The following is a 144,179-nucleotide window of genomic DNA, read 5'->3' on the forward strand; positions in this document are numbered from 1 at the left end:
CATCCTTCATTGTGGAGCCCTGTACCCATTAAACAGCAACTCTCGATTCCCTCCTGCTCCCCGGACCCTGGCAGCCACATTGTACTTTCTGTCATCTCTAGGTACCTCCTATTTGTCCTTTGTGACTGGTTTATTTCACTCAGCATAGTGTCCTCAAGGTTCACCCATGCTGTGGCTCGTGTCAGAATGTCCTTCCTTTTTAGGGCAGAAGCGTACTCTATTGTAAGCTTATGCCACGTTTTGTTTATCTGGTCATCCATCACTGGACACCTGGGTTGCTTCCTCCTTTTGGCTATTCTGAACAACGCTGCTGTAAGCGCTGGTGGACAAATATGTGTTCAGATTCCTGTTTTCAATTAAATTCCAGAAGCAGAATTGCCAGACCAAATGATAAGTCAATGTTTAGTTTTTTGAGAAACCACCATACTGTTTTCTGAAGTAACTTGCTTTTCTCAGAATTAGAGGCTACTGCCTTTTATGCCTCTATTCTCTATGCCTTCTCCCCACCTCGACTGGGCTCCGGACAGTATCTGCCCAAATGCACAGGCTCATCCTCATTGCTTTGACCCGGACCCTTGCATTTCAAGGATCCTAATCTCTAAGCCATTGTTTTTTTTCTGCCCTTAGGCCACACCACCTACTTCATGCAAGTGAGCTCAGGACCCCACCCCTGGCCTTTCGTGGAAGCCAACACCCCAGTACCTTCAGATTGGTGACGAGACAGATTTGGGGAGGTACTGCTCAAATACAAGGCACAAAGCAAAGGCCCGATAAGAGCAGCTCCCAAAAAAAGCAGCCATCCTGTCTGCCTCATTTGGGAAATGATGGGCGATGACTTTTGAACTTCACAAAGAATTAGAAAAACTGGATGTAAAGTAATCTTAATGTACATATTTTTTGTAAAATAACTAGATTCATTTATATTTGTTCTTTATTGGGATGATTCTTTCGCTTATCTTAGGTTTTCCAACACCTTGCCTTTTTCGCACGTGTAGCGTCCCCACAACCAGAATCCGCCTCTTCTCGGGAGCAGAGATTAATGAAGAATTGACATGAATTCAATGTCCAGTAAACTCAGCCTCAATTCCATCAAGTCAGGCCAAAGCAAACCAAAGCAAAGAGAAACACACTTGGGGGAAGAAGCTTCTGACTGTGAAAAAGAAAGCATATTTCTTAACAAATGTCACAAAATAATGGCCCAAGGCATGGAGCGCTTGTGCAAAGTGTGTGTTTGGAGGCTTTGCAGGAAATGCTGACACCGCTTTAATGCCAGCTGTAGGAATCGAAGCCCAGCAGTATTTCCTCCTGGAACAATTATCTACTTTCTTTGGATTTGTAGGAGGCAATTAGAGGGAGCAGCAGAGGATGCTGCCCTCAGGGGCCTCAAGATGGAAGAAATGAGATCGAGGAAAGTCCCTTGTGGAGTTTGTGTCAATGGGGACCCCTTCCCCAGCAGGCACAGGCTGCTTAGACCCCTCTCACTAAGGAAGTAGATGTTTCTGTTTCCCCCTCCGGGTCACCTAGATTGTAATTCTACAGCAAGATTGGGTTGCTCTTCTCAATGATACTTCTGTCAGTCATTGACTCAACAAGCACTTACTGAACATCTGCTCTCTGCCAGGTGCTGAGGTAATTATGGCCCAGCTAACATGTTCATTCAGTGCAAAGCCCTGTGCACACCTTACATTATCCAATTAATCCTCAGGAAAGCACTGATTGGTTACCACTGTCCCCATTTTACAGATGAGGTCCCCGAAGCCTGGTGAGTCTATGTAATTTGCTCAAGGTCACAGTGCGAGTGGCAGAGAGAGAATTTAACCCACATACCTACCTGGAAAGCCCATGTTTTTAACCACTTTGCTAGCATGAGGACAACAATTTCCCCCTGCCCCCTGCCAGGGAGCTCCGAGTACCATCAAGAAGAATCAAGGCAATAATATTTCAATACTGTCTGATTGTTCAAGATCCATGGATGACACTAAAAGCACAATAAAAGAAAAAAAGCAATCACTTGGACTTCATCAACATTTAAGACTTCTATACTCCACAGGACACCATTAGGAAAGTAAAAAGACAATCCATAGAATGGGAGGGGAAAATTGCAAATCATATATTTGGAACTCAGATCTGGATTATAGGGAGGACTTTTTATACATATAGTCCACATAGTCTAATGATTAAAATCATATATCAAATGATAACAAGACAACCCAAGCAAAGTAGCTGATTAGGCATTTCTCCAAAGAAGACACACAAATGGCAATATAAACACAAGAAATGAAGCTCACTATCATTAGCCATCAAGGAAGTATAAATAAAACCCCAATGAGATACCACTTCACACCCACTATGATGGTTATAATAAAAAAGACAGCCCTGACAGGGGTGGCTTCGTCGGTTGGGCATCGTCTCACAAAGCGAAGCCCTGCTGGTTTGATTCCTGGTCAGGGCACACGCCTGGGGTGCAGGTTTGGCCCCTGGCAGGGCGTGTGTGAGAGGCAGATGATAGGTGTTTCTCTCTCACACTGACGTTTCTCTCCCTCTCTTCCTCCCTCTCTCTAAAAATAAATAAATAAAATCTTTAAAGAAAACAGATAAGGAGTGACTGTGAGGGTGTCGGGAAACTGGAACCCTCATACACCGCTGGCAGGAATGTAAAATGGTGCCGCTACTTTGGAAAACAGTTTGGCAGTTTCTCAGAAGATTAAATTCAGAGTTGCCGTATGACCCAGTTTTCAGGTACCGGAAACCTTAAACACGACCATTCATAGCATATGAACATTCATATTTATATGTTAATCTTCATAGAGCCAAAAAGTGGAAACAACCTAAATTTCCATCAACTATTGGATAAATAAAATGTGTTTCATCCATAAAATGAAATATTATTTGGCCATAAAAAGAAATGAAGTACTGAGACACGCTGCAGCATGGGTGAAATTCGAAAACATTATGCTAAGCAAAAGAAACCAGTCATGCATATTGTATAATTCCATTTTCTATGTGATGAACAAAAGAGGCACATCCACAGAGCTGGAAAGCAGGTCAGTGGTTGCTAGAGCTGGAGACTGTTGGAAGGATTGGAGAGAGACTGAGAATAAGTACGGCGTCTTTCTGGGGTGATGAAAATGTTCTAAAATTAATTGTGGTGACGATTGCACAACTCTGTGAATACACTAAAACGGGTTGAATTATACACTTTAATTAGGTACATGGTATGGTTTGTGAATTGTTTCTCAACCAAGCTGTCAGTTTAAAAAAGATATGCTGGTAACAAGTAGAAGAGAGCAACTGGGAGAAGACACATCCACTGGGAACGCCTTCATTCAGCAAAATGTACTAAGGGGCGCCGGGGGCTATGCCGGGCGACACAGAAATGAATCAGATGCCACTTCTGCACTGTGGTTGGTCTCAGTCTCGCCAGAGTGCAAGGGGGCTTCAGCGAACTGTGAGAAGGTTTGTATTTGGTGGGGTAGAGGGTGCGTGGAGCTCCTGGGAGAGGCTTACCTGACCCTGAGGGTTTGGAGACAGGAATGTAAGGTCACCTTCTGTGACTGAACCTGGAAATAGACAATTGTGTCAGAGAGATGCTCGTGTCACCAAAAACAGAATGAGGCCATGACCCCAAGCCTCAGCTGGAGCTCGTTTCAATGTACAGCCATGTCCACAGCAGTGGTTCTCCAAGGCAGTGAATTGGCTCCCCAGGGCACATTTGGCCATGTCTGAAGACATTTTTGATTGTCACAACTCCGGGGGGAGCGAGGGGCAGAGTGCTACTGCCGTGTAGTGAGATGGCACAGGCCAGCCTCCCAACAAAAACAAATTATCTTGTCAAAAATGCCCATCACGTCAAGAGCTTTAGAGACTCTGATCTACAGCAAGTCAGCATTGGTCAGTGGGGGGTGGTCAGCCACAGAAAAGCTTAGAAAAGGGAGACTCATAGAAGGCAACTTCAGAGACCATTCATGATGGGTTGAATCGTGCCCCCCCTACAACCAGATATGTTGAAATTCTAATCCCCAAAACATCAAAATATAATCTAATTCAGAAACAGAGTGACTGCAGCTGTATTTAGTTATGATGAGGTCACACTCAAGTAGGGCGGATCCCTGATCCAACAAGATCTGCATCCTTATAAAAAGAATGTCAGGCGAAGAGACATGCACAAAGGAGGGTGTCTTGTAAAGATGACAGTAGATATTGGGGTGATGCACTGAAGAGCCAAGGGATGTTGAAGATTGGCAGCAACCCATCAGCAGCTAGATAAGTGCCATGGAATAGGATTTTTCTCATATCCTCAGAAGGATCCCACACCTTGATCTCAGACTTCTAGCCTCCAGAACTGTGAGATAATAAACTTCTGTTGTCTAAGCCGCCAAGCGTGGGGTACTTGGTTACGGCAGCCCTAGCAAACTGATACAGCATCCGAGCACTGTTCATGGGACTTGGCATATCCTGGGCCCCCATGAGCATCATTCAGCCCCTGTATTTACCTACCTCTGTTTCCAGGCTTACCAAGTTGTAGATAATTATGAGAGTTACTACTGCCCCATCCCAGCGGAAAAAGAGATTGTTAAGCACCACTGTGCCAGCCCGATGCCTCCTGAACACTGACTGGCAGGAGGGAGCCTCTGTCTCAGAGCAGAGAACCAGAACTCAGCTGCCCCCACCCCCAGGAGGGTGGTTTCCAGTGTACACAGGTGTGTGCGGCAAGAAATGAACAAGACCTTCCATTGCAGTGAAGGGAGGAAATGTTAGGCATTATTTATAATCGTTTTAAATTACAAATAAATTAAAGTTAATAATATTTCATGAACAAATTAACATGAAAACCTGTAAATAATTTATGAATAAATTTTCATGTATCGTGGTGGCAGTGATGGCAGTGGGTGGTCACAGCCTTAAACATGGCCTTAGATAACATTGCCGCCACCCCTCCAATCTGCTCTCACTTGAAACGTATTCATAAACGACCTTATGAGAATTTGGCTTCTCTCCCATGGTCTGTGAAGGCTCGCAGAAGGTTTTAAGTAGAAAAGAGATTGTAGCAATTCTGGGGGGAGATGAACAGCACAGTAATTTGTGTGGATTCTGGAACTAGCTGAATAATTTACTAGCTGTAATATGTGTTTAACCTTGGGCAAGTTACATGGTCTCTTTAAGCCTCTGTTTCCCAGCAAGGAAGGTGGAGGGGGATAATGGTGGAAAGAAGGGGAAGAGACTAGTCAAAGAACATATACGAATAACCCATGGACATGGACAATGGTGTAGGGATTGCCTGTGGGAGCGAGGGGTTGGGGGCTGGGCTGGGCGGAGGAGGGCAAAGTGGGACAAATTGGGACAACTGTAAGAGAATAAAAATAAAACAATTTTTAAAAGCCTCTGTTTCCTCATCTGTAGACCAAGGCTAGGAAGGGTAAGCATGTCTTGATACTACGGTGAGGATTAAAAGAGATGCCGCATTCCGAGCACGGCGCACAGGGCCCCCGGCAAAGAGGCAAGCCATCAGTGAGTGTTTGCTGTGATTCTATTCTAGAATATCACCCTCTTGGACCCACATCTCAAAGTCATATTCGGACCTCAAGCAGCCACTTTCGAGAACCAGCTCTTCATATTTAGATGGAAACGGCCTAAAAAGTAGTACTTGAAGATACAGAAACTCTTTGGCTCCAGAACATCCTGGTTTACTCAGTCCTGGGTACAATGGCTTCGAAGGCTTCTAATAACCTGCAAAGGCATGTCTGGAAGGTATAAGCCATTATATGTGGCGTTTGTGTACAAGGTTTAAGTCCAAGTCAAGCACACTGCAGTGCTCCAAGCTGTCTTTTTTCTAATATAGTAGGCTTTAAAACTAGTTCCTCCTTAAATGCCTTATTATTATTTTTTTAACCTCAAAATATTATTACTTCCTGGTTTAACATCACGGCCTTGGGGCTATACCTGCCCCCACCGCTAATCAGCATTAATTGGATTTTGAAATCCAAATGAAAACAAAACAAATGGCAGGTGATGTTCTGTTCTTAACCACTCGACTTCTAGCTGGTTTGAAAATTGCATTCCTCTTCCCCTCAGAAAATCCAAGTCCTTTTCGCAGTTTAAAAAGGAAGTATTTGCAGGCGCTAAATTTGTTCTTGTAGCTCCGCCAAATTACATTCAACATCGCCATCTCCTGGCCAAAGTTGAAAATGAAAAGAAAAGCAAAGAATCAGCAGGTGCCTAAATGGTCCTACGCCTTTAATCAGGGGCTTAACTACTTAACCATGAAAATGAGCTTCCCAGGGCTAATGAGAGTTGCCCAATTTGCAGAAACCGAGTGTTTATTTTTGTAGCACAATTTTCCAGATGCCTGCATCCTGTGTCCTTTACGGTGTGTAGCATCTGCTTATACTGCGTTGCTGGTGCTTATGATTTTGTTTAAAGACCCCTCCTGGATGCTGAGGGGTATGGCAGGACCTGGGTCTCCCAGGTTTGAAAATTGGATTCAGGGATCTAAGAAAGCTTCTGAGGCCAGCCTATTAGGACCCAGGAATCGGGTACAAGTATGTTTTTATTTCAATACCAACCACCCCCCAAAATCATAAGAAGACAGGTTTAACTCTGATGATACTATATAAAAGTAAGAAACGAATGAGAACTGAAGCAATGCGGTCAGCACATCTGTAGCTATGTAGCATTCTGCTCTTTTATTTTAATGCCAGTGTTTCTGCAATAATGAGATGCATCCCTGAGGGATTGGGGATAAACACACTTTCTGCAAAATGGAAAACTAAAAATAATAAGACTTACGGAGAAAGTATGATTTAGACAGACAATTCAAAGCATTGCAACTTTATAACCAGAGCACTAACAAAAGGAATAACAATCTTCATTTAAAAATACCAGCAGAATTTCAAAAGACTGCTCAGCTCCCAATGAATAAAAATTCTGCAGCAAACAAAAGCTTTGCTTTAACAAGGAAAAAGAAGGAAAAGGTTATTTGATGGGAGGCAATGTAAGAGAATCTGTAGTCTTGGCTCATGGAGATAAGGAACCCATGTGCAGTTTCGGGAGCCCTGAGCAGGAAGCATTCCTAAGGCGGAATTTACAGCTCAGCTAAGGCGACAGGGAGACAGGCAAGTGAGCACTGTGACCGCCCTGCCTCTCTCCTCAGCCTACTCTGTCCCTGCACTTCACCTTCACCTTCGGACCAGCTGGGAGCATCCCACGTGAACCAATGCGACTTCCACATTTCACTGTTTATCAACCACGTCTGAGCTAATTTGTGTTAAAAAAATCACTTAAAAACACACAAGTGTTACAGCAAAGCAGAGTGAATGCAGATGCTTCCCTGGCATACATTTAATACTAACGCCTGCTCAAAGGATGGATCTGTCTGTCAGCCCTGCTTCTCCCTCTGACCTGCCTCCCTACAGCCTCAATGTTGAGTTCACAGATACCCCCAACCTCCCAGCCACGGAGGCCCCCCGACCCATTGACTCTGGGATCCCAGGCTTCAATTGTCCAAGGTGCAATCAGGTAGTTAGCAAGACAGTATATATTTGATAAGCTTATTTTGTTTACTAGTGAGTGAATCCAAATTAAAGCTGTCTTAAGAAAAAAAAAATCTTTTGCCGACCCAATAAAAACTCCAGATGTGGATGTGACTTCAGGCTTGGCTGGTGTTAGGAGCTCAAATTTGGTCCCAGTCTGCCTTTCCTGCCTTCCCTCTCCCCATTCTCTGCTCCCCTCGGTAACAACATAGTTCTTTACCAGGCCCCCTCGCATTGATGGCACCTGAATTCCCCTCACTTCACAATCCGGGTAGATGGCTAGCAATCCCAGAGGAAAGAGACATCCTGTTTCCCAATAACTTTTGCGAAACAACCACTACCACCACCCAAGAATTGTCTCACTGGCATGGCTTGATGCAGAGGCTCCCCGACCTCGCCCTCGTCCACTGTGACCGGAGAATGAAGCCTCCGACTGGCCAGGCCAGGGCTGTGGGCTGACCTTTGGATTCAGAGGTTGAGTCAGCCCCAGCAAAACGCATGTGAATGGCAAGAGAGAAGTCCCTAAAGAAGATACTGGTCTGGTACCTGGAAAACGGGGGCAGAGCAACCCGGACACCCATCTCCCATGATGGTGCAAGCCAGACACCCATCTCCCATGATGGTGCAAGCCAGGCACCCATCTAGTAGCTTGCGAGGCTTAGAGAATCTGGCTTCTGAGGAACATGATATCTGAGCGACACTATCTTGGACTTAAACAAAGGAACAGAAAAGGATAGATCTGGCCTGCTTGTATATTTTGTTTGGCTCAACTGTGCTGGTTTTTTTGGTTTGTTTGTTTGTTTGGTTTTTGTTTTTTTAACTGGCCATCAACAGTTTAGAACTTGGAAAATTTATGCCTTCTCTTGAACTGGAGCCACCCTGTGTTCATTTTCCCATGTGGCGACAACAGACAGAGCTGAACATGGGCTTCCCCTTTATTGCACGATCCCCTCCTGTTCACAGCAGTCCCCACTATTCCCTGTGCTCTTCCATCCACCCCCAGGTCAGTCTTTTGTCACCCAGCTGGTCCCTCGAGCCATCTGAATTTGCGACCTGCCATGTGAGTTTAGCTCTGGCCACCCAGCCTCTGCAGTGGCACTTGGCACGGGTTCCCTAGTCAGGAAGAGCCGGGTGAGGCGCCCTCTGCCTTGCTATGTTGTCCTGCCGTTACAGTGCTTCTCACATGCTTGAAAGTGAGTCAATGGTCAGGAAGTTAACTAGCAGGTAATTATTGAGATATTCCCCCAGCTGAAAGCAAATGAAAAAGTAAGTTTTTCCCTCCCCTATTCCTGGAAGAACAGCCAAGCACTTGTGTCCAGGAGATCTAAGTGACCTTCGTTTGTGGGAGAATTAACAGACTTTTGTTCTCAAGGGCCTAGTCGCATAGAACCTAGAGCGGGATTGTTCCAGAAAGTATTCCAAGAGCTGCAAAAAGGATCAATGCCCAAACCAAAAAATAACTACATTCTTTGAGACTTGAGGATAAAGGAAAGAAGCTGTATTTGAAAATGACCTTGACCTTCACCTCACTTACAATCCCCCAAGAGGAGCAGGATTCAGAATCAGTTAGAATTCCTTCTACTGCAAAGGATAGAAGACACAGCCAAACAGGCTTAAGGTGGGGAAAAAAGATGAAGAAAGTTGGGGAATTTATTGGTTAGTTACTAACTTCAGATATGGTTTGGTCCAGGCATCTAAAATATATCATGGAGATTATTTCTATCCACTTTCCACATTGCATTTCCCTCTCTCTGTTGACTTCATTGTCAGAATCCGTGTACCCTTCCCTCAGCAGCTGTATCAGACAACAACAAAAAAAAGTCGTGGCTTCTCAATAGAATATACAGTGTGGGGCAAAAGTAGGTTTACAGTTGTATGGGAAATAATACAATAATAAATAAGTAATACAAAAATAAACTTTATGTTTCACATACTCACAGATGTAAACCTACTTTTGCCCCACCCTGTCTGTAATTACTGAGCCAGTCACTAAAGCCATAAGACATGGAACTCTAATTAACCAGTCACATGCTTCTCTGAAACTGGGAGAATCGAGTACTATAACTAGAAGAAGAGAGGATAGATGCTGAGTAGCAAAAACCTACTGGAGACTCCAAGGACACTGGGCACCAAGCACCAGGGCTTAGGAATCTCGGCAAAGGTCTCTGTGTCTGAGCTTCTTATAACATGCCTGGGGTCCACTGCTTCTGAATGGATTCAACAGAACGTGGATGAAGTGTACCAAGAACTCCATCCGTCTGCAAAGATCCTTCTTTGGGGGAGGACTTGCAGTCACTATACAGGAAAAGGGCATATGTAGGCATCTACACATGCACACATGTGTGCAACACACAGGCACACACAATGATAGTCTTTGTTTTTCTTACTAATTTTTTGCAGATAAAGAACTAAGCCGAATCTCTTTGGGAAAGTGATGTTTAGCATGCAAAAGAATGTTGACTTGAAACAGCTGATTTCTGTATCCCAAATAACCATAGTCGATTCATTTTGGTCAAACTATTTGCCTCTGATCTACTGTCTCCTTCCTGCAGTTCCTTAACAACTGCGACCGTATTCCATTACACTCTCTTCTGACTTCTTTCATCTGCTCTCTGTCAACTCTCCAGGGCCCCTTCATCACCAGGCACCACATTTCACTGGCCACACCTGCCTTTGTTCTGCCGGGAGCAAAGCTCGTACCTCTTGCAGTCCTGGCTGGTCTACGATCTCCCCCTAACCTACCAAGTCAAAGGAGATGGTTACATCCCCTCAAAAAGCCTCTTTATTTAGGTTATAAAAAATTATGTTCATATTACATTCATTTATGTTAGTCCCCCAACCAGCATTATCTCCAATCAGAGAATTTTAATATGATAATAAAAATATATATGACAAGCTCTGCATGTGCCACTTGAGAACAGTATTTTTTTTAACCATTTTTTAACCTCTCTCCTTTTTTGCTAAACCCCCAAATCCCATGGCCTCTTATTCTAAGTTACTTTGAAACTTTAAACCAAATATTTTGGCAAAAATTAAATCAAAGATAGGATACTTTTATATTAAATTCTCCCCAGAAAGATTCTGAGCCAGTGGGCTGGGGGTACACAAGCACCCCCTAGCTAGGAGGGAAAAGCACAGACTTCACATCAGTGCACAAAGAGGTTTTATGGGTTTAACACATTTCTAAGTCCTTTATGTACTTCAATAAAATTCTACTGGCTTATGTTACATTGGAAAAACAAGGGTGGACACTAACTAAAACTTCAACCTTGTGCACATCAATATATGCACCCATATGCATGCACATACACATATATGTTACACACATGTCTGTAAATACACACCCATGTGTGTATGCTTACATACATGTAATTTGTTCATTCATTCATTCAACACATATGCATCAAGCACCTACTTGTGTCTGACACTGTTGTCAAATAGCAAAAACCTCTTTTAAACTAATCTCTTGGGAAAAGGAAGAAAAGAAAACACTCCGCAAGTTTGCACTGGAATATTCAGTCTTGTGCTTAAACCAGCAACATTTTCTTCTTTGCTGACAGTTGAGTATCTGCAGGCTTTGCCTCCAGTCCCACAGTGGGGTACTTCGGTCTCGCGCTTCAGACCCGGCAGGGAAGGGGCCCACAGGGTCCCGCGAAGGAAGTCAGTGAGCGCCACGGAATGGAGAGAAACGTGCTCGGGAGCATTTTGAAATGTGATCAACTAACACAGAGGCCAGCACGGTGTAGGAGACCCAGTAACGGGAGGCTCGTTTACGGAGTTTAAGTGGAATTATGTGGGCTAAGCCTGAAAGTGAGACCAGTTAGGTCAGGAATGGGAGACCAGGAGTGCTGGTTGGATGGATCTGGGCTACATTTTGCAAGTAGTACCGATGAGACTTGGGAGTAGGATGGAGATTGATCTCCTAATTTCCATGGTGAGCGTGCTGAGTGGAAAGCAGCACCATTTGCAGAGATAGGGAATGAACAGAGAAGAACAAATTTGGGTGAGAAGGGGAACAAAAGAGAGTTGACTTGAAACAGCTGATTTCGGTATTTGACTTTTATCTGCTTATGGTCACAGTGTGTGCTGTTAGAGGGAAGTACAAAGGCAGGCAAGAATTTAAATCCTGGCTCTAACACCTACTACTTGTTGACCTTGGGCAAAGCGAATGACCCTTCTGTATAATAGCTGCTTAATTTGCAGGGTTAAATGAAAGTGATCAGGATTGTTTGGCTGGGTCTAGAGCCCATACTTAGCAAGTGAAATTAGCTGACGCTCTACCCCAGAATCTGTTTGCAGGTATCAATAATCCTGAGAGGATGAGAGAGTGTAAGTGGGATACAGAGGTCCCTGGGGGTTGAAGGGGAGAGGGAAGGGAAGATGAGAAACAAGGTGAGAGAAGAAACTGCTGGCAAGTCTTGGGTCAGTTTGAGGGACGAGTTGATGTGGTGGGGTGTGGAAGGGCAATAGAGTCGCCCTGGGTGAGAAGTGGGGTAGGGGTGAGGGTGGGGAGACGGAGAGGACGGCATGAGAAGCTGGGGACACTCTGTCCTTAAAGACCCGAGTGCTGCTTCAGGAGCCAGGTGACCCAACATGACTCAGCATCGGGAAGGGGGACATTCACACCACAACTGAGCCCCGACTGAGGGCGCAGGGCACCGTCGACAGAGGGCAGACAGCTGCACCTGGCAGAGCTGTGCATTAAACCACAGGCACCATTAGCAGGGACAGGACAGTTTGCAGGCACCAAACTGCATCGGGGACTAGAAAATCGTGAATGGACTCGTCCTGAGCACAGGTGAGCAGAAGTACCTGGGGTGACTTTGAGACCATCTGGAACTCCTTGGTGAACAGATGGGACTCACAGCAATCAAGTGTGAGGTTCAATGTTAATTCAGTCATATTTTACACTCTCAGGCTGGCACAGCCAGGAGATTTGCATGGCCAGCAAATAGTAGGTATGGCCTATGTGGTTCCCCCACCCATTCCTTTGTCCTTTTTACAATAAAAGCCCCTCTAGCCCAGATTGTACAGTTTCTGCGCTTCGGTAAGAACCCTCATTATTTTGCCAATTGACATTATCTTGCCTGTAGCTCCTCTGTGTTATACTATGCATAATATGCACATATGTTCTCTGTTGCCTGGCAACATGAGAAAAAGAGATATATGGGGCTGAGTGAGTAAGCAGAGATGATGATGCACATATATTTATTCAGCAAATATTTGTCAAATGTGTGCCAGGCATTATGCTGGTTCCAAATGAAATGGTATATTTTTATTTCAAAATAAACCTAATAGTAGAACTGGCACACCTTGAACACATTTTCTCTCCTGTATTACACTTTTCCCCTTTCATATCAAATTTTACTATCGGAATAACTAACATTTACCATGGACATCTAAGCACAGAGTCAGATTTTACTATTGGAATAACTAATATTTACCACTGACATTAAAGCACACTTCCCCCCCGCAAAACCTTAGCCACTGCTGGCCAAACTCGATAGCACGCTTTCCTACTTTCAAATGTCCTTCACTCTTAAAATTGTGGTTAGACAAGCTGTCCTTCAAGTGGGTAATTGAGGAGCGTGGTCTGGATTCAGACATAATGCTAGAATGAAGTGGTGCAAAAATAACTCTCTCCCAAGAGAGCCCTTCCCCAGTCGGAAAGGTGAGAGGCATACCTGAAATAACTACATTTCCCCAAAAGAGACAGGCGTCTCCGAGGCACTCAGTAGGACTACCATTCTGGCCCCCTTGTGAAGAGCTGGGGCCTTGTGACAAATTTGGTGTTACTCTCAGGCCAGCCATTAAATTGTCCACCAAGACCTTCTAGAACTCTTTGGCACAATGTCAGCACTATTTGAGTTGTGGCAGCTCCGTCATGTTGGGTCCCTGTGTGTTCACCCTGAGCAGAGTCCGCTGCCAACCCATCATGGACACGTAGCAAGAATGAGAAATAAATCTGATCTTATTTTAAGCTATTGAGTGTTGGAGGTTGTTTCTTACCATAGCATAACCTGGGTTATTCTGACCGAAATACTAAAAGGATGAAACAGCTTAACCTCTAGAGCACTTTAGCGCATGGGGGAGGATATTAAAGAACCGAGACTAACAAATGCAATGGTTTGGTTTTTCTTAATCATATTCCCAAAACTCTAGGCAGCCAAGCTTGACATTGACTCTCTACAAGAGTCTAAAAGGAAAAACTAAAGAGAATGGTCTGTGAACACTTAAAAAAGAAAGAAGAGACCATAAGGAGTCAATGTGGTTCAATGACAATCACAACCAACTAATTTCCATTTGCTTTGCAGACAGGTTTTATATCAGCCAGGCTGTTGGCAGGTAATAATGTACTCAAATTACAATGTCTATGCAAGAGAGCTTTATGAAGGGAACATGCACAAAGACTGTGCACAGAATATAGAAAAACCACAAGGAACTGTATAGCACCCTGCGCTAGAGGAATGGAGATGTCACCACCCCTAAGCTTGGAGGGGAGAGAATGCGAATCTGGAGACAGAGTGGTTGTATGCAAACCACAACATCTTTGGTGGAGGGACTGGGGCAGCCTGAAGTAATCTTGTATTAAGAGAGCTTCGAAAATAAATATCCAGCTGAGGATTATTAGGGAAATTAAATATACATGATGTACCTAAACTTGGGTGGAGTGTTTGACAAAGATTGTTAGGAATTTCTTAAGGAAGCAATGTAGGTCACACCTTCTTCTGTGCTCCCACAGCACTTGGCACGGATGCCCTGGAGCGGACGGTGGTCAATGTAGCTTTCTCAGCATGCTTCTCCATCTCGCTTCTGGCACTGGCACCCTCATATTCTACAAGGAACTTGCCTCCATCCTTGTATTTGGGATGTAGTCAGTTGCCATACCTTGTCTTCCCCTAACTCCGAAGGGTGGGCACCTGAGTTAGTCAGACTGGAGCCCTAGGAACACTCTTCCTGAAACTAGTGAAAAGATATTATTTTGCCTTTGGCTGAAAGTGCTGAAAAGATGCAGATTTGGAGCAATGGACAGCCATCTCCCCTAGCTCATCAGAAGAAGCTATTCACAGTAAGAACATTTGTGTTGCTCATGCAAAGGGGAGCAGAAAAAAGAGAAATCTAAAAGATGAAGAAAGACTGGATAATATTGTGAGTTTCCGGATTAAACTGTTCCTGAGTTCGATTGCCTCTAAATTTCTCACTTACATGATCCACTCCATTACATTTTTCACATTTGCTAGTTAGAACTAGATTTTTTTTGTTTACAACAGAGACCTCTGATTAATATACCTGTATTATAGAGCTTGCAACATTAACCTCATATAGTTATCCAGAGTTATTTATTATAATACACTTCAGTCTGATTAATAAGAGCTGAAGTAGAGATCATATCAACTACGATTGTTGAGTTCTCAGTAAATGTTCATAAGATGAATGATTGTCACCAAAGTAAATGACAGCTTTGTCAATGGCAAGGCAGGGCCCAGCTGAGGCTACATAGTCCTGTGTCCTTCTCTAGCAATTTAAGTTCCTGCCAGCCCCAGACTCCCCTGTAACATCTGCCACTACAGGTGAAGGGACAGAAGGAACACAAAGGGCATGTCAGTGTCTTTCCTTTGCCTTGCTCCATTGCCTGCTCCTTCAAGCTGCAATTTTGGCCTTTCCCCCAGGTCACATGCAGGGAGGGGCTACGGATTTGAGGAAAATGGCAAGGCCTTCCATAGACAACATCTTTTTTTTTTTTTTAATTTATAAATCATGTTTATTCTATTACAGTTGTCTCCATTTTTACCCCTTTACCCCCTCTACCCATCCCACCCCCACCCCCTGCTCCCACAGTCAATTCCCACACTCTTGTCCATGTCCATGGGTCATTCAGACCTGTTCTTTGTCTAGTCCCTTCCCCTACTTTCCACCATTGTCCTCTTTCCCCCTCCCCTCTGGTCATTTTCAGTCTGGTCCATGATTCCGTGCCTGTGGTTTATTTTGTTCATTAGTTTATTTTGTTGAATAGAGTCCACTCATAGGTAAGATCATACGGTAATTGTCTCATCAACTGACCCACTTCACTTAGCCCAATATTCTCCAGTTCCATTCGTGTTGTTGCAAAAGGTAGAAGTTCCGTCTCTCTTTCTTTCTTTCTTAAATGCAGATTGATTTTATTTATTTATTTTAAATGTCAAAGTTAATTATAAAATATTTTTAAAAATTTAAAACCAGGAGAGAAAGATGGCGGAGGAGTGAAAGGGAGTCACGCTGACCTCCTCCCAAAACCAAACTGGAATTGCAACTAAATAATGGAGTAATCACCTGGAAAGCAGTGGAGCGATAGTGGGAGAGGAGCCTTGGTGCCGCGGACAGTGGATTCTACTCTCACACATCCCAACGGGTGAGAATTGCGGTGGAGGCTCGAGAGGGTGGGCTGGGTGCGCACGGGCACTGGCACCAGAGGGACATCGAAACGGCCGGTTAGCGTCCCCCCGAGAAGAACGGGGTCTGAATCATAAACAGGAACCCCTAAACTACAGCAGCTAAAGCCGAGAAAATACAGACAAAACGCAACCCCAAAAAGCTTAGGGGCGCTCTCTGCCAGAGACAGGTGGCTGGGGATGCAAAAAGACATTTAAAGGGCAAACGCAAAAGTTGCAGCGGCAGCCACCCTCTTTGATCGCTGGGTAGAGGCGGCAGCAGGGTGGGCTGGCGCCTGGGAAAAGACTGGTGAGGAAAACTTTGTGAAGAGAACTGACACTGCGGCCGGTGGAGCCCGGGTGATAACGCACTTCCCACTCTGCAGCTACCATCTCGCTCAGGCATAAGGGAATCAATTAACCTGCCTTTTGTGCGCTCCGCACACAGCTTGTACGCGTGTGAGCTGCGGGGCTGAGTGCAGACTGTCTGGGAGAGCCTTGAGGAGAGACTGGAGACGGAGGCGTTGGGGAAAGAACGGGAGGAGGAACCGGGGAGTCCCGACTCCCTCCCCGTTCAGTAGTCTCCATTGTGGGCTGGAAAGGCGCGACCCCAAAGAGGCAGAAGCAGGGTGCACATGAACCAGACTGCCTGCGATTGAAACGCAGTCCACACGGGGGTTGGATCCTTGGCCGAAGGGGTCACAGAACTGCCCAGAGGCCCCTGAGGGGAGACTAGAAACGGAGGCATTGGGGAAAGAATGGGAGGAGGAACCGGAGAGTCCCGACTCCTTCTCCTTCCCGTAGTCTCCTTTGCGCGGGAAGAGGCCACACCCCCAAAGAGCCAAAAGCTGAAAAGCAAACATAGACACTCCCAAAACACCCAGAGCAGGCGCGCACACTTGCGCCGAGTGACCGGGGAGGGTTGGCGAGTGTGTGTGTGACCCACGCGGGCTGGCGAACGCTTGCACCTGCCAGCAAGGCCTCACACAGACTGGCACCCATACGGCCTGCGGGGGAGTGCACAGAGGGGCAAGGGCAGGCGTAAATTGACCTACCCGACGCGATTACAGAGCGGCCCACAAAATAAGTAGAGCTGCCCAGAGTCCCTGGAGGAGAGACCAGAAACAGGATTAACCGGAGAGTCCTAGAGCTGATTTCCTCCCATTTCCGTAGTCCCCATTTGGCAAGGGCAAGCAACGCACCCAAAGAGCCAAAAGCGGGGAAAACACACAATAGAAGACCCTAAACTGACCAGTGCCGTGAAGCTCGCGTGCCAGGGAGGCCAGATGAGTACGCGAGGTCGCAAATAAGCCCCCTGGTCTGGGGCAAGCTCATGCGAGCCCAGGCAGGTGGGGGATCCTGCCACGCTGGGAACGCTCTCAAGGAGCCCGCGTGAGAGCGCAGAGAGATCCCAAAAAATAGCTCAGCCCTGACCGAAGGGGTCACACAGCTGCTCCAAGCAGGAGTTAGACACAGGCATTAGACTCCTGAAAGACTCAAACAAACAACCCAAGGCCCTATAGGGTCAACAACTGACATCATCAGAGGCAAGCCCAGAAAGAAAAGGACAAAAATACTTAACAGACTCTCACAAAAATGGGAAGAAAAAGAAGTTCCCCTCAAATGAGTGGAAAAGGGGACTCCCCACAGAGAGAGCTAAATGAAATAGAGGCAAGGGAACTATCAGATATGGAATTCAAAACAATGGTTCTAAGGAAGCTCAATGAGCTCAGCCAGCTCAAAGAGAACTATGAGAAACTGCAGAGAAACTATCAGGATCTTACAGCAAACTATATCAGCCTGGAAAAGGACATAGAAACTATCAAGAAGACACAAGAGGATATGAAGAATACCATTTCTGAATTGAAGAACACAGTAGAAGGAATCCAAAGCAGGCTGGATGAAGCTGAGGATCGAATCAGTGAGATGGAGGACAAGGTAGAAAAAAGCTCCCAGAAAGAACAAGAAATGGAAAAACGGCTCAAAAAGAATGAAGAAGCATTTAGGGAAATGCAGGACAACCTGAAACGCAATAATATCCGTATAATAGGGATACCAGAAGGAGAAGAAGAGGAGCAAGGAATAGAGAGCCTCCTCGAAAAAGTAATGATGGAAAATTTCCCTAATTTGAGGAGAGAAAGGCTCTCATGGATCCAGGAGGCACAGAGGACCCCACTCAAGAGGGACCCAAGGAGGTCCACTCCAAGACACATCATCATTAAAATGGCAAATGTCAAAGACAAAGAGAGAATCCTCAAGGCAGCAAGGGAGAAGGAGAAAGTAACATACAAGGGGGCCCCGATACGCCTAGGAGCTGACTTCTCAACAGAAACACTACAAGCCAGAAGGGAAAGGCAACAAATATTCCAAGCCATGAAAAGCAAGGGCCTACAGCCAAGGCTGCTCTACCCAGCTAGGCTCTCCATTAAAATAGAAGGAGAAATACGGAGTTTCCCAGACAAAAGAAAGCTAAAAGAATACATCTCTACCAAACCAGCACTCCAAGCTATGCTAAGGGGACTGGTTTAAGCAGATGAAGGAAAAGAATGAGACAGAGAGGAACACAAGTACAAAGAGAACAGATGAGTAAGTTTCTATCAGTAATATCTCTCAATGTGAATGGACTAAATGCCCCAATCAAAAGACACAGGGTAGCTGAATGGATAAGAAAACATGACCCACACATATGCTGCCTACAAGAGACCCACCTCAGAGCAAGAGACCTACACAGATTGAAAGTAAAGGGATGGAAAATAATATTCCAAGCAAATGGACATGAGAAAAAGGCTGGCGTTGCCATACTTGTATCAGACAAAGTAGATTTCAAAGCAAAGGCCATAAAGAGAAACCCAGAGGGACACTTTATCATACTTAAAGGAAGAATCTATCAAGAAGACATCAACATTGTAAACTTATATGCTCCCAATATAGGAGCCCCCAAGTTTATAAGGAAATTGTTGGATGACTTCAAAAAAGATATAGACAGCAACACACTGATAGTAGGGGATTTCAACACCCCACTGTCAAAAATGGACAGATCTTCCAAACAAAACATTAATAAACATATCGTGGCACTGAATGACACACTGAATCAAAGAGACTTAACTGACATATATAGAACCTTACATCCCAAAGAAGAAAAATACACATTCTTTTCAAATGCTCATGGCAGTTTTTCAAAGATAGACCACATGATAGGACACAAAGCAAGCCTCAGCAAATTCAGGAAAATTGAAATAATACCATACTTTTTCTCAGACCACAAGGCCTTGAAACTCGAAATCAACCTCAAAGAGAAACTTCAAAAACTTGCAAACTCATGGAGACTGAACAGTACACTATTAAACAATGAATGGGTCAATAATGAGATAAGAGAAGAAATCAAAAAATTTCTGGAAACAAATGAAAATGAACAGACAACTGTCTAAAACCTATGGGACACAGCAAAGGCGGTCCTGAGAGGGAAGTTCCTAGCAATACAGGCCTACCTAAAAAAGATAGAAACATTTCAAATAAAAGACCTAACACTACAACTTCAAGAACTGGAGAAACAACAACAAATAAATCCCAGAGCAAGTAGAAGGAAGGAAATAGTCAAGATTAGAGCAGAACTGAATGACATAGAGACTAAAAGAACAATTCAGAGGATCAACCAATCCAGAAGCTGGTCCTTTGAAAAGATAAATAAAATTGACAAGCCTTTAAGCAGACTCATCAAGACAAAAAGGGAGAGGATCCAAATTAATAATATCAGAAACGAAAGAGGAGAAATAACAACTGATACCACAGAAATACAGAGGATCATCAGAAACTATTATGAACAATTATATGCCAAGAAATTTGAAAATCTTGATGAAATGGACAAATTTTTAGAAAAGTATAATCTTCCAACACTGAAGGAGGAAGAAACAGAAAGCTTGAACAGACCGATAACAGCTGGGAAATTGAAGCAGTAATCAAGACACTCCCAGCACACAAAAGCCCAGGGCCAGACGGTTTCCTGGGAGAATTTTACAAAACATTTAAGGAAGAGCTAACCCCTGTCCTTCTCAGACTATTCCAAAAAATCCAAGAGGAGGGAAGACTCCCAGACTCCTTCTATGAGGCCAGCATCACCCTGATCCCAAAACCAGATAAAGACCCTACAAAGAAAGAAAACTACAGGCCAATTTTGCTGATGAACATAGATGCTAAAATCCTCAACAAAATATTGGCAAACCGCATCCAGCAATACATTCAAAAGATTATCCACCACGATCAAGTAGGATTCATCCCAGGGATGCAGGGATGGTTCAATATACGCAAATCAGTAAACATGATACATCACATAAATAAAAGAAAAGACAAAAACCACATGATCATCTCGATAGATGCAGAAAAAGCATTTGTCAAGGTACAGCACCCATTTATGATCAAAACACTCAGCAAAATGGGAATAAATGGGGCATTCCTCAACGTAATAAAGGCCATATATGAAAAACCTACAGCTAATATCATACTCAACGGGCAAAAACTGAAAGCTTTCCCACTAAGATCGGGAACACCACAAGGATGTCAGCTCTCACCGCTTCTTTTTAACATCGTATTGGAAGTCCTAGCCACAGCGGTCAGACAAGAGAAAGAGATAAAAGGCATCCAAATAGGAAAGGAGGAAGTAAAGCTATCATTGTTTGCAGATGACATGATAGTGTACATAGAGAACCCTGTAGACTCTACCAAAAAACTCCTCAACCTAATAAGTGAATTTGGCAAAACAGCAGGATACAAAGTCAACATTCAGAAATCAAAGGCGTTTTTGTACACCAGCAATGCAATAGAAGAAGAAGAAATCAGAAAAAATATACCATTCGATATAGCACGAAAAAAGATAAAGTACCTAGGGATAAATTTAACCAAAGACACAAAAGACCTGTATGCAGAAAACTATACAACATTGAAAAAAGAAATTAAGGAAGATACAAATAAATGGAAGCATATACCGTGCTCATGGATTGGAAGAATTAATATCCTCAAAATGTCCATACTACCCAAAGCAATTTATAGATTCAACGCAATTCCTATTAAGATACCAATGACGTATTTCACAGAAATAGAACAGACATTTCAAAAATTTATATGGAACCATAAACGACCCCCAATAGCTGCAGCAATTTTGAGAAAGAAACACAAAGTAGGAGGGATCACAATACCGGATATCAAACTCTACTACAAAGCCACCATACTCAAAACAATCTGGTACTGGCACAAGAACAGACCCATAGACCAGTGGAACAGAATAGAAAGCCCAGAAATAAGCCCAGGTCTCTATGGACATCTAATATTCGACAAAGGGGGCAGAAGCATCAAATGGAGCAATAACAGCCTCTTCAACAAATGGTGTTGGGAGAGCTGGACGGCTACATGCAAAAAATTGAAATTGGATCATCAGCTGACACCATACACAAAAATAAACTCAAGATGGATAAAAGACTTAAATATAAGTCGCAACACCATCAAAGTCCTCGAGGAGAACATTGGCAGGAAACTCTCAGATATCCCACGCAGCAATTTTTTCACTGATATGTCTCCTAAAGCAAGGGACATAAAGGAAAGAATAAACAAGTGGGACCTCATAAAAATAAGAAGCTTCTGCACGGCGAAAGAAAACATCAGCAAAATGAAAAGGGAGCCAACCGTATGGGAAAATATATTTGCTAATGATACATCAGATAGAGGTTTGATCTCCAAGATATATAAAGAACTCACTCGACTCTACTCCAAGAAGACAAACGATCCAATCAAAAAATGGGCAAAGGACCTGGGCAGATGCTTTTCTAAGGAGGAGATACAGAGGGCCCAGAGGCATTTGAAAGGATGCTCAGCATCACTAGCCATCAGAGAAATGCAGATCAAAACCACCATGAGGTACCACCTCACACCGGTCAGAATGGCCATCAGAAACAGATCCACAAACAACAGGTGCTGGCGAGGCTGTGGAGAAAAGGGAACCCTAGTCCACTGTTGGTGGGAATGCAGACTGGTGCAGCCACTATGGAAAGCAGTGTGGAATTTCCTCAAAAAGCTGAAAATGGAACTGCCTTTTGATCCAGCGATTCCCCTGCTGGGACTATACCCTGAGAACACCAAAACTCCAATACAAAAGAACCTATGCACCCCAATGTTCATAGCAGCACAATTTACAATAGCCAAGTGTTGGAAGCAACCTAAATGCCCATCAGTAGATGATTGGATCAAAAAGTAATGGTACATATACACAATGGAATACTACGCAGCAGAAAGAAAAAAAGAAGTACTAAACTTCGCGACAGCATGGATGGAACTGGAGAGCATCATGCTAAGCGAAATAAGCCAGGGGGCGAAAGACAAATACCATATGATCTCACCTATAAGCGGAACCTAACCAACAATGCAAAGATGCCAGGAAAATATGACCAGCAACACTGAAAGGAAAAGAAATCAACAGAGACAAGAGGGAAGCGGGGGGCAGGGAAAGGGAAGGGAAGGGGAAAGTCAAGGAACATATAGCAAGGACTCATGGACAAAACCAAAGGGGAAGAGCTGAGAGAGGGAAGGTGGGAGGGGGCAAGGGAAAGAGGTTGGGGGGAGGCAGAGACAAATGTATTTAAAAAGTAAATAAATTAAAATAAATAAATAAATAAACAAAGTACAAAAAAAATTTTTTAAGTTGATTTGTGGCATTTTCCTACTAACCCTAATGTTTCTTTAGATTATAACAGGTAACTTTGTTTTTAAAGTGTTGTAATGGGTAATTTTACATAAATAAAATTGACATAATCCCCCCCCCAAAAAAATAAATAAAACCATTATAAAGTCTCAGCAATTGAATCAACATGACACCAACACAGAAATAATCAAGTAGATTAATGAAATATAATGAACATTCTAGAGACAAACGTACATATCTGATTAATATATTTATGATTAAGTTGATATTTCAAATCCATGGGTAAAATAAGGCTTATTCATCAAATAAGGTGCATGGACCACTATTACTTGAAATAAAACAAATATAGAGCCCTATTTCACACATTATACAAGAAATATTCAGGTGAGTTAAGAATCAATATGTAGAATCTAAGGAGTTTTAGAAGAAAATAGAACTACTATTTTTCATGACCCGAAGTAAAATATTCAACCCCAGAAACTATAAAGAAAGTTGACAATATGACTATATTATACATTTAACTATATAGTAATAAACATATTAAAAATGTTAAAGGACAATGAATAGAATAGAAAAGTATTTGCAACACATCTAAAACATGGTTAATGGGGTTTTGGGTTTTTTTGTTGTTTTTTTTTTAGGGAAAAAAGTTCTACAAACCTTTAATCAATAAATGGATAAAGAATACTAAAAAGTCATTTAAAGCTTTTTTTAAAAAATAATAGAAGTATGCAAGAAAAATACTAAAACAGGTTTAGTTTCAATAAATAGTAATGGAAAAATTAAAATAACATCATCGTCACAATCAGATTAATGAGTATTAAAAATATTAGTAATATCAAGTATTGGCAGCTCTGAAAGGAACTGGGTATTCAAAGAAACTTTTTCTTCATCTTAAAGCAGTCCCTTTAGCATATTTCGCAGTGGTGGTTTGGTGGAGGTGTATTCTTTTAGCCTTCTTTTGTCTGGGAAAATCCTTATTTCGCCTTCCATTTGAATTGAGAGCCTTGCTGGGTAGAGCGGCCTTGGTTGCAGGCCTTTGCTTTTCATGACTCAGAATATTTCTTGCCATTCCCTTCTGGCTTGCAGTGTTTCTGTTGAGAAGTCAGATGCTAGCCATATCGGGGCTCCCTTATGTGTTACTACCTTTCTCCCTTGCTTGCTTTAGGATTCTCTGTTTGTCTTTGGTATTTGCCATTTTAATGATGATGTGTCTTGGAGTCGGCCTCATTGGGTTCCTCTTGAATGGGACCCTCTGTGCTTCCTGGACTTGTGTGACTTTTTCTCTCCTCCAATTAGGGAAGTTTTCCACTATTACTTTTTCAAACAGGTTCTCTATCTCCTTTCTCATCCTCTTCTCCTTCTTTATCCTTCCCTATTTTACGGATATTATTATGTTTCAGGTTGTCCTGCATTTCTCTAAATGCCTCTTCATTCTTTTTGAGTCTTTTTATTTTCTTGCTCTTTCTGGGAGCTTTTTTCTACCTTGTCCTCCAGCTCTCTGATTCGGTCCTCAGCTTCATCTAGCCTGTTTTTAATTCCTTCTACTATGTTCTTCAATTCAGAAATTGTATTCTTCATTTCCTCTTGTCTCTTATTGATAGTTTTTATGTCCTTTTTCATGCTGATATAGTTTGCAGTAAGTTCCTCGTAGTTTCCCTGTAGTTTTTGGTAGTTCTCTCTGGGCTCACTGAACTCATTGAGCTTCCTTAGAACTGTGGTTTGGAACTCAGTATCTGATAGTTTACTTGCCTCTATTTCATATTGTTCTCTATGTGGGGATTCCTCCTTTCCTTTTGAGTGGGGAGTATTTCTTTGTCTTCCCATTATTTGTGAGACTCTTTTTTTGCTTCTGCTTCTTAAGTTGATCTGTCTTGATTTCCTGACTTTGTGGTGTGAACTTCTCTGGTTGGAGACTGCTGTTTTTACTTTCTGGATCTGCCTTTGATGATGTCAGATGTTGACCCTGTCTGACCTTAGGCAGTCTGTTCCAGACTTCCACTAATCTACTGTTTGTGGCTGTCCCCTTCAGCTGTTAATCTAGTCACTCTGCACTCAGCAGAGAGCATTAGACAGCTCAGGGCAGGGAAGAGTCCCTCCTGGGGGCGGGGTTATTGGGTCCTTTCATGCTGCTGCCCTATGTGGAAGGAGCCCACACCAGGATCCCGCTGGCTACTCCCTCCCTTCTCTCCCCAAAACTTCTGTCCCCAGTATCTCCTCAAGTGTCGCCAGATGTCTCTGCACCCCCTTTAGCTAGGGATCTACTGCCTGTGACTGTCACTCTCCACTCTGCAGGCAGCTTAGACAGCACTGGGCGGGGTGGAATCCCACCTGGGTATAGGGCTATTGGGTTTTTTGGGCTGGTGCCGCTCAGGGGGAGTGGTCTGCCTGAGCAAGATAGCTGCTGCCGCATGGGGGATGAGTCAGCACCGAGATCCCGCTGGCTACTTTCTCAGTTCTCTCCCCAAAGCCTCCTTCCCCAGTCTCTCCTCAGACATCTCTATCCCACTCTGTCCCCGCCTTTGCCGGAGACCAGGGTAAATGGCAGTTAGGTTGCGCTAAAGCCAATTCTTCTGTCTCCGAGGTTACAAGGCTCCTCTCTCGCTATTGTTCAGTTGTTTGTTGCAGGTGATTTCTCCACAATTTAGTTGTAATTCCAGGTTTGTCCTGGGAGGAGGTCAGTGTGACTTCCACTCACTCCTCCACCATCTTGATTCAGACAACTTCTTAATACAGCCTTAACACCCTCCGGGTGGCAGGTACCAAAGTACTGATTCTTTCTGTCATGGAGTACTTTTGTGGGTTTCTCCAAAAAAAGATCCCTCAGCAGGGCTCTCCCATTGTATTCACACCCTCTGCTGTGAGTGATACATGCCCTGGCTGACAGGTTATCGCTGGCCCCTCGGTCCCTGCTCCTCTGGTACATTTCATGCAATCTCTCCACACTGGCCTGGGGTCCTCTGGGCTGGCTTCTTTGAGGTGACTAAAGTCCCTGGAGAACATGCCCCTTGCCCTGCCCTAAGCAGAACCCACCTAATTCGCGCTGCAGCCTCTCTCCTTGCTCTGACACCAGGCTCACCCCTTGGCTTCTCTAGGCACTAGTCAGGCCTCAGAAGCTTCTCTTACTTTGGCTCAAGTTGGAGGAAGGCGACTACCCTCTCTCCTCCATAAATAGGGAAAGAACCACACAGCACTTCAATCACTCTTTTCCAAGAAATCCCCACCCCCAGTTCTCTTCCTCCAAACCCTACCTCCTCCTAAAAACGCTCTAGACATTGATAGTGGACTAAGGCTCACAAGCTGGTTGGTGACTCCCAGTTAGCAAGGCCTACCCAACGTGGCCAGATTGCTTTCTTTAGAACCTCATCGTCCAATATGGCAGCCACTGGCCACATATCATTGTTGAGCACATGAAGTATGGCTGGTCTAAGCTGAGAGGTACGGTAAGTGCAACCAACACACAAGCTTTCAACGTCTTAGCATAAATAAAAGAATGTAGAATATCTCATTAATATTGATTTTGCCTGTTTTTCCTTGTTTTAAAATGTGGCTACTAGAAAATTTAAATTATACATGTGACTCATATTACATTTTTATTGGACAGGGCTGGCTTAAAATGTATAGGCCTGAGGCCTTAGGGCCTAGCCCAAACTCTGAAGCAGGAAAGGTCCATTTAAGAGCGTTAGATGATGTTTATAAACCCCTTCGACCCCTGCCTGGAACATGTTAAGCACTCAAGGGTTGAGCGAGAGACTGGACGTGGAAGAAAAAGAGGTGTTCTTTTTATAGGAGTAGCTCGTGTTACTGATCCGATTCATCTCCCTTTACCATCTATAAAATAAGAATGATAACTGCTGCTCTGCTGACTTCACAAGGTTGCAATGCAGTTTGAGTGAAATAGTGTGTGTGATTTAAAAGCTCTTTAAACTGAAGAGAGCCGCATAAACAGTGGTTGTCACAGTGGCAATAACTATGGTCGCTGCGGTAATATTCACGGCTCATGCCAGGAGTGCCACGAAAACCGGCCTCAGGAGCCTGAGCATCAAAGCCAAACGCTGGGTCGCCGCCAGGTGGCAGTGGAAGCCAAGCTGCAGTCTCCGCCGCTCAGTACCCTGAAGCGCAGCCCCGCCCTGCGAAGCGAACGAACTCCTCTTCCCGAGGAGCCCTGGCGAAGCTCCTTTTGCATCTCAAGCTTGATGTTAGGCATACAAAAAAAGCTTCTTAGAAATGATCCAGCCCTTCAGGGGCTGCAGCTTAAGGAGTGAAATAGACCCCCAAACAACCCATCAAATGGTGGAGATCCGTGCTTCTTGGAGGGAGGGATGGCTGCCTCACTAGGCCAGAGAAGTGACATTTGAGTTGGCTTTTCTCAACGGGGGACTTCACTGGGGGAAGTCGGGGTGGAGAGGGGCATTGCAGGCAGAGGACCCAGCAAGTGCAAAGAGCCGCCGGTGCATTTGGAAATGAATGGTAAGGGGGCACCTGCTACAGGCCTTTAGAGAGTGGAAGCCAGTGGGGACTGATGCCATGTATCACTGAGGGCAGAACGGTAATGTATAACTAAGAGTGGTCCTGCCCTGAAATGGCAGTGGGAAGGGAGAAGCTTGGATGTGAGATGTAAGTGGAAGGATAAAGTAGAGCAAGTTGAGAAAGGCCCCATGGCTAGACCAGGGACCTAGGGCCCTCCTGCAGAAGACTCAGAGCCACTGGAGGTCTCCCCACCTGCAGGGACAGAGCTCCCACTGTTTCTGAAGCCCAGCGGGCACCCCGCAGGGCTCTGGAGGGAGGAGCTGAGGCGGATATGCTCATAGGGTACCAGGTGTGCTCCTGAGACCCACTAGGGGCTCTTGCTCAGATCCTGTCCTTGGTCCCAGCATGACGCCATCCTCCTTGAGCAGCTCCAGACGAAGTGTGGACATAAGCAGCCACTTATGAAACATGTGCCAAATTGAATTCACTTCCAAGACCTGGTGCATCTGCTCCATGCGGGCCAACCCTCAGTCCGTGCTGCTCTTGTATGTTAAGTAAAGGTGGCACCACCAGGTTGTCAGAGTCTTTGCTCCCAGTCTGGATGAGGGTCTTCATCCGGGCGGGCAGGGAAAACGGAACACTTGCCTGTTAACAAATTATAAGAGCTGGCATTTATTAAGCAAGCTACTCTTAGTCAGGCTTTGTCCTGGATACTTTACATGCATGATTACACTTCATCTTCATGGTGAGTTATTTTAGAGGTGAGAAAACTGAGTCTCAGGGAGAGCATATGAGTTGTCTAAGGTGTCCGGTTGGCAGAGCCAAACTCTCAGCCCAGATCTGCCTGACTGTAGAGGTCTCCGCTCTTCCCCCTAAGCCAGCCTGTTCCTCTCAGTCACAAGGACACAGTGTTTCCGGCAAGAGACCCAAGGCCAGGCAACCCCCAGGCAATAAAGACAGGCATCTTTCAGCAACCCTGGCAGGACATCATCCGCAGAGGGCTGCAGCGAGTTCCCTACAGATGGCGTGAGGGCCGCAGCTCACTGGTCTCCAGACACTCAGTTCGGATGCGGCCCAGGAGAGCTGCGGAACGGAGGCAAGAAGCAGAAGAGAGCTTGGGCAAGGTGGTGTCTTCCAGGGATGCCCAAAGCTGCCTCTGACCATTCCTAGCTTTGGGCTGGTGCCTTGGCTGCACTACAGTGTATTGATTTAGTGACCTTTCCACGGGGGAAGAGGAGCTTGTACCTGTGGAGGGAGGCATCACCTCAGAGAGCTACTTCTCTTTCCCAGGGTTCTATAAAGGCCCATCGCTCACAGCCATCAGAGCCATTGTACAAGCCAGATCCACCTGGCTGGTTGTGTGTGTGTGTGTGTGTGTGTGTGTGTGTGTGTGTGTGTGTGTGTGCGCGCGCATGCATTTTCTGCATCTTCTGGGCAAGGGTCAAGTCTTTCACTGTCAGGGGGCTATTACCCTGCATGAAGAAACAAGAAAGGCTAATTGCTGTTGGGGCTGGCCTAAGCAGTTCTGCTGTGGCTCCCCCCCACCAAATCCCCTGAACTCAGGGCAGGGAATCCACCGAACAGTATTTTCTTTCATCCACTCACCCACCCATCCATCCATTTACCATCTACTATGTCCAGGCATTGTGCTTAACTCCAGGGAGAAAGAAATAACAATAGTCTCAATTCTGAGATTCTGGGGTTCAGTTATGGGGGTACTGGAAATATAAGTTAATTCAATAAGTTACTCAAACATTGAATTCCCGGCACTGATGGCCTGCAGTGCCCCTTAAGTAGTTCTTGAAGTTCCCAAGGAGCGTTTGACATATAGTCATGAGCCAATCCATCAGTTTAACCATCTTTGACCCTGACCCTACAGCTTGACCTGGTTGTCATGTGTTCTGTCCTCATAACGAATGAGGGGCCTCCACATAACGTGCAATGACAGTGCCCTTTCTGAAAAAGCCATGGTTACTCAAATAGGGCTGCCACAAGACCAGATGCCTTCTGTGCAAAGTAGAGAAAACTCTCCCTTGCTTTGGGCAGACTTTGAGCCCCACTCCTAGCCCTTTGTCCTGGTTCCCATGTGCATGTCACAATCTGTGCAACCAGACATGGTAGGGCTGGTAGCATAGATGCTCCTAAGCCTCCAGGCCTCAGGGTGCCAGAGTGACACTGGGTTCTATGCCCAGGAGGAGAGAAAGGCCTCTCCTCACATGTACATTGGGATTTTGTCACCTGGGGACCCTGAAATAGTGCTGTTTCAGCCCAAAGTTGCACAAGGTCTGTGACTCACAAGCATTTCAAGGGGCTTGGCAGAGAATGAACAAAAATGCCTCCTTCAAACAGCCACAGCATTCTCCCATCTCCCGTTTTTCTGTCTTCTAATCTCACACTCAGTACATCTCCCAAAACTACCAGCTCATGCAAATAGAATCAAAGAGAGTGTCCAGACCACTGATTCCTACGCCCATTCTAGGCTCAGCCAGAACACTCTCTTGCATAAGTAACTACTGTGCAGCAGTGAAAAAGCTATTGTAGTTGCAAGCACAGAGTGGGAGCATGTTAACCAGACAAGGGTCTTGGAGAAGGAACATCAGAATCGAGCCTTAAACAGTGAGTAGGGGAAATTAAAGTATAGGGATGACATTCTAGACAGAAGAAGCTGTATAAGCCAAGTTTCAGAGGTGTCAGCTTGATGCTGCTGGAGTGGAAAATGCAAGGCAGGGAAGAAGAGGGGGCACTGGAGAAGTCAGCAGGAACCAGATCAAAGGTGGTTTTATAGACTATGCTGGGGAGATTGTACCTCATGTTCAGGCAATGGAGCTCTGAGGAGTGCGACGATCAGCTGGGTGCTTTGGGAAGATTGTTCTGGTTACACAGAATGAATTTGAGGAGTCCCAGAATGAATTTGAGGAGTCCCAGAAAGGAGAGCTAATCTACTCAGGTGAATGTTGGGGCGGCTGGTGTGAGAGGTGGTAAGGACTGGAGTGGAGCAATGGAAAAGAAGGAGGCGGTGAGGGTGGAGGTGAGAAGGTGCAGAGGAGGAAGAGGATGAAAGCAATTTCACAAGTAGAGGAGCAAGGATGATCCCCAGGTTGCTGACTTGGGCAACCACACATACCGAGGCCATTAGCAAAAACAGATCATCTTCCTTCTCCCAGGAGAAGGGAGAGCTGGAAGTCGGGGAAGATGCCCAGGTCCTTTTTTGAACCCATGTACTTCTCTGAAGGTTGACAGGCAGACCTGGTGTCCGAGCGGAGGACGGAGATTTGGAATCAGCAGAGGGGAACCCATGCTTGTGGACGGCTCGCGGCCAGAGAGCACCTGACGGTGAGCTGAGTGCTGACACAGAGCTTATGTAAGAGAAGGCAAAAAACAATTTAAAAAAAACACACACACTGTTAATAAAAAAGATTAGGAAAACCCAGGGCGTGATTATGTTAGGGAAAGCCAAGGGAGGAGAAGAGAGTGAAGAAGGAGAATGGAGCAGTCCACGGTGCCGGCTGGTGCAGAGAGGTTAAATGAGATAAGGACTTGCTGACAAGACTCCATTGGCTGGGACGAGCTAGATTACAACATGCTATAAAGTGCAGGTGACAAGGGAGGTCACTGAGATAGATGAGAAGATTACTCTTTCTGGACTGGAGGTGACAGGAAAGAAACAAGAAGTCATCAGTGTGAGGAGGCGGTGAAGGGAGGGCCCACCTCTGGATGAAGCCCATTGAGCAGGTGACTAGGGGAAAGGGAAGGAGGCAGAGCAAGAGGCTCGAGAGGATCATTGATAAATAGGCCACCTGGAACAGTCGAGGGGAGAAGAGGGGTGGCGAGGAGAGGTCCTTGCTCCTGAGGGGGAGAGATGTAGCTCCTGAGACTCAGGGAAGGGGGGCAGCACTGAGGGGGATCTGTAAGTGGAGGGCTTCCTGCCTGACGCTCCCCGTTTTGTGGGGGAAAGGAACCTGGACTGATGTAGGAACTTGTGGAGAGAGAAAAAGGCACCAAGTAACCACAGCAAGAGTGGGCAAAGCAGTTCACCAGGGATGCTCAGAGGACTTGTGCTTTGCTATTGTTTTCTTTTTCCCTGCGGCCTAAGTGCAAGAAAATTTGCTCCAGCAGAAAAACAACAGCCTGACCAATCATACTAAACCCTCCACTTTCTATTTCCTTTCACTTTTCTCCAAAAGGCAAGTAAATATCTTGATGAACCTTGCTGCCTTTTTCATATTCAGCAAGTGTCAGGGCTTTAATGGAAAACCTGCAATTAGCAAGAAATAAGATTACTGCTGAGGCTTCCTAAAGGCCTCTTCGGGCCTTCTTCTGCTTCACCTCCGTAGGTCCCAGTCAGGCGATGCCTATTGGAATATTGACTGGAAATACCAGGCTTCCCAAATATTGTCCTTCCTCACAGCATGACTAGATCTGCTTGTGTGAGGAGGAGGCATATGCAGATGTGTTTCAGAGATTGGAACTGTGTCTCTGCAACAAGCCGAGAAAGTATTTCCAAGTGGAAGAGTTCTGTAGAAGAGTTTGCGGCTTGCCTCAAGCTCCCTAAACAGCAGAAGCCTAAAAAACCATGGCTGCAGCCGCCTGGAAGGTCTGGGGCACCTCCCTTCATTGGGAGCCAGTCGTTGGCTCTGTCAGCCTCCCCTCTGTCGGTCAGACCACTCAGCTGAGTGTTGAAGTTGTTCACGGAGTCTCCAGGGCAGATACCCGTTTCCCCCATTCCCCTTCATTCTCATTCACTGTGACTCTCTCTCTTTGAAGATCCTGATTGACAAGTCCCACAGCCTACCCCTTCATCCAGCCTCCTCCTCAGTCAGCCCCAGGTTGGGGGGGGGGGGGGAAGACCACAAGGGAGTAAGGAACCACAAAGTAAGCTCAGCTGAGAAAATTAGAAACAGGACCCCCACACCCCACCAGGAAGCTGATCTTCCCTCTCCACTGTCTGAATCTGTCCCCCTCCTGATCTGTCAGACACTCTCTCCCCACTCCACCCCTACCTCTGCCCAGCTCGTTTACTCACCCCGCCCCCATTTCTGGATTCACTGTTTTTTCTCCAAACTCTCAAAGCTCCACTGTAGCTTATGCCCAGATATTGCAGGGCTTTGGACCAACAGGACTACCATAAGGCCCCCTGCCTCACTCTCCTTTGCCCGCCCCACGTACCCCAGGTCCAGGCCTGGACTCTTCCCTTGGCAGCTACTATAGCCCAGCCTTGCCCATGGCCTCATGGCTGGTGCTGCCCCTGCCGGCTGACTTCTCGATGCCTCCCACTTGCCCGACACTGGCCCTGTGCCCAGAAGCAGTGGGAATGACTAGGCTACTAGCTGAGGCCCTCTTGCTGTGCTCCCCACGCGGTCATCCCTGCTGACTCTGAGGTCCTTGAGGACAGAAAGGATGTTGGAGCCAGTTACCTTCCCAGCACCTGACCAAGAGCCTGGCACAAGGAACATTTGTGGGCAGACACCAGGACCAAGGGTCAGATGGATGGCTATATGGATCAATGCCCCTCCTGCCCACTGGAGTCTTCCAGGTGACCCCTGCCTGGCTTGACTCCAGTAAGGCTCCATGACAGTCTGGTCCTCACTGCTCCTGGTTATTTCAATAGATGAGTCCAGTTTGGCTCCAGAATTTCTAACTAGAAGGAGCTTAGGAAAATGTTTATGCAAATCCTTGAAGGGTAACAGGTATACTCTTGATATATGGATCTGAAGCTCAGGAGAGGTGTCTGAACTGAGCATACAGATTTGGGAACATCACAGGTGAACCTGTGCTTGCAGATGTGTCACTGCCAGCAAGTCTCCAGACTTCTTACATACGAAAAATTAGCTGCTACCTGGGTTTTGGATGTTTGCAAGTTGAAAGCATTTCTGATACAGACCTGATGCCTAAACTGAAATGTGCAAGGTGGGTGAAAGCAGACAGAATTTTGCAGGTGGAGGGGCAGCATGATAAGGACAAGAGAGATTAGAATGCTGGCAGAACAGCAAGTGGTTCAGGCACGGGGAATAGGAAAATGTGAGGGATGGGAAGCTGTTGTTCAGATCACCACCAGCCTTAGAAATTGTTATGAAGTATGGACTTGATCCTGGGGGCAGTGTACAAGTGGGAAGTCACTGAAGGGTTTTAAGTATGGGGGCTAACACAATCAGATGTGTGATTTAGAAAGGTCACTCTGGCTGCTGAAGAAAGCATGCTTTGGAGACTAACCAGACTAGAAGCATGGAAATAAATTAGAAAGATGTCATCATAATCCAGCTAAGAGAAGTGTTGGTTTCTGGAGCACAGTGGTAGCAATGAAGACGGAATTTAGCATATCTCCATTACTGATGGGACACAGGAAGGAAATTTAGGGAGGTGGGGAAAAGGGGTGCAGGTATAAGAGAGAATTTCAATTTTGGACAGTGTTGAACATTCTCTTCCAGAGTTGCGCTCGTCTTGGAATGAATGCATTATATTAAAATACAAGTGTATTCTGTTTTCTGACATACAACAGAACCATGTGTGAGCTTTGGGGGTGGGACATACAAATAGAGGAAGGCAGACTGGGTAGAAATGAGTGGAAAGAATTTTGGGAGGCAAAGAATTTGCCTTGTGGACGTTGATGAGTTGACCAAACCCATGAATTAAGCCATCTGCTCCACAGTGATATGTGTGAAAAGGCAGGATAATTCCCGTGGAATAACGGTGTCCCCACATGAGTGACCAATCCAAGTAGCAGCCAACTTGAAAAAGAAAGGCATACACGTTTTTCCAGGACCAGTCAGCAGGCCTTTATTCCACTACACTTGGGGTCTTGAACTCTAGCCATGGAAGGTCGCAGCCTGCCAAGCTCTAGACAAGGAGCTGTATCCAAGTCAAGACAGTTGTCAGGAAGGGACTGCAAAGCATGAGCAGGGCTGAGGCAGCCAGCGAAGGACGGTGAAGCCCAGGTACAATCAAGAGTGGAGAGAACTGCAGGCGAGGGGAGGCGGCAGACACTGCGGCTCTAAGCGTGGAGCTGTCAGAGCAAGGCCACCTACAGAAGCAGTGGCATGTGGTAGAGGGACACAACCATGGCCAAACCAGAGCCTGGGGTTGACTGAAAAATAAACGCTTCCAGTCCTTATCCCTTCTCCTCCTGTCCTCAGCGCATGCCCAAAGGAACCAAATGTGTCATCCACAAAGGTCAGGTTGCAGGAGCAAGAGCATCGTGGAGAACAGAGGGGACTGGCTCTGCAGGGGCAAAAGATGCATATTCAGCACAGGAACCTCCCTCTTAGGGGGAAGGGGACCTCAGTAAGTGCTACAAGTCAGAATTAGGAATTCAATTCAAATGACACTAGAAAGTTCTAGCCAAGGACAAAGGGGGTTTCTTTGTTTGTTTGTCTTAAAGATTTATTTTGTGAATGCACTGGCTTAAACTGCAATGGAAAAAATAACTTAAGCCTGGTGGAGGAAAGACTGGCAACTGAACGTGGACACATTGTATGTTCTCCTTGAAAATGAGGGAGGAAGCTGTATGGAATGCCTGGAGCAGCGAAGACCCAAGTCTAGAGCTAAGAAAGTACCTGTGATTTAACAATTTCCAAACACATGTATTAGTACTCTACAGTTTCTAGGTGCAAGACTCTTCTGAAGATTTTTGACTGAAGGAGCCTTGTTCAAATAGGAAGATTTTTAGATGTATTACATACGAGGGTGGAATGGTCTCCCGTATCAGTTAAATGCAAGTTTGTTTCTGGACAGTCTCTAATTACAGGCCACTGATTGTCCTTGTGCCTTTGTCAGGGCTGAGAACTACAGCGCAGGGCTAAGGGAATGTGAAATGCTCTAGGAGTCAAGTTATATAATTAGAAAACCCAACAGTTTTATGCTTATCTCTTTTAAATACAGGCAAGAGGGCAACTCTCAAACTGTTCTTGGAACACAAATGGGTCCCCAGTCGAATGCTATCAATCTCTCAAGCCCAGAAAGACAACCTAGTGTTTGCTTAACAACCAAATGAATATAGATCATTAGGGTAAAGAAAGAGGTTGAGTTGTCTCAAGGTGTGGCTGACATAAAAAAATCTGTGAGGAGGGATGATCTGGGAACTGATCATCGTTAAAGAATTCTTCTGCCCAAGGGCAAAGTGAAAAAGTGGAAATTTTTTTCTTGGAACATGCAAGTTTTGAGGAATCCTCACTCTACCCCAGTGAGCAAGAGCTGTCGGTTGCAGAAAAGCCACAGTGGAGATGATGCATTGCGAGGGGAAAGAACTGATTTTTAGTAGCTGTATTCAAAATACTCAGGTGTGTATTTCTAAATGATAGAAATGTGAAAGAAATATTAGAAATCGGAAAGATCATAGTGTAAAATCAGAGAATATAAATTGGGTCACATTACTTACGTTAGAATTACATAATCCATGGCACCGTTTGGGACTTTTTGATATTGAGGGCACAGTTACTGAACTTTTACTATATGCCACAAACTTCATACTCATTTTATCATTTAATCCTTAAAACCACCCTCACAGATACACATTTTACAGATAGGGAATCTGAGGCTGAGGTTAGCTGACTCATTCATGGCACACAGCTGGTTAAGTGGCAGTCGATTCATACCTAGTCTCATAGAAAAACTAATGTTCTTTGCAATATACAATTCTGCTTCTCTGTCCTTTTGGAAGAGTTTGGTTAAAATAGTATTTTTTAATTTTAGAAATGACCAGGTCCTTGGGCTCTACAGTTACCGTGGAATAGTATGTCAAGAGATGCAGATACGGAGTACTCATTGACAAAAATAATCAGAATATGCTTGTATTGAAATGGCAGTGGAATTTGCTGAAAATCCTAAATTACAATTTTGCACATTGCTGTCATCTACTTTTGTCTTATTGGGTAAAAATTCTGGGATGTTTTCTTCCAAGAGTTGACCTGAGTTTGTCAGATCACGCAGAAGGCTTGTTGTATAGACGTGTGTCTGGTCCTCACTCGACCTGTTATTGAAAGGCCGCTGGGTTGGGCCCAGGCCTTTTTGGAGAGAGCTCCTCAAATGATCCTGCCGTGTGTCACTGGATTAGGGGAGGGAAAAGCAAACCCTAGTCATCACTATAATCACTGGGGAGAGGATTTTCAGCATTCTGATCCCCAGCCTTCTCCCTAAATCTAAGCAGAAACTCTGGGGTGTGTCCTGGGAACCTCTGTGTTTAAAGTCACCCAGTTAATTTTGATCACAGGCCATGTATGGGAGTCCCTGGTTTGGTGAGCAGAAATGAACTCTGTAGGCCGGTCGCCAAGGGATCACTCATCATGCAGGCAGAAATAGGATTTTCAGTTTGCACTTTATTGATTTATGACCTGATTCTTTGAAAACTCTAGCAAGACTACAAAGAATGTGTGCTCATTCAAGAACTCATCCAATTTGAATAAGCATGTCTGACAATTGCTTCCTGATCACTTTTTTAACATTAATTATTTGTATTTCAGGGAAGGCCCCTCCCCCCACGTCCTGCCGACACACAAAAAAATTCTTTCTCTGGTAGCAACTTTTATTTGCTGAATTATCTGGTATATAAAAGGAAAGCCAAGTCCAAGTCTTGAGATATAAGACAGTATTTCCTATACACATCACTGTATCAGACTTTTTTCTCTTAAATTCAGTTCATTTAGGAAAAAATGTAAGAGGTCAGGTCATGTAGGGTCAAAACCTACTCAAATTTATTAAGAATTGGGGGCGTCTTTAGTTTTTGACAAGTCATTCCACAGCCAATAGTGCATTCTGAGCATTCAAAGGCCCAACTGTCCCCCCCCCCCCCGAGCCTTACCTTTCATCAGTCACTTAGCTTTTAGCACCAAAAAATGTCCTTCCTTGGTGCTCCTCGCACTTCAGTCTTTACACGTCCTTGATGCCCGGAACGCTTCCCTAGCCCATCATTTCTCCCAATCAGACTTACAACAACTCAAATGTCATGTTTGTATAAGCCCAATCAGTAAATCAGTCCTTTTTGCTTTCAGTATTTTGGGGTTTGTTTTTTTTTTAATGTCTTAATAAAAATTATGTTTCCTTACCTATATTTTAAAATTATGTCTCTTTACCCACATTAAGTCATAAAATCCTAGCAGGTAGGCAGTTTCATATTCAGTTCTACATTCATTTCTGACCACTTTGAGGCTTAGTGTGGTGAGTGATTCAAATAAACAGATCATTGCAATATAAAACATAGTGCCTAACCCATTATAGGTACTATTTGTTGAATAGATGAATGCTGGGTTTCAGAAATGAAAGAACCAAATAAAGGCATTTTAGTACAACATGTCAGAGAACTTCTCTGAATAGTCCAGAAACATTTGTGTTCCCAAGTGAAAAGCCGTATAGTGTGGCAGACTCGTGTGGTAAGTGTAGTAAGCTTTGGAGCTAGGCTGAGTTTGAATCTTGACTCTGCCACTAGCAGTGTAACACAGGGTAAGTTATTAATGTCATTTGCCAGTTACCAACCTGTTAAACATGGGTAATAGCAGTACCCTCCTCAAAGGATGGCTGTGAATGAGTCAATACATATAAAATGCTTGGTGCCTGGCACATAACAAATGCTAAACAAAATGTTCATTAGTATTACTTCTACAATGTACAAGGTACAGGGCTGGTTTTCCTCTCAGGAAACCCACAACCAAGCGGAGGGAAGTGACAAATCTGTGCAAGATGTAACATAACAGCAGACAATTAGGTATTAAATGTCAAACAATACTGATGAAATAAATACACAATATCCAGGGACAACCATTTTATATATTTGTAAATATACAAATAAAAGTACATTCATCTGTATATTTAGGTTCATGTGTTTGTTCAAAAATAAAGACAAAAAAAGCTGCTCTACCCCTAGCTGGTGTGGCTCTGTTGGTTGGAACACAATCTGAAAGGTCGTAGGTTTGATTCCCAGTCAGGGCACATACTCAGGTTCTGGGTTTGATCCCCCATCAGGGTGCTCAGGAGAAGGCACCCAATTGATGTTTCTCGCTCGCATCGAAGTTTTTCTGCTCATATTGAAGCTTCTCTCCTCCTCCTCCTCCTCCTCCTCTCTCTCTCTCCCTCCCCCCCCCCTTCCCCCTTCTTTAAAAGCAATGAAAAATAAAATGTCCTCAGGAGAGGATTAAAAACAAAAAACAAAAAAGCAACTTCTAATACTAGGTTGAGTCACATGGAATTGTCTGCATAGGTCAAAGGCTACCAATTATTAGCATTTTTATTTGGTTCAAACCTAACATTTTCTAATCACACCTTGCTCACAAAAACTGAAGGTAAGCTCTCTACAGATATGGGAGAAAGAGAGAGAGGAGGGAGGGGGTGGAAGAAAGAGGGGAGGGGAGGGGAATCTCCACTCCTCTCCTCTCTTACATAAAATTATGGGTATTGTCTGTGATCTGTATCAAATTTAAAAAAAAAAAAAAAGGAGAGAGAGAGACTTATAGCTTTGTTTGAGTTCAAACCTACAGTAAAGATACTAAACTCATACTTACCACTCTGTTTTTCTAAATAAATGTATTTCAGAGTCATCAACCTGCAAAGGAGCACGTCAAACTTAACTAATGTTACTCAAATTTTTCTTTAATTAAGAAAAATCAAAGAAATTAGTTAACAATTTTGCACAACTGTGCTCAATTGACAAAGATGACTTAAGAATCTTAAGAGTAGCAGAGATGTATTTTTTTTAAAAAGACAAATTCATCCTAAGACTAGAAAATGCTTGAAGATAAAAATATTCAATAAGAAAATACTTCATATTTCTTTTATCAGACTATTAATTAACTCATTTCTATATCAAGTTATGCAGTACACATTACTGTCTCTAGTTTCCCATGCGAAAAGTTAGAGAGTTTTTCTCAGAATAGACAAAGTCAATGTTAATGGTTTTAAGTTGGGGCCTGGAGTCAGCCCAGAAGAACAATCTTGGCCATTTACGCTCACCTGGACCTCAGCCTGATGCTTTCTCCTTTTCTATGATCAATCTCTATTCCTAATTAGTGATCCTCATCCTTACTCCATAGATAAATTGCTATCAAGTATACCTAAAAATTCAAATGAGAGTCAATGTGGAGGAGAGTAACGGGAGCCTAACAACACCCTGGCAATCTCCTCATCTCAGCAAATACATAAAAATAATACTTTAACAAAAGGTATTCATCCTAACTATCTGCTTCCCCTAAAACGCTGTGTAAGAAACCTGGAATTAAATAAAATTAGGACACAAGAAGTAATGAGTACACCTGAAAAGAGGTAAGAAATGTAAGTGAGGGCTGCATCCTGTAATCCTAACTGCATTATCTCACTGGTAATTTTCAGGATAATTATTGTAAAAATACAGTAAGTACTATAATGGAAATACAGGGATTCATTTATTACTTTTTGGTTTACAAGCAAAGGCACCCAATAATGCTTCTATACTTCTTATGGAATCAATTTACATTTAAAACAAAAAGCAAAAAAAAGCCCTGAACAAGTTCCTATAGACAAACACACACAAAAAAGGGAGGGGTGGGTGGGGGAGAAATAAGATTTTTTCTACCTGCTTCTAAGCTTTATTACACAGATTAAAAAAAATGTTTATTTTATACCACCCTTAAGTCAAAGAATGCATTGCCATGCTTCTTTGTGTTGAGTTTTAGGACATATTAATGTTGCCAAGTCAAATTTAAATACAGTCACAATTGACAAATGCATGCGACAGAATTATAAGACTCAAAGTGAATGAGGGGAAAAAAAACAAATGTCTTACAATACAGCTTTATCAAGTAAGTTAAATGAAATATTGAGTTTATTTGATTTAGTAGGCCATCCTGTTAAGAACTGAATTTGTGCAGAAATTATAATCAAACAAAACTAAAAGCCATTTCTAGCAAATAACAAACATAAATGATTCCCAAAATCTTTTTAAATTTGAGTTAAGCCTGAAGTCTAGTTAGTGGGGGTTAACTATCTGTGTGTGCTTTATACTAATTTTAGAACTTTAAGTTCTGGAATGACATGTTAATTTATTCATTAGCTTCCTTCTGACAACAGAATTCTGTTAAACAAACACACAAAATTAATGCAGTGGTCTCAGCACCTTCCCAGATAGCATTTCTTGAAGTTAGATTATAAGAACCATGACACAAATTCAAAAGACATACACCCCAAATATATTTCACATGCCTGCCAAAGTTGTACCTGATTTTTTTTCAAGATACAAAGACAATTCATCTGATTCTCAGTATCTTTTGGCAAGAGTGTAAAATGTGAGCATGTTTTCAACACATGATGGAAACGTACTTGAGGAGATGGATCACTCAGTGTACAGAGCATCTGAAGTTAATTACATGGGCCACTTTAAATTAAAGGCATTATCATTTAGTCCATCTTTAAGACACTATCATGGTCTCTCACACCTTATACAAGATATGGTCCTAGACCAGAAACTTCTATGTCATTCCAAAGAATTTATGTGTGTGTGTGTGTGTGTGTGTGTATTTATATATGTATTTCTTTTAAAATAATGTTTAAAAGTTTTAAACTACAGAAAACCTGGCTTCAACATGGAAGCATTTTTCCTTTTCAAGACTACACACCAGCATGGAAGAAGGTGATTTCCTTTACACTTAGTTTTTTCACAATAACAAAATAAACTTCTTATACGTCGCATTTAACTTTATAAAGAAAATTAAGATGTAAAGTTCTATATGACTTTTTGTATTGTGAACTGACCTCATTAAACATATTCAAGATATACTGTTGATGATTTAAATATAGAACTTGATCAGCTAAATTAAAACATGTTATGTTGATCAATCTGTTAAACCAACTATAGGTTGAAACAGTAGGGAGAGTTAACTACTATTAAGGTTTAAAGGGAATTATAATGTATCATTAAAATATACATTAATTTTCTTGCTATTACTTGTTTCTATAATGCATCTCTTTTAAAGCTAAAACCACATGCAGAAAAAATAAATGATTATCTTCAAACTCATTCAACAGTTTGCTACTTTATGTGGTATGTAAATAAAATTCTTTATTTAATTTTAATACATATTATTTTATGCATTTTATTTTTCTTGAATGAATTCAGCTCTCCAGGTCAAAAGTTAGTATGTGTTTACACACATGTGAGAACATTTTCTTAATGCTATGTCTATCTGCAAATATAGTCTTCCATAATAATGCACTTTCACTTTTCATTGGAAAGACAGCATAAGCCTTTTTAAAAGTCTTATTAGTTAATAAAATTTATAAAGGGAGAAAAGTACAGTATGGTGAATCCCTCCCCAACCCCTCATTTGCCAAAGTCTCAAGACATCCTCCAGCTTCAAAACATGAACATCTTACACAGGACTGATTTCTATTTGGTTAAAATGTGGACAAGAAAAATGTATTCTTACTTTTTGAGGCTAAGAGTCTTATTTAAGTCATTTTCATTTTCCTTCAAAAAAGAGATAGCGTATGTTGTTATGGATTTTCAAACCCATCTAGATCCAGCAGGATCTTCAGAACAATATATAGCCTTCTGATTATGAAAGCAACTGATTGCTTATAGAAAAATGATATGCATCAGATCTTTAATCAGAGAAATAAAAAGGATTTAACATGTCTTTCATGTCTGAGACCATTCAGTAACTTACAGGATGATGTGAAAATAATTTGGCTATCATTTTAACTAACAAAACTTTGAATGATGAAAAAAAATCAAACACTAAGAATCAAGTAACTACCAACTTAGCTAGCATTCCTGTCCAAATAAATGCTTTCCATTGCACTAAATATTAAAATTAGAAATTCACTATATGTTAAGGCATATTTTAATTAACGTGTTCCAGAATTGCACAGTTATACTGGTCAGTGTTCCCATATCCCCACTCCTACCCTCATCCCACCCCTTTTCCCAAGGGATCAAAATATTAAGTCATGGTTTTGGTGGCTACTGCAGATTTGAGCTGGCATACCACAGTGTGTTCACTAGATTTTTATAAGCATAAACATTAAAATGTTACATAAAATGTACCATAATTTACTCCACACTCTGATCTAAGATGGTTTAATGTCTTGACAAAAGGTGAGATGACTTAAGTACATTTTACATTTTGTGCATTTAGACCACCATATATGCATAGATGTTCTAATGCTAAATTCTTTTCTTCAGTATCTCATAGTGCTGGATGCTCGGAAGTATGACAGAAATTTGTAACACAGACTAACCACAAAGTACCAGATGTTTCTTGCCATTTGTGATCTTGCAATAAAAATGCGCCAGATCAGGATCACAAGGATAGTATTGAAACCATAATGTATGTTCCTCAACCTGAAAGCAAATCAAGAGATGTATTAGACAGTATTTTCTAGAATAAAATATTGCTAAATGGCACATAATTAATGCTCCATTTTTAACATAATCAAAGTTCAAACCCATACTAATTTGAAATTTATTTAAAAAGTAACTATAAGTCTTTAAGTTATAAAGTTAGCAAAAGTCACATCTGACTATGCATACTCTGTACTGCAGTCCATTAAACAATGTATTACCCCTATTAACAATGAATAACACAGAGCTTTTTTTGTAACAGTATATTTGAGGTGCAAATCTATCATTTAGCAAGTAATGAGCATCCTTTTGTGTGCCCTGTACTGTGCTAGGCAGCAAGCAAACTGTAGGTAAAACAGACACGTCTCTTACATGTTTGGAGCTTTTTCCTTCCTAACTAATCTAAAAAGGTTTGTTCACTACATATATGATCGTACAGACAAAATAAACATTTTTGGGACATCTTTAGATACTTATAGAAGTTTTCAAACAAGTGAACTTACTTCTCCTATTATAGTTGATAACTTCAACAGACAGTGTAGGATAAGATTACCATATATGAACAAGTGGTGTCAACAAAAGAGTTTTAAATTACATGTCAAAGGTCACTGTTCTGGTTTGTTTTGCCAATCAATACAATATGACCTAGGCAAATACAACTTCCCTAAACCTCAGTTTCTCATGTATACAGCTAACTGCCCTACAAAACCTCAAAGAATTGGAGGCACAAGAATAATAATGTGAAAGTCTTGAAAACTGTTATAAAAATTGTATCAACTAAACTACAAATAGTTTAGCATTAAAATTTCAGCTGCATTTCTGAATGATGGATTTACAGTGATTTTTCCTCTTCTATTTTGTATGTGTGTGTATTTATTTATTTATTGTTCAGGTAGAGTTGTCTCCATTTTCCCGGCACCCCTTTCCCCCGCCCCACCCACCCCGACCTCCCACCCTCAATCCTACCCCCTTTGGCTTTGTACATGGGTCCTTTATACATGTTCTTTGACCACCCTTCCTCTTCTTTGCCCTGGTGTGTGTATGTTTTTTAAAACAATCCACATGTATTACTTTTATAAGATAGTAACAGGAATTATAACTCTTATAAACAAAAAAAAGTCCATGTTAAATGATGTATTATTATTACTATCTTTTCTCTTTCAAAGATATATCAGATAGGGTAAAAAAAAACTTTAAATAAATAAATTACTTCCAGTTTAAAATATATTTTTATTTTCTCCTAATGTTTTTACTTCTTCAGTAGCAATACAACAGAAGATACTAGTGATTTTTTAAAACTGAATTATACCTGCACATTGTGCTAAGGAAGAGTGTAAGCTGATGAAGATATCAAGTTTCAACAATATTAGGCTAAATCAATACTACCAAAGTTTCAGTCCAAAGGTAAGCATTTTTCCTAAATGCAATAGATTATTAGCAATATCATACATTCGCTATACCCGCTTAACAAAAAAACTGTGATATTTCATAAGACAAGAGGAAATCAAACCCATGCACAACTTACTTGTTGAGATGTTTTCTCGCTGCAGGGAGGCCAGACATTTCTTCATTCAAAACATATTTCTTGGTTCCCATGCAGTAGTTCTCTATGTATTCTGCCCAGTGTAACTGCCGTACATCAATATTAAAAGTCTACATAAACAAAAAATCATTGGTTACCCTATTAATATTTTTCACAACTAGGCAAAAATTTGTATTTTTTCTACAGGCTAATTCCAAAGGACATGATTACAAAATGTTTACCATATTAACTTTTAAAATCTTCTGAACTAAACAGAAGGCTTTGAGTATGCAGAGCTTCAAAAGAGTAAAATCTTACCACTATTCACAAAAGTTATTACTATTCCACACCTTCCACTAAACACAGAAACATCTGCGAAGATAATCTGAAAACTCACATTAGCATTTAAAGAGTACATTAAGTGTAAGAAAAAAGCCTGCACCATCCAAAAGAACACACACACAAAATACGAAAGACAAAATCCCATTATCCAAATAGATGTATGTATTCCCAACTACTTCATACATGTATTAATGCCTTTATTTCCGGTTTATATCTATAGTATCTCCTCTCTTCTTGAACATCCTGTGTACCTTATAGATTAATTTTCCTAGAGAATAGTATTGACCTCAAGAAAAAGGATGTTATGAAAGCTGGCTTAGAAGTTTAGACAACAGTAACTAGACCATCTGATGAAAAGATTAGACAAATCTAGACTTTTTAAAAAAGCCTTACAGAAATGTTATTTTGTGACAAAATAAGAGGACCATGTGCTACTAAGTTCTCCTCCATACATTTGGGTCACCAGATTATTCACTATATACATTACTTACTTACACACAGTAAGCTCTAGACCAAAAAAAAAAAAAGCTACCATAAATCAATCATTAAAGTAATATCACCTTAAAATGGAGACTGAAGATAGAAGATATAAGGAGGACATACATATGCATAACTGGATTCCCACAGAAGAGTGAAAAAGAATGCAACAGAAGCAATATCTAAGACTGGCTGGAAATTTTCCAAAAATAATGAGACATCAAGGCACAGGTTCAAATCTCACATATACTGTATGTGCACACACCCCCATCTTGGCATATCAGAATAACACTGTTGAAAGTCAAAGAGAAAAATTTTAAAGTCATCAGAAAAAACACGATAGAGATTATCTCCAAAGGAACAACTGAGAGCTGACTGCTCAAAAGAAGCAATGGGAAGCCAAAGACTATGAGATGTCTTCCAAGTGCTCCAAGAAACCTGCTGACATAGAATTCTATATCTGCACAAATATTTTTGAAGAGTAATGATGTTTCCAGAAAAATAAAAACTGAGACAATCTGACATCAGTGGAAGACCCACACTAGAGAAATTACACTAAAGTACAATCTTTAGGCATAATGAAAATGATTCCAGATTGAAGTCTGGCATGGAGAAAGAAAAAAGAACAAAACAACAATTATGCGGGCAAATCTATATGAATACTTATTGCATAGACTGCAATAATAATGGTTATGAGGCATATAACACAGACTTAAATATGTAAAAACAATAGCAGATAGGTGTTAGTCCTTGTATTTTCCAAGAAAAGGTGAAATTATCAATGTTATATTTGATGTTGATAAATTAAGGAAAGATGCTAAAATCTCTATAGAGTAACCTACTTAACAGAAAACAAATATACTTCTGTGTAACTAATACAGATGGAAAAATATGAAACTAAAAATAACCAAAGAAAGCAAAAAAGAACCTAAAACAGGAGGGACAAATACAAAGTACTGAGTCAGATATAAATCCAAAATTATCAGCAACTGTATTACAGATTAACCCTCCAATTAAGGGACAAAAATTGTCAGACTGAAAAAAATCCACATGCTATTCATAAGAGGAATAATTGAAAGATAACAATAAATAAAAGTTGAAAATAAAAGGATGGGGAAAGATAATCATTTCTAACGGCACTGTATGAAAATGCCCATTTGCCCAAGGCCCCACACCAGGGTATGCTGATAGTTTGCACTTTTTGAAAATCTGCTAATAAACATCTCATTCTAGTTTTAATTTGTATTTCCATTTTTTATGAGTGCAGTAGATATCTTTTCACATGGTTAAGAATCATTTAAGAATTACTTTTCTGTAAACTGTTCATTTCTCTAGCCCATTTTTCAATAGGATTATTGACATTTTGGCCATTTGGGCCATTTCTATATAAACTTCTTATGTAGTAAGAAATGCACTGAGATACCATGACACACCACCAAAGTGGCTAAAATTAAAAATTAAAATGCCAAATGTTGGGGAGAATGTAGATTAACAGGAACTCTCATACACTGCCACTTGGAAGGTAAACCAGCACAACCGCTTTTGAGAACTGTCTCGTGTTGTCTACTAAATTGAACATACAAATACCCTTTGATTCAGCTATTCTATTCCTAGGTATATATCCTACACAAATGTATGCACATGGTTCACAGGAGAATTATTCCCAATAACCAAAAACTGAAAATAATGCAAATGTCTATCAACAAAAGGATAAAAAAATACTGTATGATATCATTTGTGTCAAGTCAAAAATGGGTAAAACTAACAGTATTAGAATTCAAGGCAGATTAGGAGAGAGGAGATAATGATTGGAGAGGTTATGAGGGGAATCCTTTCTGTAAGTAATGTCTATTTCTTAACCTAGGTGTTAATTTTCTAATAATCCATTGAGCGGTATACACTGTGCATTAAAATGCAGGATGGGAGGGCAAAGGGGTGGTGGAGGAAAAGTATGGAATCAGCAGAAGCCATGAATCTTTCAACCTGAAATGATCTGCAGGACCCTGGTAACTCAGACCTTCTGCTTTGAAGGCTGCAGGCAGAGAAGACTGGCTATAACACCTATGGCTCCATAATTTAAGGAGTCACATTGAATATTCATGCAAAAAGGCTAAGAATCCAAAAAGTTATATCCTCAGAGCAAGGATGGAAAAGAAGTAAGTCCACCACACACAGAACTGGGCCAAGGAACAGTACACTTGAGAACTTCTGTTATGCAGAACCAGTAGAATGGACTAAATCTGCATTATCCAAGATGTTAGCCACAAGAAGCCACACTACCTCATGGTCCCTTGAAATGTGGCTAGCCTGAACTGACACTGCTGTCACGTGTAAAATGCATACTGACTTTCAAAGGTTCAGTATGAAAAATACAAAGTAAAATATTCTTTAAATAATTTTTAAAATTTTAAGTAACTTTTAAATTTTTGCTCAAATTACATATTGTTTTGGATATACTGGGTTAAGTAAGACATATTATTTAAAAAAAATTTTCAAGTGGGAAGAGAAAGGAACCTAGTATTGAAAAGGTTAAAAAAAAATCTCCTTCGAGAAACTATAATCATGAGCCAGACCTAGAGTCTATTTAAGGCCTGTACCTGTGTTATGCTAAAAATCTAATAGATATTTTAAAATGTTTCTGGCTTAATACCCCCTAGCTAGTTAATGCTAATAGTCACTAGGCTATTGATGCAAGCAAAGGTAAATCCTTATTGGAAAACTGCAATTTCAATGTACACTTCAAGAAATTCCAACGGAAATCTGTAAGGAATATGATTTTACAGTCAAATACCAATAAAAAACAAAGAAACAAAGTGCCACGATAAGACCAGGCTTAAACAGATAGCAGATCGGAGGCTGCACAGCCTGTAGAAGTTTGAATGATCTGAAATTCAATTTAAAAACATGTTTTACACTTTTAAACGTTTCAAGAAAAAAATTCTAAAGATTGTTTAAGAAATATCTGTAAGATTTGAAAAATAAATTGAACTTCTAAAAATAAAAATATAACAACTAAAACTAAAAATTCAATTGGGTGGTTTAGACGCAGCTGACAGACACAGAACTTTAATAAATAATCTAGATTTCGGGCCAGAAACAAAAAGATACAAAATATGAAATAAAGTTAAAAGACCCAGAGGAATGATCTAACATACACTAAAATTTTACAAGATAAGAGACAATGGTTAAGTATTTTCCTGAATTGCCAAAAAACATCAAACTTCAGCTCTAGGAAAACCAACCAAAACAAGATAAGATTTTTTAAATGACACCACATTCATAGCAAAACTGCAAAACATTAAGCACAGAGAAAAACTCCTGAAAAAGAGCTAGGTGTAACAGATCACGTGAAAGGCGGCAGAAATTTACACTGACTTTTCAACACCAACAATGTAAGACAAAGTATGAAAAGAAAATTACCTTTAATGTGCTTAAATCATGTTACAAAAACAAGGGTAAAATAAAGATGTCATACAATCAAAAACCTGGAGTTCACTATTAACAGACAACCTGCTAAATCATATTCTGGTTCTCTGAGTATATTCTTAAGGCAGAAAGAAAATGATCCAAAAGAGAAGATCTGATACCAAAGACATTGGTAAACATAGTTATATCTAAATAAAACTGAACAAAGATAATCATTTCTATACATAAGAGGTTTAAATAGAAAACTAATGAATGTCCATATAATCTGATGGAGTAACCATATAATCACAGCTAAAACATTTTAAGGTCCTGAATATCACTGAGGAAGAGGCTACAGGAATTGCTTAATTTAGACTTTGTTAAGTATGCACAGTAAGATATCTAACGTAACCTCAAAAAGAACACACACACAAAAAAAGTTTCAAATTAACAGAAGGAGAAATGTGAAATGATAAAATGTAAACTAGCATATAAAAATTTTCTTAGAAAAGGTTTTTCTCAAAAAAAGTGTTTGGGGGGCAAAAGCTAAAGAAGCTAAAATTATCTTTCAACCTGACATTAATATTTTGTAAAAAATGAACATTTCTATCATACTTTAAAAACATCTCTGCCATGCCAAATACACCTTATAAATTCTACGGCAAAGCAATTTTATTTCATCACCAACAATTATGACTGAAGCTTTTAATGAGAGACTATAAATAAATAGATCAATGACTTTCTTGTTGCATAATGGTTGTGAAAAATACTTAATTACTTCTCAGGTTGTTGATGATTGTCTAATTAGTAAACTACTTATTTTCCAATATAAAGCAGAAAATACTTGCCTTTTTATCTTCAGGATTTAGTTGATTCATTAACATAATAACATTGTCAGTATTCCAAACCCAAGAATGACTTGTGAAATATTCAAGAAACACCAAAGCTCTGTGAAGGCGAGTTATTGTTTTCATCATCCTGTATTATAAGAAAATGACAGATTCATATTTTGCATAGATTAGAAAAAAAAGAATCTCATCCCCACCCACAGCACCAATTTCTAAACTGGGCAATAACAGTAAAATCATAATACATAATTCAACAAATGTACCAAACTATCAGGTAATGAGAATATTTCTGCATTTGGAAGAATATTTCATAAATCCAAAATGTAGAAGAAAAATTTTTAAGCAGCAGTAAATGAATTTAATACCACCTAAATAAAGGTCTTTTGATGCATGAAATTAATTTTCAAAGGGAATACAATGTTTAGGATCAATTTTTCTTGAACGACATTATACTAAAATTTCCTGAGAATTTAAAACATATTCTACTATACAGAAATATTCATTCTCTCTCTCTGTATATATATGTATATAAAGTAACGTTCTCTTTAACACTGACAAAAACCACTCTTGATCCTCTGGTTAAATCATGAAATCAATGACTCACGCTGAAATTTCTGAAATATTTATTCATTTTCCCAAATCCCATATATTCACCCTTACAGAAATAAGGGCATTTGATACTGTTTCATTTCTTTTTAAGAAGGCAAAGGGCCTTAATCTTTAAATGTTATTTTATATGTCATGGATCACTGTAAGTCACTGATATCATAACGTTAACCTAAGAAGTAACATCTATACAATAATTACCCATGATAAGTAGGGAAAGGGGAGAAAGAATTTTTTTAGAACAAAATACACACCAAAAATTCCTAACCTCTGATAAGCCGAAAAATACTTTGTGAATATACTGGCACCAAAAAACCCTCAATTTATAGTCCCCCAAAATGGATTAGCATTGTATGTAATTTAGAGAGTCCCAAAATCAAGAACTTTAGAAATAGAGAAAAATCAGAACATTAGAAACAAGGGGGAAAAATCAAAATAGTAACATAGTTAGCTAACCAATTCTGATGACATATTCAATACATTTAGAAATATACCCTGACTCTAGAATATTGAGAAAAATGAGGTAACATAGACTATGTAAAGAAAAACTGTAGTTCATACAAAAAAGCAAGTACAAAACAAACCTCCATTAAACATGAAACGAATTACTGGCCCTCAAAAGGCTATATTTGAACAAAAATACTTCACACAGAAAGCTCTTGGTGGAAAAAAAGAATACATGCTACTACTTTTAGAAAAGAGATTAAACATTTTTTCTAGAATAACAAAAAGATATAAGAAATTTGTAATTAAGTCAGTATCAACTGTCACAGCCAGTATAGTAGAAATGAATCACACACAGACCCATATCTGGTTAACATGGCTTTCCAACATATATCTTATTTAAAAGTTTTTCTTTCTAACTCCTTTTTCACTGACAATTCTCACCCAGTCTTCAGATTCACTCATGTGACAGAATTATCCTAAGACCAATCATTGTTTCAGCCATTCAAAAACAATTGTACTAAAAAATTGGAGTGGGAAAAGGAAATTTGAAAGGCTACATATGTGTCAAGTTCACAGATTATCAAACCTGTGGGAGATAAAAAGAAACAAAACTTTGCACCATCACTCTTCGGTTAAACATGACATAAGTGCAAATGCCTGGGACGATATTGCCATATACTCACATATTCTAGGTATTTATATGTTCTTTATTATGGCAACCCACAAAAAATCACAATCCTTTAAAGTAGGGCAAGGTCTTAATGGTCATCTAGTCCACTGTTTCTCAACCTCAGCACCATAGACATTTTGGGCCAGGTAATTCTTCGTGGTAAGGGCTGTCCTGCGCATTCTAAGATACCTGGCAGCATCCCCGGTCTCTACCAACTTGATGCCAGTGGCATTTCCCTGAGTTGTGGTAACTAAAAATATCTTCAAGTATTGTCCAATGTTCCCTGAGGGGAACAAAACTGTCCTCTGTTGAGAACCACACAAATTAAAAAATATTAGGACCATAGAATTCAAACTAGAAAGAGTTAAGCTAAATAACCAAAAAAACAAGACCATGAAACAATTTTTTTAAATGTTATTTTTAACGGTGATGTAGTATCTACTATATTTCAAGAGCTAGAATGAATAATTCATGCTGCTTCTACATGTAATATCATGAATCCTAGTCCCTAAAGAGTGTTAACCAGGAATCTGTATGATGCATATCTGAGTTGTACTTATAAATTTACAATTATGTGAAGATATAAAGCAAGTCAGATTTTTATCTAGCTGATACTCAGAATAAAGTGAAGGAGTAAAATGGACACCGTGAATGACTGACATTAGTTTAATGTAGATGTAGGCATTATACGAAGGCCCCAGTATAAGGCATAAAGCCCAGTATCTTGCTCAATAAATATCTGAACAAATGAAATAATATAAATTACACTACTTTGTATTTAACATTTATAAAATTGCCTAAGTAAAGAACCTTTATGTCTCTTTTTGCTTTTAGACTATAAGCTCCCAGAGGTCAAGGATAATTCCTAATTTGAAAGCCTCACACAGGGCAAACCTCAGATAAGATTCTTTATTTGATGTTTCCTATTTGGAGCATATTTTAATTTCCAAAGGTGGCTACAATATTATCTCCCATCCTACATGCTCACCTATAATATCACCTTGACTATCTCCCCATCAAGAAGTGAAGGTAACTTATACCCAACAGAATGAGGTAGGAATAACACTGTGATTTTCGAGGGTAGGTAAGAAAAGATGAAAGAGCTTTCTGCCTTGCTTGCTGCAATACTCACCCTTGAAGCCTTCAGTTGCCATGTATGCTGTCCAACTCCCCTAGAGGCTGTAATGCTGTGAGGAAGCCCAAACTAGTCCATGTGGAGAGAGCACATGGATAAGCTCTGAGACTACATAAAGAGAAAAAGATTCTGGGCTCCGCCAGGTACTCCCATCCTCTCCTTTCTCACTCCCTCCAGTGTACCTTCTCCAGTTCCTATCTGACTACAAACACTTGAAAGACTCTGGGACAGAACCTCACAGCCAAATCCTTCTAGAATTCCTGACCCACAGAAATCATAAGAGATAAACAAAATTATTGTTGTTTTAAGATACTAAGTTTGAGGTGATCTGCCATGCAGCACAGAAAAAAGGAACAAATCTTAGTACTGGGGAGTGTGGAGATGCTATAATAAAACTCTAAAACATGTAGTGTTGGCTTTAGGATCAGGTGGTAGACAGAATCTAAAAGGTTCTTGAAGAGACCACTCGTGAAACCTGGAATGACCAAGAAAAAAGGTTTAGTGGAAGTCTTAAAGGGCTTTAATGAACCTGTTGGTGAAGCCTTAAAGAACAGTGACGAAAATATTGTAGGGAGTTTCAAGAATAAAACTATCACCTGTGGTAACATGGAAAATAGAAACTGCACTAACTCGATGATCTAGCCAAGATTTCCTCCAAGAGGACAAAGGTGATCTTTAAAAATTGAACTATCTGTCTGAGTGGAATTTAGAGACAACACCGGCTGGGAATTCTTTTAAAAAATGGCTTCTGCACATAGGTCAAATCCAGAATGCATATATAAGATTGTTGGTTAAGACCTCAACAAGATCTAAAGTAGTACCTGAGGAAAACAGAGAGAAGAAATAAAATGGAGTCACTATAGTCAAACTGCTAAATTTCTAAAATCAACCTGCTTGAGGCATGAGGAAACAGTATTATTCTTGTTTTAACTAGTCTGGGAACTTAAACTTGGAACTTTTCCATCCTCTGTCAATGCCTGAATATACATCAATTTGTTGTGTGTCAATACCTGGATATATACCAGACCTCCAGACAACCCTCTGATTATCTCCTGAAGGACTCACATATATCCAGGCCACATGCCATCCACCTGACATCCATTATCCATATGACCAGATGTGACCTGACCTTCTGACACCCATCCTCCAGATTCCAGACCAACCAACATCTGCAAATAACTGTCCTGGACCAATCCTAGGGCTAAGAATGCAGGACTTACTCTTCTTAAGAATGTACTTTTTACTATAAAATCTCTTAACTTTTCTTTCTTCTTCAGAATATCTTGGGTATTGCCTAGTTGTGTTTCCAATTTGCAAACCCTAAGATCCTTGAATAAATCTGTATCATTTATTTCTAGCCAAAGCCTCCAGACTCTTTTTGATCTCTTTCAAAAAGAATCTCATAGAACCTTTCAAACAAAAGGCTTACTCCAGTTCCTAAAGAAATGTCTCATAGAAACCCTACTGATTAAGAAACAGGATCTAAGAGTCTAGCTTAAGGATCTAAGAGACAAGAATCTAAGATCTAAGGGTGTTGTCCCATAGTACACTCATAAAGAACCCAAGATAGAGAAGGACATGTCTCAAAGAGATCTATGGGTATGGCTTTAGTCTAATGGAAACTTTTAAAATAAATACTTGGGAAACACAGTTTTAAAAGGAATCATATCAGTTTATACTTAAAGGAACAGAGACAGTACAAAATGAAGAGAGGCCTCTGGATCAAGGATTAACAAACCAGAGCCTTAGGGCCAAATCCACCAGTTTGTGTTAATAAAGTTTTATTGGAACACAGTCATGCTTATTCAATCAAATATTGTCTATGGATGTCAAGCTGAGTAAATGAAAGGTAAGAGTCTACAGTTAACAGCAGAGTTAAGTAGTTGCAACAGAAACCATATAGCTCTTTACAGAAGCAATCGCTGAGCCCAGGGGACTCACAGTCTTTTATGGGCAGGAGGGTAGATTAATGAGGCTACTTAGTTACCAACACAGGTTAAGAGGAAATAATAAATTGAAAGAACTAATAAAACCACTGCTGATGTTTTAAGCCACTCAATTTGAGATGACTTGTTATGAGGCAACATCTAGTATAAATTATTTAATAAACTTTGGTTATTCATTTTTTAATGTACTAAGCCGGGTCCCCACCCCTTTATTTTCTGTAAGGCATTGTGATATATTTAACCTGTTTTACTTTTGTGACATAGTTTTGACTTTTCTGTTCTAAATTACAACTTTATTCATATCAAGAAAGCATGCACTGCCATTACTCAGAAATTTACATCTGCTTTTTTGCCACAAAGAATGCTGAGTGACAAATACTGTACTTTTCAGATAATTCTAAAAAACCTGAAAATAATTTAGCTATGTTGTGGGTGTTTTTTCCACTAAGCATTTCTTTACCTAAAGTTGTTCAACACCTCTCACAGTTTTCAGTATTAAACATCTAGAGTTAAGAAACATAGTGGACAACTGAATCCACAGAAAACCCGTACAAGTAATTCAGCTCCTGATATACTATAACTGGTAGATATCTCACTTTTATTCTTTTTGAGCAGTTGATGGAAGTTCTGGAATCAGCATCTTCTTTATACATAAATATTCAAATCATGAACTCTCCAATCAAAGACTCCACTGTAATGCCAATGTAGTTAAAAAAATAAATATTTTATGGGACATTTCATTATAATTGTGGTAAAAAAAAAAGGAGGACTTAAGTTTGTGAGGTTTCAATAAAAAATAAAAGCAAAAAGAAAGGCCATAACAACTAAAAGAAAACAGAACATTTTTCATTTGCTAACTTTTTAAAAAATATGATTCTCAACTTGGAAATTAGTCAAAAAGTATAATATATTATAAGCTGAACAGGCAGCTGAGAAAATTCAAGCAATTAATTTTCTAGAAGCATCCAATGTTTTTCATATAAAACTGCACACTCTACTTAAAGCAAAACATTTTACCCATAATCCCCTATAAAACTACCCCTATGTTTTTAAGGGGATGAGGATAAGGGCTCAATTTCAGCTTATAATAACAATGACAATCTTGATGTTGGACATTTCCAATATTATGGGATTTTGGAGGGTCAGTAAGCTGAGATCCACAGTTAGTCTCCTCAAATATCCCCAATTTCTAAGAAATGTCCTAGCATCCTGATTGTGATTGATTAAGTTAGTAATTCTAAAGGTAAAGCTCATGCTAGCGACTTTTTGTCTCTCTAGCAAGCTTCCACCACCTTACCAATACATAGTGTATTTATTTCTATTCTTCTTACCACGGATCCTGACCTGTCAACCTGAGTGCAAGATCGAACAATAATGCAGGTACTGTATGTCTGACACCCTTCCAATAAGAAACCAAAAAGTTGTTGGAACAAAACTTAATTTGGGGTTGCCTTATTACACAGTTGAAAGGGTTCATCTTGAAGCAATGATTTAGATAGTATCCTGTAGGAAAAATAAGCATCAAAGCATTTTGAATGTTATTTGTTATTCAGAAAAAATATACCTAAAGTTATACCTAGAATTCAGCACATGACAATAATTTATCATCCAAAATTTAAAATTAGAGTGAATTACAATACTACCTTTGCTTTTCTGACAAAGTCTTAAATTCAAGAGTCTTCTCATTCATAAAAGGCCATTAAGCCTTGTCATAAGCATAAACAAATAGAGAGTTAATATGCATTTAGTGTAAGCACGGGTTGTTTAACAGTCAGAGGAACAGATAAGACAGAGCTAGTCACCATTACCTTGGGCTTCTTCCAGTCATCCTGAGGTAGATATCATACAGGAATGCTGGGGCCTTATGGCTTACAGCAATCCAGTAATGATATAAAAGGTGATTGGAGGTTAGATTTACATTGGGCCGTCTGAAGGCCTGTTCGAGAGGATTCCTCTTGAAAGTGGAAATTACATGGTATTCTGAGGAAGAAAAGTTGTGCAACAGCTTTGATAATAACCATGTAATAAAGTTGTGAAAAAATCATGTTTTTATAAAGCAAAATATTTTACCAAAGATGTCAGAGTTTGCTCATATAAAAAAACTTTTCTACTCTCTATAGTAGCTAAGAGAATATGGGTATTAGACTGCTTAACCAAAGTGGTTTTTAGAACTGTCACTATTTATGAATTTTATTTAGATGAATGAATTTTTGCTAAAATTCACTCTTAAAAATCCTTTTAATTTTTTACATATGTCAGTTTACAATGTCACTTTCTATTTCACCTCTCACGATAGCTTCTTTCTTTCTGTTCCTCTTTCCAGATTCTTATTATTGTACTTACTTAAAAAAGAAAAGGAAAATCATCATCCTTTGCTTATGAATAATTAAGTTGCTCAAATTAACATACATCAACAACTTAAAACAACCCAAATTAACTTCTACTGTAAAATATTTAGTTATGCAAGATCAACACAATCAAATCAATAATCACCTATGTTAATACTTTAATGGAAATGTGTACTGAGATATTCAATAATGTTCAACTTAATTTTTACTGAACTTTACAACACAATGAAAGATTATTAAAAAACCCCACTCATTTAAAGTATTTTAAGATTATTAAAAGAAGACTTTTAAATATTATAATTATCATAAAAGTAAAATCTCCCTAGATTTTTTTTCCCTTATATGCTCTAAAGGTCAATCCTTAAATTGAAATAAAAATGCCCCAGAAAAACCTTAGCATAAAGGACATAAAAGATTTACTTTAACATCAAAGTTGATCTACAAGTGTAACAAAAATTGTTCAAGTAGAGGTAAAATAAGACTTATTATTAAATTAATGCCATAAATATATTTTACTTTAAATCTGAAAACATAAACCAACAACTTAAAAAAGAATTTCAGTAGGCTTTAAGTTATACTATTCCTATTTTAAAGCAAGTAACAGCATATACACAACCTGTTGTGAATTTTAAATTTAAATGAATTAATTAATAGAAAATATTCTAACAAAATGTATCCTACTTGCTAACTGCTTCATTTATTAATCTCTGGACCACTTGCTATCTCCTGTGATACACCAACTCTTGTAGTTGGAAGTGCTACTGCCTACGGATAGGCAACACTGAGAGTGCCCATGACAGAAAAAGAGCGGTTTCCATGCCACAGGTATTCACGAGGGCTGCTGCAAATGGCAGCAGAAAAACAGGAAGGGTCAGACGAGGGCAGGACAGGGAGGGAATACACAGCAAGGTATTTTTAAATTTGTAAAACAATATTATAAATGAGGCAGTACTGGTAGATATTCTTTTTTGGGACAGTGCTCTAACCAACTGAGCTACCCAGCCAGGGCCTGGTAAATATTCTTAAAATGGCAATTAAAATAAGAATAAATTGGTAACTCAGTGGCCTTAATGTCTTGTGGATTCTCATGACATTAAAAACTCAGAGAATATTTTAAGTTCTTTAAGATTTATTCTAACATTCAAAAACACAGGTAAAAGCATACCAACTTCACCCCAGTGGAAAGGATTAGTGCTGCCTGTTGTGCAATTATACACCATGATGTTCCTTGGTCTGAAAAAAAAAAAATCAAAGCAATGAAACACAAAAAGAGGCCAAACTTCTCCAATCTAAATCTTATATGATATTCAAGTAGGAAAAAATGAGGATGGGTACCTTTGCTACGTTATTTTTAAAATTATCCTTAAAAGATTAATTTTTGCATCTAAATATTTATACCCTTTTCCCCTCCCTTACCAACAATATTACTTATTTAAAAAATAGACTTTTTTCCTTTTAATATTTTTCTTCCTTCTATGGTAGAAGTGTCAGTTTTTAAATGTAAGAAAAACAAAAACAAATACTCTCAGCTCTTCCTAACCCCTTCCCAGTTTCAGAGGCTCTAGTTGAAAATATTATGGACCGAGTTCCCTTTTACCAGAAACCACAATCATATAGTCATATTCCTCCTTTTTTAAAATATAAAAAATACTGACTTCAAAAATAAGGACAGTTAATCAGAAAACAAAAGTTACTGAGAAGCTTAAAGTTTAGATGTTATGTGTAAATGTTACTACCCCCTTTTAAAAGGATGCCCATGACCCGATTAAAGTTGCTCTAGTGTGACATTTGTTATATGTAAGTCATTCTCTGAATTTTTAGCTCTTTATGCCAAGTTCATACCCAGCTTTAGTTTGGATTAAAAAAAATCATCGGGGGTAGGGTTCATTTTTACTGCCTAATGAACTTGTCTATCCTGTAGATAGTACATAAGAATTAATGTTAACTCTTAATTACTGCTGATGGAACCACTTGCTGTTATTGCCTGTAATATGCCAACTCTTACAGCTGGTAATGATAATGCTTATACATATTTGCATGGGAGTATCAGGACTGAGGTATTAACATAAGTCAGTAGCGGTTTTCCCTTCTGGGTTACTATATATTTAAAAAGGGACATTGTCACCTCATATACCTATTAACTCCGGAATACCAGGCTGCCGCAAGACTTGTGTTGACAACTACATCTACAGGAACAAGATCTGCAAGGGCATTGTTGGAGGCACGCATTGTTCGCAGAATTCCTTTCCCTGCCTTTGTTAAAATTAAAAACAACACCTTAAGATATATAAGCCAGAGTACATATATGATATAAAGATATACAGAAAACAGAAAAAATATATAGAATATTAAATAAATCAAAAGATTTACTTACCGCAATAAAAAGACCACTTGGTCCATTAAAGTTATCAATCCATCCCTAATACCAAAAATAAAAAAAGGTAGGCAGTTTAAAAATATTATGAAACTGGAGATTTATTATGTGACATGTCCAACTCCCCATATATATCTGGTAATTTTCTTTTAAGAACTAAAAATTAGACTAGATTCTATTTCTCTTCATCCCAAATAGAAACACTCCTTCCCTGGGATTGCAAGCGGCTAAGTAAAATCATTTTCAGGGGGTTACCTACTCTTCCATTAACTCTCTGCAAGGAGAATTTTTGAAAAAGGAGTTTATATCTGTCAAATACTTTTGCTAAATGAAGCCTGTTCAAGTTTTATTTTATGCAATTTACTGATGCAGTATCCTGACTGGGGGAAATGGTACATTACCCTCAAAATTACTTAATAAAACAGAGTAAAATAGAATTGCCAAAGCTACAAAAGGCATGCTATCACTTAACTACCATTATAGAAACCTAGATTTTCCCTAAATCAATTTATCTGTTAGTTTACATCTATGTTTCCTCTTACTCTAGGGATTCACAAATACCACACTGCCTTCCTTTTCTAGAGCAAATTCTCATAGAAATCTTTTAGCTTTCTTAGCTTGTAATCTATACAGGGAGGAGACTACAACTTGGAAGACTTCCCTCTTTTTGGTAGTAAAAAGCAAATTAAATAAGATGCTGAATATTCTCATCTCTATTCCCTTCACTTCTGCAAGGGAAGCTAATCAGCAAATAATTTTAAAAGTCAACAGATGCTGATGTGTCGAAAGTCCAAGCTTAGCAATCACAAAGGAAACTATCAACCACATTACAACTATGCTGTCAATCAAGACAACATCAGAATCTTTAACTTTCAATTAAGATTTTTAAAATGTTGATTTGCAATTTCTAAACACAGCATTAAATTAGAAATAAAAGTACCAGTGAAAGCATCTCAGTCTATGAATGGCAACAGCTTTGTCATCTTATACCATATTCAATAAATAACACCTGCTCTTAAATCAAACAACTGCCAACTCTTTAAATACAGAGTTATGACTTAAAATTTTCATTCCAATTATTTAAGAGATTTCTAACAACTTACTGGAAAAGGTTCTTTCCAACTGGCACCAACAATTGACGGCCTTACAATTGCCACATTTAGCTTTGCTCCTTCTTGTTGCACAATATATTCTGCCAATGCTTTTGTGTATATGTATGTATTAGGTCTGTCGCCTATTAATTTGGGTGTGATATCTTTTACTAGGCCATCATCCATCCACCTGGTAAACAAAGAAATTGCATGCAAAAAATTTTCAGATATTTTACAATAAAATAAAAAACCACTTACTTTGCATAGTCAAACATATCTGTTGCTCTGAGTCAAATGATTTAACAACTTTTATTAAAAATATGGAAGTTAGTTTTCCTTTCATTAAACATCAACAATAAGTCCACATCTTTTATACCCAATTTCTATATCCAAAAAAATCTGAAAACCTAGTGCTCTTTTGTAAATCATATGGTAGGTAGCAAAGCTGATCTAAAGTAATTTTTGATATTTTTTTAATACCACTTTGTGTGAATATTCATATACGTCATATGTGCTTGATCAGGGTCGCTACCCCAGACCTAACTGAACTTATTTTATATTATACTGTATATAGATTCTATTCTTTCCTAAAGTCCAAAAAATTCCAAAATATACCTGGCCACGTGGGTTTCAAATTAGGAATTATAGTTCTTTATATACCCACCAAACATCCCAACATATTATATACCTTTGCAATGAACATACATACAATTAATAGAAAGGTTCTAGTGCCCTCAACATTTAAGGTGAAGCACTGAAAACTGTATGTTCTCACTGACAAGACTACCAAAAACTAGGGTAAACAATAAAAATAACTTGAACCATGCTATAAAATTTCAATTAGAGGGTCATCTCCATCTGCAGTTATTCCTGTTGGAACCTTCTCAGTAGTTTACATGCCTCTGGTATTATATGCAGTATTTTGGTTGACACTGGTAATCATCTTCCTCTACCCCTAACAAGCCTGCCATGAAATGGGGTCTTAGGAATTTGGCTGCTTTTATCTCACGGCTCAGAAAGCTTACATTCTGTGGTCCCGGCCTTGTCACTCTTTTGTGTTGGAATTATACCGTCCCACTCACCCCTTTTACATTTCATAGCAGCAGCCCAAAACCTCCTGAGCAATACCTAACGTGAAGTAGAAAGTCCACCCATGAGCTGGTTCTGTTAGTAATGTGGTAATTACAAACTCCAGGGAGAGAAAAGGGGCTTTTCAATGTCAATTGCTTTTTACAAACAGGGAATGTCTATTCTCTCTAAGGCCGTGAATTTCCCCCCTCATAAAAGTCTGATAAAATAATTTTTAAAAAAAACAAAGCCATTAAGTATGTTGCACTACGGTTTAAAATTACTAATGGAAAAAAATATTTGATTTTGAGTCCTATGTTTTCAAAAATTAGATGTGAATGGGCAAAAAATACAAATATTTTGTTTCTTTAGGGAGGACATGTGGAAAGGGTTTGAGGATTTTGGATAGGAGAAGTATTTTGCAGAGCTATCAATATTCAAATAATTTTTTACAAAATAATAAAAGTATTTAAGCAGTGAAAAAATTCATTTGGCAACCTACTATGAAGTCATAAAATTCCTCCAATTTTCTCACTTTCTCTTTAAGAAAAGGTCTACTCTTATATCTGTAAAAGGAAGGTGGTTATATACTAGGTGATGTCTATGGTCTTTTCCAGTCTAAATATCTGATGCCAGTATATTATGTACTTGTTTTCAGATACTTTTCCCTTCCTGTCTACAAGGTTATATAGACATAATTGTATACTCACATTCTACTGACAGACCCTAATGACAGTCCTACTTAACTGATGAGGAAGCATAAAATAGATTGTCAAGACAAATTTTCTTTTCTATGTGGAAGTACTTTTTCTGTGTGAAAGGAAAAGAAAACTAACAAAACCTGAAAAGCACTTGCTAATCAATTTAGGAAAAACTGCACAGTGGAAACAACTTTGAAATATGGAAGAGATGCTGCTACATTAAAAGAAAAAACAACAAACTAGCTAAATGGAGGAAAGCCTTTAGCCAATAAGCCTCACTGCTCAATTATGTTTACAGACCCAATCCGTGAGTTATCCTAAAATTGTCAGATTTCTTTGAAAGCAAGGAAAAGAAGAAATAAAATTATAAGGATATATACTCTTTCTCAGCAACTTAAATATCTGAATATACCAACTATTAATAAGAGACAAAGTAAAAAGCTTCATTAACTTTCACTCAACTTCTAGAAATATTAAAAACTTCTGCCTACTGACATGTGAGGAAAATGAGGTAGATATTTAGGATCATCTATGAAATGGAGTCAGAAAACAGAAACCAGGAAATTATCCTAAGAATATCTTAGTAAACTCACATACTTATTAATTGTATTATTATAATCTGTCTGCTTTCTCATAATGATTAGCAGAAAAACCTTAAAGAAAAGGACTTACATGCTTATTTTGGGTGGCAACTTGAAGGAGCTAAGAGCACTCTGTAAGCACCCTTAGGAAGAAAAAAATTGGACTGAGAAAGCAGAGAATGATAACTAAGGAGATTAAAGTGGATAGAATCTCTGGGAAGAGAGAATACCTGAGGGGAAACAGATAAGAATAAAGAGGTAAAAGACTATGGGAATATTATACGAGGATTAACAAAAATGAAGGTATGATGGATACTGAAAGGTTTTTATAATTACAGTCTATAAAAGTAAAAAGATTTTTGTTTTTGCTCTGATCCTTATTGTTTGTTTCACTTGACGAGAAACCACAGGCTGAATGAAGCAAATGAAATCTTGGCCATGGTATAAGCATACTTCACTTACTCCATATCCAAATATTGATCATTCAATAATTGTTGATAGCATCCAAGTCCTCAGAAAGATGATAAACAGTAACACTAGAAGTATAAATTAAAGGATCATGATTCCTCTGATTCCCTAACAATTAAAGGTACCTCTACAGATACACTCTGTTGGGCAAAATAAAAAGGATAATCTTTTAATAAATTAGAAATTTTTTAGTGAATAAGTAGTTATTAGTTCCCATGGGTATAAGGCACTTAGTCACTAGGATTGATTGCCTGGGAAACAGAGTCCCTAATATCACGGAGAAGTTTGTTCAAAGGCCCCCTTCCAACCATCACACCTGGTCAAAAGTGAAAGCTCCACACTAAATGACACCAACAGTCGTTTATATAAATCTATACAATTAAAAAACCCACAGTAGATATATAATTCTGTTGAATAAACAAGAGATAAATGTGTATGTGTGCACATGAAACTGGGTGAAGAGGGAGAAACTGAAATTGATGAAGAGATAGTATCTACATAAACTTGGATCCAAAGTTTTAGGATCAAAGCAAATATATATAAATTTCAAACAAACATACTCTAAAGAATCAATCAGTTTCTTGGGATCCACAGGAGGCGGATAGACTACTTCATCAATATGCTTTCGATTGCAGTAGGCGTATGCTGTTGACACATACATGAACACCTCCATATTCTTCATTTGTTGTGCAAGGAGAATAAGCTGTTGTGTAGCAATCACATTTAACTGAACAGCATCTCTGTAAGAGAAAAAGTGACAAAAAAAAATTGGGAAGCTATGTCATTTATTTCACCTGCTTAAAAACAAATCTTATTTCCATTAGAGATAGACAAGAGACAGAGATTGTTTCTTTGCAACTGATCCCTTACCTCCAATCTGTGTATTTTATTTCAATAAGAAGTATATCCATTCTATCACTAATGTTTAGAAAGAAATATTTTCTGATTATAAAATAAATATCATTAGAATTTTTTAAATAAAGTACAAATTAAATTTTTTAATTATCCAAAAATAAACACAGATCATTTCTGTGTCTTTGGTTTTTCTGTATCCATTCTGAAGTCATGTTAGACTTCTTTTGCATCCTGATTTCATGAAATGGATGTACCACAAGAAGAAATTAGAATGGTTAAATAATCTTAAAATGCTAATGCAGAGTCACCAATAAGTAAAACAGTCTAAGAAAACTCAGAAACATTAAATTATAATGACATATACCCAAATAAAAGCATGTTTATTTCCTTCCTTGTAACAATTAATCCCAACATCTTTTTAACACTAGTTACAAAAGGGGTATTATAATAAAACTGGTACACATGTTAAGAGTTACATACAAGACCCCAAAATAATCTATATATTTCCCCCTATAAGTTTATTAGAAATACTTCCACAAATACAAAAGTAAGTATGCAGGGAAAAAAATCAATGAAACATTATCTAGTAATAACAGTAACCTAGAGAGCCCAAATAGTCACTGTGAATAAAACGATTTAATACCGTTGGTGTTTTATCACAATGAACGAATATAGCTGTTAAAATACTTATGAGAAATATAATACATGGAAAATCTACATGAATATTTAAAAAGTACATATACTATGAAGTGAAGCAAGGCTAAGAACAAGACTCTGGAATAAGACCTGGGTTCAAATCCTAGCTTGGCCTATTTATCAGCCTGGATTAGGCAACCTAGTAAAGTCACTCAAGCACCCAGGCCTCAGTTTCCTCATCTTCAGATGGAATCTACTTAATAGGATTTGTATAAAATTAAATGAAATAAATAATTTACAAGTATTTAGCATTATTCCTAATAGAGTCCCAAGTAGGAATTCGATAAATATTACATAAAGTAATGAGATGGTGGGTCGTTTTTGCTTTCTATTAAACTTGTTTACTGCTTGGTATTTGAAGGGGAAAAAAGTTGAAACACTCAATACCAGTAATACTGTGATAAAACTGGCAGGGCACCACACCATTACTGACACTGTAACTGATATAACTAATCCAAAAGAGACTAGGACAGAGTACCAGAAATTACAGAAATGATAGTTATTAATCTAGTTAACATACTAAAATTAACTCAGAGGAAAAATTTGTTCTTACCCAAATTTTTCAAACAGAAACTAAAATTCCCTAAATTTGCTGTACTAAGTGAACATTACATAAAGTATGCTATATCAACATGATGGATTATCATATTATGAAAGTTTTAACTACTGAAAAAATTAGAATAGGAAAATTGCTTCTATAAGTAAAAGTTGAAATTCTATGTTTACATTTCATGTAAAACCATATATGTTCAAAGATAAATCACAAGAAAAAAATTTAAAAACATAAAACGTTCTGAATACTTTCTAAAATTCTTACATTTACTTAACAAAAACATCCAGTCATTCTTTTAAGTTGCCAGGATATATCACAGATAGAATCTGGTCCACTTGACTATAAAGCAGTGCTTTGAAGTCTATCACATTTGCAAAACAATGTTTTGGAAGAGGTATACAGAGAATATTCTGTTACAGGTTCCTAAGGACGGGACAACAAGTTCTGGGTCACCAGGAACAAGAAATAATTCACAAAAGGAAAAACTCCTGTGTCTTATTTTTCTCCTAATTTAACAGCATCCACGAGCCTATGAAAACATATCAGAAGGAAATTTTTAAAAAATAATTGGGTTGGGGTCTTACAATCATGAGTGTATCTTTTTTCTTCCTTATCTCAACTGAGGTGGGAAATCTGTTCAAATGGAAATCTGGCAGAAAAGACATTTGACAGAGGAGAGGATACTATCCACTAGAATGCGAGGCACTGTGCTATTTTCTTTTTCATTTGCAAAATAATAGGGGTAAGGACAGTAATGTTTTAGGAGCAGAACACAAAGGATATTCTGTTCCTGAGGATGGTGACAAGTTTCTGGGTCACTGGAAATAAGGAATAACTTGTGAGAGGAAACACCCTGGTACCTTTCTATCCCTCCACCCACCCCCTTTCCCTTCCATCTGTACCTGAGAGCCCAAACCTGAGTATCACTGCCAGGCTAGTCACCTCACTCTATTTTATCACCATCCAATTTCTCCTCCACTGAAATTCAGGCTAAGACCCTGACATGTTAGATCAGAAAGCATTTAGTACTAAACAAAAATAATGGTTTCATTATGGTTTGGTTAAGTGGAGCCATAAATGCATACTAAGTAACAGTGGCTGTGGGGTAGGGGTGGGGGTAAATGAACACATTTTGGTAATTATGGTCCACCATTAACAGAGAAACTACAAAGAAAGAAAGAGAAAGAAAAAGAAAGAAAAGAAAAGGAGAGAGGCCCTGGCTGGTGTGGCTCAGTGGGTTAAGCACTGGCCTGCAAACCAAAGGGTTGCCGGTTTGATTCCCAGTTAGGGCACATGGCTGGGTTGCTGGCCAGGTCCCCAGTCGGGGGGGGGGGGGGGGGGGGGTGAGAGGCAACCACACATTGTTGTTTCTCTCCCTCTCTGTCTCCCTCCCTTCCTCTCTCTCTATAAATAAATGAGGGAGGGAGGAGAGAATGGAAAGAGGGGAGGGGGTGGGAAATGGGGAGGAGCAGGGAGAGGGGAAAAATGGGGAGGAGAGGGGAAGGGAAGGAAGGAAATGGGGAGAGGGAGGGGTGGGGGAGGAGAAGGGGTGAGGAGGGGTAGGAAATTTGAGCAGCTAGTAAATTTTCTTGTTCATCTGTCTTCTATAGACATGCTGGGTTGTTCAAAATCTATGTCGACAATACTTCCAAGACTTTTAAACCAGAGATCTCACACTTTGCAGGACAGACACCTGAGAGCTTATTAAAAATGCAGATTGTTGGAACTCATCCTCAGGCCCTTTTTAAAGTCTGAGGTGAAGCCTGTGAAACTGCATTTTAAGTAAGTTCCCCAGGCCATTCTGATCTCTCCTTCCCCTCTTCCCCACCTCTGAGAAAGTGCTACCTAGATAAGACTTCATCAATAATTGCTCATTTTTAAAAACTTAATGAAGATATAGACACAGATGTCTAGGCACCAATTAATTTTAGGGTAGGGGACTCACACACTTGCAATTTAAACCACATCCAAGGCTCTTGCTAAAAATGTTACTTTTCAGTAACTCCTTATTTTCTATCCTAATATATCTCCTCTATTAGGCTGTGTGGACTTTGCAAATAGAAATCTGTGGGCAATTTATCTTGGTTTTTCCCAAAATATTGGGTATAATGAGCCATTTTTTATTTGTGGGTTAACTTAAAAAGCAGTTATAAAGACTAACTTTTATAAGTAGTTATCACAAGCCAATCTACAGTATTTTACAATGCCTAGCACAAATCTAATGCTGTAGTATCACCATTACAACTGCTTCACAGGAAACAATAATTTCAATGATGACACATCAGTCAGCAAACATACATGCTTTGACAAGGAAGAGAGAACAATAAATTTTCTTGTTCACTTGCCTACCCCATCCTCTATGGTATCTCTAGTAAAAGAAGAAAGAATAATCATGAAAAGATTCCCCTTTAATTAACGGTAGCCTTGCTTACCCCAGGGGAACAGAAAAAGAGAAGAAGGTACCCTGAAAGCACTATACTTCGGTCCTTCTCATAAAAGCTAGTTTGAGGAGTTTCCCTCTAATTAATGTTGTCTGTTCCAATGTAGACTATACACACCACAAGTATCTAGTATCTATATACTTTTTTCTTGAAAATAATTTCTAAAGGCTGTGTGACCTCTTTTCTTTTGGTTATGAAAAAAATTAATTAAAAAATCATAAAAGCTAGCACTGTGGGGGGGAAACACCTTTTGACTATTTCATACTAAAAACCTACCTGTAATTACACTATCCAAAGATAATTGGCAAATATCGAAAGATATGTCTATAAATACAGAGACACACACATTTTATGAAAATATGATTATACAATAGTTCTTATAAGAAGATTCTTTTGTCAATTTTCAATCATGAACACATAATAGCTACATAAAAAGAAAAAGTAAATAATAAATTATTATCACTAGATAATAAAGTTAAGATTAGAATTAAGGTATGTGATTCCAAAGCTCACCACCTTTCCAATATACAGTGCTGCCTCAGCTTCCTCAAATATAATACAGATTTGCCTAGACTATTATGGTGGGTAACTGCGTGGAATAAAATAGAGGATGAGAAAATACCAAATAACCTAAAAACTATAAAGCACTATTACAGAAATGTAACCGACTATTTTATAGCACCCTCACCTGGAATATAGGCAAAACACATCATAATGCTTTGGCATTTGAACTGTCACATTATATAATGTCAAGGTTTATACTTCTATATTAAAAACAATATTGGGGATAATCTCAATTTAATTAATCAGAATTTAATTGAAAAGCATTTTAAGAAAAAGGCCTTCAAATAACTGTGAAACCTAATGAAGTCTGCACCAATTTAACTGGCATAAGACCATACGATTAGATTAACATTGTAACACTATTTTTTGACATACCACCAAAAAGAATGCTCTGAATTAAACATCATTATTTGAAATGCATATTTGTTAAATTTTCTCAAAATAGTAAACATTTAGAATGCTTTTTTTTCTTTTTTTGGAAACAGGTATCTTGAAGGAAGTTCAAATCATTTTTTAAATTAAAATTACGTCCAATGTACCTTACCCCTAACACTGCTAACAAAGTTTTAAAACAAAAACAAGGTATGGCTTAAATTTATAAGCTGTTTTGTCTAACTCTGCAAACCTGAGCCTAATTTTAGAAATTTTCAGATGGATATATGTGGAGTAGAAAAATAAAGCTGCTGAAAGAATGGAGGGGAGAGGAAACAAACACTATTAGCTGTTAAGACTAAAACTCAGACCTAAGGTGAACTTTTCTTTCTTCTACTCCATAAGTCCCATTTTTTTGCCTTTCCCCTGTCCCATAATTACATGCATGGCAACTTCTTCTAATAAATATACACTAGTTATCCAATGTCTTTAAACTGATAACAAGAGAAAGGAAATCCTTTTCTTACTATGTAGGACACTGAAAAGCTACAAGTTTCAAATCACTATCAAAACAACCTGACTGAAAAGTAGAATTCAAATTAGATCTTTTAACCATGCTGAAGTTCAAATATCAGAGAAATACCTTTACTTACCTTAAATTTTCATTAAACCTTACTGTAGCTGCACAGTGGAATATAATATTGGTGGAGTCTATGATGATCTCTTTATCTTCTTCACTGAGAGCCAGTTGAGGTTGGGTAAGTTCACTGCTGATTGCTACAATTTTCTCCCTAAATTCTGGATTTTCATCTCTCAATCTGTCAAAGAGCTATCAAAGAGGAAGAAACAGCTTAGGGCAGTATTTCTGAACTTTCTAAAACCCATTATCACCTCCCTTTTAGTTTTAACATTTCAACTATGCAAATCCTGATGTTGCTATTCTTAACTGTTAATCATTCTGTACTGAAAACACACTATGAGGCCCATGTTACTTTCCCCATTTCATAAATGAGGAATCAGGGAGGTTAAACAACTTGCTCAAGATACAGAGCTGGTAGTTTATAGAGATAAATATGAACTGTCCACTCCTTTGTTGATATTATATTATATTATCCCTCAGAATAGACTGAAGCAGTACAACTATCAGGACGGTGTTTAAAATGCTCATTCAGATTTCTAAAATCCAGACTTTAATTTACAAGGTAAAACTAGACAAGTAAATAAGCAATTAAAATACAATGTAGCTGTATTTTACATTTTACAAACTGTAAAATACAGTGTAACTGGGCAGTGCTATGGGACTGCCCAGGAGAAACCACTAATGCAGCTTGGTAAAGACCTGAGACTGTATAGAAGATTAGTGTTCCTGGCAGAGAAAGTACTATGTATAACCACTTAGAAGTGAGAGAGGATTGATATATTTGAGAAATTAAAAATAATTCACTAGGCTTGGCCAATGACTGGATATGAGGGATAAGGAATGTAAACTCCATGAGGAGTGGGACAATATCTATTTGCTTATTAGCACACAGGCCCTCAACAGAGTGTTTGGCAAGACATAAGACAGCTGTTAAGGAAATAAATTCACTAGGTGGAAAATACTGGAAGTAAAAGAAGTACAGTTACAAAGATTCAAGTTTTTGAAGGTTTTTTCAAAAACTGTTTTGTGAATGTTGAGCATGAAGTGCCTATCCCCAGAAGACAGGTCTAGCAAAGGTAACTGGCTCTGTTGGTCTGCAGTTAACGGAAGAGAGAGCCAGACGGATAAAGATTTTACTCACCACACACAGGTAGCCCTGGGAACAGCAGTGATAGGTACTCAAGGTCCAGACTGTATAAAGCTTTTTCCAAATCCAATTTAAAACACAACCATCTAACATAAAACAGTGCTCAGTAATCACCTAACTGGAACTACTTTGAAGAAATCAAGACCTAGAACCAAACTTTGAAGAATATCAGTATTTAAGGAGTTAAGCAGAGAAAAAAGAACCTGAGGAATGACCAGAGAAGTACTTTTAACACCTTGAATATTTTATTTCATTTTTTTCATTCTCTCAGATTGCCAATGACCTTAAATTCCCCTCCCTATCAGGTATCTCCACCAAGACATGATCATGCTGATCCACAAGTTACATCACAAACTTGATACTCTTCCCTTTTCTAGCCACTATCTCTTTATCCAATACCACTTTTCCCCAATGGTACCCCAATTAGTCCTTACTTTATTAAGTTCACTATTACCCTCTTTTATACACTTTATTCCCCTTCCAGAATTTATTTCATGGTCAACTATTCTAATTTAATCCTCACCATCCAATGGAGTTTCTTTTCCCCGAGACATTCTTATAATCAGTAGTTCTCAACTTGGTGCAATTTTTGCTTCCAGGGAATACTTGGGTCTGCAGACATTTTTGGTTGTCACAACTGGGAGGGTGAGGGAAGGAAAAAGCTGGCATCTAGTGGGTAGATGCCAGGAATGGTGTTGTCACCCTACAAAGCACAGGACAGCTTCCCATAACAAAGGAGTTTCTGGCTCAAAATGTCACTAGTCCTGAAACTGAGAAACTCTACCATAAGACAATGTCCCACTATGGTATATACTCTTTGCCCCTGCTCTTTATTCCTGTGTCAAAATCATTACAGGCTTCCCTAAAAGTTTCTTACTAACTTTAAGTGTACATTCACTGCTACCTGACATAAAAAGGATTCATTTTAGTGATTCAGCAGTAATGCAACACATAATCGAGAATAGGTGGCCCTAGCATTAAGTGGCAGGATGTACTAAGCAGGAATTAAAAAACATAAGAAAAATGATATAATTTATGGAGTATTCTAGGGAAATATTTAGACAAATATTTTGGAACAATGCATTTTTATGTTGAATATAATGTCCGTATGTTTAGGTTAAACCAAAAAAGTTCAGTAAAATTATAAGCTTTAAGTAGAAGATACTTTCTTTACAAATCACTGTGGAGAAAAAGTTTTAGAAGCACTGCACTGGAGACCCCAGAGAGGAGGCCCAAATATTTCACATTATACTCAGGTCCTCACTTTCAACCAAGACATCAGCTTCAATAACTGCTCCTATCCAATCTCACTTGACACCTTTACCTTTCCTCTTTCCTCTTAAGAACTCTCTCCACTATAGGCTCCATTAAAGTAGGGTCTTTATCTCATGTATCCCCAAAGTAAACCCCTTGAATCAAGTCAACTGCCTAGCACTAAGTAGGCACAATAAATGTTTTCTGAAAAATAAAAAATGAATAAGAATAAATACTGTAATCAAAACTCCTTCTGGGGATATACCTACAGAGTTAGATTCCTCACGCGTACCAAATCTGAGCTTAAAGCATTCTAATAACTTTTGTTTCTGACCCCAACTTCATTCTCTGAATCTTTACTGCCAAGCTCAGGTTCAAATTAATTTTGAATGTCTGTAAAAGTCCAATCATACCTTAAAATATGAACATTTGCCCCAACCAGGTATATCCATAAAAATGTGCCAGCAGGCTGTCCCCAAATGGTCTACACAACACTGTACACTGTTACTCAGCAGCAGTTCTCAAGTGTGGTCTAAGGGTCCTAGGAGTCTCCAAGACTATTTTAGGTAGTTCACAAGGTCAAAACTATTTTCATACTAACACTAAGACATTATCTGCATTTTTCACTTTCCTTCTCTCACAAGTGTAGACAGGAATTTTCCAAAGGCTGTATGTGTGATGACAACATCACTCTGACAGCTAATGGAATGTATATTCTTTACTTTAAAAATTTCTCGTATATTCTCTACTTTAAAAATTACTGTTTTTTATTTCTACTATGATAAATATCAAGAAGATATTTGAAGCAAAACCTCACAAAACAAAACCTCTTTAAAGTCCCTGATAACTGAAGAGTGTTAAGGGGTCCAGAAACCTAAAGTTTGAGAATCGCACTGTCCTCAGGAAATAAACAGGATCTTTCAACCTATTTGGCAGGTATAAAAAAGTAGTCATAATGTAGTGATATCAATCTGTGTCATGCTGTAGTCAATCTACTAATTCAAATAATTTTCTCAAGAGTTACAATTAAAATCTCTGGAAAATAAGCTAGAAATTATATCATGTTTTTAAAACATGTCCCTACACTAGTTTACCAAATGGTTTTCATTTTTAAATCACAGGGAACAGAGCTCAGTCTATCTTCTCACTTCTTGGGGGAAAAACTGAAAATGAACTTTGCACCTACCATACTTTAAGATGGCAAATTCTTCTAACATAGTTATTTTACTTATGTTGGTAATATTGAAATATTAACTCCCATCTTTTAAAAATAAATAGAAACTTCATGTGATCATTCTTTGAGTTTAAAGTTAATACAAGCGACACTTTTCTCACATGTTAAGTATAAATTTTTATTTGTGTGAAGCCCTCTTTCTCAGGTCAAACTAGCAAAAATTTGAAAGAATAATAAACTAGTGATTTTATTGTATTTTAGGAGGCAGAGAGCTCTGCAGAGGAGTGTTGGTACAGAATACTCTAGCACTTAATAGTTACTTTACGTGCTTTATTCAGCTCCCAGTAAAATAAAAATCAGAGCTTGTCCTGACACTCTTTCCACCTATCAAGCAGTTCCCATCTCAAGGCTTTGTCCCTTGCCATTTCCTCTGCTTTGAACAATCTTCCTCCATATTCCCACAAGGATTCTTCCTCACTTCATTCAGATCTCTGCCCAAATGTCATCTCGGAGAACGTTTCTGATCATCGAATCTAAAGTAGCATCTCTATCACTTTCTAGCCCCTTTATCTGCTTTCTTTTATCTGCTTTCCTTTTCTGCATAGCATATATCACAATTCAACATGTTATATAATTGTTAACTTGTCTCCCTAACTAGAATGAAAATTCCCTGAATGCTGGGACTTTTATTTTGTTCACTGCTATATCTCTGGTAACCTGAACAGCCCCTAGAATATAGCAGGGCTCCATATCTTTGTGGCGGGAGGGAGGCACACAAGTACATGAGAGTTTGGGGCAATGGGGAAGAATGTTACAAACGTGTTAGTAGCTATTTGAGTTATACTTTTACTGAGTAACTCAAAAAAGTAGAATATTTTTTTAAATAATTCAGAGAAAATTAGTTTTTCCAGAAGTAAGAATTATTTAAAGTTTTCATGTGGGGACAAACTAAGTTAATAAAGAATAGAGACACAGGTAAATATTTTTATTCTTTAACTCATTATTAATAGTATCGAATAATTTATTTTTATACTTCACTGCTAAAACCATGTGGGTCTAAAACTACCTCTTTATGGGGAGGGGGCAGGGGAATATAAGCAGGAAAAACATGGATGCTCTAAACATAGAGTGAAGTTTATCTTTCTGAACTGAAGTTATATTTGAATGGAAATCATTCCCAAACAATAAATACCTCAGTAAATATCCTAAATATAGTTTAACCTTTTAATTCAAAGTCACCATGTTAATATTTTTATATTTTATTATAATTTATTATATTTTATTATAATGCTGTGACATTAGGACAATTAGAAAGTTATATTTAAACACCTCCAAACTTCTTTCCAGGTCTGAGTATTTTTTTCTCTTTTTCTCATAACTGTTCTTCCATTATCATACTTTATCATTTTTAGGAGATATGTTTCCCATTATTGCCCTAACCCATAACCTGACTCTTCTTCCTGCTGTTTGTTACCTCTGTTATTCTCTGCCCTTCACACTCTTCTTTTCTGCTCTCTGTCATCTTCTCTTCTCAATTTTGTCAATTTGGGCATCAACTGCCATTAGCTTTGGGAAATTAAGCTACCTTCACTCAGTGTACCAGCTACAACTCTTGTAACTAGTAAACTATACAACTCTAAAGGCTACTTCTCCCATTGTACCACAAAGCCTTCCATCATCTTTCCTTTATTTTCTTATCCCTTGGAGAAATAATGTTCTACAATGGAAAAATAATAGAGATTTGTTACCAAGTCATCTGCCTTATCTCCAACATTTGTAAGCTACATAACTTCAGATAAAATTATAACCTCTGAGACTTGTCCGTATTTGTAAAATGGGATCTATCAACATCTGCCAGAGTTCAGACATTGGCCCAAACACTAACTATATGACCTTATAAATGGGAATAACACCAGAATTACCTTAGAGTTATTGTAATAATTAAATACGTATGAGGTGCTTTACACACAGCTCCTGACATAATTATTCAATAAATGTTAGTCACTATTAACTGCTTTGTGGATTTCTACTAAAAGACCAAAACATACTGGAAAACAAATCTTGTCAAATAAATTATTTATTTTTTAACTCTGAAGAGTTGTAACTCTATAATTAATCATTGTATCTTTTGCCACTTTTCAGTAACCTTTAACTCAAGAGTGATTAGGAGGTCTCTGGTATTGTTTTTGTTTTTTAAACAGAAGTCATAGAAGGTTAAAAGGTACCCCATACCTACCCGATAACTAAAACATTACATAGCTAACTACCTAAATTTACTATGAATCAATGTCAGATAAATTAATTCATTTTGAGAGAATTCAAAAGCTTATGATTGTAAAATAACTTTACTCCAGCTCATTTCCATTTTTTCTTAGCAATAGAGGAGTAAGCAAAAGTAGGTTTGCAGTTATTTGTATGGAAAATAATATAATTAATAAATAATACAAGAATAAACTGTTTCATGTACTCACTACTGTAAACCTACTTTTGCATACTCCTATATTTTTCTAAAGTTTCAAAATGTATGACATATTCTTATATTATATTTGACCTCTCTGTCATTGTGGTATTTGTCAAATGGGAATAGGTGACTTTGCTACACCCTAATACTGCTCTAGGGAGCAATGAGGACTTACCAATTTTTAATGTTATGAAAGCACAGTGTCTTGCAGCACAGGAGGTCATCAGAAACTACCTCTTAATTATTATTACATTCTGAAGTCTACTTAAACTATCTAGTAATCATAAATAACCTGCCTCAAATTGTCTAAAAAAAGTTAAATATCTACCATGAAAGAAATTTAGAACTTGTTACAAAATTCTGCCCATCATAGGGAAAACTTTTTTCCTCCTACTGATCACAAGTCACATCCAGTTTACTGCCATTCTCTAGGGTACATTTTATTAATTTTCTTCAGGATACTGAAGAAATATACACACAAACACCACACATAATTATTTTCCACACTTACCTTGCAACTAATGACTTCTTCTACTCGCTCTTGGGGTGTCTGACCAGCTTTCTGCCTCACCAAAACATACACTAAATTCACCTTAGGACAAGACCGCAGCAACTTTTCCAGAAGTACTTTCCCTAGGAAACCAGTAGCTCCAGTAAGGAGAATGTTCTTGCCTTCATAGTATTCTGGGATTGAAACCATTCTGATCCTAAGGAAAACACAACAAGTAAACATCAATTTAAAGATTTACATTGATTCTATGTATAAAATCTCTTGGTATTCAAATTAATATTTTAAAGGACAGGCAAAAATCAAGTTCAGTATTAACAAAAAGGAGCCTTTAACCTCTGGTTTACTGCAGTAGGGTGGAAAAGAAGGAACTGTAACCACAGATTCCAATCCCTGGGTTTTTCCCTGGATCACCTCAGAGAAGTCACTCACCTTTTCTGGGCTTGCGTTTCGTTAGTATAGCTTGTGCTAAATGGCCTTTAAAAGCCCTTCCAGCAATAGGAACTCATATCCTCATTTAAACCTCAGTTAAACCCTAAAACGAATGAATGGTGTCTCTCTGTCTCCAAAAGGATTTATAACACCAAATAGAGGTCAGCAGCAAGACTCAATTGCCTGGCTTGTATGACACAGTGAGGTGTCATATTCGCCCATCATCAGTTGAAACAAGAAGAGGTACACCACGTCCCTTCTCCTACGTGTCTATAGTGACATATCCAAAAGGTGCTTCAATCTCCCTTTTAAAAAAAGCCATACTAGAAACACATGGGCTGACTTACCCTCTTTACCCAAATTCCACCGCAATAACAGAAAAGATAGTATGCTAAGACAATGAATAAACAAAAGAACCATGATAAGTGGAAAAAAACAAGATGCAGAAGGATTCATGCAGTATGTCACTATGCAAAGTTCAAACATATTCAAAACACTGTTCTTTATTGTTTAGAAATACACACAATATTAATAGATGCATGAGAGGGTTTGCAATAGAATCGGAGAAAAGAATAAGGAGTTTCAATTACATTTATGTTTTATTTAAGCTCTGAAGTAGATACATGTGGTTTATGTTCAAATTTTTCATAATTATAAGAATAAATTCATGACAATCAAAAAATAAGAAAGAGCCCATCAACAAGCAGGGAGGGGAGAGAAGAATTTCTAATGGAAACAGATGAGATTAATTGGATAGAAAAGCCATAGCAGAAGAAATAACAACCCAATCAAAACAAGCATAGGCAAGGACTATAAGGAAGCAAGAGCTGTCACTGCCTCCTAAACAGAAAACACCAAACCCAGGAAAGTAAGGTTAATTAAGGGAAACCAAGATAATTAAAGGACTGCTCACAAAAGAGCAGAGCCACTCATGACAGTCTCACTTCCTGTATAGCCTTTGGTTCCCCAGGCCTAGCATCCATATCTGTGGAGAAGAGCATTCAGCATGGGGGTGAAAGAGAAGTAGGGCTGAGCCTGAGGTTGTTCCAAACATAAACAAATGGAGGCAGGAGAGGTGGGGGGATTAAGGAGAAAGGAAAAAAAAAAACAAACAAACTAAAAGAAAAGTCTTCAAAGCACTGGAGGCCCAGAATAAGTGTTAGGTCCGTAGCCTAACTGGCTGCTGCTACTGGCCCTTAAACTCATACAGAGCTCTCAATCAGTAATTCCATTTGGAGAAAAGTTATTTTGGAAAAACAGACCTCAAAACACAGAGGAAGCCGACGTCAGCTACCATAACCAACCATCTTAGTCCTTTGTAAACATGAACAGATAACCAAACAGGTATCTATGAAATACCTACCAAGTAAGAGCAACCAAAGTGAAAAAACAATAGAATCAATCACAAGGGAAACTAAGGTAATTAAAAATTTAAAGAGAATTTAAATTCTAATAAATATCCTCCAAGCCATTTACAAGCATAGTGCATCCATAAAATAACAAAATACTATGAAAAAGGAAAAAAAAATAAGATAGCACTTGGAAATCTGAAATTCAGATGTACATAGAAAATCCAATAAATACACAAACTAGAAGAATTATCAGGTGAATGTGAGGTCACTAGATAAGGTTTACATAGGAAAAAAACATATTTCTGTACACCAGCAACACACCGAAAACAAGTAAAAAAAAACCAACAGGAGACAGGGCAAACAAACTCTGCTTCTTATTAAAAAAAAATGAATGAGGTGGTTTAACATATATTGTTATGGAATAGCATTCATGATAAATTTTAAAAGCAAGATGTAATAATGTCTGACAATATCGCCTTTTATGGAAACAGAATAAAAAAAGAGTATGCATATGCTTATAAATACATTGATTATTTCTGGCAAAAAAAAAAAAAATGCCAAAGAATTGGTAATGTGGTTGCCTCTAAAAGGAAGAAATGAATAATTGTGGAATAGAAATGAGGGGCAGCTACTCTTCATTAAACACCCCTTTGTGCCTTTTTAAATTATGTACTATGTGCATGTATTATACATTTTTTAAAAACCACTGTTTTCATAAAATAGAAAAATCAAAGACAAATGTTCCCCTCAATTAGTCAGTCTTCACTATCTTTTGTCTTCTAACAATCTACAGACTAATTTTCATGTTATTAGGGAAAGAAAAAATACTTATCCTTCTTAAAGTGAAAATAAAACTCACATTGTGTTAACAATGCTAATCTTTATTACTCAAATTTTCATTCCATTTATTTATTAGATGGAAAATCTGTTATATTAAAAACCAGATGATAATTTAACTATGGAATTGTTGATGAACAGGATGCTAACAGGCTGGCTTTCCTCAACAGAATGTGAGAAATTCATCCCCCCTCAAGATAATGTTGATCTTGAGGTCAGATACCCTTCCTGAGAGATCCACTATGTTCATTCACCAAGCAGTCAAGTACACAGAACTATCAGATACAATTCTGCTGTGAAGTCTAGTCTTGCTCTACCTGTATGTTTTTTTCTGTACCGGTATATATTGAACACAAAGAGTAAAACCTGACAAATGGCATTTGCAAGGAATCTTAGTTCCTTGTTTTAACTACTACAAAATTTCCACCACCTACAGCTGTAGGTTTGTTCAGTTGTCTTCCTTTTAAACACAGGTTCCTCTGTGCTTTCAGTGCGTAAACCCAAAGTCAAGTTGAGATAAATGGTCTTGTGTATTCCTTCCATTCCATAACTAAAAAGGTAAGAAAAAAACCTTCAAACATCCTTAAAAAGAAAGAATTCCAACATCTTCTAAACCAAAAGCTGGCAAAAATTTCTGTAAAGGGTCAGGTAGTAAATATTTTCAGCTTTGTGGGCCATACAATCTTAGTAACAAATACTCTCTCTGTTCTGCCATTTGAGGCACAAAATCAGCCACAGGTAGTAAGTAATTGAATGGGTACAGTTATATTTCAATAAAACTTTATTTATAAGAACAGGAAGACAATTTGTAGGACATAATTTGCCAACCCTTTTTTAAATAATGATTCCCAATATTCCACATTCAGAAAATGAACTACAGATAAGAAAGGCACCAATCAGAAACCAGTATGGTCTAAAATTGCATTGCCTATGATTTCAGTATTATCAAGTTACTTTGCATATCATTGTAAAATGGACAGTAAATGTTTGTTTGCTGTAACAGCTTCAAAAACAAGCCAACAAATGAATGCCAGGCTTCATAAATATAGATATACCATAGACTAGATACAAAATGAAGACATGACCGGTAGCCTTTTCAAGGTGTGTAAAAAAATCTGTGTTTTCAAGGGAAAGCCCATTAAGATGTGAGTGACTGAGGTTTTGACAGCATTATTTTGGAGAAAAGGCTACAAGTGAAGAAGAGCACAGAATATAATCCTCTCACAGACTCAGAAACCCTAAACCACTACCCTTTTTAAAAAATATTTTGATACAATAAACAAAAAATAACAGAATTTAAAGAGGTCAAGATATAAAGGTCTGTTTATTTACTGTGTACAGGTCTAGAAGAACTTAGATTATTCTTCTCTACATAAGTATGTTATTTACCATTTTGTAAATTGTAAATTTATATTTACAAAGATTATATATGAGGGATGGGGTGGGAATAGAGATAGGCACATGGTAAATATCACATAAATATGAAAATCCCCAAGAAAACTGAATTGAATTACAGTGACCATGAAGGAATTCTATATCCGAGGTCTGTCCAGAAGGTATTCACCTATGTAACATGAAAAATAAGAGACAATTATTGAAGAAGATACAAGATACAAGAAACATTGTACATAAGACAATGATACCTCAGTCGCCTTCAAAATAGAAACCTTGGGACCTCACACAGCTCTCCCAATCGTCATCAGCTGCTTCGTCATATTTTCCTGAATCTCATCAATGATCTGAAATCTCTTCCCTTTCGAAGGTGATTTTAGTTTTGGGAAAAACAGAAGTTGCAGGGTGCCAAAGCTGGGCTGTAGGGGGGCTGAGTTACCTGGGTGATTTCATGTTTCGCCAAAAAACTCTGCACAAGACATGAAGCATGAGTGGGTGTGCTGTCATGATGAAGTTGCCAATCACCAGTTGCCCATAGCTGCAGCTTTCTGAACCACCCAAATAGTTTCCGCAGAGGAATGTTCAAGCTTAATGCAAAAGTTGGCGCAGACTCATTGCTCTACTCGCTCATTTTGAATGGGACAGCCACATAGTATACATGCTCACTCAATGGCATCTACCACCTCACTGACTAGTAAAGTCAAGTCTACAATGGCATGTGCGTTCCAATCCACTCTTTGCTTGCCAGGTTACACTGATGTCACATAAATTGTTCTCATTATATTATTAACAATGGCTGGACCTTTTCTGGACAGACTTCGTATATATTCCTCTGCTTCCTCCTCCCCTGGCCCTTGTACGTTTTTCCACTGCAAGGAAAATGGGGATTGGGTATCTCAAAACCATGGAAAGTATTAACTGTCTAATCCAGAAGTTCATGAACAGGTAGGGGGTGTGTCCAAGAATATGTTAAAGATTCATCCAAAATATTGAGTGTTTTTATGTATATATTTAGATCTGTGTGTACAAGTGTCCATATCCATGCTTACATCTCAATCTTATTTTAGGAAAGAATACACTGTTATCACATTCTCAAAGGGGTCAATGAGCCTAACACTTTAAAACTGTCAATTTTTTATGTGTATTGTGTGTGTATGCTGGGTGGAAGGGGGACAACATGAAGAGAACAGTGCCTCATGGGCACTGATTAAAAACCCCATTCACATCTAATCTGGAATAAAAATGTGTAAATGGTTAGAATATAATTATACCCATCTCCCTTATGGCCTGTTATGGATTAAACTGTGTTTCCCCTAAAAAGATATATTGAAATCCTAACCCCTAGTATCTCAGAATGTGAAGTTTTTGAAGATGTAATTAGTTATGGTAAATGATGTCACACTAGAGTTAGTGTCCTTAAAAGAGGGCCACGTGAAGACACAGAGATACACGAGGAGAACTCCATGTCACAACAAAAGCACTTCTTGGTGGCAGATGTTGGAGTTATGCAGCTGCAGGCCAAGGAACACCTAATTTGCCAACAAAAAAAAAGGTAGGGAGAGACAAGGAAGAATTCCCTTACAGGTTTCAGAGGGAACATGGATTTTTTACTTCTAGCCTCCAGAACTGTGAAACAATAGATTTCTGTTGTTTTCAGGTACCCATTTTGTGGTGCTTTGTTACAGCAGCCCTAGGAAACTAACAGAAAGCCAAACAGCATAGAAACTAAAAGTAAGGCACAGAGCAAAAACCTTCTAAATATGATACTTATGCTCTCGTGCCATAATAAATATATCACGGACACTTTCCAATACACATGACACAGTTTCAGTTACCAAAATGCCTTCTCATTAAATACCCAAGTTGGAATAGCTTTTCCAAATGAATGTAAGAAAGAATGATAGAAAAAAGTTGATATATAAAGGGAGAAGATCAAAATAAGGTTAATATTCAGATTCCAGAACAAATCATTGGGGTGTATTCCTGACTGTATATCTGTACATTGTCACATCTCAATAGTTACAGATTCAGGGCAAAAAAGAGGGGGGGTTCTGATTACCCATTGCTATACACCAAAAATCTCTAAAGTTCAGTGTCTTAAAACAACACTAATCATTTTATTCTCTCTCACAATTATCTGTAAGTTAGAATTTGGGAAGGACTTGGCTAAGCAGTTCTAGCTGAAGTCTCTAACTCCTGATCCTAGATACATATGAGGTCGTTTCTGGGTTTCCCTGGAGAATGACGATCTCAAACTAGACTGCTTACAAGCTGCAAAAAGTTTCAAGACCAGTATTCTAGTGAGCTACATAGACTCTACGACAGTCTTTTCTTTTTTGACCCCACTTTGAGAGTCACACAATGTAACTTCTGCCTCATTCTATTGGTTACAAATGATTCAAAAGACCACCCAAAATTCATGGAAAGGGGACATAAACTTTACCTCAGGGTGAGAAGAAAGTCCAGGGCACACTGGAAAAACATGTGAGATGGGAGATATTGTTACAACCAGATTTAGAAAATACAATCTACCACTAAAGGAATGGTGAAGTTAACTATTACTCTTGAAACTGTCAACTATTTAACCCATGGGACTAGGGAATGAGTTCTTTCTGACCACATTTTTTTTAAGTCACCAAAAACACCTTTAAAACATATGAACCCATGGGTCTCCCACTTGGAAATATTTTGCCTATCAAAATAATCTCATTTACTGAATAAAAATATAATTTTCCCATGTTCACTTAAATATGAGTTTCTAACCAGTAAGTTATCACTTGGAATTCCTACACTTCTAGACAAAAGAAAACCAACTCATTTTAGTTAGAGTATGAAGAGGTCTCACCTTGTAGGTAAGTATATACTTTCTTTTTCAGATTTTTGATAGACTCCCATCTGGAAGCATACTGGGAACCACTGGTCTAGTGGTTCTTTAGTATTCTGATTAAGATTTAACATAAAAGAAAACATCCTTTGAAAGTAAGTTGTAAGCAGCAAATAAAGGGCCAAAATGCAAACTCAAAATGCACAAACTATCTACTGTTGTCAATCTAATAAGAATAGTGGATTCCTTTTCAAAAATTAAGGCTTATAAAGCATTTTTCCACAAACAAAAGAATAGCTGTAGCATCTTAGTTAACATTTCTTTCTCAATAAAAGATGCTAGTGTCCAACCCTGTTGTAAGCACTCATTGAAGTAGATATAATGGCCACTCTGTTTGCCTACACAGACCCTGATACCAGTATTTAACTCTCTGTATCCTATTTTCCTCAATGTTGAAGGTACTTCTTGATAAAAAGGAATCTCAATAGGTTCATTAGTTCTTAGGGCACTATACAAGTATTTTGTACACTGGTGTTGCTCCGTAAAAATGGCACTATGGCATGAGTTAAAAATGGCTCTAAGGACTCATTAGCCTGGAAAATATTAGGCACTCAGAATTCCTGAGTGATGTAAAAACCACAAAGACATCTTAAGAAGTTCTCCATCAGAGAAGAACTATCAATTTTACAGCATTAAAGTATCTGCTGACAAGAAAACAAATTTCTCAGCAATATCCATTTTTCTTTGTTTCTCTCCTCAAGGTCTGTACCAATAGGGTAGCTTCTCTACTTTGAAGCCAAGAGAAGAGAGGCTGTGCTCCTGCTAACACACAGTTTGGTAATAAACTGTTCCATTACTTGCAAAAACGTATTCAATGTCATTTTAGAAGACAATTTTTTACAAGTAATTGCCATAAGTCACAAATCGTTCTTTTTCAGACAAAACTATTGTACTATAGTCTCTCTTTACGATAATAAAAATGTTCTCATGCTAAGACATGAAATTTTTATCCTAATACTTTCAGACTCAGAAAACAAAACTACAATGTTCCAAAATACACTGGATTACCTTCTAAGGTAATGATCTGAAAATGGACCCAACCACCCATGGACTATAATTTATTTATTGTAGAGGGCATGACCTTCCTTTGATCCATAAGGCTCCTATGAATAAACTTAAGTTGGGTTACAAAAATGAGCATGTGATCAGATGTACCAAAGACTTTAATTTTTATACAAGTAATAACTAGTGGCTGCAACCCACAATGCTGCAAAGCTCCTACAACATACGTACACTTAAAAGCTTGAATTCTTTAATTTTCAAAAGGGACACTCACTGCCAGTGAGATTGTATTGTCTTTAGCAGGTCATAGTTTTCAATTACCATTATTCTCACTTTTTGTTTAAAAATTACCATTAGTTGAACTTCATTATTAACAGAATGTATTACACAATTGTATCACTAGGATTTTAGGCCTAGTTTTCTAATTAGTTTAGACTTTAAGAGAGGTAGTATATTTTTTGTGTGATTCAATTAGGAGTCACCCATATCCCTAACTGCTGAAGAAAATCCCTCCGCCACAAACGCTTGTACCTTGACAATTAGTTGCTAATATTCCACTAGAAAGTGGGAATTATTGAGCTAAAGAATGACCCAACTAAAGGAAAGGATTAAAACGGCTTGAGAGCCATTGTTTTAAGAGTCCTTACCCTGGCTATGGGGGTCACTAATTGTAGGGGCAGGTCTTCTCCCTGGCCACCAAGTCTATACCAACTAAATGTGATATAAGGACTTGGAATCAGGGCCTTTCATGGAAGTACTAACTTCTCTACACTTGCAATAAGCCTTCCCAGTCTATACTTCTGAGTGAAAAGCTTCCAGAAATGTCTTAAAATGTCTAAATCTTGTAACAAAAACCCTCTTCTCAAATATCATTTCCTGGCTTAGCTTTAAAACTTTGCCAGGTTCACAGATAAAGCTTTCAACTAAATGCTGCGAGGCAGGGATCATCAGTCCAGAAACATATAGAAAAACATAAGGAAAGTGGTGACTTTCTGGTTTCTTAGTCTGTTTCCAGCAGTGAAACTGATGTAGGCTCCTAAGAAACCTACCCCAATAAGTCTTGTACCCATGGGTTATTGTGCTAAAGGTGGGATGAGAACATGCATAACAAAGTATAAAAACACTGCAGTATAAAAATTCAGGGTATTCTTAGTCAATTTTGCAATTGAGAATCAAAGTCACAATGCCAAAAACCCTAGTGTTAAGATACTTCTCCAGAAACTGAGATCCAAAATGAAAAGACAGCCAAAATATATAAGCAAACATTTACAAAACATCAGGTAGGACTAACTAACTACACTGTTGGGAATGCCACTAACCACCTGACACTGGACAAGTTAATTAACTGCTCTGATCTTTCGTAAAATTCATTGAACAGAACAAATCACTGATTGTTATGTCATCTTCTGGCTCTCAAAGTCTATGTATCTGTTACTTATTAGATATAAGAATAAGTTGTTTCCTAATAGTACATTAGATACTCAGAGAATTATTAACTCTCTAACAGGTCACAAGGATTATCACTTTAAAGTAATACACCTAATATTCACTGATCTTCAAACAGCCTATGCACTGCCCTGCAGTCAAATATCCCAATTAGCAGCTAATTCACCTGTTCCTATCTCCTGAGGATTCTGCATATGCTAGTAACCATTATTCTGATTGCACTTTAGGTGTAACCCACAAGTTTTTAAAACAACATATTTCTAAGAAACTTATTTGGGACCATCCCTGAAACTAGACGGATGTTAAAACACTCAAGATCTCTGGGCTTCACTGAGAATCAATCCTTTGTTGGCCCAATACCTGTTTCTAAACCCCTGTATCACATTCAGGAGTTATTTTAATGCAAATATGAACCTCAGTATATTTCAAAGATCCTTTCCCCCATATATCTTAACTACGTAAGAGCAAGACAGGTCAAAGAAGTTTTTCCTTTTATGTCTGAACAAATGTATTTATGCATTTATTCATTCTTATGTCATATATTCTACTTTCTGTTAATTCATAATAAATGGCAGCTATTATATAAAGTATCAATCACTTATTCCAAAATCTTTGGAAAAATCATTCCAACATACTTATTAAACTGGCTATAGCCTGTTTTTCCACAAGAATCCAATTAAGAAGTGGTACACTTTTTTAAATTAAACATTTGCATAATGAGTTGTATAATTTTATCACTCAATAATTTAAAACACTGTAAAAGGTGAGCAAGTACACACAGTAATAAATTTGAGTTGAATTTTAGCAGTAGGCTTTCTGCCTATGGATTAAAGAATGGCTTATTAAATCAGAATCCATACACCCGCAAGGATATTTGAGTAGGTTCTGAGTGTCTTATTAACGCTCAGAAATTGTATGAAAAACTAAGTGTATATGTACATTTTTCTGAAGAGACAGCACAAAGCTTTGAGGAGATACTCAAACAGGTTCATGACCTTTGACTATGAATCTCTGTATTATGAATATACCTTAAGATTTTATTTCCAGTTAATATTTCAAAATATTTAAGTCAATACTCCAAAATAATAAGATATAATGGTAAGAATTTCTTAAATTCAAGGATGGTTCGTGTGACTAGCAAAAATTCCACAAAAGGTAATAATATAAACTAGATATTTCAAAGTAATTCCAAAACAGTCAACTTGTTAACATTTAAATACACACATGTCACCAATTAAAGCCTCAATACGACATACCTGAACACTGACCGCCCCCCCCACACACAAGCATCCTAAACAAAAAGACTCCATTAGTACATGTAGCACTAAGATATTTAGAAGACTTTTTAATGAATGGTATGTGTCAAATAATTCACCACAGTGATACATTCACAAAATAGTGTATCCTAATGTGTAATACAACAAACTGGCTTCTTTCACAGCAATTGGCTTCTTTCAAGTATTGATGTAAGATCTACAGTATGTCAATAACATTTCGCAGGGATCTAAAAGATATAGAGAAATACACATTTAGATATAACTTATTCTATAAAGCTAAAATTACATTGTAAGTATAAAATAAAATTTTATACTTGCTTTCTCCATGTGATTACCCTCACTTCCACCCCTAAATGTTCTTTCTCCCTATCTAAATCCTACTTTCATCCAGAAATAATGTCATTTCCCACCTGGAATCCCTATAACCAATTCTGGTATATGATCTCACCACATTCTATTTTATATATGTCCATTCAGTCTCCCCAATTACATTATCCCTGCCCTACAGATTATTATGTCTAATTTCTCTTCCCCAGCAGAGTATAACTCATATTCTTAAAATATATATTAAAAAATTTCGACTTCACTTAGATTAGCATGTCTATTGTCACACTTATCATGCTATCTGGTAATAAGTGGTAAAAATGTCTAAGGCTTTGCTTCAAAATAAAATAATGGGGAAGTGGATGGAGGTACAGATGAAACAAGGTTGACCACAAGCTAGTAATTGTTAAAACTGATGATATGGCCCTGACCAGTATGGCTCAGTTGGTTGGGTGTTGTCCCTCAAAGCAAAGGATCCCAGGTTCGATTCCCAGCCAGAGCACATGCCTGGGTTGTGGGTTCAGTTCCCAGTCCAGGTGCACATGAGAGGCAACCAATAAATGTTTCTCTCTAATGTCTGTTTCTCTCCCTCTTTCTCCCTCCCTTCCCCTCTCTCTAAAAATAAAGAAAATCTTCAAAATAAATAAAGTGGGTATATTAATATTATGTACATTATTGGCCCTGGCTGGTGTGGCTCACTGGATTGAGTGCTGGCCTGTGAACTGATAGGATGCTGGTCTGATTCCCATTTAGGGCATATGCCTGGGTTGCTGGCCAGGTCCCCAGTTGGAGGGGTATGAGAGGCAACCAATTGATATATCTCTCGCACATCGATGTTTCTCTCCCTCTCTCTCCGTTCTCCTCTCTCTAAAAATAAATAAATAAAATCTTTTAAAAACTTTTTTGTATATTATTATATTTTTACGTTGGCAATTTCCCATAATACAAAGTTTAAAGAAGTTTGCCTCTTCTACCAGAACAGAGACCTTCTTATGGACAGGCCCAATAGTTTTCTTCTGTGTACACTTTCCCAGTAGAGAGCAGATAAATCTACTTTACAAAACACATTTCATTCTTTAGGCAGAATTACCTTTCAATGGAAGTGCAAAAGCTTTCTGGATGGTATTCTATTTAAATGATTCTCTTATTAACTCAGATAAAACATATTTACTCATTCATTAACTATTTATTGGTACCTACTTTCTCAGATATCCTATCCTAGTAAATGTAGGATATCAAAAATAATTCACCATTCTAGTATATTAAAAATCTAACCTTCAAGGATCCATGGGTGGGGGGTGGGGGGCGGGCAAGAGGGGAAGACAGAGATGAAGAAAAAGAAAAAAATAGTAAAAAGCAATGAATTCAGTTTTTAGGAAAGGGATCTATGGCATCCACATTTTTTATTAGAAATAGGGCACACAGTTTGTTCTAGGCCTAGGAGTTCTCCTCCCCACTCCATTTTACAGATGAGGAAACAAACTCTGAGAGGGGAAGTGACTTGCCTCTAGTCACACATTAAGTTGCTAGCAAAACCAAAATTAAAACTCAGACCTGCTGATTCACAGTGCAATGTGGATTTCCTACTTCAAAATATTTTCTTCTACACTATAATATTCATTAGCTAAAGAAAATGACTACTTTATCATTAATATAAACTTCAGTTCTATATTATACCATACCAAAAGAGAAAGTACTTGGCTAAGTAAAGAGAGGAGGTAGGGAAAAAAATGAACGCAACAAATTGCTTATACAGATGTACAAGAAGACTATATGCACATACCATACTACCTCAATTCTGAGACACATTAAACATTTAGACATTGTATCCATTTCATAAAAATTTTAAAATAAATATAGCACGGTAAATACATTTTCACTTCAAAAAATACTAAAATGTGAAAACACATTTAAATGTATTGTGATAGCCAAAAAGTTCCTTTAGTTTTTTCCCTTACGATGGCTCTAGTAGTGCTTAGTTGTCTTCAACTTCATTCAAAACAGCTGTCATATCAGTGTGCACTTAAAAAAAACTTATCGAAACTGGTGAATTTTTGTGCAGCTATTTTAATATTGAGGATGGAAGAAGATACACAACATTTTTGCTGTATTATGCTTTATTATTTCAAGAAAGGTAAAAACGCAACTGAAATGCAAAAAAAAAAAAGATTTGTGCAGTGAATGGAGGTGATGGAAAATTTCAAAAGTGGTTTGTGAAGTTTCTTAGAACTACTGACATTTTAGCCAAATTATTCTTTGCTGTGGGGCTGTCTTATGCATTGGAAGATGTTTATTTAGCAGCACCACAGCCTCTACACAACAGAAGACAATAGTATGGATGGCTGACACTCAAAATATACAAGTCAATAAATTTATTGGTGAAAATTAAAAATGTGTCTTTTATGGAAAAAACAGACTTTTTGGCCAACCCATTAATATAACACACTCTATGAGACACAAAAATCTCTAACATTTAAGAGCCAATGTCACAAGGCACAAATATACAAAGCCAGAACCCCATCTTCTAAGGTAACAAATAGCTACTAAATACCTAAGGGTATGTAGAACTTCTTTCAGTTGTGGGCATTCATATAAACAAGTTCTTCTTGTCACTTGTCTCATATGCATGAGTTTTGGAATTTAACAAAACAAGGTTTGAATCTCTGCTCTGTCCCTTAGCTCTTCAACCTTTGCAAAGTTATTACTCTGAGCTTCATTCTCTTCATCTGTAAAATGGGAGAGCCACCTTACAGAATTGTATAAAAATTAAATGTGATAATTTAAGAAAAAAGTACAGTACCTAGATGAAATATTGTTTTCTCCATTATCCCTATGAGCCAAATGAAATTAAACTAAAAACTAGAACCTATTCCTGACTTACAAGATTCCTCTCCCTCTCCTTTACAGAGTGGAATAAATCCATACTATATCCTAAGGCAAGTAATCTCCTTTGGAAAATTTTCGTTAAGAAAAGCTCACTTTCTTGAAATTTGTCTCTCTTCTTGTTCGAATTGGGAACAGAAAGCAATGACAAACTTTAAGCGTTTCAGTTAGTTTTATATAAAATCAGCACTTTCATATCGCCATACTGAACTGTGAGATTCTAAGCTGATTATATACTCACTGAAGAGAGGAACCATAGAACCAATGTTTGGGAAGAAGGAAGGCCAAAAGACTGTTAAAATGACTCAACTGTATAGGTGGCTTGGCTTCTGTATTACCTTAAATTCATTTATTAAACAAAAAGAAAACAATGTTCAGAACAGCCAAGATTGTATCATCATGATTCAGGGTGCTTTAAGAAGCCTGATCCCTCAGGATGTTTCTACCCTTAACAAGCCACTTGTTCTAAGGTGAGAATGTACCTACCAAAGTGGCTAATATGCTGTAGGCACCCCAAACATAGTTCAGATTACTATAAGCCCACCCACATATTCCCTATTATCTCATTTCAGTTGAATGATTTTTCCTCCATTAATTATAAAAATAATAAGGCCTGTATTTTAACTGGAAAAAAATACAAAAAGCACACTTTTAAACCACCTATGATCTTACCAAAGATTAAAATACTACAGAGGGACATGCCAACATCTTTTTCTGTGAATTTGACCATAACTGTGATCACATCAAATTTTAAATTTGTATAGAGCACTCACCACTAAACATGATTAACTACTGTCCTGTATTTTAATATCTTCATTCAGGCCTTTCTTGAGACTAATTTTTCATTACTTTTTTCCTTTCTTATTAACTCAATGGTTTCTTCTCAATCTTTATTCCTCTGAGTCTCTCAACTATATATTTTGCTGCTGACCACTTCCTCTTTCCTAAAAGTCTTTCTATTCTTAGTTTCCCTAAAGGGTATATTCCTCAGTATCTACAAAGGTCCCTCCAACTAATTTTTTTCTCTTTCTTCACTGGCTCTCTTCTGTTAACTTGTGACAATCTCCAAAAAAATGGCTCAGGCTTGCTATGGATTTACTATCAACTTTGAATCTCCAGCATTTAACACAGTCCCTGGCATGAAACAGATGCTCAATCAATGTTTACTGATTAACTTTGCCAATCCTGACCTTATTAGCCATGTGACCTTGGGCAAATTAAATCTCTCTGAATCTCAGTTCCCTCATCTATAAAATAGGGATAATCAAAAGACGATGATGCTTAGAAAGCTCAAAATACTGTCACAAAGTAGCATCCAAAAAATTATACTATTATCAATATAATCTAGCACAGGTCACAAAAAGGTCTCTCATTATTATATATGGTTGAACACTAAATCTACCTCTCAACTACCCAAATTACTTTCACCATATTCCCTTACAACTATCAAAAATACTTTTTGTGCTCTTTCCTTTACTGCCTATCTCCAATTCATCATCAACTACTCTAAATCTCTTACAGCCACCATATAGAATCACCATTTATCAACTAAGCTACAACAGACTTAGTTGATGGCCACACTCTTAAATCTTTATTTGAATTTTCAATCCTGCTCTGAAGCCATTTGTTTAATCTGTCACTCATTATAATAATCCTCATGTCTTCCAACAGTCCATACAACTCCTAATTCAAAAGATGACTCAAAACTTATCTCTTCCGGAAACCTTCCCTGATTAACTCACCACTCAAACTACTTCTACTTCTCTGTTCTGAGTTGCCTCAGCACCTCAGCTGTTATACTAAAAGGAAAATGTGATCAGTAAGTAGCATTCCCAAGAAATTACTTCTACAAAATTATTTCTACATCCTAAAGAACAGTCCATTAGCTATAATGCTTTCTTGCTCAAGATAATAAGCACCCTAGACAATGAATGTCCTCTTTGGTTTCTGTCCTTGACCCTATACTATTTTATGTTCGTCAGAAGTGCTGAACATTCCACAATCTTTTTGTCCTATCCTCAAGCAGAAATTGTAGCTCAGTACCTATCACCTCCTCCCATTTAAATCCACCAAAAATTTGATAGTGGGCCACTTTCTTTTCTACTGCCTCTTCTCTGCCCCCGACCTCTGTCCTCACCCCCGAAATAAAAAGTCCAAAAGCTTGAAACAGAATGGCAGCAGCAGTGATACTCACATACCATGTCTGTCTTTCCTCTACATGAAAAGAAATTTGAACCTATTTATTAGTGACAAAATTTCCTAAGGCTGAAAATTTTCCCAGCAAGCATGAAACATAACCAAATTCTATGACAACAAAATAGTTGATCCTACATAATAACAGGACTGTATTCATATGTTAATTTTCACTTGCATTACCGAAAGAGATCTTGCATAATTTTTATGCTATATTACACATACCCAAGATAATTGAGAAACTTCCCCATAGGGCAGATTTTCTAAGAATATCTTCTGGCACTGCCTTTACACTTTTTTTTTTTAATATAAAGAATTAAGCGATTCTTCACTGCCACTCAATCAAAAGTAAACAGTACTTGTGCCATTATTTCTGAGAAATAAGCTCTTTTGGGGAGGAAGGTCTATCAGCATCAGTAGCGAGTTACCAACTCTCAGTGTTTAGGCCCTTGATGCACACAGTAAATAAACCTGTGAACCTGACTCCTTTCTGAGATATTTGGCTCTCCTCTCTCTGCCAAAACCGACAGTTATTATTACTCATTCATAAAAGGTCCACACCCTTCAGCTACCATACACAAATCTACCTTGTTTGCTCCCCGTATACTTTCGCCTTAACTGGTCACCTGACACCTTCCAGTTAAAACAGTCTCCATCCACATCTTACCTAAAACCTTCTCCTCTCAGTCACCTTCCGGTTTCAGTAGGTGCCTCTTACTCCAGATCCACGTGTCCCCATTCGTCCAGATCTGCTAACCTTCAAAACCCAAGCCTGCCCCCCACTTCACTCCCAACTAATTTCCCCCACCCTTTATCAATGCCTATTTCTAAGAGGCCAAAAACACGCCACCACTCCGCACCTTCTCCTCGGGCACCTTTTTCTGAGCATCACCCTTTTCCCATCACTTTCTTCCTCCCCAAATCTGGAATCCTTCAGTCACAGGCCGCCTCTTACCGTTACCCTCAAGCACACTAGCGAGCTCCTCCGTTAACTACCCCACCCCACCTTCGCCACCTCTTCGCGGCCTCCCCATCCCAGGCAGCGCCCCCAGGCTTCGCAGCAGCAAACCAGGCCCCTCCCTACATCCCTGCCAGCGGTCCCCGCCCTCCGGAGGGCGGCGGCGCGGCCAAGGCGAACTGAGACCCTCTGGACAGAAGCAGGCGCCCCCAGCCCCGGGAGGCCGGGGCCGAGGGCGTGGGCGGGATGGCGGGTGTAACCCCCGTCTCGGCTCGGCCTGCCATCCCCGCGCCCTCAGCTGCGGCCCAGGTCAGGCAAGTAAGGGCCCGCAACCGGCCTCTCCTACCCTGCGTCGAGCCTCTCACCTAGATGCAGAGGCTCGGGCCTCGCTTTTCCTGGGGCCGTCCAGCGATGGCTCCGCCGCCGTCGCGATCCCCTCACGGGCTCTTTCACCGCCCCCGGCCGGCTGCTGAAGAGCGGACGGGTAGCGGAACGCCTATTGGCTGCGATCCGCACTCGCGTCAGCCGGCCCCTACCCGGACCGCAGATCTGATTGGCTGGCACGACGCCTCTTTTCCACGTCTTTTTCTGATTGGCTGTCTCTTGCCCCCTTACTAGGGGGACCGCTCAGCCGCCTTACCACTCCGGGCTCCCACCCCACAACCCCTTTTTTTATTCGGAAAGAAGGAGGACGGAGCGGGCGCGTGTAGAACTCGAACAGCCAATGGGAGCGCGGAAAGAGAGCCTAGGGGCGGGGAGTGGTTCTGCGACCCGCCTGCCCGCGGGGAAAGTTCAGCCAATGGGCGTGCGCCCCACCTCACGGACTTCAGAGCGCCTCCCCTGGCCACTCGCGTTCCCCCGGGTAGCGCCCAGGGCCACACCCGCCTCCCTGTTGCGCGGGAGGGGGGCTTACTCAAATGGTGGGGAGGCTGCGGCGAGGCTCCCTTAGGAGACGGCGGGAGGCTATTGTGGCGTGATCCGACACTACCTACCTACGTGGGTCCCGGAGTACCTTCTCGTGGGGCTGGTTCGGGTCCGTAAGAACGGAGCCGTCTCTCCGTGGGCCCCGCAGGATGCCCTTCAAGGAGGGAGCCGAGCTTGCGTCTCGTCCAGCCCCTTGGGCCAAATCATTCCACTTTCCACTTCCTCCAGAATGATTTTGTACAAAACTTGTCTGTGGTTTGAAAGGGGCACAAGGGAACCTAATGAGAGCCTTAAAAGCTCTGTCTTGATCTGAGTGATAGTTGCAGAGGTGTATAAATATGTAAAACTTCATCGAGCCTTACATTTAATATTAGTGCACTCAACGCACTTTGTGTGTATCTCAATTTTTTAAATAATAAAAGGATTGTGAAAATAACTCTTAATAACATCACCATAACCTTAGCCTCCACGGGACTCCCATGGTATGAACAATCCCACTAGGATTTAGCTATCATTCCAAAACGACAAACTGCAGGAAGAAGAAAAGGAATTGTGAGGATTTAAAATGAGTGAAAGCTCTTCACACAGTGAATAACACACACAGATTGATACTTTAAGGATGAGCTAAGATGATTTAAAAGTGATTTTTCTTAGTTTCAGTTCATGGCCCTGTTAGTAGCACAGAAGCATCCAGGGTGCTGTACCCAACTGGAAACTACTTAAAATTTAATAAGCTCCCTAGTTTGTGGCTACATAAGTCTGAACACCAGAAACTTTCGATTTAATACCATAGCTTTTGCCCTGGAAAAGTTCACAGTCCAGTACCAACTATAGTCATTGCTGGAAGAGGGCTCAAAACACAAAACTAACACAGCTGCTTACCACTAAGTTGAGCAAGTTGTGTGTGCCTGGAAGCCAGTCCAGTAGCTATTCTGAAATAGCCAGCGTCAGGTGAAACATTCTTAGAAATAGGTCAATAATATTGTTTCCAAAGCAGATATAAGAACTCTGAACCAAATTCTAATAGGGCACCAGTAACAAAGCAGTTAAAGATGACAGGATTCATATTTAGTAATTTTGTCATTAAGTTGTTCAATTCAGATAAATAACTTTGTTTAAAGTACTTGTCCCTGAACTAGGCACATGAAATTAGAACAATATTTCCCATAAAGCAAAGGGTATAATAGGGAGACAGACATGAACAAATAATTCCAACACGTATAAATTGGGAGGCAATACATATAAAGAGTATCTAACCCAGCCTAGGGAATGTAGGGGCATCTTTCTTAAAATACACTTTCAAGGTTTATCAGCATAACATGTAACTAGGCACTATTTCTGGAGAATATTTTCATTACAAATCTTTTAATTTTTATGCAAATATCTTGATTTTTTTTAATGGCTGTAAGTACAAAAACAAATTAATATTCAGTTCTGAGTAAACCACATTAAGAAACTGAGTAATTGCTTAATGAATACATTGTGATTTTAAAAAATAACTGTAGAGTTGAGAGCATAAAGTCATCTCCTTTGATTCATCAGTATATGTGCAACATGTGCCTCCAGCAGAGACCCTCGCAGATGGACAGCACGCTGTCTAGAGGAGGACCTAACAATTCACTCTCCAAGATGGTTCTATCTCTTGGGGAGGGCAGGTTGTATGTGGCCAGTGTCCCTCATAAGGCACTACTGTTCTTAAGTGAACTCAAAGAATTCATGTATCTACAAGATGAGTAGTTAATCGTCTTCACAAAAGGCAGTGAAGAATTTTGCCCAGAGTCTCACCAATAGAATGTAGTAATACCAAAAAGGTAATTATTCATTCCAGTGCTTTTCCCATTTTTCTTAAACAAGAGCCCTAAATATTGGACAGCCATATATTGAAATCAACTTCATTGTAATTTTATTCAAATATAAAGCACTCATATGTGATTTTGATCTTTGCTATAGAAACACAATTCTGCAAGTGGAGGTAAACTACACCAAACCAAAAATGTGCTCTTACAGTTTACAGCCTAAGGAGAGATATATATTACTGAGAAAATACATAGGAATAAGCACCAAAATAAATATGCTACACATAATGTAGTTCTAACTATTTATGAATCCCTCATAATTTTTTTACATTTTGTGTTTATTCTTCATTTAACTTTTAATACACTGTTATAGTTGAATATTAAAACAAAAACAATAGCAAATAGTGAACATATTATGATTATAGTCCTTCACTCATTCAGGACTGTATATAAAATGCCAGCAGTGAGTGTTATTCACTGGCCCCATTAAGAGGTCTGACCCTGAACACCACCATTAGGATGATGTTCATCATCCTCATATGCTCCTTCTCTGTAATGACACTGTCTTTCTTGATTTGGGCCAAAGTCCACTAGTTCTACCTGGCCCATTTCATCAGTCTCTTCTACAATACTTCCTTCCTTTCAAGTAGTTTTTCCAGCAAAGAAAGTTTATCAGGAGAGAGAAAGCCATTCTCAGGAAAGTTTACCTTAAATTCGATGATTAGGCAACCCTTTCCATATGGTCTATTGTAAATTGGCGTGCCTTCATTTAGCACACACTTGATATCTCCATGTTTGACAATCCGACCTGAATGATAGGTGATGACTATGGTTTGGTTGTCAAGAGTAGCTATTGGCCTTTGGGAGCCACACAATGCTTCAACCAGCTGTGTGTCCATACACATGAAAAGGTCTTCTCATCAAGTGAAAACAGTATGACCTTTCTAATCTAAAACAATGATAATATCTCCTGTCCCAGTCCTCGTTCTTGGTCTCCTTTTACTATGGAATGTTATCTTCTGGGCATCTTTCCTGCTTTTGTCAAATGAACTTCTAGAATCTTCTTCTCTCAAACTATCTTCCTTCCATTGCAACTTTTGCATCTATCTTTAAGATCAATCCATTCCCCCATGGCCCTGGCACTCTATGCACACAGACTGAGTTTGCTGAACTGTTCCAGGCCCTATCTGAGGAACTCTTATTTGCACCCCAGTACCTCGGCAACTGGGACAGCACTCTACTGCTCCTTTCTTACTGCCTCAGCCTTTGCATTTGTGACAACTCACATTCTTTTGCAGAGCTAGTTTTCCTGTGCATCATTACACATATAAGTCTTCTAAGGTTACTGAGAGCTGATGCACAACATTTTTACCTCCCCTTTCTCTCTGCATCCTTCCTCCTCCAAAAAACATATCAACGATGCCCATGGGGTAGCCAAAACTGCCACTTGTTCCACCTTCTTTAATTGCCTGTTCTCCTCTTTTGTCATATAATTCCCTTTTCTTTGGAGCAGAGAGCACTTCCTGAGAAATCTGTTTAAACTTTCCTTTTTGGATACTTATCAGGGTGATATTTCAAGGTCAGCTTACTGTAAACCTTTTTTTCAGTTCTTCTTGGGTGGCATTGGATTTGACCCCCAAAACTTCATAGTAAGTGATTCCTTTCAACATTTTTGACAGCCAGTGAGCTGGCCGAGGCAGGTATGGAGGAGCAGGAAGGAGCACATTGCTGCCCATAGCTCAAAAAGTCCTGTTCCTCAGCCTCTCACCAAGTATTCTGGAACCCCTCAGAATTTTATAACATCTTTAAAAACAGAAATACTACCTCTTCCTGCTCTGAGGAAACACTTTTCTTCTAACATGTCATTTTCTAACTCATATCTTTCTGTTAATGTCTTATTAAACACAGTTCTGAGGAGGTTCTTCACTCTGTTAAAAAAGAAACAACAGGCCCAAGATGGAGTCACTTTTGCTAAACTCTCATTACCCAACTGACATTTAATACCAAACCTAACTGTAATCTTAGCCTTCCCCAGGAATGTTACTGTTAACCAGTTAAACTGTAATTTCCTTGTCAGCACTAGTGAGGTAATCCTCCTGACAGGAACCCCAAAGGAAAGTGCCTTGCCTAAAATGATGCATTCTTTGCTAGAGAATACATTTTCCTGCCTGCTTCTCCCCATAAAAAAAACCTTTCATTTGGAATAGCTCCTAGGAGCTCCTTCTTATTTGCTAGATGGGATGTTGCCTGTACCACTGAATAATGCTAATTAGATGTTTAAATTTACTTAGTTGAATTTTTTAACAGCTCTATCTTCACAACACCTCAATGCAAGTATTTATCTATTTATCTGAATTTCATAGAAGAGAAAATTGAGGCTCAATAAGACAATAACCTGCCCAAAGTCGCACAGCTGTTAGGTGGCAGAAGTACGATTGAAATCTAGGTCTCTCTGATGGCAAACTCCATAATATTTCTACTATGCCCTACCTGTCTCCTCTAGAACAAGATCAAGCCATTTTGACTGGCCCTTGTACATCTTCGTATTCCCCACAATGAGTAGCACAGAATCTCATACATGTCTCAGGGAACTCACAGAATTAATTATTTTCACCATGCTTTTCTTTATTTTTACTGATTTCATGACAATAGAGAGTGTGACCTATTTAAAACTAACAATTTTGCATTAAAAATGTTTGTTTTGACAAAACTAAAGAGAACACAACTTTCTTTGAAGTGACAGTAGAGAACCCATCACAGCTATCTAGGATTCATCAAAGATGCTCACTTTCATAGTATATAAAGAGTTTCAGAAGAGGGGATAGGAGGGATAAAAGGTGATGGAAGGAGACTTGACTTAGGGTGGTGAACGCACAATACAATACACAGATGATGTGTTATAGAATTGTACACCTGAAACCTATATAATTTTATTAACCAATGCCACCCCAATAAATTCAATTTTAAAAAAAAGAGTTTCAGGCAACTCAAGAGAGCCAAATTTCTAGTAAGGGCAGTTATCTTCTGCAATTCATTTGGTGAACTCTATCTTGTCCTGTATTCAGTTATGACATCCAGAGTTGGTCTGCTTTAAACAGATTTTTAAAGCTTGTTATTAGAAAAACAAAAAACATTCTACCAAGTTTCTAACATTCCTGCTGATACATCAGTTGACAGTCTGAGCAAGCGCACACAGGCCCCTGTGGCTTCATTTCTTCATCTCTAAAAGGAAGGTGAAACTTAATGCCTGGTATCTGATCTGTTTCAGAGGTCTGTGAAACAAGTTTGATTTTCACCTGAAAGTGAATAACCAACCATTAGTTCTGCAACAGCTTTAATCTATGTGGAACAAAAATGGGGCTGTTGTGGTCTTGGCTCTTCTAAATCATTCATTGTGTCCTAGCCACTGTCTTTCTGGTTCTTGAAGGGTGGCAGAATATGCCACCTCAAAATATGCCACATTGGCACAAGGATTATTTAGAGCTAAAGATGCTTTTAAAAAGCAGCAGGTGCAAAAAGGGTATTCCAATCCCCATTTTTCTTCCTGAAAAGAGGAGATAAAAACTCCCATGTGAAGATGCCCTCCTTATACTAGGAGAAGAGAAACATTTGACAAGGAAAAAATTCTGAACTATCTTAAATTAAATTACAGCAGGGTAGGAAGAAGGGACAAGAAAGTTAATCAGTTAAAAACCTCAAGGAAAAAGCAACATGACCGCTTATTTTCCTAAATGTATGTTGAAACTTTGAATTGACTTCCAGGAGGCTGTTTCCAAGGTTATTTAGATAGAAGAACCAATGCATGAACTTTCCTGACTATTGCCCACAACCAATCCAGAAAGAGCAACTTCCTTACAGACTATACACCTATCCCAGAATTTGTTCTGCTTTGCTTTTTCCTGACCCCTCTATCTATAGCCAATGTAAATTCTTTCAGAAGAATTTCTTCCCCAAACTCATTGCATAAAAGAGCCTCATCAACCTCAGGATGTCAGACATGTTTGTCTTTCCCACCTAGCTCAACTGTTGGCAGTTTAGAGTGCATACCCCAGGAACTGGTCCTTTTTCTGGCTAGCATATGGTTCAATCAACTTTTCTTTCAGGAAAACTTTGGGCTTCAAAAGTTTTTGTTTCACACTCTTCAATGGAGTATCAAAGCCAAGAGGATCTTGTATTAAATAGATCTTGTTAAAGTAATTCTTATCTTCCTTCAGCCTCCTCATAAAGCTTAATGACTTTTCCACATTTGCCTTTCTTTGTTCAATCTAATGTAAAAGCTGTAGGTTTTGCCATTTTTTAGGGCTTCATTTTCTTATGAGAGCTCCTGTGTCATGTAAAACATGTAAATTTGTATACTTTTCTCCTGGTAATCTGTCTTATATCCTTTTAATTCCCAGGCCCAGCTGAAAGACCCTAAGAAGGTAGGGTTAAAATTTTGCCTCACCTACATTCTCAGCTGTCTTCTCTAGAACCTGTTTATAGACAAAAGTGTCCTGGTGTTACTTAGCTCACAGGTGTTAAGAGGAAGATGAACAGTATTTGTAACATTTCTTTATATACCATCTGCTGTCTATTTTCCAAGCATCACTGTGAAAAGAAGAAACCATCTTGCTGGCCAATTTCTTCCTACACCTGATTAGATGATCATTTTGCCCATCTTTTTTTGAGTGACTTTGTCATTGTTTAGACTTCATTGTTAGGCAATAGTAACTCGACAGAACTCTGAGACCTAGAGTTTATTCTTTCCTTTTGTTTTTTTTAAGGAATTTACTTCCTTTGTATGTGAGTCAGAACAGAGTAGCTGCAGATGCCCAGAAATGGGAATTTGCTAGTGCATCATCTGTATTCAAATATCACAGCACATGAACACATAACACTTCTGGCAAAGATGGAGACATAGGTAGATGTTGGGAACCATCCTGCCTGGTTTCAGGGACTGTAGTTTTGCCGACAGGTGAGAAGGCCCCAAGGCTGGAGCTGAGCAAGGAGGTCTTGAAAAAAATAGGCCACTGAGGAGACAAAATCTGTCTCCCTGGCAGGGGCACAGCCCCTGCCTTCCTCACATCACCCTGCCTGGCACTGGAGGATGGCTCATTAGTCAACGACGATGGCGGGGCAACCTAAGACAGGCACAGTCACATAGAAGACATCAGGGAAGGACTTGGGGGACATGGAGAAGGGGCAAAAGACCCTCACCCCTTGGCTTTGTCATGGCTGGCATCCTCATTCTGTCTGAAAGAAGTCTCCATATCTCTTGGCTGCTCTGCTCTACCTGCCTGGCTCAGGCTTGAAACAGTATGAAAAGTAGGTACAGCCCTAAATTGGATCAGGCAGTTCCCAGGACAATTAGGTCTGCAAAAGGAATGTATTACATCTTATGAAACTTACTTTACTAAGAATGCCCTCAAGTTAATGAGTATTGATATTTGGAGACTGAACATAGAATGTGATCAGTTTCCCAGGTGTCAGGGCCAAATGCGTGCCACCCTGTCTACCAGACCCTGACCTGAGGCAAATCTCTTGTGTTCCTTCAATCATTATCTATGATCTCTATCTGTTTTCTGTAAATGCAGCCTTTTGACATTGATTAGTGAGCTTTGCATGTAAGCTGTATACCCCTGCACTTATCATTCTCAATAAAAGCCACTTCAAGAGAAGGGTTTAGGGCATTCTCCACTAGAGGGAATCACCACCCCCTTTTCCTGGCAGACTGAGAAGTGTTTGGAACGACTTATTTTAGTTTCCTCCATCTGCGGTGACCTGGGGGGACTCTGTGCAGGACGCAGTACCCCCCACATCTGGCGGCCGAACAGGGACCCCCCCCCCCAATCAGGTAGATACACTTTGCCTCCTCTCACAACCAAAAGAAGGACAACAACAAATTTAAAAACAAAAAATAACCGAAACTGCCAGAAAATTGAACTCTATGGAAGTCCAACAACCAAGGAGCTAGAGAAGAAACATTCATCCAGACTTGTAGGAGGTGTGGAGACGAGCAGTCAGGGCAGAGAGGACACCCAGCAAGGCAGCAGCTGGAGGACCAGGCAGGAGAGGAAGTGGGTGTGGACTGGGCAGTCCCACATTTGTGTGTGGATAAACCATGAGGAACAGCGGGAGAGTGAGACAGACTGCACAACCGAAGATTCCAGCACAAGAAAAACAAGTCTCAAACACTCTGGAGGTAAAACCTGTGTGCTGTGTCAGCAGGAGAAACTCCCAGCCTCATAGGAGAATCCATTGGAGAGACCCATGGGATCCTAGAACATACACAAACACAACCACCCAGGAATCAGCACTAGAAGGGCCCAATTTGCTTGTGGGTAGTAGGGGAAGTGACTGAAAGCCAACCGAGAGCCAAGCAAGTGGCATTGTTCCCTCTCAGATCCCTGCCCCCACACACAGCTTCATAACACAGAGACCTGGGTTGCTCTACCCTGGCCAATACCTAAATCACCACCCCTTCCAATATAACGACACACTGAGGCAAAGAAATATGCCCCAAATGAAAGAACAGACCAAAGCTCCAAAAATAGAACTAAGCAATGAACAGATAGCCAACCTATCAGATGCACAGTTCAAAACACTGGTAATCAGGATGCTCACTGAATTGGTTGAGTATGATCACAAAATGGAGCAAAAGGTGAAGGCTACGCAAAGTGAAATAAAGAAAAATATACAGGGAACCAACAGTAATAGGAAGGAAAATAGGACTCAAATCAACGATTGAGAGCAGAAGGAAGAAATAAACATTCAAATGGAACAGAACAAAGAAACAAGAATTCAAAAAAATGAGGAGAGGCTTAGGAACCTCTGGGACAACTTTAAACATTCCAACATCTGAACCATAGGGGTGCCAGAAGGAGAAGAAGAAAAGCAAGAATGTGAAAGCTTATTTGAAAAAATAATGGAGAACTTTCCCAATCTGGCCAAGGAAATCGACTTCCAGGAGATCCCGGAAGCTCAGAGAGTCCCAAAGAAGTTGGACCCAAGGAAGCACACACCAAGGCATAGATGAAAGATGAAAGATAAGGAGAGAATCTTAAAAGCAGCAAGAGTAAAGGAGACAGTTATCTACAAAGGAGTTTCCATAAGACTATCAGCTGAGTTCTCAAAAGAAGCCTTGCAGGCAAGAAGGGGCTGGAAAGAAGTATTCAAAGTCATGAAAGACAAGGACCTATACCCAAGATAACTCTATCCAGCAAAGCTATCATTTAGAATGGAAGGGCAGATAAAGTGCTTCCCAGATAAGGTAAAGTTAAAGGAGTTCATCATGATCAAGCCCTTATTATATGAAATGTTAAAGGGACTTATATAAGAAAAAGAAGATCAAAAACTATGAACCATAAAATGACAACAAACTCACCGCTATCAACAACTGAACCTAAAAAAAACCCCAAAAAAACAAAATAAGTAAACAACTGGAAGAGGAACAGAATCACAGAAATGGAGATGAGAGGGGAGGGGGTGGGGGGAGAATGGGGGAAAAGGTATAGGGAATAAGCAACAGAAATAGTAGTTACAAAATAGGCAGAGGGAGGTTAAGAATAGTATAGGAAATGGAGGAGCCAAAGAACTTATAGGTACGACCCATGGACATGAACTAAGCAGGGGGGAATGTTGGAGGGTTGGGTGGTGCACGGTGGGGAATAAAGGTGAGAAAAAAATGAGACAACTGTAATAGCATAATCAATAAAATATATATTATAAATAAATAAATAAATAAAATCTTTTTAAAAAAAACAGATACCACAGCATGTCTACGGTATAAACCACAGATACTAACTTGCCAGTTTCCTGCTCGTTGGGTGGCATTTTTTCAGAGCTGTGCCTAAAGTCTCTAAGATCAGTGTCATTACATCTTTTACCTTCTATGGAAAGGCTGCATTCTGGAAATATTTGCAAACAAAGGCCTGGCACAGGGAGAACTTCAGGCAGCAAACCACACCCTATGTATAAAATTGTCAGTATATGCAAAAGTATGATTCTTTAAGGAAGTAAAACTTATACTTGACTCAATCCCTAATCTCTTATTTTCTAGAGCAGAGAATGACACAAATTAGAGTCTCTCTATAAACAAAGCCATTTAGTCACTGTAGCAATATTTATTTGAGAAGTAAATTGTAGGGGTTTTTTTTTTTAATGAATTAGGCAATGTTTGGCTTGAGAAAAATAGAGTATAGTGATTAAATGTCCTGACTGTAGAGCTGAACTCCTGGGTGTAGAATCTGTCAACATAAGAAACATCCAAACTTGTAAGAATTTTTATCGGTTTATGTGAGTCAAACTGACAATAATTGCCAGGAAGCAAAACCTCAAAGGATTGAGAAAATGCTCTGGAAAATGACAGTTTTGTACCTTATATTATACATTACAATCAAAAGAGGAGAGGTGTAAGTGGGTTACATGAAATCCATTTGTGATACATTAGGGAGGCAGGAAAAGGCAAAACAGAGAAATCTGTGGTATTGAATAAAAAATAAAATGATATACACATTCTTTTACACAGGTGAGCACAGGATAGTTAATAGTCAACAATTAACATGATAACAATAACAATAAGGGGATTTGTGGGCAGTGCCTGTGCTTTGAGGGTCAGGAAAAAGGAAATTTGATATTCCAAATGTATGTTATCATAAATGCAAAAAGGCAATAAACAGGCTCAGTTAAGGTAAAGATTAACTTTTGTCTAGGACATGACTGCCTGCCATGACCTGTTTTTAGTGAAAAAGTTTTCTTATTTCACACCATCCTGTGTGATTACTTTAGGTCTCTGACTTTGTAAGGCCTCCCTTGAGCTTCTCAAGTGTAGCATGTGTCCCTTTTTGTCCACAAATTTGAGAACTACCACTTATTGTCTCTGTGACCTTGGCGAAGTTATTTATCCTTGTGCCTCAGTTTCCCACAGGTAAAATGGAAATGTCAATAATACCACCTACTTCACAAAGATGCAACGAAGCTGAGTGAGTTAATATTTAAGTGCCTAGCATAGTTTCTGGCCCATAGTAATCCCTATCTTAAAGGCTTACCTCTAAGTTTGTTAAATATGAAAGAAAAAAAAATAAAGTGGAAGACTTCCCAGAACCAATAATAATACTTACCTTCTGATTTTGAAGATATACTAATATCCCAAACACTTTATAAATGTTATTTCCAAACCTCACAAGATGGGTATTAATGTCTCCATTTTACAGATGAGGACATGAAAAATTGGGAAATTTAATTAAACTGCTAAGAATACTTAAGTAATGGAGTTGGGAATTCTAACCCAGTGTGTCTAATTCCAAAACATATGCCCTTCCACTGTGCAACATTGTTTCCTAAATCTTCTTATACATCTTCTAGATTTATGTATATCCACACTGTTTTAGAATTGGTCTTAAGAATCATTTGGCATCACTTCTTGGCCTTTGGATTAAGATCAACTGTAATAGCTGTTCTTTTCAGTGTTGCTATCCAAAGACACTATGTTCATGGACAGACCAAGAGGATATTATGCTAAATGAAGTAAGTCGGACAAAGACAAATACCATATGATTTCATTTATGTGTGGAATCTAAATGAACAAAACAGAAACTCATAGATACAGAGGACAAACTGATGGTTGCCAGATGGGAGGGTGGTTGGAGGCTGGGTGAAAACGCTGAAGGGATTAAAAAATACAAATTGGAAGTTACAAAGTAGTCATAGAGATGTAAAGCAAAAAGAGGAATATAGTCAATAATATTATAATGGTGTCAGGTGGGTACTAGACTTATGAGGGAGGAATCACTTCATAAGTTATATGGATATCTAACTGTAACAGGGTTGGTTTGGCCGATCACTGGGAGCAGAGGAGAGGGACCCCAGAAATGGCACAGGAGTGGACAACTCCCCCCAAGAAGGGAGGGCATTGCAGGAATTGTGCAAGGCAGCGTGGGATTGAAACTGGAGCTGGGGGTTAATAGGCTTCCATGCCCCCAGGCAACTGTAAACAAAGCCAACACATGTGAACCAGCATGCGTTACCCCAGCAGCTGGCAAGCTCATAACACATGCCGTACAGAGCATACACAGGCTGTGGGGGCCAAACACCCTGCCTTGGCCTGAGAAGTTTGTGCCCAGTGTGTGGCTGGAAAACTCCTGCCCCCTTCTGAAAAATGACAGCTGGAAGAGGGGCAAAGCACTGTGTGGCTGACGAACATGGCAGACATTAGCCCACATGAGTTGAAAAGTGGATGCTCTGTCTCGCATGGGTCTCTGGGCCGAGACTTCAAAAACAGAACACATGGGAAAACATGTGCTCTTTCCCCTCACCTCACTAGCTGGTCAGGCTCAGGGGGCCCATATTCTTGGGCCGGTGGGCCCTGGAGGCCTCATGGTGTGGGAGCATTCCTGGCGCCCCCCAAACCGAAAGCATGGCAGTGCTGGCTGTGCTGCATGGCCCTGCCTGGCCAGGTGCACACAGACTTGTGAAAGATACGTGAGACCAGATGGCGACTGGGACCCACCTGAGCTACCTGAATGATAACGTTGCAGATATCTGCATTTCTGGAAGGATGGTACTTTCAGTTGAGAGAAGGGATTTCAGGTGCTTCCTTGAACTGATCTGGTCTGACAATGGGTGGCAGGATTATTTGTTGTGGCGGTGTTTTAAGGGGAGGAGGGCTCTGAGGCAGGAACCTGCCACTATTCCAAAACTGTATAGCTTTTAAATAAACAACCACTTTCCTTTTTCACCAAATTTCTGTCTCCAGAGTTTGCCTATTAGGCAGTGAGCAATAGAACCCCATTAACTGTTCTGTAACAGCACTGGCTGGTCTGTAACAGAACCGCTATACTGTATAGCTGAAATTGAAATAATATTTATTGGTAGCTGTAATCAAAATTTTTTTTAATTTAACAAAAATAAAACAAAAACAGACTCATAGAAACAGAGACCAAATAAATAGTTACCAGAAGGGAGAGGTTGGGGGACAAGTGGAAAAAAAAGGAAATATAGTCAATATTGTATTTTGCCATGGATAAGGCACGCCCACATTTTGTGTGCATCCTATGCAGGATTATTATAACTATGTATAATGCTCATCTTTATCCCCCAAAAATTTGGGCAAAAAAGGGCGCATTATACATGGCAAAATAGGGTAATGCTGTGATAAGTTTACATGGTGACAGATGATTAGTAGAATTAGTGGGGTGACCACATTGTAAAATATAAAAATATTGACCCACTATATCGTACACCTTAAATTAATATAACCAATATAAAATTATATATACCAACTATACTTAAATAAAAATAAGTAAGTAAAAAAATAAAATAAGAATAAAAGATAAGGAAAAAAATAAAGCCTCTGACTGGGAAAATGTCACTTTGCCCAACCCCACTGTCCTTTCACAAATAGGTGAATAGAGATCATAAGAAGTTAAGTGACTTTCCCAAGGCTACCTTAATTACTTAATGATTATTCAACCAACTATTTGATGGCAAGGAGAGAAATAAACAGTTACACATATTTCTTACCACAGTGCCTTTCAGATAGTAAGTAACCCATGCTAGCTATTTCTATCATTGTTCATTCACTTAACATTCATATTTTTTACAAGTTTGGTCCCTGGGAATACAAAAATGAACAAGATATGAGTTCTTTTGAAGCTCACACTAGCTTTCCAATGTGAAAGCCACTCACTACATGTGGCTACTGAGCACTTGAAATGTGGCAGTTTGGAATGTTCTGTAACCAATTAAAAATACATAGGATTTTGAAAACTTACAAAAAATGAGGTAAAATATGTCATTAATAAATGTTATATTAGTTACATGTTGAAATGAGAATATTTGGGATATATTGTGTTAAATAAAAATATTAAAATTCTCTTTATCTGTTTCATTTTACTCTTTTTAAAAGTGGCTACAAAATAAGTTAAAATTACATGTAGCTTGTATTTCTATTGGACAGTATTGGTCAGGAAAGCAAAAAGATGAATGCAATAAAATATAAGTGCTATGAGAAAAGTCAATAAAATGTTTCATGGGAGCACAGAGGAGAAACTTAATATGGGAGTCAAAAAGGGCTTCACAGAGGAGGAAATATTTGAATCCCCCAAAATTAACAAGAGCATTGTCAGGTGAGTATTTTCCAGCCAGAAGATGAGCATGTAAGAATGTGTCACGTAAACATTGAAAAAGTAACCAAGAAGTTGAAATGTGATAAATAGTTCGACTCTTCTCAAGTCAAAGAGGGCCAGAGTGCTTGATGAAAGGAATTAGATATGAAGTTGGAAAAACACATTGCAGAAAGATTATGAAAAGCCTTGCAGGCCACGAACTATTGAAATTTTTTATAAAGAGGACTGGTGTTATTTTATTTAAGCTTTAGAAAGATAACTCTAGTGGCCATATGGAGGTTGGACTGAAAGTAGGAAAAAGGCTTGGGATGGGAACATGGGAAACAAACACAGGAGATTTAGACGGCCATAGTTTGGTCGATGGTAATGGGAACTCAGAAGAAGAGAAGGCCACAAAAGACTTCTCAGTCCAGCAGAACTGATTAAACCTGGTAACTTTCTTGGGCAAGCAAAGAAGAGAGGGGTTAAGAAACACAGCCAGCTATATTTGCACATGTCTAATAGTGACATTTCTTTCTGGTCAACAAATATTTATTGAAGGGCTACTTATGTGCCAGGCAGTAGGTAGTAGTGCTTACAGGACTTTTGCCAACAATGTCTTAACACTATGTGAGTATGTTTAAAACGTGTACTAGGGATCAGAATAGAACGAGTTATTAAATCTACATTTAATTATAGGCTCACTAATAACACTTTTATTTTACTTCTGTGGAATTATGTCTTATCGTCAAGGAACTTCAAGGATCAAAACTCTTGTGCCAAGGTGAGAGTGGGGGTTCCTCATCTGCTGAGATAGCCAGCTGGAGCAGGAATCTGATCCCTGAGGGAAGAGGTCAGCCCTCACACTGACAGATGTAAAGTGCTACTATCAAGTTTAGGAAAGGATGTGAAGAAACGAATCCTTTCATAAATTGCTTGTAAATCAGTACATTGCATTTTGAAAAGCAATTTGGCACTTCGCAGTGAAATTAAAAATGTGCATTGCATGGATCTCAGTCATTGGATTTCTGTATCCCCAAGCAGTGCTCTGTAAAACAAGCACTAAATCTGGGCTTACCTGTAGCAGTAAGACAACAATTTTAACAGTCAAAATTTCTTTTATGTCAAGTGTGTACTTACTGTAGTAATCACCAAAAAATTATGTTAGTAATGTTTGAGCAATGAAGAGGGAAAAAATGTTCAACAATCTTAGTTTTCATTCTGGCCCATTAGGACATTCTCTGCATGCGTTATGCTTGACTCACTAAGTCGTTTTCAATATAGGGTTTGGTGAACTTTGAGTTGTGAAGGAGGGCTGCCAGTTAAACAAGTTACTAAAAATTATTGACAACTAGGTTAGAGTCATGTTGGTCAGAAGAACTTGAAGTTCAAGCCAAAGTTTTAGAAACTATAAAAAGTGAGAAAGCGGAAGGACCTAATACTTAAAATGCAAATGACACAAGTATTTATTTCTGAAAAGAAAAGTGGCAATTCAGGTTACACAGGCTTCAAATATAGAATGATAAGGAATGTGCACAAAGATTAAAGAAAAATTAGTGTTGCAGGAGGGAGAGAATTAAGTTTTTTTCCTTCAACACAGTAAAAATATGGTAGAAGCTGGATTCTAGAGTCCTTGTTTATTGGTGTGGTGCCCTATTTTTTCCAGAATAGAGCCACAACTTTGACTAAAAGAAAACATCAAGGGGACTGAAGGAATATCACTTTTGAAACTGGTATTCATATTATTTAAGAAAGTAAAAGAGATGCCAAGATATCAGAAATTGGTTTTATTGTATAAAGCAAGCACACTGTTATGGAAGGCAGTGCTAAGAGAGCTTGCTGCCAGGAGGCCTATTGAGCTGGAACAACGACATGGATAAAGGGAGATGGGTGTGGGGGTGAGGATGGGTCAGAGTTGAAGAGGGTAGCTACCAGATGGTAAAATCCGAACTCGAGGCTTCCTAGTCCAGATAGTAGACTTTGGACCCTAGAATGAACAGGTTCTCAGAGATTTTGTAACTAAACTTAATGAGGTTAGTGCAATTGACATGAATGCCAGTTGACTGATTTATAGTTAGTCAATATATCTCTCTAGGGACAGTATGTTCATGTGCCCCCTTCAGTGCATCACTTTTCCCAGGACCACAGACATTTGTAGGTTGAGTTGATAATACAAAAGTTGTTGAGTGAACAACAAAGGAGACAATTAGATCTGAGGCCTATTTCAGCTAGTTCAGCCTGGGGAAATAATCCTGACCCACAGAAATACATTTTTGTTGTACTAAACGCTCTATCAGAATTTGATTTTCTGAACCTGCTTATACTTTTGGAATAATTTTACTTTTACTAAGAAGTTGCAAGTAAAATTTTACTTTTACTAAGAAGTAGCTTCCAGGGTTCCCATATACCCTTCACCCAGCTTCCCTTCGTGTGACATCTTACACAATCATGGTACAGCTGTCAAAGCTAAGAAATTAACATTGATCTAATACTATTAACTATGAGTTTTATTCAGATTTTACCAATTTTTCAGCTAATGTCTTTTTTCTATTTGAAGATCCAACCCAGGGTACCACATTGCATTTAATCCTGTTTCCTTAATCCTATCCAGTCTTTGACAATTTCTTAGTCTCTCATTCTTTTTCATGGCTTTGACATTTTTGAAGAGTACTGGTCAGATATTTTTCATAATGTCCTTTGGTTTGGGTTGTTCTCAGGATTATACCACAGTTAACAGTTTGGGGGAAACTTACTGCAAAGGTGAATTGCCTTTTCCTCACATATTATCAGAGGGTATGTGATATCAACATGATTTATCACTGATGATGTTAACCTTAGTCATTTGGTTAAGGGAGAGCCTGCTTGTTTTCCTTTATTTTTCTTTCCCATACTCTGTTCTTTGGAGGCGAGTTACTAAATAAAGCCCACACTCAAGAAGAAGGGAATTAAGCTCTACATCCTGAAGTGGGAAGTATCTATAAATATTATTCTGAATTCTCCTCCAGGGAAAATTTGTTCTTTCTCCAGCACTTATCTGTCTACTTATTTATTCAATTGTTTATACCAGTATGTGTTCATGGATATTTATTTTATTCTTTGGGTTATAATATTTTTGTTTAAATTGCTCCAGCTTTGGCCAAATTTTCCCAGCTTCGAGGCCTCTTTCATGTTACCTTTGTCCCTTTATGAGGGTTTATTCTAGTCTTCTCTCCTTGATTAATTTTTAACTTTATTCTCTGACAGTGAAGCAATTTCAAAAATTCTCATTCATACCAAGTGGAGTATTAGATAATAGATAGATAGATAGATAGATAGATAGATAGATGTTGTTTTTTGTCTTTAGCTTTAAGGTATCCAATCCAAACATGGTTTTCCAAAGTTACTTAGGTTAGCTCCTTTTTCCCCCACTTCCTTTATTGAAGTGATATCATACATTTGTAATATAATTAATCCATCTGTCACTCTCTGTATTCCATCCTGGGAACATCTTGGTTGACATTTTTTAAATTTACATGCAGAAAATTCATTATTTGTGATGCATAACTCTATGGGTTTTGATAAATATCACACAGAATGTTTTTATCACCCTAGAAATTACTCTGTGCATCCCCTTTATATTCTGAACTCCTTTAAAATACTAGTTCTCCCTAATAATTGATTCATACACTTTAACTATAGCTGTTCTCAGGGCCTAGGAGACATTTTGCTGGCTTCTCATATGTGCTGAGTTGGTAAGTTTGGGGTTCAGAGGGCAGCATTCTTTCTCATTTCTAAGGTTTTGGTAGGCTCTTCACTGCTGCTCACTCCACTGCCATGTAGTAACTATATAGCTTGTTCATGAAATTATAACGACCAAAAACTTATGTCTTAAGAATTCATTGAGGGCTGCACTATGCGACCTTTCCATCTCCTTCATCATATCCTGTCAGAGTAAGGCATGAAAAACTTTGCTGGGAAGTAAAGATGTATATTTAATATATTATTTACAGTTACTGAGGACTTTGCATTTGTGCAATGAGTAACTCCCAGAACTATCTGTAAGGGTCCTGTTTTTTCAGACATCAGAACCCAGTCTTCAAATGTTAAAAATGGTTCACTATAGATATCTTCCTATAGTAGTTCCTTAACCTTTCTTGGCCAATTTCAGATCCTCCTAGACTCTTTAGAGAATATGGTGAAAGCTATAAACACTTTTCCCAGAAAAATGTATGAACATCCATCCACTCAAAATGCTATATATAGTTGGACAATCTTCATGAACCCTCTGCGCGCCACCCCCAATGGGAGATCCCCTAGAGGTCCATAAATTCTGCGTTAAGAAACTTGATCTAAACACTAAGGCAGGTGAATGAAACACAAAGGATTTGTTGATAATTAATGGGTGTATTTTACTATAGAGTTAAATGCAGTAATGTTACGATGATTAATTTTATGTGTCAATTTGGCTAGGATATGATCTCCAGTTGCTCAGTCTAAATGTTCTATTAGGATATTTTTTACATGTGATTAACATTGAAATTAGTAGACTTTGAGTAGAGCATATCACTTTCCATAATACAAGTGGGCCTCATTCAATCAGTTGAAAGCCTTATTAAGAGCAAAGACAGAGGTTTCCTGAGGAAGAAAGAATTCTCAGGACTGCAACATCAATTTTTACTTGAATTGCCATCTTGTCATCCTGCCCTACAAATTTCAGACTTGCCAACCCTACCCCCCATTGCATGAGACAATTTATTTAAAAATCTCTCACACACACACACACACACACACACACACACAATCTCCTATTGTTTCTGTTTCTGTGGAAAACCCTAAGACATACATAAAAATGTAACAAATGCACAGTAAATTTCCATAGAAATGTCAAGTGTCCTTCTCACTATGAAAAATTATGAAACCTCTTACTTAGTGTTTAGCCAGGTATTGCCTCTGTTTGGTTCAGTTTTGATTCCCCTTGTCTTTGTGTTGTCCAAGTCCAACAGATTGTCGTTGCCATGTCTCATGCTGTTCTTATTTTTTGTCAGTCTGCATTTGGATATTTTATTGGTGCTGTAACAAGTTAGCACAGACTTAATGGCTTAAAACAGCACAAATCTGTTGTCTTACAGTTCTGGAAATCAGGACTAAAAATGTGTGTCACTAGGGCTACATTCCTTCTGTGGGCTTCAGAGATGAATCTGTTCCCTTGTCCTTTTTAGTTTGCAGAAGTCACCTGAATTCCTTGGCTAATGGTGCTTCTTTCATCATTTCAACTTCTTTCATTGTCGAATTTCTTATTCTGATCTTCTCTCCTCCCTTTTATAATAATTTTTGTGATTACATTGGGTCTACTAGGATAACCCAAAAATAATCTCATGGAAACTTAATCACATCTAAAAAAGCCCTTTTGCATGTAAAGTAACATTCACAGATTTCAAGGATTGGAATGTAGTATCTTTGAGGACTTTCTACCACAGATGTCTTCTTTTCTATAATAATTATTCTGTTTTACTTAATCTTTAATCTTTTTATTTACAAACTTATTAACAAAGTTAATTTTAAAAACTGTATTAATTAGTTTATTTTTCATAGGTTTATTCTTCTAGTACTCTGCAAAAGTATTTTTCACTCATTAAACACCAATTGCTTTTCTCTTTTTCTGACTGAATGATTCTGAAGCATTTCTCTCTATGTATATGAGAAATCTTCATTCTCTCTGAGTTCTATTTTGTCCTTTGCATGTCAAAGGAAGAACAGTTTAACAATCTTTCTAGTAATAAAAATAAATTATTAATCCATATTCGAGCTGCAACTGGGTATCCTCCCTTTATACGATGGTATTTAGATAGGTAGTACCTATTGTCCCCTTCATTCTTGCCAATAGAACCCTGATTTGGGTTTGAAGCTTTGACAACCAAAAATCTTTGTAGATATTGCCAAAAGTCCCCTGGAGGGACTTTTGAGGATTACTACCTTAGACCAATCAGGACAATCCAGTTCTCTATTATCAGTAATTTATTTTGGAAAGGGCATGTGATCCAGTTCTGACAAAATGGAAGGAAAGTCTCTTTAGGGCTTGGGGGTGAAAGAAAGAGGGGTTCTGAGAAATATTTTCTTTTATGAAAGAAAGAGAAAGCTGAAAAATGATAAGACCCTTTTAGTCCCTTCTCTTTCCTTGCTACCTGGGATGCTGGTATGCATGGACTTGAATCTTGGGATTATGGCAGCCATCTTGTGATTTTGAGGTATGGCAGGGCAGAAAGATGGGAAGAGCCTAGATCCTTGATGACAGTAGTTAAACCGTGGAACCACCCCTGGCTGTTGTGGCTCAGTGGATTGAGTGCTGGCCTGCAAACTTAAATGGTCGCTGGTTCGATTCCAGATCAGGGCACATGCTAAGGTTGTGGGCTGGGTCCCCAGTTGGGGCCATGTGGGGAGGCGACCAATTGATTTTAAAAAACTATGAAACCAACATTAGAACTGACTACTTCTAAGTAGTAGTTATGTAAAATAATAGAATGTCTTTATTGCTTAAGGCATTAAATGTCTTTATTGTTTAAACATTGCTAACGATTCTGTTATTTGCAGCCCAAAGCATCCTAACCAACAGGATTCAAACATGATAGAAATAGGAAGCTGCATTAAACATTCTCCTTCTCTCTGCAAATACCCAAATGATGAAAATTTAACGGTGTGTGAAATGCTTAAGAAGAAACATAGCTAACCGTTTAAATACTCTGCATATTCAGTACTAAGAAACAGAGTAAAAATATTAAAGAACGCTTTACACCTAACAAAAATTTAATAAAACTATTAATTCAATAAAGCAAGAGCTTGAATACCAGATAAAACAATAACAGGAGATGGAAAGGGAAATCTCAGAGTTAAAAAAAATCCAGAAACCAAAATAACATCAGCTATTATCTAACAGACTAATATGAAATAGCAAGAAACAAAATGGAAACCACTGAAATGAGATTTCACATAAGAAAGTCCGGTTAATCACTAGAATGATAGAGGAGAAGAAAACAAAGGTTAAAGCAGTTAGAGAGAGGTTAATCATTGCAGAGGATAAACATTATCCAACATAAGATTAATTTTTTTCTTAAAAGAGTAAGCTTTAAAAATGCAGCAGGAAAAAACAAGTATTAAAAAGAAAATGAATCTGAAAGTTAAAAGACCATCCTCTTCTAGAAAAAAGTGATATGAAATGATCAAGCTGATGTCAGATGGGTTTCTAGACTTACCTGGATGATCACTTCATAGGGCATACAAATATCTAATTGCTATGCTATACACCTAACACTAATATAATATTGCATATCAACTGTAATTGAAAAATAAATGATCAACCTGAGATGGAAAATGCCAAATTCAGTTGAATTTGAAGGACTAAAGAATGTTCTTTACACACAAAAGAAAGAAAAGTCATCCATAAGAGGAGAAAATCAAATTACCCTGACTCTTTCTTCCAAAGCAATATTCAATGCCAGAAGATAACACAGCAATATCTAGAAAGTCAAAATGTGAGACAAGACTATTACACAGCCAAATTATTTGCATTTAAGGAAGCATATTTACATTGTTAAGTTTAAAGAAACTCAGGAATCACATTACCCAAGAGCACTAGAACAAAACTACTTTCTTTTTAAAAGTTTATTTATTTTCAGAGAGAGAGGAAGGGAGAGAGAAAGAGAGGGAAAGAAATACCGATGAGTCATTGTTTCTTGCACACCCCCAACTGGAGGACCGGCCCACAAACCAGGTGTTTGACCCTTTGGTTCACAGGCTGGCACTCAATCCACTGAGCCACACCAGCCGGGACACAAAGGTACTTTTTAATAAAATCCATATATCCATGAGATTTAAGAGACGATAAAATAAAAATGTTGATGGTAAGCAACAAATACATTTAAGTATGGAATTAAATAGCTGTGATATATAGCATGGTCTAAAGTGGTGTTCACTAAATATTTGTGATGATTTTTTCTAAGTGATAGAACTATGATTATTTTTTAACTTTCTTATTAATATGTTTCTGTATTATTTGAATGCTTTTCAAAGAATATGCCATATTTTTATTTTCACAAACATAATTATTAGTCTAAATATAAATTTGTAATATAGCTTAAGTAAATTATCTCTAGAAATTTTAGGAGGAGATAAACTTTATCTGGGACATAATTTAGCTTGATTTTTATCCTTCAAATATTAAGTTCATAAGTCTACATTTGTATGTAATATTTTGTATTCTTACAACCCAGAAGTGTAGAATTATTCAGCACGAAGCAAACTTTAATTTTCTGGGCTTCAGTGCATTACTAAGGCCTTTCCAAATTCTTTGAAAAAAATAGAAGAGGAGGGAACAATTTTCAGCTCATTTTATGAAGTCAGTATTGCCCTAATACCAAAACCAGACATATCGCAAGAAAATAAGATTACAGACCACTATTCATTGTGAATATAGTCACAAAAAATCATCAGCAAAATAAGAGCTGCATATTTGTGCATTTACAAACCAAATACAGCAGCACATAGGAAAGATTACACACTATGAACAAGTGGGACTTATCCCAAGAATGTAAGGTTGGTGCAACGTACAAAGTCAATCAATATACCACATTAATAAAGTTAAAAACCACATCATCATCCCAATATTTCTGATAAAAACATTCAGTGAACTAAGACTAGAAGGAAACTGCCTTAGTCTGATAAAAGGCATCTGTTAAAACAATTATAGCTAACATCATACTTAATAGTAAAAGATTTAAAACTTTCCCCTAAGATCAGGAATAAGACAAGCATGTTTGCTCTTGCCACTTCTGTTCAGTATTGTGCTAGAGACACTGATCAGGACAATTAAACAAACAAAAAAAAATAGGTAACAGATTGGAAAGGAAGAAGTAAAACTTTTTTTTTTACTTGCAGATGATATATGTTTGTATGTATGAAGTCCTAAGAACTCCATTAAAACCAAAAAATGCATTAATTCACCAAAGTTGAAAAATAACAGACCAATTATAAATATCAAGCTCATTTCTGTACACCAGCAAATAACAGTCAGAAAATAAAATTAAGAAAACAATTTCATTTTTAATAGGATCATGGAAATAAAATATCTAGAAATATTTTTTAATTATTAAAATTTTGAAAGAAATTAAAGAAGACCTAAATAAATGTAAAGACATGATCACAGACTGGAAAACTTAATATTGTTAAGATGGTGATTCTCTCCAAACTGATCTACAGATTTCATGAAATCTCAGTCAAAATAAGCTTTTCTTTTGCAGAAACTGGTAAGTTGCTCCTAAAATTCAAATAAAATAGCAAGGGACCCAGAATAGCAAAAACAATCTTGAAAAAGACCAAAGTTGGAGGAAACACAATTCTTTTTCTAAAAAGATTTTATCTTTTAGCCCTGGCTGGTGTGGCTCAGCGGACTGAGTGCCGGCCTGTGAACTGAAAGGTCACTGATTCAATTCCCAGTCAAGGCATAGGCCTAGGTTGTGGGCCAGGTCCCCAGTTGGGGGCGTATGAGAGGCAACCTATTGACTATCTCTCCCATATTGATGTTTCTCTCCTTCTCCTTCTCCTTCCCTTCTCCTCTCTCTAAAAATAAATAACTAAAATCTAAAAGATTTTATCTCTTAGAGAGAGGAGAAGGGAGGGAGGAAAAGAGGGAGAGAAACATCGATCAGTTGCCTTTTGCACACTCCCAACCAGGGACCTGAACCACAGCCCAGGCATGTGCCCTGACTGGGATTCAAACGGGTGACTTTTTGTTTGCAGGCCTGCACTCAACCTGCTGAGCCACCCCAGCCAAGGTGACATACAATTCTTGATTTCAAAACTTATTACAAAGCTACAGTAATCAAGATAGTGTGATGACAAAAAGATAACAATATGAATTAATGGAATCAAATTGAGATTCCAGAAATACATCCTTATATTTAGAGTTATTTGATTTTTCAACAAGGGTAGCAAAACAATGCAAAAGGTAAAAGAATAATCTTTTCAACAAATAATGCCAGGACAATAAGATTTATATGTAAAAGAGTGAATTTGGATCCCTTACTTCCACCATATACAAAAATTAACTCTAAATGAATCAAAGACCTAAATGTAAGAGCTGAAACTATAAAACTCTTAGAAGAAAACATGGGTGTAAGGTTTTTTTCACCTTGGGTTAGTCAATGATTTCTTAGATATGCCACCAAAAGCACAAAGAACCAAATAAAAAATAGATTGGGCTTCATCAAAATTAAAAACTTTTGTCCTTCAAAGTAAAGAAAGTGGAATAATAAGCCATACAATGGAAGAACATATTTGCAAATCATATTGCAGATAAGGCACTAATATCCAGAATACATAAATGGAACTTTCAACCGAACAATAAAAAGACAACCCAATTAAAATATGGGCCAGAGATTTGAATAGACTTTTCTCCAGAGAAGTTATACAAATGGTCAATAAGCACATGAAAAGATGCTCAATATCATCAGCCATTCATGAAATGCAATATAAACCATAATGAGATATCATTTCACACCCACTAGAATGCTTAAAATAAAAATGAAAAACAAGCATTGTTGAAGATGTGGAATGGAACCCTCATACTTTGCGAATAGTGCTGCCACTCTGGAATCGTTGGTCAGCTTCTCAAAATGTTACATGTAGAATTACCATATGACCCCATAATTACTTTCTTAGTCATATACCCAATAGAATTGAAAACATATGTTGACAGAAAAACTTGTATGTGATGTTCATAACAGCATTCATTATTCATAATGGAGACAGCCCAAATATCTATCGATTCTGAATTAATAAGTAAATTGTGATGTATTCATACAATGATATATTACTTAGCCATAAAAAGAAGTAAAGTAGTGACACAGGTTTCAACATGGGTGAACCTTGAAAACATTATGCTAAGTGAAAGAAGTCAGGCACACATGCCACTTATTATAAGATTCCATATACATGAAATGTCTAGAATAAGCACATTATAGAGACAGGAAATAGATTATTAGCTGTCATGGGTTAGAAAGAGGGGAGAGTGGGGAGTAACTAATGAAAATGTCCTGGAATTAAATAGTGGTATAGTTGCATAAGTTTGTGATTATACAAAAACTACCGAATTGTATTCCTAAAGGGTGAATTTTATGGCATATAAATTATATCTCAATAAAAAAAAAAAAGAATGAGGAAGTGTGAGGGCCCATTATTGTTTCTGTTTGTGCTGATCTCTGAACCATACCAGGCTAAAGTATTTATTAAAATATAGTATGATCCCTTTTCCTTCCCACGTGGATAACGTCCCAAGGGAAAGTGGACAGAAAAGACAGGAGAATCCAGGGGAACCAAACACTCCCTGAAGAAGCAAGTTTGGAGTTTTGCAATATTTTTGAGAAATTTTATTAATTTCTGTAGGAGATAGACAAAAAAAAAAAAAAGCAGAACAACAACACCCTTTTCTTCAGCAATTTGCCTCAGCTGTTATGGTTGCAAGAGACTGAGAATCATTTAAGTAACAGTAATGGGATAGCCAGGGTAATGGTATTCACAGGAATCTGAGACAGGAATCTCAGGCATGTGGGAAGGAGTTCGGGAACTTGGGGAAAAACAAAAAGCCATGTTGCTGGGTATTGGACAGTTCTTTTCTCCTTTCTTAGCACCCCAATTTTCTTTTTTTTTTAATTGCCTCTTCCACTTTGGTTAATTTAATAGAGCTATTATTTGGGACTTGGCTTGTGACCCAAGCTATGGGAGTCAGGCCCTTGACCCAAGCTAGGGCATTGTCTATTCCTTCCCTGTAATTTGCATTTCTAATGCAGAGATAGAGACTGAAGCCAACAATGATCAAAGTTCTCTTCTGCTTGTATCACATCATCCTGACCAGACCATTCCTGCCATAGAGACTGCTGTTGTCTCTAGGGCTGTTCTCAGGCCTGGCTCTCTCACCTCCTGTCTACTTGATTATATTCTTAACACCTTTTGACTAAATTTTCTTCTGCTTAAGGTAGTCAGAGCCATTTTCTGAAGCTTGTCACAGAAAAATTCATTCATGAATGGCAAGAACCACAGTATGGTTGGGTCTCATAGGACTGGGTAGTCAAACAGAATCCAAAACAGCTCCAGAGTCCTTAGCAGTAGAAATGCAAGAATGATCTCTCACCCTGGCTGGTGTGGCTCGGTGGACTGAGCATTGGCCCTGCAAACTAAAGGTCACCGGTTTGTGTCCTGGTCATTTTGATTCCTGGTCAGGGCACATGCCTGGGCTGAAGGCCATGTCTCCAGCTGAGGACAGACTAGAGGCAACCGACTGATATTTCTCTCACACATGCAAACTGATGTTTCTCTCACACATCAATGTTTCTCTCCCTCTGTTTCTCCCTCCCTTCCCCTCTCTCCAAAAAAAATAAATTTTTAAAAAATTAAAAAAAGAACTGTCTCTCTAGTGTGACATGATCAACTTCTCTCTGCCTGTCTTTTAATACCCTGCATCTGTTTTCCTCCCTACTACCAACTGACTTCCTCAGCTTTGTCTTTTTTCCAGCTCACAGTGGCTGTATACTCAAACTTTCAGTTATTCTCTTCAACATACTCATAGCCCCTGTAGAAGAGGAAAAACCTATTTCCTACCCTCTTAGGTTCTGAGACCAAGCTTAAGCATTAAACTGACATGAGACATATTAACAAGAGAAAAGTACATACATTTTATTTAATATTTTTATGTGCACTTGGACCCTTCATAGGAAAACTGAAGACCTGAAGAAGCAGTTAGGACTGAGAGCTTATCTACTGTTTTTAGCATAAAGAATCATAAATTTGTGGTGAAGTGACAAGACAAAGAAAAAGAGTTTAAGCTTCTAGGAGGAGTAAATTGTGAGGAAGTAACTAGGAAATATATGGAGGAAACTAATGGAAAATAAGGGTTTTTCTCATAGTTTTGTTTGTACTTATGTATTTTGACATTCACTCCCCTCTGATAAGACTGTTCTTCTCTTCCTGTACAAGTAGGGCAACTTCCTCATAGGAAATTTTGTGATCTGCTCTGAGGCAGAAAGAAGGATGTCAGAAGGCCCTTCCTGCATGTTTCTCAGGAGCCCTCAGCTCGAAATAAATATGCCAAAGCATTGCATTTTGGGGCTGGCATGTTACAATCCCCTCAGGAATCCCATTTCTGACCCTCTGTTCTCACCTTTACTTACTGAACTGTGCAGTTAAATTTCTAAGAGTGAGAATCTGTTTGCCACAGCTCATTCTCCAATAATGCAGTGTCACATGGGGCCAGGACTAAGCTAAAGCAAGCAAGGTGCTCAGGACATAACATTTCTTAAGGTACTTTTCTTACTTATGATGCTTGCACAACCCTGAAAGAGAGTACTTCTTGAAATGTTGCACCCTGGGTATCTTGCTTGCTTCACCCTAGTGTTACCCCGAACTGCCTCAGCACCATGTTTTGAAACTGTGCCTTATTCTATTTCCACCTGAGGGTCTAATTCTTGCTAGAGCTCCCTTCAGCAAATTTCTCCTCCCTAAAGCCCATTTCTCAGATTTCCAAGGCTCTAAGAGGGGAAGTTGCTTTTACCTTTCCCACAGAATCCTCATTTTATGCTCTAGAATTTACCTCTTCCCAGGATGATTAAAGATTAAAGGTGGAAGCACACGATTTCTTCATCCCCCACCCTTTCTGGCTGTTTTTCCTTAGCTTAGGATCTCACCAAAAGGTTCCTCTGAAAATAATGAGCAGTACATTTTCTAAAATATGAATAAAGAGGCACAGCCTCCCCTATCACCCAAGCTGGGTACTCGAGAGCGCCCTTTGGGTGGGCTGATTACACCTTCATCTTGTAGGTGAGCCCTGATTGCGGTTGGCAGATCAATGCAAGGGATTTACCCAGGCCAGTCAGCTGCAAGGACTGACAGTGACCACATGGCCCACCAACCTCCACCCTCCATGGAGAATCAGCTGTGCAGGGGCAGGGTGGTGGTGCTCTGATGTGGTCTGTAGCTGTCCACGGGGTGCATGGGCTCCGAGGTTTCCCAGGTGATGCAGGCCAAGCTAATCCCTTGTCTGTGTTTTGCTGAGGACCACCCTGCATGAGCTATAAAGCAATCTGAGATGGCTGCTACTTGCGCTGGGCTTGGAGATTCCCAGGGGAAGCCAAGCTATGAATCTAGGCTGGCTGCTGCTAGGGACCTGGGGCTCACTGAGGTCAGCTTTTGCTTATTTGCTAGGATTTAGGAAGTTGTGAAGCATGAGCCAAGACCAGCCATTCATATGTAAAAGAGGCTTGAGTAGGCCTGTAAGTTGGGTGGGGCAGAGTCTCTGGGGATCTGCAAGGTGGATCAAACAGTGTCAGCCAGGTTGATCGAGCCTCAGATATGGGTCCAGATTGCCGGCTCTATGGGGGAAGGGTTTAGAAAAAGAAACATGGCCTCTGCTGGCCTTGATGCAAGGCACCTCAGTCTCTCCCTATATAACACTAGTGCTTTTCAAGCTGCTACCCTAGTACTGGAGCTCAGAGAAAGTGAGTCTCAGTAGGAGAGTTCATGTGTGGGTTCTTTAAGACAAACTGCTTGGGGCTCCAGAAGTTTCTTCCACCAAATCAATCCCCACTGATTTTTACAGACAGAAGTTGTGGGCACTTATCTTCCTGGCACTGGAACCCTGAGCTGGAGTGCCTGGCATGGGATTGGGACTTCTTGCTCCTAAGATATCCCTCTGAATTTTTATCTGCCACAAGTGGATGAGGGATGCCCGTCCCACATCTGCACCCCTCCTACCAGTATGAATGGATGTTTCTTTAATTCCATAGTTGTCAGATTTCCATTCAACTCAATTTCTGAGAGTTCTAAGTGATGATTGTTCTATATTTTAGTTGTAATTTTGATGTGATTGTGTGAAGTGATAAGCCATGTCTGCCTGCACCACCATCTTGACCAGAAGTCCTGGGTTCAGTCTTTAGTGAGCAAACCCCTATCTCAGTTAAGGAAAAGACTTTAGCCCTGGCTGGTGTGGCTCAGTGGATTGAGTGCCGGCCTGCAAAGCAAATGGATGCTGGTTTGATTCCCAGTCAGGCCACATGCGTGTGTTGCAGGCCAAGTCCCCAGTAGTGGGCATGTGATAGGGAACAACACATTGATATTTCTCTCTCTCTCTTTCTCTCTCCCTTCCCCTCTCTCTAAAAATAAATGAATAAATAAGGTCTTTTAAAAACCCAGAACGAACTTTACACCATCCTACTGGCAGTTTGTAGGCCAACCTATGTTTTGTTTGTTCTTCAGTCAATTCACTCTGTTAGCTATGGCCATTGGGTGGTCACATGACAGAAAACAGGGTGACTAGGTCAGCATAGACCATGAATAGTGCTGGGGACATGGAAAATATTTCAATGGCTCTTTCAGCATTACTTCAAGTACGTTCCAACCACAGCAAGGAGCTTGGTGGAAAAGACAGAGAACAACGCAGAGTTGGCATAAAACCCCACCAACTCTTCCACAAACAGTGGAGCCAAGTTCCTTATTGGTGTTCCTGCTTCCACTGAATTGCCCTATCTATTCATCACAGGCTGCCCTGGAAGAAGAGCAAGTGGCAAAACACCTGAACAGAGCAGGTGAAAGAGGGAGCCCACTAAATACCAAGCAGGCTTTAGAGACATTTGGTCATTTGGTAGGAGTGTGTAACTGATTGTCTAGCACTAGAAATGTAGCCCTTTATTTGGTCCTTTGAATTTCCTTTGTGCAGGTAAAGAAGAAAGAAGCAAGTGAGATAGATTGTTACGTGGAAACCTCTGGCTTAGGGCCATGTTCAGCAGGATATTATTTTGCATTTTACTTTAGTGGTTTTTTATTTTGTTTTGTTCTGGTTTGTTATTAAGCTTGGACAGATGAAAAGTTAATCTGTTTCAAAGCACAGAAAAGATTTTACAATTCCTTTCCTTTTACCTCCATCTTCAGGAAGATTTTTGGTTTTATGGAGGTTTTGCTTATTTTGTCTCATTTTTTAAAATCTTTGTCTAATTATTATTATATGTCTAAAGAATCTTTCTTGAAACAGTGTCTTCTTTATATGACACCACCTCCACTTTTGAGAAAAACTCTCACTTTTTAAAAGAGCCTTAGACTTCTGGTCAAGATGGAGGTGTAGGTAAATACAGCTAGCCTCCTCACACAACCACAGCAAAAATTACTACTAAACTATAAAACAACTATCACCCAGAATCATCAGAAAATTGAGCTATATGGAACTCCAGCAACCAAGGAATTAAAGAAGTCACATTATTTAGATGGGGAGGAGGGACAGAGATATGGAGACAGAGAACAGGCAGTCCCATGCCCACATGTGGTGGATAAAAATCAAGAGGATATCTCAGGAGTGAGGCATCCCAGCCCCACATCAGACTGCTCAGCCCAGGGTTCCAGTGCCAGGAAGATAAATCCCCATAACTTCTGGCTGCAAAAACCACAGGGAGTTGGGACTGTGAAAGAAACTGTAGAATTCTCAGGTGTTTTTTCTTAAAGGGACCACAACAGACTTAGGGCTTATACAGACGCACTCCCTCTGGGCTCTAGCACCAGGGAAGCAGCATGAAGGGCATCTGTGCATATGAGGAGAAACTGAAGTATCTGGCATCAGTGTGAGTGCCAGGGAACAGCTTCCTCCCTGGAAAAAATTCCAGAGGCCTGGCAGTGGCCATTTTTGTTGGGAACCATCCCTCTTGGTTTCAGGGACTATAACCTTGCTGATAGGTGAGAGGGCCCCAAGGCTGGAGCTGAGCAAGGAGGCCTTAAAAAAATAGGCCACTGAGGAGACAAAACCTGTCCCCCAGCAGGGGTGCTGCACCTGTCTCCCTCTCTTCACCCTGCTTGGCCCTGGAGGATGGCTGGTTAGTCAATGGCAGGAAAGACCCCTCGATGGCAGGGGCAACCTAAGACAGGCACAGTCACATAGGGGCCATCAGGGAAGGACTTGGGGGACATGGAGAAGGGGCAAAAGACCCTCACCCCTTGGCTTTCTCAAGGCTGGAGTCTTCATTCTATCTGAAAGAAGTCTCCTTATCTCTTGACTGCTCTGCTCCACCCGCTTGACTGGGTCAGTGAAACAAAAAGCAGGTACAGCCCTAAACTGGATCAGGTGGTTCCTGGGGACAATTAGGCCTGGAAAAGGAATGTATTAAATCCTATGAAACTTACTTTGCTAAGAATGCCCTTGAGTTAATGAGTACTGATGTTTGGGGTCGAGCATAGAATGTGATTAGTTTCCCAGGTTTCAGAGTCCAATGGGTGCCACCCTGCCTATCAGACCCTGATGTGAGGCAAATCTCTGTGTTCCTTCAATTGTTATCTATGATCTCTAACTGTTTTCTGTAAATATAGCCTTTTGACATTGATTAGTGAGCTTTGCATGCAAGCTGTATACTCTTTTGCATATCGTTCTCAATAAAAGCCACTTCAAGAGAAGGGGTCAGGGTATTCTCTACTAGAGAAAATCACCACCCCCTTTTTCTGGCAGACCAGGAAGTCTCTGGGATGACTTATTTCCTTTACCCACAATGACCTGGGGAGACTCTGCGGGATGGGGTACCCCCCTCACATTGTCCATTTTTTTAGCCCTTTCCCACACAGAGCTACATATCTGAGACTCCATCAATCTTGTTCACATTGGTTGGCCCACCCAAACAATTACCTAAGGCTCCACCTCATCCAACTTACGGGTGTACTTTTCTATGTAAGGCCATGCTACTAAGACAGGGAGTTGAAACAGCTCCACCTAATACATAGAAGCAAATACAGGGAGGCTGTCAAAATGAGGGGACAAAGAAATATGGCCCAAATGAAAGAACAGAACAAAACTCCAGAAAAAGAACTAAATAAAATGGAGATGGGCAATCTATCAAATGCAGAGTTCAAAACACTGGTTATTAGGATGCTCAAGGAACTCATTGGGTATTTCAATGGCATAAAAAAGACCCAGGCAGAAATGAAGATTACACTAAGTGAAATGAAGGAAAATTTACAGGGAATCAACAGTGGAGTGAATGGAGCTGAGAATCAAATCAATGATTTGGAACACAAGAAAGAAAAAGAATTCAATCAGAACAGCATGAAGAAAAAAGAATTCCCCTTCCCCCCAAAAAAGATGAGTATAGGGTAAGAAGCTTCTGAGACAACTTCAAACGTACCAACATTTGAAACATAGGGGTGCCAGAAGGAGAAGAGAAAGAGCAAGAAATTGAAAACTTATCTCCAAAAATAATGAAAGAAAACTTGCCTAATTTGGTGGAGAAAATAGACATGCAAGTCCAAGAAGCACAGAGAGTCCCCAACAAAATCGGCACAGGGAGGCCCACTTCAAGACACATCATAATTAAAGTGCCAAAGTTTAAAGATAAAGGGAGAATCTTAAAAGCAGCAAGAGAAAAGCAGTTAGTTACCTACAGGGACGTTCCCATAAGACTGTCAGCTGATTTCTCAAAAGAAACTTTTCAGTCTAGAAGAGTCTGGCAAGAAGTATTCAAAGTGACGAAAAGCAAGGACCTATAACCTAGATTATTTGAATGGAAAGACAGTAAATTGCTTCCCAGAAAAGATAAAGCTAGAGGAGTTCATCATCACCAACTCATTATTATATGAAATGTTAAAGGGACTGATTTAAGAAAAAGAAGATCAAAACTATGAACATTAAAATGGCAATAAATTCACAACTATCAACAATTGAATCTTAGGAAAAAACTAAGCAAACAAACCTGGCTGGTGTAACTCGGTGGATTGAATGCTGGCCTGTGACCCAAAGGATCACCAGTTCAATTCCCAGTCAGGGTACATTCCTGGGTTGCGGGCCAAGTTGCCAACAGTGGGTGTGTGAGAGGCAACTGCACACTGATGTTTCTCTCCCTCCCTTCCCCTCTGTCTAGGAAGAAAGAAAAAAAGAAAAGAAACGGAAGGGAAGGGAAGGGAAGGGAAGGGAAGGAAGGAAGGAAGGAAGGAAGGGAGGAAGGGAGGAAGGGAGGAAGGGAGGAAGGGAGGGAGGGAGGGAGGGAGGAAGGGAGGAAGGGAGGAAGGGAGGAAGGGAGGAAGAGAGGGAGGGAGGAAGGGAGGGAGGGAGGGAGGGAGGGAGGGAGGGAGGGAAGGAGGGAGGGAGGAAGGAAGGAGATAAACGCTAAGTGAACAAGCAGAATAGAAACAGAATCATAGCTATAGAGATCATTAGGAGGGTTATTGGTTGAGAATAGGAAGGGAGAGAATGGGGTAAAAGGTGCAAGGATTAAGAAGTACAAATTGGTAAGTACAGAATAGACAGAAGGATATTAGTAGTATAGGAAATGGAGTAGCCAAAGAACTTAACATATGACCCATGGACATGAACTAAGGAGGGCAAAGAGCTGGAGGGAATGAGGGGTACTGGTGGAGGGGGGCGAAGGGTGCAAAGGGGGAAACTTGGGACAAGTTTAATAGCATAATCAATAAAATATATTAAAATTTTCATATCTTCAAACAGCATAATGACTTTTTTCCATATAGTATTCTTTAAAAATAGTATACTACTCTTTAAGAATACTATAATGGATTGTAGATTATTTTTTCATAATTTATTTATCAGCTCATGTATTGTTAGACTTTTATACTTACCAAGTTTTTAGTATTCTAAATATTTCTAAAATGAAAACAATAACTCTTTGGCCACATTCTATCCTCCCTAGAATAGATTTCCTAGAAGGAGATCAAAGACTATGACAACTTTTAGTGTTCCTCATAAGAGTCACTTAATTATTTTTCAGAGATTGTGACCTAACACTTGGTATGAATATACATCTCACCACATCTTTGCCAATATTATCATATAAAATAGTTGACAATGGGTGAAAGTTTGATGAGAAACAGGATATTTACATCATCTCAAAATAAATTCCCACAAGGTGTTTAAAACGGCAAAGAGAAAAATATCAACATAATAGAATAGAAGTGCAGACACCATGTTAATATAGATCAAACTCGGAATCATTAATCATGGGACAAACTGACATCATGTTCCTCATAATAGGATGCATCAACGGTACAGTATCATACCTGAGATATTCCTGCCAAAAATGCATAACGTGAATCTAATCATGGAGAAACATCAGACAAACCCAAATTGAGAGACATTCAACAAAATAAATGATCAGTATTCTTCAAAATTGTCAATGTCATGAGGCTCTTAATGTTCCTGGTTTCTATTGTGATTGGCTTCCATGCACCAATATACCATTACACTCTTATCTGTGTGGCATTGGTGGCTTAGAGGAAAGCTACTGGATTTTGTACATTTTTCTTGTATGCCCCCATTTCACTTATTGTGAATGAATGTTAAGAGCTTTCAGCTGATTTTCTTGCAGTTTTTTAAAGATATGTAATCATATTGTCTGCACTTAACAATATGATTAAATTCCTCGGACAGAATTTCCAGAAGAGGGCTACATAATAATGAAGACATCTGACATCTCTGCCTCTCCCTCATTTAATGGGAATATTTCTGGTATTTCAACATTAAGGGTGATACAGACTGTCAATATAAGATGTTATATGTTAAAGGGAGTATCTTCCTATTCCTATATTTCTACAAAAAATACTTTTTAATCAGACAAGAATATTGAATTTTATCTGAATATCTTTTGTCACCTATCAAGATTATCATACAATTTTTCTTACTGAGATTGTTGAACTGATGTCATTGCATTCATGCATTTATCTAACATGAAACTATCCTTGCTGCCCTGGAGTAAACCTGATTTAGCTGTGGTAGATAATTCTCTTAATACTTCATTATTCTCTTATTATTGTATATTTTGTCCTTTTGCAGCCCTGTGGTGAATGTGCATTGCATCAATTTAGTTTAGCTGGGACTGTGTCCAGAATTCCCTTCCGTGCGTAGTTCTGGGTTGGCCAGGTCACAGGAGACAATTGTGTGAGATTGGGAAGGCAGAGGTGAATCAGAAGCCGTGTTCTCATGCACTCACAGGTCGGTACAGGACACAAGGAGCTGATGTTGTCACTGCTCTGCTGCCTCGCCTGGTTGAGGTGTGGCAGCAGCTGTGCCAACACCTTCACCTTCCCTGACTCCTGGGCTGGATACATTTCAGCTCCATGAGAACAGTACCAATTTCCTGCAGATCCTACCCCTGGGCTTGTACCCACACCAGGAACCTTGGCAGGATGTCCATGTAGATCTGAAACCTGGGATGGAATTCTTGGAGCGAAGACATTGGCTTCTCCCCACACCATGCAAACAGGAAAACAGGTGCATTTCATGGAGTGCATATGGCCTCGAGGTTCACCATCGTATGGAGGCTTGAGTGCTGGGTCAGCCACCACTTAGGCTGTCATCTGTACCACCACTTTCTGGATGTGGAAGCAGATGTCATTTCTCAGGAGAACAGCCTTTTAAGAAGAAACAAGATGCGACAAATCTGTGCCTTACTGAGGAATCTGAACATTGCCACTTCTTTTCTCCCCCTGATTCTTCTAGCTCTTTCTCAGGTGCAGGAACACGATCACCTGTGGGCATAGCCACAACACCTTTGTGAATGGACTGGCTGAGGGAGGTGTCCTGATGGCCCTTCAGCCCATTGCCAGGCCACCAGTAATATTGTCCCTCAGCTCCTGACTGTCCGTCCTTTGAAGCAGGGCCAGGGACCCATCCCTGTCACACCATGCTCCCCTGGGCTGCCAGTCTCTCCAGAAACTCTGTTATGGCTGGAACATGCTCTAACATCCACACTTGTTAGCTTCAGTTTCTTGTGCCAAATGCCACAAGGTGTCCAAGGGTGGCCAAGGTCCCTGAGGAAGCATTTGGGCCTAACTCTGGGGGTGGTCCCCCAGCTGTCAGGGTAACAAAAGAAACTTCCTTTGGGACCATGACCACCTGAGCTGATAAGCTGGCCTTGACGGGGGTCTGGAGGGCTTCCAAGAGTGAGTCCTCCTGAACAGAGGATGTAAGCCTTGGTTTCCCAGGTTCTAGGTAACGTCCCCAAACAAGCTTCCTGCAATTGACAGAGTCCACACTGCGCTAATTGTGGGCTGAATGTCATCGTGACTGTGACACTGATAGTAACAGGGCTGCTTAACCAGGTGCAGGATGAACGTACATGAGTGCCCTTCACCCCACTGCCCCGCTTTACTTAGCACCTTTGTTACATACATTGTAGTAGTAAAGTAAGAGCATAATCAATGAAATATATTTTTAAAAAAGAGCTTTAGAAATTTGCTCATTTTACCCCTGGGGAAGGTAGAAGGGGGCTTGTGCCTTACAGTGCTACAGACAAACTTGCGAGGAATGTTGTTTTAGTGAATCTGGGGGGTCTCCTTTCCAAATCACCAAATTGCTTTACTTCTTAGTGTAGATCTTGGTAAGCTTGATACTTCTGCTGAAAATATAAATTTAAAACTGGTCCCCAAGTCAAATTTGATCAAATTGCCCATATTTAAGCCTTAGATTCCCATGGGAGCATGGAATGAGAAAACCTACCATTCATTGAATATATACTGTGTTCTAGGCACTATACATAATATTTTATATTCAATTCACACAACAGATCATTGTAGGAAGTGCCATTATCTCTACTTTTCAGTTGAGATAAAAATGAAATTCAGAGTTTAGTAACCTGCTGCTTAAGGGCCACCCAATGGCTAGGAGACAGAGATAAAATTTTAATTCTGAACTTTGTTCTTAACACTACTTTTCTCTTGCATCACTTTGGATAACAACTACATAGCTGTTACATATTGCTTATGAGAACAATTTTTTGCCCTTACATTCATATACCATTTTGTTAATACTTGAGGAACTCCAATTCTGTCTTAAAGTTTCTTTGTAATTCTGCTATTTTACAAATAAATGACTTTCTTGGGTGACAGAACTATAACATTTCTTACATATTCAAAGTTTAAGTGGCAGATATAACTTAAATTCTTTAGCACTATCACACCTTTGTTTGAATCTCTAACCACAAAGATTTTTGTCTGGCTGCCTTCCAAGGTAATGTAGATTTAGGGCTGCTTTCTGATTCTTTGAACTGTGAGGCTGTGAGGCTAAAATCAGAGGATCTTTTTTTAAAGATTTTTTAAAATTTTATTTATTTTTAGATAGAGAGGAAGGGAAGGGGAAAGAGAAGGAGAGAAACCTCAATGTGTGGTTTCCTCTCACATGCCTCCTGCTGGGGACCTGGCCTGCAACCCAGGCATGTGCCCTGACTAGAAATTGAACTGGTGACCCTTTGGTTTGCAGGCTTGTGCTCAATCCACTGAGCCATACCTGCCAGGGCTAAAAGCAGAGTATCTTTTATTTGTGTCAAAGATCTTAGGGTTATGTGGTGTGTAATGAGTCATATCTGAGACTGAGATAGGATATTATGTATAAAATGGGTCTTACTTAGTCAGGAGTGTCAGAGGCAGATATTAAGAGTTTAAGTGCAGAGCTAAAGAAGTGAGAGGAGTCCTGGCAGGTGTGGCTCAGTTGGTTGAAGTGTCGTCCCCTAAACCAAAATGTTGCAGGTTTGTTTCCTGTTCAAGGCACGCACCTAGGTTGTGGGTTCAGTCCTCAGTCAGGGTGTGTATAAGAGGCAACAGATCGATGATTCCCTCTCTCATTCATGTACCTCTCCTACATCCATGTTTCTCTCCCTCTCTCTCTCTCTCTCCCTTCCCCTTTCTCTAAAATCAATAAGAATGTCCGCTGGTGAGGATAAAAAAAAAAAAGTGAGAAGAATCAGCAAAGGAAACACCAGGTAGTAGCAGTATTTTCCAAACTTATCTGTGCTTAAAGAAATTCTGATTTGTAGGTCTGGAGTAAAAGCAAAGTATTATTTGCATCATTAACAAAGTGATTTTAATTTGAGAATCCTTTGGGAGGGCATCAGTAAAATCAGAAGATGTCTCGTAAAGACTTCCCATTAAGGAGAAGGAACAGGGAATATCTGTGGTTGGGATTTGTCCTGCTCTGCTCCCAGCCCAACTTGGTGTACCAGAGCCTGATCCATGTAAAGGGGAGAAGGTTCAGAGAAAAGGTTAAGGGAGTAGGACATTTGGTTTAAGGCCAACAGGTGCAAAGGGCAGAGTGGATTAGAGAGATTATTGGGTCAGATAACTCATATAATTTAGTATGTCCCATCTTTCAAAAAAAAATGCTCCATGACCCTCACTTCCCCTTGTAGATGCTGCTTTATTTCTCAGTTCCACTTTACAGCAAGATGCCTCAAAGGGGTTGTCTATTCTATTTTATTTTCTATTCTCCTATTCCCTCTTAAATCCACATCAATCAGGCTTTGTCCCAACAACTCTGGCAAAGTCATCAAACTTCATGTTGTTTCCAAATCCAATGGTTATGTCTCAGTTTCATGTTGTTAACCTCTTAGCAGTGTTGACAGAGTTGACCACTTCCTTTTTCTTGAAAAAGTTCTTCACTTGGCTTCCAGAACATCATATCCATTTGATTTTCCTTCTACTTCATACACTGCTCTTTCTCAGGTGCCATTGTTGATTTCTCCTCCTCAGTATTTATTGGAGTCCATCAAGGCTTAATGCTCAGACCTCTGTTCTATCTACCTTCCCTTCTCAGGTTATTTCATCCAGTCTCATGGCATCTATATGCTGATGACTCACAAAATTCTTACATTTAGCCCTGACCTCTCAACCCAGTCCCAAGTCAGAAACTTTTCCAGTCCCTACTTGGTAATTCCATTTGGAGAGTGTATATGATCAATAATGTTTTTCTTCCCCTAAACCTGTTACTCATGTAGTTTATCTTAATAAATATTTTTAAATGTTTATTTATTGATTTGAGAGAGAGGGAGAGGGAGAAGAAGGGGGGAGAGAGAGGAAAACATTGCTTTGTTGTTCTGCTTATTTATGCATTCATTGGTTGTTTCTTGTATGTGTCCTGACCAGGGATTGAATCCACAACCTTGGTTTTTTGGGACAATGTTCTAACCAACTGAACTACCCAGTCAGGGCCGTTTATCTTATTTTGATAAATGACAATGCCATTCTATAAGTTGTTCAGACCAAAAAATCATCCTGGATTCCTCTTATTTTCCTATCTCACATCTAGTTCCTCTGGATATCCTATATTTTCTATCTTTAAAACATAACATGAGTCTGACCATTTCTTATTATGACTTCTATTACTCTGGTCCAAGCCACCATGGTTCTTAACTGGATTAGTTAATAACCTTCTCACTTATTTTCTTTTGTTTATATCTCCACTTTCCCACATAATCTATTGTTGAGAGAGGAGTCATAATAATCTTTTAAAAACATATTACTCTTGCACAACTCTCCCATGTAACCCCTCATCCCTGAATTTCCAATCAAAGAGAAAAGGATACATTTTCAGTACTTGTCATTGGGTATAATTTGATATTCCTTTGGTACAAATTTGAACTAAGAAATCTACATTATTTTCCTATTGATGCTTAACAAATACCACAAAGTTAGTGGCTTAAAACAACAAATTTATTCTTTCAAGGTTCTAGAGGTCAAAAGTCTAAAATCAAGGTATCAGAAGGGCTGCATTCCTTCTGACCTTAAAATTCAGATGGAGTAACAAGGGACCCAGAATAACCAAAATAATCTTGAAAATTAACAAAGTTGGAGGACTCACAATTCTAAACTTCACAACTTACTATAAAGTCACAGTAATCAAAATATGGTGGTATTGGCATAAAAATATATAGACTGATGGAGTAAAACTGAGGGTCTAGAAAGAAACCTTTACATGGTCAACTGATTTTCAACAAGGGTGCCAACACCACTCAATGAGATAAGAATAGTCTTTTCAACAAATGGTGCTAGGACAACTGAATGTCCATATGCAAAAATAATGAAGTTGGACGTTACCTCACATCACATACAAAAATTAACTCAAAAATGGATCAAGATCAAAATATAAGAGCTAAAGAGATAAAATTCTTAGAAGAAAATATAGGAACAAATTTCCATTTTTTGAATTTGGCAATGGATTCATAGATAGATAGATAGATAGATATAAAATAAAAAGTAAAAATAGATATCAGACTTCATTAAAATTAAGAGCTCAAGTGCACTGAAGGACACTGTCAAGAAAAATTAAAGACAACCCATAGAATGAGAGTAAATATTTGCAACTCATATCTGATAAAGATCTAGTATCCAGGATATAGAGTAAAAAAACTATTACAACTCAGCAACAAAACTCTAATTTAAAAATGGGGAAAGAATTTAAACTGAAATATCTCTTTTAAAAAGGTATATGAATGACCAATAAACATATAAAAAGATGTTCATAACATCAATATTTAGGGAAATGCAATACAAAACCGAAATGAGATATCAGTTCACAACCACTAGGGTGATTATAATTTAAAAATAGAAAATAATAAGTGTTGGCAAAGATATGGAGCAGTTTGGAACACTCATAAGACACAAGCCAATGGAGATGGGGAATTAAACTGTGGTAGACTCATACCACAAAATACTGTATAGTCACTAAAACCAATAATGTTACTATGGAACGATTCCTAATACATAATGTTAAATGGAAAAAAAAAACACCACAATAACAAGTTTCAAAACATTCTTCACTTTTGTCAAATCTACAAATCTTACAAAATCAAGCTAATAAATAACTTTGTTTCCCATTGTTACCATTGATATTTAGCTAGGAAAGGGGAGCAAAGGAACTAGACCTTGAGCTTAATAAAATGGGGAACATAAGCTTGCTTGCTAGCCAGGAAGCTACAGCTTTTCACATCCAGGAGACGTCAGCATTGTGCTCCACCAAGGGGACTCACTCTTCCTCCCTCCTCCACTCCAGTCAGGTACCAGATTTTGGGGAGTGTCTTTGGGGAGTGCTGGGGGAGGTATTGTGCCATAGAGGCCTGGCGGTCTAACTAGGGGGTATAAACCCACCCAAAGCCTATGAAAGTTTGGGAAGTTGATTGGTCATTTTGAAAAAGAACCTGGTCCATTCCAAGCCCAAGCTAATATAATCCCAAAACAAAGAAACCCTCTCCCTTATTCGACCACCTGGTAATGCGCTCACTCCATATGCTCACGTGTTGTCTCTCCATAGCCCTGTGGCCACAGTAGGCACATGGCCAGCAGCCAGGTGGGCTCTGCCAAATGAGCAGCAGGGAGGCTAAGTTACCTGGATGGGGACTGAGACCACTTAGCAGCCACCTGTGGGCTCAAAGGACTAAGCTTTAATAGGAAGCAAAATTCTGTACACTGGCTTTTGTCTTGGCCTTGCTGAGGACACAGCTGGACTTTTTCTATGGTAGAACAGAAGAAGATGGGACACTGGATACCCATGGCACAGCTTCTATTTCCACACGAATAAACTATGCCACAGCATAATCTCCCATATGTAGGTCCTTAGAATGCTTTCCTACTGATCCTGTGGAAGAGCCTAATTTCCACCAACAACACTATGGGAATGTATGTATGCATGTGTGTGTGTATATATGTATATATGTTGGAAGAAAGCCCCAAAAGTCTAAATTCAGGATCGATTTTGAAGAACTGACATAGAGCCTTATTCAAATTCATAAGACCTTTAATAGGAGCAACTAACATGTTGAATACATGGGCGAGGCAGCTGCTTCCAGTGATGGCGGGTCAGGAAAAATCCACACTCCTCCCAGGACAGAATTTCTTTTTAAATGGGATTAATAGCAGGGGTTAATAGCAAAACCAGCAGCATTCTGGTTTTGGGGGTTGTCAGCCATGCGTGAGGTTACAGAGAGTTAAACAGTCACAGAGTTCAACATCTCCCAGGTGTCTTCGTTGCTGGAGCCATACTGCATTTCTAAGATGAGTTCCCCTGCACTCCACTGCAGATGTAACATGGGTCCTTCCATTCTATGTGACAATTTTCCACAGAATCCCTTGGGCATCGCACCATAATGGTTTGGAGTCTGAGGGCACAGCAACAGTGTACTCCACAACAGATTCCCAGCACAATTCAACAAACAGGTAATAATAATGCCCCCTTCTAAGGTAGTGACAAAGATTGAAAACAAGTGGACACAGGATGAATTATTAACTGCTGAACAGTTGAGATTTGATAAGTCATTTGTGTCAGAGAAAGGGCTATATTATGATGATTATCAGGAATATATGCACAACAGTCAGTGTGTATAAGGGCACAAGTTCCTCCCTGAGCATCTATCTAGATGTATCTAAAGCCATGCATGCACATATGCATTCCCATGGGGTTGTTGGTGGAAATCAGGCTCTTCCACAGGATCAGGAGGAAAGCATTCCAAGGACTTGCACATGGAAGATTATGGTGTGGCATGTTTTATTCATGTGGAAACAGAAGCTGTGCCATGGGTGTCCAGTGTATCTAAAGCCATGAGGTTTGGTAACACTACTTTTCTTCTCATTTGCCTAGTTTCTTGATCTAAAAGAGCTACAGCATACTTACCACTATTAAAGGCTTGGGCAGTATGAGTACCTAATACTTGTCTGGTGTAGCTGTTGAGTTCCATGAGAGCTTCTGGCAACCTATGGGTCCACTCCTATAAAGAACGAGTTTCTCTTTGCAGAGCCTGTTTCCAAAGGCTGTTTGTCCTCTCAAACGAGCCAGTACCTTTAGGATTATAGGATTATATTATTGTTTTGGGCTCATTCCTGCATCTGCTGACCAGTGAAATGAGTCCCTTGGTCACTGCTGATGTCCGAGGGTTGTCTATACATAGCACACAATGCCTAGGTCCCTGTATGGTAGCCCTCCGGGTTGCTTTCTTGCTAGGGTATACTTGTAACAAAGCAGTGGCAGTGTCGATGCCTGTCGCAGCATATGTACAGTTCTGAGATAGAAGTCAGGGCTCAACGTAATCTACCTGCCATCTCATGGCCAGTGCTTCTGCCCCTGCTATCTGCCCAAGATGCTTTGGTAACTGTCTCTTGCATTCGAGTGAACGAGGGGTACACTCCTGGCAGGCCTCTTTAATATGCACATGGGTGAGGCTCATGTCCATCTGTTTGGCAATTTCCCAAAGGTTATGTACCCACTTGTGTTCTTTCTATGTAGCTAATGGGTCACTTTTTGAAGGTCATTGCTTTCTTCCGTGTGTCAGACCTGGGCCAACTGATCCGCCTCCTGATTCCCTGGAGGGGAGATAACCCTGTGGGCCAGTACATGGTACACTGTGACCTCCATGCCTCTTGTCCTTTCTCAGATCTCATTCTACATTTCAGCTTCCCATAGGGGGCAGTGCTCAATTTCCCAGTTGTCTTTTTTCCATTGTCCCATCCACAAGATGAGGCCTTTGTAGACAGTCCAACTGTCAGTCACCAGAGCAATGAGGCTTGATTCATGCATCAGTACCCTCAAAACTGCTCACAGGTCAGCCCATTGACTGCTTTGCTGGCTTCCTCCATCCAGCCATATAGTATTAGTACTTGGTTGTATTGGCACTGTGGTCCAGTGGGGCCAATTACCCTTAACAGAACCATCGGTGTACCACACAGTCTTGGGGATTGGTACTTGCCCTTCCTTAATACATGATTTGAATGGCATGTGTGTCCATAAGCTCACATCAGTGTCTTCAGGAATTTCACTAATATATTTGAATGAGTCCAGAATGGCATGCAGCTCAGCACTGAGTGGACTGGTCAACAGAGCACATCATTGCTGCAGGTAAACATACCACTTATTCAGGGTGGTGGACTGAGCCACTTCCAATTGGGGTTTGGTCAATTCCTGGATCCATCCAGCAATGGGGTATTGTATGTTTAATGTCACTGGCTGGGTTTTTGTGATACTCTACATGCTGTGAACTAAGGTATGCTGCCAAAAATTGTTTCTCCATAGGGCCATTCCTCTGTAGCTACTTTCCATAACTGGGACCACAAACCTAGGGGCATCTTTCTGCCATCCTGTTTTTGCCATAAGCCCCACCCAAAGCCCTCCAGAGAGCCAGAAACATCTAATTCACAAGTGTTAGTTCCATCCACTACCCCTAACTCTTGAGTTTGTTTTCCTGCCATTTTTGCACTGGTAATGGCATCAGTATGCTCTTGTCTCCAATTCCAAAAGGTTTCTTTCTTTTTTCTTTTTTTATACTAATCTGTACAAGGGATGTAACAATTGTACTAGATGGGGAATGAAAGTTCTCCAATATCCAAGCAAGCCCAAGAATGTGTACAGTTTTTTAACTGATTCTGGCATAGGATAATTTTGAACTTTATGCAACACAGCAGCTAAATGACTTTAGTATTAGACAACTCCTAGGAATTTAACAAAGGACCCAAGCTTTCATGGTGGTTTACAGCTCATCCTGTTCCTTCTAGGTGCTCCATTAGACTCTCTGCTGCCTTGTGTAAAATAGCTAGGTAATTACCAGTTAGCATAATATCATCAATATAATAATGCAGTGCTACCCATTCCCCACATTTTCACACTATCATGGCAGATAGTGGGGCATGCAGGTAGCCTGGTGGTAACACCTGAAACATCCAATGTTCTTAGTTCCAGCTGAAGGCAAACTGGTCTTGGCTTTGCAGGTTTGTGGGAGTACTGAAGGAGGCATTAGCAAGATCTAATACAAAAATTATACGTTCCCAGAGACTCACTGACTTCATTTGCTATTTGGGTAATGTTAGGTACAGCCACGTGGATTGGGGGAACTACTTTGCTAAACTCTCTGAAGTCCACAGTCATCTGCCAGGCCCTGTATTATTTACACACTAGCCAGAGAGGGCTGTTAAAAGGACTATGAATGGGACAAATTATGCCCACTCTGTATAGCTCTTTAACCGTATGGATGATCTTTAGGCCCCCCAGGTAAGCAATATTATCTCAGTGATATTACCTGCCTTGATGAGGGGGCTTCACTGGTGTCCATTTGCCTTTCCTCTGAGCATGGGCTTGATTGCTCCTATTGGCAAACCATTTCTCCTATTATGGTGGATGTTTGGCCTAATTGAGCTAAGATGTCGATGCCCAAAATATATTCAGGTAGGGTTAAAATGAACACCTGATAGACCCTCTGGGGCAACCGACCAGTCTGCATGCAGAGCAAGACTTGCTTCACCTTTACAGAACTACCCCTATAGTCATCAACAGCAGTAACATAGGCCCTAACTTTGCGGATATTACCATAGATCAATGTGCATTCTACTCCTGCACCTACTAGAGCCAAGACCCATCATTTGTGTTGTGGTAATCCAATGGATGGTTCATTCTACATGGGGCCTCTGGTCCCCTTGTACCATCCTCACTGAGGGATGTCAGGCAGTGTCCTGTGCCAGTGGCTGTTTCCTCCTATAAAGGGGGAGTGGACGGCATAGCCTGATTTCCATCCATGCAAGGTCCCCTCTTAGATGGCAGCTTCTAGAATTTCTGTTCAGGCTTTACTTTCTGCCACAATTGTACTAAAACAGCATTCAGCTGTTTGCCAGTCTTTTCTAGAGGTGTTCCTGCTTCCATCAGATTGAATCATAATTGTTGGCAGGGCACCTGAATCAGACCCTTTTCATCATCTCTTCCACCCTTTTTTCCTGTAGCCCAAATAGCCCAAATGTTTGCCCATCGCCTGGCTTTCTCAGTTTCTCCTAAATCTACTATGGCCCTAGGGTTTAGGACAGAGAGCAAGCAGTCCACACCATCGATTAGGAGTGGATTACAGGATGATATCTTTCATGCCAGCAATAAAGATTTTATTATCTGGCCCTTGGAAATGCTGAGCATATATAGCATTCCTATTCCTAGCTCCCTGATTAGTCCTTTTAATTCTTCCATAGTTCGCCAGCAAAGTTGGGAGGAAAAAGATCTTTCACATTCAGCCATTCACCTCTACATGACCCCTGTCCCCATACCAGTAAAGAAACTACCTGGTATTCATTCACTACACCATAAAATTGCTGTCTCAGGTTGCTGGGTAGTTACTGAGGCTAACTTGGACATTTCTCCCCAGTTAGGATGATGCCCTCAAACACCCAAATTCCACAGACAAAGCAGCCATTTTGCTACAGACTCCTTTTCTTTCTGTCTATATCTATTCTCCAACTCCTGGTTTGGCATCTGTATATTCTTTCATGGAGGTAAACTGATCCCTCTACCATGCAGGGGGATCTGCTGGATCTACTCCCTGAGGCCTTGGCTGTTCTGTTTTAATTTGTTATCATGATGGGGTGGGGGGTGGTGAGTTTGGGGGTGGAGGCTGTAGGGAGTCCTGAGGGATGTCAATCATCTCATCCTCCTCAGGTGAAGGGAAGGAGAGGGATGAATCCTCTGTTGGATCCCAGGTCTTTGGATTCCAATTGGCCTTAACCATAGCTGCCCAGACTCAGCAGTTGCAGCCCTCATTTTCTTTTCAGTTTCACTACCCAGCAGGCTAAGGTTTCTACCTTCTCATCACTTTCCTGCAAATGTTGCAAAAGCCCTTCTGTAGTAGCCATCTGTGTCTGGCAGGCTTTCCTTTCTAATCTGAATTCATCTTCCAACCGATTCCCAGCTGCCAGGGCTAGTGCCTCTTCTCAGAAAACCTCCAAGCACAAAGGAAGGGCCAGGCGACAGTGGCAAATGTAGTCTTAACACCTTTGTTTTCTTTCTCTATCTTCAGCCTCTCCCATAACTCTGCTACTCTGGCAGACATTTTCAGGGTATCCCTGTACTCACACACGGGCCCCCAGGTATCCAAATGCTTGTATCAGCTGGCCCAAAGCATGGGCGCTTGGCCATCCTGGGATTTGCCCCAGCAGAGCCTGTTTTTCCCCCATTTCACCCCCACTTTTTGTGGGTTCTTTGGAATTCTGCTCACAGCGTCGGTTGTTGGGGGAAATGCCCCCAAAAATCTAAATTCAAGATTGATTCTGAAAAACTGACATGTAGTCTTATTCAAATTCCTAAGAGCTTTAATAGGAGAAACTTACATATATGGGCAAAGCAGCCGCTTCCAGTGGTGGTGTGCAGGAAAAATCCACACCCTTCGCAGGACAATTTCTTTTTAAAGGGGATTAATGGCAGACATTTTCAGGGCATCCCTGTTGGCTTGCCCTGAACCAGTTGGCAAGTAAGACCTTCCAAAAGAACAATGAATCACTAAGTTAAAAGAAAAAAGATAACATCAGGCAGTTACTATACATTCGATACCTACTATACATTCTATACATTCATATACCTCCTTCCTGGGGGCAAGACTTTCATCTTTGGGCAACATTCTAGTTTTTGGGATAGTCAACCCCTTGTGAGGTTACAGAGAGTTCAACAGCCACAGAGATTTCAGCATCTCCCAGATGTCTTCGTTGCTGGAGCCATATTGCATCTCTAAAGCAAGTTCCCCTACATATATAAATGTAGAGAAAAAAGTTTGGAAAGTCAAAAATGAAAAAGATATCAGTGGTCACCTATGGTGGAAGGGGACAGATCCATATCATTGAAGGTAATAAAAGGTGATTTTAGTCTTATTAAAAATTGTTTACATGGAGTGCTCGCTTCGGCAGCACATATACTAAAATTGGAACGATACAGAGTAGATTAGCATGGCCCCTGCTCAATGATGACATGCAAATTCGTGAAGCGTTCCATATTTTTAAAAGACCTGGGCAAATGCTTTTCCAAGGAAGAGATACAGAGAGCCCAGAGACATTTGAAAGGATGCTCGGCATCACTAGCCATCAGAGAAATGCAGATCGAAACCACCATGAGGTACCACCTCACATTGGTCAGAATGGCCATAATAAACAGATCAACAAACAACAGGTGCTAGCGAGGCTGTGGAGAAAAGGGAACCCTAGTCCACTGTTGGTGGGAATGCAGACTGGTGCAGCCACTGTGGAAAGCAGTGTGGAATTTCCTCAAAAAGCTGAAAATGGAACTGCCTTTTGATCCAGTGATTCCCCTGCTGGGACTATACCCTAAGAATTCCAAAACTCCAATTCAAAAGAACCTATGCACCCCAATGTTCATAGCAGCACAATTTACAATAGCCAAGTCTTGGAAGCAACCTAAATGCCCATCAGTAGATGATTGGATCAAAAAATCATGGTACATTTACACAATGGAATACTACGCAGCAGAAAGAAAAAAAGAACTACTAAACTTCACAACAGCATGTATGGAACTGTAGAGCACTATGCTAAGCGAAATAAGCCAGGGGGCGAGAGACAAATACCATATGATCTCACCTATAAGCGGAACCTAACCAACAATACAAAGATGCAAGGAAAATAAGACCATCAACACTGAAAGGAAAAGAAACGAACAGAGACAAGAGGGATGGAGGGAGGGGGGGACGGGGGAGAAGTAAGGGAATGGGAGGGTTGGGGAACATGTAGCAAGGTCTCATGGACAAAACCAAAGGGGAAGGATTGAGGGAGGGAAGGGGGGAGGGGGCAGGGGAAGGTGGTGGGGAGAAGGCAGAGACAAATGTATTTGAAAAAATAAAGAAAATAAATTAATAAAAAAATTAAAATTAAAAAATAAAAAAAGAAAAGAAAGACTTGAAGACTCTGTTAAAAAAAAGAAAGAAAAAGAGTCCATGAAAACCTGGTTCCTTTCTCAGTCACCAATATTTGATATTACTAATATTTTCAATACATATTAATCTGATTGTGACAATGATGTGTTATTGTAATTGTTACTTTATTATTTGTTGAAACTAAACCTGTTTTTGTATATTTCTTTCCTATTTATATTATTATTATAAAAACTTTAAATGACTTTTTGATATTCTTTATCCATTTTTTGACTAAATGTTTGTAGAATTTTTTCCCTAAAAAAAAGAACCAAACAACTATTAGTGCTTTTGCAGATGTGTTGCGCACTTTCCTATTCTGTTTCTTGTCCTTTAACTTTTTTATATGTATATTACTGTATAGTTTTGAATGTTTAATGTAGTCATAGCATCAATGTTTTACTTTGTAGCTTCTGGTTTTGAATATTTGACATCAGTTTAAGAAAAATATTTTGTATTTTCTCCTAAAACTCTTTAGATTCTATGTATTGATTTTTAACTCACCTGAATATTTTTGTATAATGTGTGAAATAGGGCTCTATATTTTTTGTTCTATTTCTAGTAATAGTGGTCCATGTACCTTATTTGTTGAATATGCCTTATTTTCTCCATTGATTTGAAATATCAATTTAGTCATATATTACATTGTTATGCAGATATATATGTTTGTTTCTAGAATGCTCATTTTATTTCATTCATATACTTTATTATTTCTGTGCTGGTGTCATGTTGTTTTAATTGCTTAGACTTTATAATGGATTTAAATTTTTTAATATTTTATAATGGATTTTGACACTTAAAAAATAAATAAAATCAGTCTGTATTTAAAAAAGAAAGAAAGAAAGAACTCCTACCTTTTGAGACAACATGGATAGAACTGGAGAATATTATGCTCAGTGAAATAAGCCAGTTGTTGAAAGACAAATACCATATGATCTCTCCTATAAGTGGAACCTATTCGACAGAATAAACTAATGAACATAATAAACCACAAGCATGGAAACATGGAGCGGACTGAAAGTGACCAGAGGGGATGAGGAAGGAGGACAATGGTGGAAAGAAGGAGAAGGGGACTGAACAAAGAGCATGTATGAATAACCCATGGACATGGACAACAGAGTGGGAATTGACTGTGGGAGCGGGGGATGGGGGTGGGGTGCATGGAGGAGGGCAAAGGGGGAAAAATTGATTCAACTGTAATAGAATAAACATTTTAAAAAATAAATTCATTAATTAGAAATAACAAAAACATTGTTTACATGGAGACAAAATATTAATCATAAAACAATAAAAAAGTAAATTCAAAGTCTAATATGTAAATAGTGAATATTTTAACTCTGAATAAATGTATTCTGAACTAGTCAAAGTGACTTGATTGAAAGAAAGCCTTGATTTATATTCTTGTCTTCCAGAGGGTAGGAAAAATAGAAAGGAACAGAAAAACATATTAATTTCCTATTTTACTCTGCCAAAATGAAAGCCAGGTGAATCTCGGGCAATAGTTTAAAAATGCCTTGAATCAGTTATTTAACCACACAAAGAACTCATTAGAAAAGTTCTTTTGAAATATCTGAGACCTGAGAATCCAGTAAGGAGCTCTATCTACAAATAATTTTTCAAGAAAGACTTGAATTGGGTTATCAGGCTCTCTTGATAAGATAGACATGGATATGAAGGAAAGTTTACTGTTGCTGCATGTTAATTACTCAGTACAATAGATTATGGAGAAAAAGAAAAAGACAAGTTAAAAAGCAAAAAGAGTAATGGCAAAGAAAAAAAAAAGGAGGAGGGTGGTAGTTTTAGAATGCCAACGTGACAAAATGTAAACAGCATAGAATCTAGAGATAATAACGTTGGCTAATTTTGAGTCTTCCAGTTTCTAGTGTGACCTTAGGCAAATCACTTAACTGATTTGTAAAATGAGAATAAGAATACCTACCTTGCTTACCTCATTGGGTTGCTGAGAAAGGCATTATAAAAGGAAAAGTACTAACAAGATCAAAAGAGTTCAAAAGAGTTAGAAAAGAGTGAAAGAGATCAGCTTAATAATGTAAAATTCTCAGGAGAATGAAGAGCTGCCAAAAGACTTGGGACAGACTGTCCAGAGACTAGTTTTAGACCAAGTACAACTTGATTCTTTATCCTCCACCTAGTAATACACACCTTCCTTGTATTATGCCCATGTTTCTCCTCATAACTTCAGGAAAACTGTTCTTCAACCATCCTCTAAATTATTCTTATTATTTATATATCAGAGTTTCATTGACTTAACTAAAATATATATCAGTCTCTTCTACCCACTCAAACCATGTGTTCTTGAGAATTATGTATTCAAGTGAGGCAGTATCAGGGAAAAATTAAGATGAAGACTTTTGGGTCAGATTGCCTTGATTTAAAGCCAAGATCCACACCATAATAAATACGTAAGAGTAGAAAAATTATTGCACTTCTCCATGCCTCAGTAAAATGGGTGAAGTTCCATAACTGAGGATTCTTTCTTTTGGGGGTCTGTAATTGACACCATCCTGTTGGGGGTCTGTAATTGACTAGAGTGGCAGCCTGAGGGCTCCCTCTTCTGGCCTCCCAACTTCTTTTTTTTTCAGATTTGTAGTTTTATTCTAGTCACAAATAGTAGTTACAGTGAAATCTGTACAAACATATACAGTATTATTATATTTAAATTCATATAGACAGTATTTACCATTTTAATTACAACTTTTGAAGTTAGAAGATGAAGTACAGCTTAAGGTTTACGACAAAGAAAACAAACAAACGCAAGACAAAAATAGAGTTGACAGTAAAAATTTATCTGTTCTTCATACTGTGGAAACTCTTTGTCAGAAAGTTAC

The 144,179-nt window shown here is 39.1% G+C and overlaps 1 protein-coding gene, 1 non-coding gene and 2 pseudogenes across 2 annotated transcripts; 1 reads left to right on the forward strand and 3 right to left on the reverse strand.

The window, feature by feature from the left end:
- Positions 1-39,890: 39,890 nt before the first annotated feature.
- Positions 39,891-92,531, reverse strand: FAR1 (fatty acyl-CoA reductase 1). The gene is made up of 12 exons (XM_054586073.1): positions 92,427-92,531; positions 75,085-75,280; positions 68,551-68,726; positions 62,977-63,156; positions 59,611-59,788; positions 58,508-58,552; positions 58,268-58,386; positions 57,299-57,366; positions 55,594-55,765; positions 48,982-49,111; positions 43,913-44,040; positions 39,891-42,387 (listed from the first exon to the last, which is right to left on the reverse strand). Exons 2-12 carry the CDS (start codon positions 75,271-75,273, stop codon positions 42,225-42,227), a joined length of 1,548 nt encoding a protein of 515 aa, XP_054442048.1. The 5' UTR covers positions 75,274-75,280; positions 92,427-92,531; the 3' UTR covers positions 39,891-42,224.
- A 2,736-nt stretch (positions 92,532-95,267) lies between these two features.
- LOC129080778 (dnaJ homolog subfamily A member 1-like) lies at positions 95,268-96,451 on the reverse strand (annotated as a pseudogene).
- Positions 96,452-140,301: 43,850 nt separating this feature from the next.
- Positions 140,302-140,408, forward strand: LOC129080807 (U6 spliceosomal RNA). Its single transcript, XR_008530208.1, has one exon. It is a non-coding gene; the product is annotated as a U6 spliceosomal RNA (small nuclear RNA).
- A 3,767-nt stretch (positions 140,409-144,175) lies between these two features.
- The window catches only part of LOC129080779 (cyclin-dependent kinase 1-like), an 872-nt pseudogene continuing 868 nt past the window's right edge, over positions 144,176-144,179 (reverse strand).

Source organism: Pteronotus mesoamericanus, unplaced genomic scaffold, assembly GCF_021234165.1.
Source record: "Pteronotus mesoamericanus isolate MK-2021 breed Mesoamerican mustached bat unplaced genomic scaffold, CSHL_Meso_final contig_90, whole genome shotgun sequence".
Classification (NCBI taxonomy): Eukaryota; Metazoa; Chordata; class Mammalia; order Chiroptera; family Mormoopidae; genus Pteronotus; species Pteronotus mesoamericanus.

Bases quoted from the DNA above. Each gene is read 5' to 3' on its own strand.
- FAR1 (XM_054586073.1), bottom strand. From the start codon at position 75,273: ATGGTTTCAATCCCAGAATACTATGAAGGCAAGAACATTCTCCTTACT. The intron at 59,789-62,976 runs GTATGTTTGTTT...TTTGTTTACCAG, and splicing joins AAACTGATTGATTCTTTAGA to GTGGATGGATGATGGCCTAG. The intron at 58,387-58,507 runs GTAAGTAAATCT...ATTTTAACAAAG, and splicing joins CAAGTGGTCTTTTTATTGCG to GCAGGGAAAGGAATTCTGCG.